The sequence below is a fragment of the Magnolia sinica genome, chromosome 12 (assembly GCF_029962835.1).
Source record: "Magnolia sinica isolate HGM2019 chromosome 12, MsV1, whole genome shotgun sequence".
Lineage (NCBI taxonomy): Eukaryota > Viridiplantae > Streptophyta > Magnoliopsida > Magnoliales > Magnoliaceae > Magnolia > Magnolia sinica.
In genome coordinates, this window is record NC_080584.1 from 75,963,522 (window position 1) to 76,107,700 (window position 144,179).

Sequence of the window (144,179 nt, forward strand, 5' to 3'; positions counted from 1 at the left end):
TTTTTTTTTTTTAGGCCACCGACGGCAAGGCTGCAATTACCATACGAAGGACTATTCCGGAACTGGTCTATCACGTCGGGAAACACAACAAAAGAGTGATCAGGATTGCGGAATCCATGGGCCCACTTCACATTGTTGCGGGAATCGGATTGCATGTGACCTCGGGCGCACAGATACTCCTGTGCTCCGTGTTGTGTAGGGCCCACAGAGATGTCCTGCATAAATCCTTTCCATCCATCTGTTTTTCAAGACCATAATAAGACATGAATTTAAGCACAAGGAAAATCCAAAACTGATGAGGCCATACTACACAAAACAGTTGGGATTGAATGCTAGGGGTGACAGAAGTTTTGTATCAGGATGATATTAATTTGTTCCATGGTTTTGTATCAGGATGGCATTTAAACATCATGGTCAACTGCAGGAACTTTTCAACCGTGGGCATTTCTGTTCCTACTGTTTCGTTTGGTGTGGCCCACCTGAGTACTCGATCTTCCTGTTTATTAAAAATCTGTCCTTTTGTTGTTTTTCAAAACAAATGGACGGAGTGGATTAGTCACGGACATCTCTGTGAGCCCACGCAGCCCCATATATCTCTGTGCCTAGGTCACAGGCTATCCGCTTCCGAATTGAGTACCTGTATAAAGACTCGGTTCGTGTATCCTGTAATTCGTCTTCACTCACTATTAGCGATTTCTGTTTTAAGAATCATACGAGTCTGAGATAACTAGCTCGAGTCAACTCCGATTTTGTTGCGTCCGAACCAGTTAAAGAACACAAGTAACCCCTGACTCAGGTGAGTTTTGCCCATTCAGCCCGAACTTGGACCAGTCGAATAGTAGCCGAGTATTTTGACCATCTTCCGGACCGGCTATAGAAGTGGCCATAATCTTTCAGTTTTCACCACTGAACATTTGGCTGTATGGTTGGGTAATCAGGCCTAGTGGAGTTTGTTTCCTTAACTCATCGGCCATAGGCGCCATTCAATCACCTTCCATTGCTGGCGAATTGCAAGCTTGTTACTCATTCCATGATGGAAAGCAAATCCGGCAAACTGTTTATTCTTCTTAGTTTCTTCATATTCTACTGCCACTGTGTTCAATTTTACCACGCGGCAGATACCATCACACAAGACCAACCGCTCCCTGATGGGAAGACCTTGATTTCTGCTGGTGAGGTTTTCGAGCTGGGCTTCTTTAGCCCCGGCAAGTCCAAGAATCGTTATGTGGGAATATGGTACAAGAAAGTCACGAAACAAACGGTTGTATGGGTTGCCAATAGGAGAACCCCGCTCTCGCATTCATCTGGTGTCCTTACAATTAAAAGCAACAATGGGAATCTGATGATCTTGGATGAGATTGGAGGCAACATCATGGTGACATCTGATTCTGCCACCAATCACACAAGTGCTCGGCTATTGGATACTGGAAACTTCATACTGATAGAAGGTAATTCGACTAATGATGAAGGCCGGGTCATATGGCAAAGCTTTGATTATCCTACAGATACGTATCTCCCTGGCATGAAACTGGGGGTGAATATAAAAAGTCCACAAAACAGCTGGTTCCTCTCTTCATGGACAAGTGAAGATGACCCTGCTCCTGGGGACTTCACTTTCGGAATGGATTCCGATGGATTGGGTCAGTTTCTTATACGGAGAGATCGAAAAATCTACTGGACTAGTGGCACTTGGAACGGGGAGATTTTCAGCCTTATGCCTGAAATGAGAAGAGGTCATATCTTCCATTACAGCTACATATCGAATGAGGATGGGACATATTTTATTTATTCACTTTATGATAATACTATAATTTCAAGATTGGTGATGGACGTGTCTGGGCAAATCAAGCAATTGACATGGCTGGAGAGCAGCCAATCTTGGATTTTGTTTAGGTCTCAACCAATAGCGCGATGTGAGGTTTATGCTCCTTGTGGAGCTTATGGTATCTGCAAAGAGGATATGCTCTCTCTGTGCACGTGCTTGCACGGATTTGAGCCTTACTCTCAAAGAGATTGGGATTCAGGTGATAGATCAAAGGGGTGCGTGAGGCGAACAGAACTGAATTGTGGGAATCAAGATAGGTTCTTGCGGTTGAGTGGCATGGTGTTTTCTGGTAACCCTCGAGTTCTAAAGAATTCAAGTCTCAGCCTAGAAGATTGCGAATTTGAATGCAGGAGAAACTGCTCTTGTATTGCTTATGCTTCTGCTCATTACAACAGAACCGGATGTTCCTTGTTGGATGGAGAGTTGATGAATATTCGCGAGACCTCCAGCAATGTTCCTGATCTTTATGTTCTTCTCTCTGCTTCAGAGTTTGGTATGCCTACTAACTCTTGACAACAAGTCATTCGTATCGGTAGATTTTATCGTTTCAACATCATTTTCTTTTTCCTGTTTCCGCTTATCATTTTTAATTGTGTATTTGTTTGTTTTCTTATGCCTGTAAAAGTAGGAAACTGCAACTTTATCTCAGTCAGCCTGATTCTATCTATCTATCTATCTATCTATATACACACACACACACACACACACACACACACACACACACTATATACTATATATATACACTTGTGCTGTGAACCGCAATGGCTTTCAACCATGCATTCTTTTTTGTACTAATCAATACATGTTCAAATACAGAAAACAATACAAGTTCAGACAGAGAAAAGAAGAAGAGGAAACAAGTAATCAGTGCACTTGCAATCTCTCTGTCCATACTTCTACTGGGCTCCTTTATGTGTTGTTTTTGTAGGCGAAAGCTAATGAATAAAGGTAAAAATTCTCCTAGTCATGAACTATGCAATTGACATTTTGATTCATCGTGTGAAGCAACTGTTTTGCTACTAACCAGGGAAACGGGAAACAAGCCAAGAAGTATTATTGCGTGAGTTAGGAGATGATGGGTCAGATGACAGGGAACTCATGAATGCAAATGGGCTCAGAGAAGGTGGAAGGAAGGGTCTGGAGTTGGCGCTATACAGTTTTGCAAGTATAGTAACTGCTACAGATAACTTCTCTCCAACAAATAAGCTTGGGCAGGGTGGTTTTGGCCCTGTTTATAAGGTAATCATATTTCATTGACACTAGTCCAAATTAGATAATAAGAAATGACATGTATTTCCGCAGGGGATTTGAACGATGCTTTTAATTATTGAGAAAATCCAACACATGGTTCCTGTTAGACTTTTTTTTTTTTTCCCCTTTTCTTTTTGCTTTGAGCCACTACCCCAACTGGAAATGGCTCTGGAACCATGCAGAAACTCTTTTTTTTTGCAGAGAAAATAAAAAGAAATCCCAACAAACCCTATTGGTAAACTACTACGCACTGGAATCATGAGTGTCTGTTGGTGAATCTCAAGGAACAGAACGCAGTCAGGAAATTGAATTTCCAAGATGACCATAAACTTGAAAATCATCTAGAGAGAGAGAGAGAGAGAGAGAGAGAGAGAGATTGAAATTCACAGAAACCATATTTCAGAAATATATCCCATGACTAAGAAAATCATGAGAAAGGAAGGAAAATAAAGCCAATAAAGAAAACATCACTCTTATTCATGCCACCTCTTCGAACACTAATTTAGCTCAAATAATTACTAATGATCATGTAATTTGGTTTTCACCAGTACCTTTTCAAATACTATTATCTTCCTATCAAGCTTTTAACAGACTCACTAGGAAAATATTTCTAAGAAGAAGCAAATCCTAATCAAGCTCTCGAACTACAACTATCATTTGAAAGGACGAGAAAAATAATTCATCTTAGATGATTCACTCTCTAAAAGTAAGTGTAGAGGTAACAAAACCTCTTATCTTACAATAAATAACATATTTAGTTGCCAAATTTCCATGTCTGTCACAACGTATGTTGTCCATCGGCAAAATAACTCTGCTTTAACGGGACTATATTTATTGCCAAACACCAACACACGAAGTATACACCACCTAGTGTATCGATATTGAATAGAAGATGCTGACGGAAAATGACAATCTCAGGGTAGGTTGTCCCAGGGACAAGAAATCGCAGTGAAAAGGCTTTCAAGAAGTTCTGGACAAGGTCTAGAAGAGTTCAAAAATGAGATTATACTTATTGCCAAACTCCAACACATGAATCTTGTTAGGCTTTTGGGTTGCTGCATTGAAGGAGAAGAAAAGATTCTGCTCTACGAATACATGCCCAACAAAAGCCTGGACTTCCTCCTCTTTGGTTTGTTGCTCTTTAACACTTTCGAACTCCACGCAATACTATGGTGATAGTTCGGCATCATTTCTCAATTTGTGGTCTCTCATCCACTGTACATGTGCCATACATGCACTCTTCTCAAACCATCCAAATCTTCGCCCCATTCCACAAGGATCATGACTCAAATTAAAATTCATACTGATCAGATGATCTTAGTCATCAGATTTTGGTCCACTAATTCGCACTGTTCAGGAACCAATTTCTTTTAACCGAATTCTACTGGAGTTATTTTTCGGACTTGCTTCATCCACAACCTACATTATGATCACAATGATCTAGCTCAATAAACTCAAATACCACATGTCTGGTGGATGGGACAACACAACTTGAGAAATGGACTATCTCGAAGTCCTGTCTGTCAACTTCATCTACATTCATATCCTTTATGTTGGTAGGATATTCTCTACCATGTGCACTAAAATACCTTCTTGTTAATATATTTGAGTCTAAAAATGATGCAGATCCAACCCAAGGAAAGCTTTTAGATTGGGGAAAACGCATCCACATCATTGATGGAATTGCTCAAGGGCTTCTCTATCTTCACAAGTACTCCCGATTGAGAGTTATTCACAGAGATCTTAAAGCCAGTAACATCCTCTTGGATGGTGAGATGAGCCCCAAGATATCAGACTTTGGCATGGCGAGAATTTTCGGGCGAAATGAATTAGAGGCAAATACAAATAGGGTTGTTGGAACTTAGTAAGTAAATTCATTCACAAGTACCAATCTACATCTAACCACATACACATCTGTATACCCATAAATATGCCCAACTGATTGTCTAACTTCAATTGAAATATTGTTGAATGGTGGAATTCCAGTGGTTATATGTCTCCCGAGTATGCAATGGAGGGCCTTTTCTCAGAGAAATCTGACGTCTTTAGCTTTGGAGTGTTACTTCTAGAGATTGTCAGTGGCAAGAAGAACACAAGCTTTTATCATTCTGATATGTCTCTAAACCTTCTCGGATATGTGAGTAACCAGAACAAATCTACCATCTTGGTTTCATGTTTCAAAACACCTTGTTTTTGTTTTGTTTTGGAATCCGACAATGACTTACAACCAAGAAAGATGTAATTGTTTCAGGCATGGGAATTGTGGAAGGATGGTAGGGTCTCAGAGTTGATGGACCCAACATTAGGTGATACAACATCTACTGGCTGCGACATTTCGAGATTCATCCAAATGGGACTCTTATGTGTGCAGGAAAGTGCGAGGGATAGACCCACCATATTCGACGTTGTTTCTATGCTTGGTAATGAAATGACAACGTTGGCTAATCCGAAACGACCTGCATTCTTTCTAGGAAGAAGGGGGCTTGAGGAGAATTCATCTAAAATCAGAACAGAGAATTGTTCCAATAATGATGTAACTATTTCTGTGATAGAAGCTAGATAGACATTCGCACTTCAGAACAGAGTATGCCTCTTTTTCCAATCAACGGAAGTTTTTGTTGGTTGAAGTTCAAATAATTCTTACCATTTTATGTCAGTCAGATTAAATGATCATGTTGTATCCTCCCATATGAAACAATGAGTGGTATGGGTAAGATTGTGGGATTTATCCTCTAAACTACCATAAATAAGCTATTGTTTCTTTGAATTCTAGAGTTGAATGCGAGTCATTGGAAATTTTCTATTCATTGTTCTAAATTCATCAACAAACATGGATGGGAACCATCATCCCTTCAGAGCAAGTTTCTTATGATGGCCCATATAGCATATGGTATCAGACACATTCTGGCTCCTGGTACACCACTTCAACCTTGATCTCGACACTCTACGTGTTCTCCCTCCATTGCCAGCCGACAAAACCCAACAATGCTGAAACCGATCTTTTAAGATGTAAGAAGATGCGAGTGTATGAGTTCCTCACAATACTCCTAGACTGACAAAAATGAGGCTGATATAGAACTCAAGAAGCCCACAGCACAGACAACAGTTTGGTTGAGCTTTCAGGCCGGCCTGCCTCAACGAGGCTTGGGATGGAGTATGTGGCCTGCAGGATGGGTTCAGCCTTAAAATTAAGGCCTGCTTCTCAGGCAGGTTTGGACCATTTACAAAAGCACGTCAGCCCCACTGAGCCCATTAAGATTTCAGAGGGTAATTTTGTAATGCATAGTATATAAAAATCCTCACTTGCTCATGTTACATGCTCCCCATCTCTCTCTTCCATCGGAGCCAGTCGTTAGGCTTAAGCTTCTATCTGGTGGCCCCATCATACTTTAAACCGAGAGGAGCTGAAAGCTTTTGTGTATTTGAGACAACCCAAAGGGGTTGAATATATAGAGATTACAGTATTTATACAAGGAAAGAAATAAAATCAAAATTATCTACCTATGGAAAGCCAACTATATAAGGTATGCTAGCTATACAAGATATATTTTAGTCTGTTTAACATCCCCCCTCAAACTAATGCAGGTCATCGACAAGTAATAGTTTGCCAACGAGAAATGAGTGACGTGCAGAAGTTAGGGACTTGGTGAAAATGTCTACAATCTGATCATGGGATGTAACATATGGTAGATAAATGAGTCCAGACTGAAATTTCTCACGGATAAAGTGACAGTCAACTTCAATATGCTTCGTCCGTTCATGAAAAACCGGGTTAGAGGCAATCTGAATGGCACTGAGATTATCAACATGGAGTGGAGTAGGATTCTGCACAGGAATGCCCAAGTCGGAAAGAAGTCCACATAACCAAACAAGCTCACTACACGCAGCAGACATCGCTCGATACTCGGCTTTTGTGCTTCATTTGGAAACAGTGTCCTGCTTCTTACACTTCCAAGAGATGAGAGAAGTGCCGAGAAAAATATAGTAGCCAGAGTAGATCTTCGTGTGAGAGCGCAACCAGCCCAATCAGCATCCGAATAAGCACGAAGGTCCAGAGTCGCCGTGGAGGAGAAGAACAGTGATCGATCTAGAGTTCCACGTAGGTACCGTATGATGCGTAACACCGTAGTCATATGAAGAGTCCGAGGAGCAGATACAAACTGACTGACGACTTGGACAACATAGACAATATCAGGGCGAGTCATAGTTAAGTAAACCAGACTCCCAACCAAACGATGGTATAAGTCGGGCTGTGCAAGTAGATCACCATCGTCGCGGCTATAATGAATGTTAAGTTCTAAGGGAGTCTGAACTATTTTCTGATCTGTCAATGATGCCAAAGCGAGAAGATCCTTGGCATATTTACGCTGGCTGACCAGGATCCCACGTTTAGAACGTGAAATTTCAAGCCCAAGAAAGTATGTGAGATGGCCAAGGTCTTTCATCTTGAAGGAGGATTGCAGAACTTCCTTTAAAGCCGAGATGCCAGCAGTATCGCTACCAGTCAGTAGGATGTCGTCAACATAGACCAGAACAATGACAATTCCGTGACCAGTGATGCGCAAAAATAAGGATGGGTCATGACCACTTTGAGTAAAGCTAGCACCCGTAACAACATCGTGAAAGCGTTGGAACCATGCCTAAGGTGCCTGTTTGAGGCCGTACAGGGCTTTCTTCAGACGACATACCTTATTGTCAGGGATTAAGGAGCTAGGAGGAGGTTTCAAATACACGGTTTCTTGAAGATCTCCATGAAGAAAGGCATTTTTCACATCCATCTGAGCGAATGGCCATGAGCGAACAGAAGATATAGCCAGAAGGGTACGAACAGTTTTCATCTTGGCCACGGGAGCGAAAGTTTCATCATAATCAATTCCGTATTCATGTTTGTATCCCTGAGCGACAAGTCGAGCCTTGTATCGATCCAATGATCCATCATACTTGAGTTTGACCGAATAAATCCATTTGCTACCAATTAGCTGTTGGTCAGCAGGTCGAGTGACAATGTCTCACGTATGATTATCTTCCAATGCTGCAAGTTCTTCTGCCATAGCTTTCTTCCAACAATCATGAGTGACTGCCTGAGAGTATGAAGTAGGAATAGAAACGGTATCCAGAGTAGCATTCATGGTGGGCATAGAGCATATCAACCGATCAGGCGCTTGATGTTCACGAGCGGAACGTAGGATCGAGGTAAGTTCGGGATCAGCAACAGGTACAATAGATTCAGGTTGAGTAATAGGTGGTGGATCTGTACGTGGTTGACGTGAGTAAACCTGCAACGGACGAGGGAGAGTACTTGAGGCAAATGGAATTTCTGTAAAGGCAGTTAGACCAGGAGAGTTTGGAGTGTGCGGAGGAGGAAGAGATGAATGAAAAGCAACGTGCTCAAGAAAAACTATATGTCGTGAAACCCGAACACGACGAGAAACCGGATCATAACATCGAAAACCCTTCTGAGTTTCCCCAAATCCCAAGTACATACATTTGACTGATTTTGGAGATAGTTTGTTATGTTCACGTGAAACCAAGTGAACATAACAGATACAACCAAAAATCCAAACTGTAGAATATGCAGGAGGTAAGCCAGTGAGAACAGAGTAAGGAGATTTACTGTTCAGAACTTTGGTTGGCTTCCGATTAATCAAGTAGACGGAATGTAACATTGCTTCAGCCCAGAAAGAACGAGGAACACTCATAGCTGTCATCAGGGTGTTGGCAGTTTCAATAATATGACGATTTTTTCTTTCAGCCACCCCGTTTTGTTGTGGAGTATCAGAACAGGTGGTTTGATGAATAATTCCATGCTCTTGAAGAAATGTACGAAAATCAGATATTCCCCCCCTGAGTCAGAGCAGAGAGTTTGAACTGAAACCCGAAATTGAGTCTTCACCATAGAGTGAAATAACTTGAATTTTTCAAAAACCTGTGACTTCGATTGCAGAAAGTAAATCCAAGTGTAACGTGTGAAATCATCAATGAATATAACATAGTATCGTAACCCAGAGAGAGACATAATTGGTGAAGGACCCCAGACATCCGTATGCACAAGTTTAAACATAAAAGATGATTTTATAGTACTTAGGAAAAATGGAACACATTTACTTTTTGAAAGACAACAGGAAGAACAAGAATAATCCAAATCATTTTTATTAAGAAAAATATTCCCTAATATGCCAGACAAAATTAACTGAAGTAACCGATCGGAATGTGGATGACCCAGGCAAAAGTGTCATAGTTTCCACAATTTATTTGCCGAAGAAATATCTGATAAAGAAGGAGAAAAGAAACAACGAGCCGGAGTGACAGATGGATCAAATCCAGCACGTACAGATGACCATGCCGCCTACCCCTCCCAAGTACCTTCCCCGTCGCCAGATCCTGCACAAAACAACAGTTGGGATGAAATATGACTAAGCAGTTATTTGATGTGAGTTGACCAACTGAAATTAAATTGGAGGAGAGGTTAGGGACGTGAAATACATCACGAAGGGTGAACTGGCGATGAGCAGAAGGAGAGAAAGTCAATGATCCAACAGACTGAATATGTAGTCTAGTGCCATCCGCAGTAGAAATAGCTTGATTGCTGGTGTAAGGACGAATGTCACGAAGATGGGATATAGTACCGGTCATATGATTGGAAGCACTTGAATCGAAGAACCATGTAGAAGATGGGGATATACCTGACATACTGGCCGCAGAAAGGGCCTGAACGATTTGCTGGAGCATCGCAGGAGTCAACGGAGATGAAAGACCTTCAGCAGAAACAGTAGATGTAGAATTAGTAACAGTCGGCTCGGAAGAAATAGTGGCAGCAGTAGCAGAAAGAGCACGACCACGGCCACGACCACGACCACCACGTCCATGGACGGAAAAAGATGCATATGCACGTATACGGCAGTCTTGAATACCATGACCAGTTCGTCGACAATAAGCACACCATTCTTTACATTGAGCGACAACATAACCCACCTTATTGCAGCCGCGACAGGTTAAAGGAGAGGAGCCACGTGTTGGTGTAGTGGTGGACACAGCAAGCACCATATCAGATGATTCCGGAGTCGAGGAAGGAAGTGATAGAACTTTCAGTTGTTGTTCCTCAGCCAATAGATTATTAATAACCGAATTCAATGAAGGAGTAGGGCTACGGTTTAAGAGAGCAGCTCGACAATGCTCGAATTCCGGACGCAGTTTCATAAGAAATTGGCGAACTTGCGCACTCTCGCACATAGTTTGGAAAATTCTAAAGTCATTAGGAAATATTGAATCCATCAAGGCCATCTCAGTCCAAATTGTGACAATTTTAGAATAAAATGATTGAATACTGTCGTCACCCTGAGTAAGATTAACGAGATCCTGTTCCAGATGATATGACCGGGCCGCATTACTTTGATGATAAATTGTCTGAAGATGGTCCCACATTGCCTTAGCCGTGCGATGAGGTGTGAGGCCAACAGCAATGGACCGATCGACCGAATCGAGAATCGAGGTAATAATCCGTCCATTGTTCATTTCCCAATCAGCCAATTTATCGGCATCCGTAGAGGTGGGAATAGTAACAGATCCATCAATTAGTCCCCACAAACCATGACCCTTCAGGAAGTTCTGAAAATGGATGGCCCATAGTGAATAGTTGGTACCATCAAAACTACACCTTGGGGCCTCTGTATGTGAAGAGTTCTTGTCCATTGATCGGAATTAATATAAAGCACGCAAAGAGTTGCAGCAGAAGAATGTTTTAGGTGTACCGTACAGTAGGAGATATCTAACGGGTAGCAGTATCTGGATCTTGGCGGAATAGGAACAGCAACAGGACCTCTAGATCTGGAAAATATAGATCTGGCGACGCAGCAGCAACAACAACAGATCTGGTAGGGAGCAACAGCAACAGAGGTGACCGGGCGACGCTGGACGAGCAGAGGGACGACGTTGGACGAGCAGAGGTGGTCGGACGGGTGGTCGGACGACGTAGGTGGTGCCGGATCTTCAACAGGGGACGGTCGGACGATGCAAGGTGGTCGGATCTTCAACAGGGGACGGTCGGACGCGCAGAGGTGGTTGGATCTTCAACAGGGGACGGTCGGACGACGCAGGTGGTGCCGGAGCTTCAACAGAGGGCGGTCGGACGACGCAGGGGTGGTCGAATCTTCAACGGGGGACGCAGGACGAGCAGCAGATGGCGCTGGACGAGCAGAGGGATGATCAGACGACGCAGTAGGGGTGGCCGGACGACGCAGGGGTGGTTGGATCTGACAGGTGGTGCCGGATTTGGATCAGTGAGGCTCTGATACTATGTAAACCGAGAGGAGCTGAAAGCTTTTGTATATTTGAGACAACCCAAAGGGGTTGAATATATAGAGATTACAGTATCTATACAAGGAAAGAAATAAAATCAAAATCATCTATCTATGGAAAGCCAACTATATAAGGTATGCTAGCTATACAAGGTATATTTTAGTCTGTCTAACACATACTTGACCCGTAATAGCTCTGACACCATTCGATAAACTGGGAGTTCATCTGCCTCCTGACATCGCTCGGTGGGGGCCCACAAGCTGAGTGTTCGTAATCATCCAAGCCTCTGTTTCCATTACATAAAGAGTACTTGCAATAGTAACAAAACAAGCCCCTGTCCTGCATGTAGAATCAGCAATCATCTCCTCGTTGCAATTTCCAATTTCATTGTCAAAGTTAGGCGCATGTGAGAAATTATTTGGAAGATGTTGCAGAAAAAACAATATAAAAATCAATCTTCTTGAGCTCCTATTTAGTGACCCCATGATGCATGACCCGGTGGAGAAAATGCACCAGTTAGAATATAGTAATATGATTGTTAGACTTTTGTCCATTCCAAGAAGACCATTTTAAGTGACTCAGGTGAGCTGTGCCCATTCAGCCCCAACTCGCTTCTGGGTTGGATCAGTCAATTCAAGTAGCCGAGTATTTTGACCATCTTCCAGACTGGCTATAGAAGTGGTCATAAGTTTTCAGTAGTATTTTTCCTTAACTCATCAGTCACAGGCGCCTTTCAATCACCTTCCATTGACGGTGAATTGCAAGCTCGTTACTCATTCGATGATGGAAAGCAAATCCGGCAAACTGTGTATTCTTCTCAGTTTCTTCATATTCTACTGCCTCTGCATTTGATTTTCCCACGCGGTGGATACCATCACACAAGACCAACCGCTCCCTGACGGGAAGACCTTGATTTCTGCTGGTGAGGTTTTTGAGCTGGGCTTCTTCAGCCCCGCAAGTCGAAGAATCGTTACGTGGGAATATGGTACAAGAAAGTCAAGAAACAAATGGTTGTATGGGTTGCCAGTAGGAAAAACCCAGTCTCGCATTTATCTGGTGTTCTTACAATCAACACCAACAATGGAAATCTGATGATCTTGGATGAGATAGGAGTCAACTTCATGGTGACATCTGATTCTTCTACCAGTTACAAAAGTGCTCGGCTCTTGGATACTGGAAACTTCATACTGATGGAAGGGAATTCGACAAATGATGAAGGCCGGGTCATATGGCAAAGCTTTGATTATCCTACCGATACGTATCTCCCTGGCATGAAACTGGGAGTGAATATAAATAGTGGGCGAAAATGGTTCCTTGCTTCTGGGCACTTCACTTTGGGAATGGATTCCGATGGATTGGCGCCTCAGTTTCTTATACGGAAAGAATGAAGCAAATATTGGACTAGTGGTACTTGGAACGGTCAGAGTTTCAGCCTGATTCCTGAAATGGGAAGAAATAATATCTTCAATTACATCTACATATCGAATGAGAATGGGACATATTTTATTTATTCACTTTATGATAATACTATAATTTCAATATTGGTGATGATCGTGTCTGGGCAAATCAAGCGATTGACATGGATGGAGAAGAGCCAATCTTGGAATTTGTCCTGGTCTCAACCAAGAGCGGCATGTGAGGTTTATGCTCCTTGTGGGGCTTATGGTATTTGCGAAGGGACGCTGCTCTCTTTCTGCAAGTGCTTGCACGGGTTTGAGACTTACTCTCGAGGAGATTGGGATGCAGGTGATAAATCAAAGGGGTGCGTGAGGCAAATAGAACTGAAGTGTGGGAATCAAGATGGATTGTTGCCATTGAGTGGCATGATGTTTTCTGGTAACCCTCGAGTTCTAAAGAATTCAAGTCTCAGCCTAGAATACTGTGAAGTTGAGTGCAGGAGAAGCTGCTCTTGTATTGCTTATGCTTCTGCTCATGACAACAGAACCGGATGTTCCTTTTGGGATGGAGAGTTGATGAATCTTCGTAAGATCTCCAGCAACATCTCCGGCAAAGTCCCTGATCTTTATGTTTGTCTTGCTGCTTCAGAGCTTAATACACCTACTGACTCTCTACAACAAGTCGATCCACCTACTGACTCTCGACAACAAGGCACTAGAAATGGTAAATTTTAATGATTTGTCTTCATTTTATTTTTCCAAATTTCGGTTATATTTTGTTTGTTTTCTTTATGTCGGTAGAAGTAGGAAACCGCAACTCTTTCTCAGTCAGACTGATTCTATACGTATGTTATGCATGTGCTGTGAGATGCAAAGGCTTTCAAATGTGCGTTCTGTTTTCTACTAATCAATACAAGTTCAGATACAGGAAAGAAGAAGAGGCAGCAAGTAATCATTGCAGTAACAATCACTATGTCCATCCTTTTATTGGGCTCCCTTATGTGTTATTTCTGTAGGCGAAAGCTCATGCCTAAAGGTAAAAATTCTCTTAACCATGAACTGGGCAATGGACATTTTGATTCATGAAGTGAGCCTTTTTCTGACAACCAGGGAAGCAGGAAAGAAGCCAAGAAGTATCGTTGCATGAGTTACAAATTAATGGGTCGGATGACAGGGAATCAATAAATGAAAACATGCTCAGCGAAGGCAGGACGAAGGGTCTGGAGTTGCCATTATTCAGTTTTGCAACTGTAGTAGCTGCTACGGATAACTTCTCTCCAACAAGTAAGCTTGGGCAGGGTGGTTTCGGCCCTGTTTATAAGGTAACCACTAGTCTAATTTATATAATAAGAAATGAACTTGTTTCTCTGTATATGGATTTGAAAAAAAAAAAAGGGATTTTAATTATCAAGAAAATGCAACACAATATGATTTATGTTAGGCTCTTTTTTTTTTTTTCATCCAGTCTCCAAGGGAACTCACGACTGCAACTGGCAGATGGTTATGTTACCAAGCAGAAACTCCTTTTGCTGAATAAATAAAAGAAACCCCAACGAACCCAATTGGGAAACTACTACAGGCTGGGATCTTGAGCATGTGTTGGCGAATCTCAAGGAACAGAACTCAGTGTGGAAATTGAATAGCCCAGATGGCTGGCTATACACTTGAAAATCATCTACAGAGAATGAGAAAGAGATTGAAATTCAAGGAAACCATATTTCACAGATACCGTTTAAAATAGTATTCGTATTTCCTATCAAGTTTTTAACTCATACTCACTATGAAAGTAATTCCAAGAAAGAAGCAAAATCCTAATCAAGCAGTTGATCTACAACTGTCATTTGAAACGATAAGAAAAATAATTCATCTTAGCTGATTCACTCTTTAAAACCTCTATCTTACCATTAATAACATAAAGTTGCCAAATTTCCATGCCTGCCACAACATATGTTGTCCATCACCAAAATAACTATGCTTTTACATGACTACATTTATTGCCAAACACGAACACACGAAGTATATGTTAGACAGGCTCACTTACCTTGTATAGTTAGTTTCCATATATAGAGGATTCTGATTTCCGATTTCATTATTTTCCTTGTATAGATGATTGTAATCTCTATATATTCAACCCCTTTGGGTTGTCTCAAATACAGAAAAGCTTCAGCTCCTCTCGATTGTCATGGTATCAGAGCTACACTGATCCGAAACCGCCTCTGCATCGTCCGGCCCCCATCCCTGCATTGTTCAACCGCCCTTGCTGTGTCGTCCGGCCATCCCAACTGCGTCCGACCACTGTACCTGGTCGTCCGACCACCCCTACGTCTTCCGGCCGCCCCTACTGCGTCGTCCGACGACCCCTCTACCCTCTGAATCGTCTGGTCCCTTTGCTCGATCCCACTGCATCTGTGCATCTGGTTCTTTTCATTTGCGTCGCCCGGTATCTCTACTCGACCCATCTGTGCATCTGCATCGTCCCGATCAAGATCCAGATCCGAACCTATTGCTGTTGGTTCCGATCCAGATCCAGATCCGATCCGCTCCAGCGCCCCTCTCATCATCTCGCTCCAGATCCAAATTCGATCTGCTCCAGTGCTCCTCTGAGCATCTCGCTCCAAATCCAGAACCAGATTCAGATCCAGATTCAGATTAGATCCAGATACAGAACCTGTTGTTGTTGCTGTTGTTGTGCGGTACATCTAAAACTTTATTCTATTGCAACTCCTTAGGTGCTTTATAATACTTCAGCTCAATGGACAAGAACTTATCTCGTCAAGAGGCCTCACGTTGTAGTTTTGATGGCACCAACTATTCTCTATGGGCCATCCATTTTCAGAACTTCCTTAAGGGTTATGGTTTGTGGGGACTAATTGATGGATCTGTTACTATCCCCACTTCCACCGATGCCGACAAATTAGCTGATTGGGAAATGAACAATGGACGGATTATTACCTGGATTCTTAATTCAGTCGATCGTTCCATTGCTGTTGGCCTCACACCTCATCGCACTGCTAAGGCAATGTGGGAGCATCTCCAGACAATTTATCAACAGAGTAATGCGGACCGGTTATACTGCCTGGAACAAGATCTCGTTAACCTTACTCAGGGTGATGACAGTATTCAATCATTTTGCTCCAAAATTGTCACTATTTGGACGGAGATGGCTATGATGGATCCAACATTTCCTCATGACTTTAAAATATTCCAATCTATGCGTGAGAGTGTGCAAGTAAGACAATTTCTTATGAAGCTGCGCCCGAAATTTGAGCATTGTCGGGCTGCTCTCTTGAACCGTAATCCTCCTCCTTCCTTGAATTCTATTATTAATGACTTATTGGCTAAGGAACAACGACTGAAAGTTCTTTCTCTTCCTTCCTCAACTCCAGGATCATCTGATATGGTGCTTGGTGTGTCCACTACTACACGTGGTTCCACTCCCCTGACTTGTCGCAGCTACAACAAGATGGGACATGTTGTTGCTCAATGCAAAGAATGGTGCGCTTATTGTCGACGGACTGGTCATGGTATTCAGGACTGCCGTACATGTGCCTATGCATCTTCTTTCGGTCGTGAACGTGGTGGTCGTGGCCGTGGCCGTGGTCATGCTCTTTCTGCTACTGCTACCACTATTTCTTCCGAGCCATCTGTTAGTGATTCTACATCTATTATTTCTGTTGAAGGTCTTTCATCACCTTTGACTCCTGCGATGATCCAGCAAATCATTCAGGCACTTTCTGCAGCCGGGATGTCAAGTATATCCCCATCTTCTACATGGTTCTTCGATTCGGGTGCTTCAAATCATATGACTGGTGCTGTATTCCATTTTTGTGATATTCGTCCATACACTGAAAATTAGATTATTTCTACTGCGGATGACACTAGATTACCTATTCAGTTCGTTGGATCATTGACTTTCTCTCCATCTGCTCATCGCCAGTTCACCCTTCATGATGTGTTTCATGTTCCTAACCTCTCCTCCAATTTAATTTCAGTTAGTCAACTCACAGCTAATAACTGCTTAGTCATATTTCTTCCCAACTGTTGTTTTGTGCAAGATCTGGCACGGGGAAGGTACTTGGGATGGGTAGGCGGCATGGTCATTTGTACATGCTGGATTTTGATCGATCTGTCACTCCGGTTTGTTGTTTCTTTTCTCTATCTTCATCAGATATTTGTTCGGTAAATAATTGTGGAAACTGTGGCATTTTCGCCTGCGTCATCTACATTGTGATCGATTAATTCAGTTATTTTCTTCTGGCATGTTAGGGAATGTTTCTCTAAATAAAAATGCTTTGGATTATTCTTGCTCATCTTGTTGTCTTTCAAAAAGTAAGTATATTCATTTTCCTTTAAGTATTACAAAATCATCTTCTATGTTTGAACTAATGCATACAGATGTCTGGGGTCCTTCACCTATTATGTCTCTCTCTGGGTTACGTTACTATATTATATTCATTGATGACTTTACACGTTACACCTGGATTTACTTTTTGCACTCAAAGTCATAGGTTTTTGAAAAATTCAAGATATTTCACTCTATGGTAAAGACTCAAATTCAGGTTCCAGTACAAACTCTTCGCTCTGACTCAGGGGGGGAATATCTCTCAACCGATTTTCGTACATTTCTTCAGAGTCATGGGATTATTCATCAGACCACCTGTTCTGATACTATACAACAGAACGGGGTGACTGAACGAAAAAATCGTCATATTGTTGAAACCGCCAACACCCTGATGACAGTTATGAGTGTTTCTCGTTCTTTCTAGGCAGAAGCAATGTTACATTCAGTCTACTTGATTAACCGGCTGCCAACCAATGTTCTAAATAGTAAATCTCCATACTTTGTACTTAATGGTTCACCTCCTACATATTCCACATTTCGTGTTTTTGGTTGTGTCTGTTATGTTCACTTGGCTTCACGTGAGCGTAATAAACTATCTCTAAAATCGATCAAATGTATGTACTTGGGATTTGAAGAAACTCAGAAGGGTTTTCGATGTTATGATCCGGTCGCACGTCGTGTTCGGGTTTCACGACATGTTATTTTTCTTAAACATATTGCCTTTCATTTAGATCTTCCTCCTGCACACACCCCAAAATTTCCTGGTCTAACCACCTTTCCTAATATTCCTTTTGCCTCGAGTACTCTCCCTCATCCATTGCTGGTTTACTCTCGTCGACCACGTACAGATCCACCACCTATTACTCAACCCGAACCCACTGTACCTGTTGTAGATCCTGAACCTACCTCGATACGTCGTTCTGATCATGTACATCGAGCGCCTGATCGCTTGATATGCTCTATGTCTATCATGAATACTACTCTGGATACTGTTTCTATTCCTACTTCATACTCTCAGGCAGCCACTCATGATTGTTGGAAGAAAGTTATGGCAGAAGAACTTAAGGCATTTGATGATAATCATACATGGGACATTGTTACTCGACCTGCTGACCAACAGTTAATTGGTAGCTGATGAGGGTCAAATATTGCATATCAGACCCTGTTATTGCCTGGATTTTCAAACATGATACTGTTTAACGGCCCGATTTAAATCGTGTTTGTGTTACAGGGCATATTTACAAGCTTGGACTGGGAAAATGTACTAAAAGCATGGATTTAACGGTCTGAAGTCACCAAGGCAAGCGACGAACCCCAAGAGACCAAGATCGACGGATGTGCACGCTAGGGATTCAAGAAATCGAAAAAACTGAAGCTCAAGTGGCTCGAAAGACATCCAGAATGCAAGATCACAGGGTTCCTACCATCTGTTTAGCTCGAAAATTCATACATCGTCCGAGGACTATAAATTAACCTTACTCGTCGATTTTCATCCGTTCAATCCCTGTGCAAGTGTCCCAATGGACAGATCAGCTCATAAATCAGTGATTTGGGACCCGCCTGGTATCTGGAAATGCTTCAATTTTGTTCTCAACGTGTTAAATATGATGAGGAGGGGAATGGACGAAACGGATTCCACATATACATCATAGTGGACCCCGCATGTACAGCGCGTGTACATAGGGTACACGCACGCGCGCGCCGCACCAGACAGCCGAAGTGGTCAACAGACGCTGGACCCATCTTCTTTGCGCACCAGCGTCCAGCGGACGGATGCTGGCTAGCCGTTTTTGGCTAGTGGGCCCCACCCATCATCCCTCTGGCAGATCTGAACCGTCCAATGCATTCGGAATGGGGGTTTAACCCACGCCTAGGTCTCCTTTTGGGCATCATGAAAATTTCCTCACTTTCCTAGTTGTTAAACATAGGATGGATGATGAAGCAGAAAGATCGGTGGACCACACCCAATCCAAGCCAAACAAACCCTTTCCAATTGGTTTTTCTAAGACATTCCAATGGACGGAATGGATTTACTCTCCTGTATCGATCATGACCCCAACAACCACAGCGAAAGGTCATTGCGCAGGCTCTGTTCCGCGATCTGGCTTGTGAACGAAACCTTGTGGGCCTCTGTCTTGACCCATAGGCTTGATCCGGACCGTCCAGAAGGTTCTAACGGTCTGGCTGAGGGTTATGTAGATGAAAATCCTGCAAAGAAGGGCCAAGAATTGTTTCTACATGTTTCTTTTTTCTCGAGCATAAGATAAATGGTAACAGTGAAGATCCTGCGGGCCATCACAGGGACGATCCATACCACGCTTTCTAGGCTCAGGATTTTAAGAGGAATTTAATGAATGGAATGGATCATGCTGTCGGATCTTTGTGGTGCTAAAATCTGATCCAACGCAAGAAGATTATACATTTCCGCTGGGGTGGTGCGAAACTTCCCACCGACTTCTCTCCGGCTGATGACTTCACGCCAGCTAGCAACCATCTGACCGAGGGGACTGCCTTTATAAAAGAAAGAGGTGGAATGTGAGGAAGGTGGAGAAGGAGCGGAGGAGTTCTTTTTGGCTTGGGTACGATTGAAGCAAGGTGGAGGCCGTGGGAGGTAGCAGGAGGGCTGAACGTGGAGCTGGTTTTCTCTCTTTCCTTCTTGTTCTTTTCTTTCCCTTTTTATTTTTATTTTGTTGTTTTATTTAGCCCATTCATGTGTGGCTAAACCTTTTAGCTAGGGCTAAGAGGTGAAGCTTGTATTGAGATGGGAGACTTTATTTGTTGATTTAATTATTTAATTGTGAATTAAACTTGATTGTGGTTTAATTATTAAAGGAATATTTTCTCAGTCTTTAATGGTCTGTTGTGACTGAAATTACAATGGGTTTGCAATGGCTTTGAATATTTCTTTTTCTCTTTTGATGTTTATGACGTCAGGAGGCCCTGTTGTTCACCATCGTCTCCTGGGCATGATTGGATGATAGTACCCTTCCTAACTTTCATGCACTGTTGATTGATTGGTAATTAGTTTAATCTTGTTGTTTGCTTTGTTGCATAGGCATGGTTAGATGATGGAATCCATTCTAATTCATATACCTTTCATCTCTTGAAAACCAGATCAAGTAAGTTCAACTTAATCCCATAATCCTTGATGCAGGCATAAGATCTCCCTGATCTCTACAAGTGGATCCTCTGAATCCTTAGTTTCCCTTCCTTGAATTGTTTAAAGTTTTAGATAATTATTCCACAATTATTTCTGAAATTCTATTTGATTTAGATTGCATCTTAGGCTAGTTCTATTTCTATCTAGTTTCAGGAAACGTACAAGTTTCAGTCCCTGTGGATTCGACCTCGGTCTTACCAAGTTTATTACTACATCACAACCCTATACTTCGGGAGTGAACAAGTTTTTGGCGCCGTTGCCGGGGATTGATGGTTACGTTTTTCTGAAATTAATTAGTTTTAGAATTAGGTTAGGATTAGGATTTTACTAACTTTAGGCTAAAGGTTTTTATTTTATTTTATTTTTAGAAACTAATTTGTTTCCATATTTTGTAGGATCCTGACATAAGTTCCTAAATTGGTAAATCCTTCCTAATTTCTCTACTTTTTCCACTTTTAAAGTTAGGGTTTAAATTTTTCTAATTCTATTATTTTCCTATTTGTAGGAAATAGTTTTTAGAAATTTTCCTTCTATTTTTATTTTAGTAACATTCTAATTTTAACCCTTTTAGAATCTAATTTGTTTCCTAATTTATTTTTAGAATTTTTGTTTAGAAACTAACCTTCCTATTTTGTAGGCCTTTAAGATAGAAATTTCTAATTCAGTAAGCTTTCTCTCTACTTTCTACTTTTCAGTTCTCTTTTAGTAATTTACCTTCTAGTTTAGACTTTTCTTCTTTTAGAAACTGACTTGTTTATTTTTTTGCAGGTTTTTAACTTAGGACTCGAATTTGGTAATTTCTTTCCAACTCTCTCTTTCTTTGTAGATTTTCTTTTCCTTTCTTAGGATTAGGTTTTTAATTGAGGGCTGCCAGTGTTTCATGCCCAAGTGGGCCCGTGACAACACTCGACGTCTCTTGACTGAAGGAGGATTGATTGAGGGGTTGACTATCCATCGCAGGACTAGACACCACTCGAAATCCCCTGAGTTAATTGAAGTTATGGCTGAAGACCAACCTCCTCTACATCCACCCAGGGTGGAGGATACCCAAGATGAGAATGAGGTGCAACAGACACCGCCGCCTCGTACTTTACGAGATTATCTACAACCGGCGGGAGTGAGTATGCCCTCATGCATGATTTTTCCTGAAAACATAGGACAAATGGACATCAAGCCAGGAGTTATCCAACTCCTTCCCAAATTCCATGGACTTGAATCAGAGAGTCCATATTTACATTATGTTTTCGTAATGTATCTGAGGATACAATTAGGCTGAAACTCTTTCCTTTTTCCTTAAAAGAGAAAGCTAAGACGTGGTTACATTCATTGCGTCCTAGATCCATTGGCACATGGAACGACATACAGAGGGAATTCATAAAAAAATTATTCCCACATCATAAAACGATTACCCTTAGAAAAGTAATCATGAACTTTGCCCAAAAGGAAGATGAAACATTCTTCTAATGTTGGGAAAGGTTTAAAGATTTGGTCAGTTCATGCCCACAACACGGATTTGAAACGTGGCGCATTACAAATTTTTTCTACGATGGACTGACATCTTCCATGCGCCAAATGGTCGAGACGATGTGTAATGGAGAGTTCATTAATAAAGATGTCGACGAGGTATGGGACTACCTCGACAGTCTGGCTGAAAAAACACAATCTTGGGATTATTACCCAAAGTCGAACACCACGTCTAGGCCGACTCAATTAAAGGAGAAAGGTGGATTATATCTCTTGAAAGAAGAGGATGATTTCAAGTGTAAAGTGACTACGCTCATAAGGAAAGTTGAGGCCATGGAAGGAAAGAAGGATAAGGTTAATGAAATTATTTGCGGCATCTGTGATTGCAACATTCATACAACTGAAAATTGTCCTACAATACCTACCTTTCGAGGAGTGCTGAATGAACAAGCCAATGCCGTAAACAGCTATTAAAGACCTTTTACTGGACCTAACTCCAATACGTACAATCCTGGTTGGAAAAATCATCCAAACTTTAGTTGGAGGAATGGACAAACGGCTACCCCTCCAGGTTTCTTCAATCAAAAGTGAAACCTCAAGAGGAACCGGTTCAAAATTCCATACAAGAGCAGTACGAGATTAATGATCCCAGCCCTTCAAATCAGATGGGGCACGCTAAATCCATCACCACTCTTAGGAGTGGAAAGATCATTGATAAAACTCTTCTGGTTAGGCCCGAAAAGCCTCAAGAATCAGAAGAGGACAACAATGATGGAGCTAGTGATGCCCCACAAAAATTAGAACCGGAACTTCTAGAGAAGCCAGTTGCTCCATTCCCCCAACGGTTGGTTTCACCTAACCTCTCTCTAACTCTTAGGATATCCTAGAGGTGTTGAAACAAGTGAAAGTCAATATTCCTTTACTTGATGTCGTGAAACAAATACCTTCATGTGTCAAATTCCTGAAAGACTTATGCACGACCAAACGACGGCAGAGTATTCAAAAGAAGATTTTCTTGACCGAGAAAGTGAGTGCCATCCTAAAGCAAGACGTGCTACAGAAATTCAAGGATCCCGGTAGCCCAATCATATCATGTGTAATCGGGGACCATCGAATTGATCTTGCACTTCTTGACTTAGGAGCGAGCGTCAATCTGATTCACTACGCGGTATACAAACAGTTAGGTTTGAGTGAATTAAAACCCACCCTAACCACAGTACAACTTGCTGATCACTCTGTTCGTGTACCAAGAGGGATAATTGAGGATGTGTTGGTCCAAGTTGATAGATTTTACTACCCTGTAGATTTTATCATCCTGGACACCGAACCCATCAATAACATAAGCACTCAGATCCCCGTCATTCTTGGCCGCCCATTCCTTGCCACTTCAAATGCAATTATCAATTGCAGGAATGGTGTCATGACTATGTCTTTTGGGAATATGACATTAGAGTCAAACATCTGTTTCAATAACGGCAGAAACTTAGAGGAGGATGACGATTTTCACGACATTAATATGATTGATTCTTTCGTGGAAGATACGACACCTCTGACCTTATCCTCCGACCATCTAGAGACGTGCCTGGCCCACTCCCATGATTTTGATGATGACATGATTAGGGAGACGTGCGCCTTGCTTGATACTGCACCGGTACTTGAAGTTAACCGGTGGAGGCCACAATTTGAAGAATTGCCACAAACCGATGTAGTGCCTCTACCGTCTAACCTCAAGCCGCCGAAGCTTGACCTAAAAGCTTTGCCCTCTGATTTGAAATATACCTATTTAGGTCAAGATGAGACATATCCGGTGGTGATCTCTGCCCACTTGGAGAAAGAACAGGAGAGTATGCTCATATCTACTCTCATTGAGCATAAAGGAGCCCTGGGATGGACGATAGCGGATCTCAAGGGAATCGATCCCCCGATTTGTACTCACCGCATATATCTTGAGGATAATGCAAAAACCGCTCGACAACAACAATGTAGACTAAATTCAAACATGAAGGAAGTGGTTAAAGCTGAGGTTCTTAAACTATTGGACGTGAGTATTATATACCCTATATCTGATAGTCAATGGGTGAGTCCAACTCAAGTGGTCCCTAAGAAGTCCGGAATCACCATCGTAGCCAATGCTAATAATGAACTCGTGCCAACTAGAGTCACTACTGGTTGGAGAGTGTGCATTGACTACAGGAAGTTGAATACCGTCACGAGGAAAGACCACTTTCCTTTACCATTCATTGATCAGATCCTGGAAAGGTTAGCTGGTCATTCCTATTACAGTTTCCTTGACGGGTATTCGGGCTACAACCAGATAGAGATAGCCCCTGAAGACCAGGAAAAGACCACATTTACATGTCCCTACGGCACCTTTGCCTATCGAAGGATGCCATTCGGACTATGTAATGCCCCTGCCACCTTTCAGCGATGTATGCTTAGTATCTTTTTTGATATGGTGGGGCAATATCTAGAGGTCTTCATGGATTATTTCTCTGTTTATGGTCCATCTTTCAGCAAGTGCTTGGAAAGTCTTAAATATGTGCTGAAAAGATGTGAAGAAAAGAACTTGGTACTTAATTGGGAGAAGTGTCATTTCATGGTTCAGAAGGGAATTGTCCTTTGGCATATCATCTCGTCCAAAGGAATCGATGTAGATAAGGAAAAAATCGATCTTATCTCTAACCTACCTCCACCCAAGAACATTAGAGACGTGCGATCCTTCTTAGGACACGCAGGATTTTATAGGCGATTCATAAAGGACTTTATTCTCCTTTCTCGTCCTTTATGTAATCTTCTTCAAAAGGATGTTCCGTACGAGTGGACTGAGCAATGCCAGGAAGCTTTCACCAAGCTTAAGGGCACGTTAACCACTGCACCTATCATGCAGCCACTTGACTGGAACCTCCCTTTTGAGCTTATGTGCTACGCTTCTGATTATGCACTTGGGGCGGTCCTAGGCCAGAGAAAAGATAAGAGGCCCTACGTCATTCATTACGCAAGTAGAACTTTAAATTCTGCCTAGGTGAACTACTCGACTACGGAAAAGGAACTCTTAGCTGTAGTGTTCGCCTTGGACAAATTTAGGTCCTACTTGATCGGATCCAAGATTATTATCTACACAGATCATGTGACACTTAAGTATCTTCTCTCTAAAAATGAATCTAAGCCCCGTTTGATACGATGGATCCTTCTACTCTAAGAATTTGATTTGAAAATTAAAGATAAAAAGGGAGTAGAGAACGTAGTGGCCGATCACCTTTCTCGCCTTAATACCTCTGATTCCTTTGAGGCGACCCATATCAATGATATGTTCCCTGATGAACAACTGTTCAGAATCTCTCATTCGCCTTGGTTCGCTGATATTGCCAATTATCTTGCTAGAGGCGCCATACCGACACAGTGGATTGCGCAAGATAAGAAGAAATTATTCACCGAGGTGCGCAACTTTTTCTGGGATGATCCTTATTTATTTAAATATTGCCCAGACCAAATCCTAAGGAGATGTGTACCAGACGATGAGCATCAGAGCGTCATCTCCTTCTGTCACTCACAGGCCCGTGGTGGTCACTTTTCTGCTAAAAAGACCACGGCCAAGATTCTGCAATGTGGCTTTTACTGGCCCACTATGTTTAGGGACACTCATGAGTTTTGCAAAGCTTGTGAGCGTTGTCAGAAATTGGGAGCATTGTTCCGTCGAAATATGATGCCTTTGAATCCCATCCTTATCATTGAAGCATTTGATTGCTGGGGCATCGATTTCATGGGACCATTCCCCCAATCGTCTGGGAATCTGTATATTTTGCTCGCCATGGATTATGTTACTAAATGGGTCGAAGCGATTCCGTGTCGAAAGAATGACCATCGCACGGTCATTAAATTCCTAAAAGAAAATATCCTTTCTCGATTCGGAACGCCTCGAGCCATCATTAGTGATGGGGGCTCACACTTTTGTAATAAACCATTTGAGAGCTTAATGAAGAAATACGGTATCTTTCATAAGGTGAGCACCCCGTACCACCCACAGACAAGTGGGCAAGCCGAGATTTCTAATAGGAAAATTAAACACATTTTGGAGAAAACGGTTAACCCTGATCGTAAGGATTGGTCAATCCGATTGACCGATGCCTTATAGGCATACCGTACTGCCTTTAAAACCCCTATTGGAATGTCTCCCTTTAGACTGGTTTATGGGAAAGCTTGTCACTTGCCTGTGGAACTGGAACATAAAGCGTACTGGGCGATCAAAAATCTTAATTTCAATCTGGACAACGCTGGCTCGCTACGCAAACTTCAATTGGATGAACTTGAGGAAATCCGGAATGATGCGTACGATAATTCAAGAATTTACAAGGACAAGACGAAAGCATTTCATGACCAACACATTTTGCGAAAATCATTCGCGCCTGGTCAGAAGGTCCTTTTGTACAATTCTCGATTACATCTCTTTCCGGGTAAGCTTCAATCTCGTTGGACCGGCCCTTACATTGTTGTTACTGTTTTTCCTCATGGGGCCGTTGAGATTAGAGATCCCGACAATGGCAAGGAGTTTAAAGTCAATGGACACGATTGAAACCATTTGTCGAGAAATTTGATTCAGAGGACATGTCCATGCCTCTGACTGATCCTGTTTACCAGGAGTGATCTCCTAGTCTGATGGAGGTATAGGTAGGTTTATCGCTTTCATAGGACTAGGGTAGTTGCTTTATTTGTCTGGCTGAAGACGGTAAACTTAGCGCTCTTGGGAGGCAACCCAACTCTTTATTTCATTTCCTTAGTTAGTTCAATGTTTGTGGATAACATTACTACAAACCCTCACGAGACTTAAACTCGTCTACTAGGGGCAACCTAGGGGTTTAAAGGCTTGTTGCATATGCTAAATGCAATCAAGAGTACCTGCAAAAGTGGTGTAGGTAGGATTTCATTTGTGCTATTTTTATTTTTATTTTTATTTTTGTTGGTTCTCTCTTGTGCTGACCCGCTCTTACGTAGATATCTTTGGAAAACCTCTTGATTCTTTCGTCCAGGTACTATCTTTCCATCACTCCTCCTGTATTTCTGTTGTCCCATGTGCATTGTATGTTTATTTCTTTTACATTGAGGACAATGTAGATTTTTGGTTCAGGGTGGGAGATTAGGTTTCCTAATCAGTGTTTTCTTGGTCTTGAGCAAAAGTTGTGAAAATTTTTAATTTTTCAGGATTTCTGATAAATTCGAAGTGATTTTGACGGCCATCTAGGGCACTTAGAATTTCAAGATGCGTAATGTTGGTACTTTATGACTCTTGGATTCAGTTATCTATTAAATTTCACAGCTAAGTTTGAATTGTTAATTCAGAATTAGAAGATTGTACACTTTGATTGAGTTATGATCTCACATGTCACATCTCGCTTTCACATTAAGGTCTCAGTTTGATATTGAAGGATTTACTTGGTACTCACTAAGTATGAAAGGAACCGGCCTGAGAAAATTGAAAGGATTGGGTGGATAATCTTCATCATAGGTTTGCTCCCCATAGGTGAAGGTTTGATTTCCCAAAGTAGCCTATGGAAAGGGGTGGGCAATGGTCTTCATCATAGGTTTGCTCCCTATAGGTGAAGATTTGATTCCTCCCCTTGGCGGTATTTTAATGAAATATATATATATATATATATATATATATCAACGGTCGATTACTGAAAAGATGACCGGTGAGAAAAGTTTTAGTTATTATCTTAGTGTTTACCGATAATATCATGAAATTAAGAAGTGAGCCTTAATGATAAGCCGAGATTACACGATACACCCATGGAACTCAATATTTATAATCGTTTAAATTTATGGATTAATATTTGAGCTTGATTATGAAGTTTACTGTGAGCTTGATTTTAGGAGAAAGTAATGCCAATATTCATGAATCTTAGAATTCGAGTATCTAAATTGTTTTTCATAAATCTCTTGAGTTTGTAGAAATTGTCTTATAATTCTCAATTTATTTTTCACATATTTTGCTCGGGACTAGTAAAACGCTAGTTGGGGGTTGTGATGAGGGTCAAATATTGCATATCAGACCCTGTTATTGCCTGGATTTTCAAACATGATACTGTTTAACGGCCCGATTTAAATCGTGTTTGTGTTACAGGGCGTATTTACAAGCTTGGACTGGGAAAAGGTACTAAAAGCATGGATTTAACGGTCTGAAGTCACCAAGGTAAGCGACGAACCCCAGGAGACCAAGATCGACGGATGTGCACGCTAGGGATTCAAGAAATCGAAAAAACTGAAGCTCAAGTGGCCCGAAAGACATCCAGAATGCAAGATCACAGGGTTCCTACCATCTGTTTAGCTCGAAAATTCATACAGTAGCAAATGGATTTATTTTGTTAAACTCAAGTCTGATGGATCATTGGATAGATACAAGGCTCGACTTGTCGCTCAGGGATACAAACAGGAGTACGGACTTGATTATGATGAGACATTCGCTCCCGTGACCAAGATGAAAACTGTTCGTACTCTTATGGCAATATCGTCCGTCCGCTCTTGGCCACTTTCTCAGATGGATGTGAAAAATACTTTTCTTCATGGAGACCTCCAAGAAACAGTATATTTAAAACCTCCTCCTGGTTCCTCAATCCCTGACAATAAGGTATGTCGCCTAAAGAAAGCCCTGTATGGCCTTAAGCAGGCACCTCGGGCATGGTTCCAACGCTTTCACAATGTTATTACAGGTGCCGGCTTTACTCAAAGTGGTCATGACTCATCCTTATTTTTGCGCACCACTGCTCCCAGAATTATCATTGTCCTCGTCTATGTTGATGACCTACTTCTGACTAGTAGTGATGCTACTGGCATCTCGGCTTTAAAGGAAGTACTGCAATCCTCCTTTAAGATGAAGGATCTCGGTCATCTCACATACTTTCTTGGGTTTAAAATTTCACATTCTAAACGTGGGATCCTGGTCAGCCAGCGTAAATATACCAGGGATCTTCTTGCCCTGGCATCATTAATGGATCAGAAGACAGTTTAGACTCCTTTAGAATTTAACATTCAATATGGTCGTGATGATGGTGATCTGCTCACACAGCCCGACCTATACCGCCGTTTGGTTGAGAGTATGGTTTACTTAACTATGACTCACCCTGATGTTGCCTACGTTGTCCAAGTCGTCAGTCAGTTTGTTTCTGCTTCTCGGACTCTTCATATGACTGCGGTGTTGTGCATCCTACGGTACTTATGTGGAACCCTAGATCGATCTCTATTCTTCTCATCCATGGCGACTCTGTATCTTCGTGCTTATTCGGATGCTGATTGGGCTGGTTGCGCTCTCACACGACGATCTACCACTAGCTACTGCGTTTTTCTCGGCACTTCTCTCATCTATTGGAAGTGTAAGAAGCAGCCACTATTTCCAAATCAAGCATAGAAACCGAGTATCGGGCGATGTCCGCTGCGTGTAGTGAGCTTATCTGGTTATGTAGACTTCTTTCTGACTTGGGTGTTCCTTTGCAGAATACTACTCCGCTCCATGTTGATAATTTAAGTGTCATTCAGATTGCCTCTAACCCGGTTTTTATGAACGGACAAAGATATTGAAGTTGACTGTCACTTTATCCGCGGGAAATTTCAGTCTGGGCTCATTTCTCTTCCACATGTTGCATCCCATGATCAGATTGCAGACATTCTCACCAAGTCCCTCACTTCTGCACATCACTCATTTCTAGTTGGCAAATTATTACTTGTCGAGGACCAGCATTAGTTTGAGGGGGGATGTTAGACAGGCTCACTTACCTTGTATAGTTAGTTTCCATATGTAGAGGATTCCGATTTTCGATTTCATTATTTTCCTTGTATAGATGATTGTAATCTCTATATATTCAACCCCTTTGGGTTGTCTCAAATACAGAAAAGCTTCAGCTCCTCTTGATTGTCTGTATAATCCACTTCGGGTATCAATATTGAATAGAAGATTCTGACAGCATATTGACGTGCAGGAGTTCTGGACAAGATTTCGCTGTGAAAAGGCTTTCAAGAAGTTGCACGAGGGACAAGATTTCGCTGGACAAGGCCTAGAAGAGTTCAAAAATGAGATTATACTTATTGCCAAACTCCAACACATGAATCTTGTTAGGCTTTTGGGTTGCTGCATTGAAGGAGAAGAAAAGATACTGCTCTACGAGTACATGCCCAACAAAAGCCTGGATTTCTTCGTCTTTGGTTTGTTGCTCTTTAACACTTTCCAGCTACACGCAATACTATGGTGATAGTTTGGCATCATTTCTCAATTTGCGGTCTCTCATTCACTGTACATGTGACATACATGCACTCTGCTCAAACCATCCAAATCTTCGCCCCATTCCATATGGATCATGACTCGAAATTCATACTGATCGGATGATCTTAGTCATCAGATTTTGGTCGTCTAATTCACACTGATCGGAACCAATTTCTTTTAACCAAACTCTACTAGTGTGATTTTTGGCATTTGCTGCATCTACAACGCACATTATGATTACAATGATCCATCCCAATAAGCTTATATACCATGTGTATGGTGGACGGGACAACACTAAAGAAATGGACTATCTGGGAGTCTTGTCCTTCAACTTCATCTAAATTCATTTCCTTTATGTTGGTAGGATATTCTCTACCATGTGCACTAAAATACCATCCTGTTTTATATATTTGAGTCTAAAATTGATGCAGATCCAACCTAAGTAAAGCTTTTAGATTGGGGAAAACGCATCCACATCATTGATGGAATTGCTCAAGGGCTTCTCTATCTTCACAAGTACTCTAGATTAAGAGTTATTCATAGTGATCTTAAAGCCAGTAACATTCTCTTGGATGGTGAGATGAACCCAAAGATATCAGACTTTGGCATGGCAAGAATTTTCGGGCAAAATGAATCAGAGGCAAATACAAATAGGGTTGTTGGAACTTAGTAAGTAAATTCATTCACAAGTACCAGTCTACACCTAACCACATACACATCTATATACCCATAAACATGCCTAACAGATTGTCTAAGTTCAATTGAAATTTTGTTCAATGGCGGAATTCCAGTGGTTATATGTCTCCCGAGTATGCAATGGCGGGCCTTTTCTCAGAGAAATCTGACAGCTTTAGCTTCGGAGTCTTACTTCTAGAGATTGTCAGTGGCAAGAAGAACACCAGCTTTTATCATTCTTAGGGGTCTCTAAAGCTTCTCGGATATGTGAGTAGCCAGAACAAATCTAGCATCTTGGTTTCATGTTTCAAAACACCTTGTTTTTGTTTTGTTTTGGAATCCGACAATGACTTACAACCAAGAAAGATGTAATTGTTTCAGGCACGGGAATTGTGGAAGCATGGTAGGGTCTCGAAGTTGGACCCAACGTTAGGTGATACAACATCTACTGGCAACAGCACAGACAACAGTTTGGTTGAGCTTTCGGGCCGGCCTGCCTCAACGAGGCTTGGGATGGAGTATGTGGCCTGCAGGACAGGTTCAGCCTTAAAATTAAGGCCTGCTTCTGAGGAAAGTTTGGACCATTTACAAAAACACGTCAGCCCCGCTGAGCCCATTAAGATTTCAGAGCGTAATTTTGTAATAGATAGCATATAAAAATCCTCACTTACTCATGTTACATGCTCCCTATCTCTCTCTCTTCCATCGGAGCCAATCGTTAGGCTTAAGCTTCTATTTGGTGGCCCCATCATACTTGACCCGTAATGGCTCTGACACCATTTGATAAACTGAGAGTTCATCTGCCTCCTGACATCGCTCGGTGGGGCCCACAAGCTGAGTGTTCGTAATCATCCGAGCCTCTGTTTCTATTACAAAAGGAGTACTTACAATAGTAACAAAACAAGCCCCTGTCCTGCATGTAGAATCAGCAATCCTCTCCTCGTTGCAATTTCCAATTTCATTGTCAAAGTTAGGCGCATGTGAGAAATTATTCGGAAGATGTTGCAGAAAAAACAATATAAAAATCAATCTTCTTGAGCTCCTATTTAGTGAACCCATGATGCATGACCCGGCGGAGAAAAATGCACCAGTTAGAATATAGTAATATGGTTGTTAGACTTTTGTCCATTCCAAGAAGAACATTTTAAGTGACTCCGGTGAGTTGTACCCATTCAGCCCCAACTAGCTTCTGGGTTGGATCAATCAATTCAAGTAGTCGAGTGTTTTGACCATCTTCCAGACTGGCTATAGAAGTGGTCATAATTTTTCAGTATTTTTTTTCCTTAATTCATCAGTCATAGGCGCCATTCAATCACCTTCCATTGACGGCAAATTCCAAGCTCGTTACTCATTCAATGATGCAAAAGAAAATCTGGCAAATTGTTTATTCTTCTTAGTTTCTTCATATTCTACTGCCTCTGCATTCGATTTTCCCACGCGGCGGATATATACCATCACACAAGGCCAACCGCTCCCTGACGGGAAGACCTTGATTTCTGCTGGTGAGGTTTTCGAGCTGGGCTTCTTCATATTAGCACACGTCACAGCTCAACAACTATGGCCTCAATCTGTGGAGGTGATAAGGCCTTAATCAGTAGAGGTGATAAGGTTGGTGATAAGGCCTCAATCAATAGAGGTGATAAGGTTGGTAATAAGGCCTCAATCAGTGGAGGTGATAATGCCTTAATTAGTGGAGGTGATAAGGTTGGTGATAAGGCCTCAATTAGTGGAGGTGATAAGGTTGGAGATACGACAATAAATGTTATGAAGATTTGTAGGCCTCAATCAATGGAGAGATGTTGAAGGATATCGGCAGTAGCAAATTTTATGGAGATTTGTATTCATGTTTTCATGTTTAAATTCCTTGTCTCTGCAAATGCGTAAGTAACTGTGTTCACGTTGCAATCGATTGAAATAAAAAAAGATATTTTTTCTTCATGGTATCAAAGCCATTGTGAACACTTGACATCGTTATCACGTCAAAGCTTCTTTCTTTTATCTTCCGCTCTCTTCTTCTGCCATGGCTACTCTATCTCTCAACGTTGGCAACTTCATTACACTCAGACTCACCTCAAATAATTATCCCTTATGGCGTGAACAAGCCTTGGCCTTTGCAGAGAGTCAAGAATTGGTCGGCCATCTCACAAATGAAGATCCTGCTCTCATTAAATACACCACACCAAATTCAAATAGTTCCACAAATGCAGAAAATTTTATTCCACAGTTAACAGATGCTTTCATAGCCTGGCGAAAGTCTGATCGTCTCCTTCATGGGTGGATCATTGGAACACTCTCAAAGGAAACTTTCAGACTCGTCGTTGGCCTCGACACAACTCATGTCGTATGGGAAGCACTCAAGAATGCATATGCCTAAGACTCGCAAGAATGTAAATTTACACTACTGCAACAGGTAACTTATCTTCGAAAAGAAGATGACAAAACCATTATTGACCACATTCATACCTTTAAAGGCCTATATGACAATCTAGCAGCTATTGGAAAACCTATTCCAGACCAAGAAAAAGTCTTCTGTCTTCTTACCAATCTTGGTCCTCAATATGAAACTTTCACAACAATTATGTTGACACCCCCACAACCATCATATTCTGAGTTAGTTTCTCAACTCCAAAATTTTGATCAAATGTGCAATTGGTTTTCTAGTCATACAGATGTACCAACCTCATCTCTCACTCATCAAATGACATTCTATGGTCAGCAGCAGCAACGATCTTAGCAAACTTCCTCAGGCTATCGTGGAACCCCACAGAAGTTCACATCCAGTGGGCGTGGATTCCAGGCACAACAACAACAACATAAGGACTCCAATCGGAGCTATACAAACAACCCTCCTTTTGCCAATTCACAGCGCCGTCCTCCACCACTAGGTGAGCGTCGCATGACTCTTGCAGAGAGGGACAAATACCATGACCAACAGTGTCAATACTGTGGGATAATGGGTCATGTTGCAAAGATCTGCTGGTGGGTACCCAAAAAATCCACCCATCATGAGATGAAATTCCACAAGCACTTGTAGCACTTACCTTGGACAATACCATCACAGATGCAGAATGGACAACAGACACTGGAGCTTCCAATCATATAACAGGTAAGCCAGGTATGTTAACCAGTATTCGTAAATATTCTGGTACTGACACAGTTTTAATTGGCGATGGATCTTCCTTGCCAATTCTTGCAATTGGTGACTTGTGTATATAAAAAAAAAAATCTACTTTACCTCTACATGATGTCTTGCTAGTTCCAGATTTAAAAAATAATTTACTCTCTGTAAGCCAGTTAACTAATCAATTTCCTGTTAATTGTGAATTTTCTAACACTGATTTTAGTGTTAAGGATAGGGAAACAGGACAACCAGTGATAACAGGGAGACGCAAGGGTGATCTTTATGTTCTACCATCTTCGCCATAACTATATTTTCTCATTGCTTCAAATCCGGCACTGCAAAAGTTTGACACTAACGCTTAGGCCATCCTCAGTCTTCGACTTTACAGTTATTAAAAAATAAGGGGCTAATTGATCTTTTAGGGGCAAAAAAATATCAACATCTTTGTGATAGTTGTCAATTAGGGAAGCTTAGTCATTTACCTTTCTCTTGTTCTAAGCATTCAAGTTCTAGTATTTTTGAAAAAATTCATTGTGATTTATGGGGACCCGCTCTTGTTTTATCTATTGCAAAATTCAGATATTATGCTTGTTTGGTTGATAACTTCTCTAAATATACATGGATTATTCCCTTACGTCATAAATCTGATTTTTTTAATACATACTTGGCCTTTGAAAAATACGTTGCCAAGCAGTTCAACAAACAAATTAAAATTTTTCATTCAGATGGAGGCGGTGAGTTCATCAACTCTAAACTTTCAACTCACTTTCTTTTTGTAGGCATTGTTCATCAGATATCTTCCCCGTATACACCTGAGCAGACTGGTATGGTTGAAAGAAGACATAGGACTATAAGAGAGCTAGGTATGACTATGTTATTTCATTGTAGTGCTCATTTATTTCTATGGGTAGAAGCTTTCACTACAGCTGTCTACCTTATGAATCGACTGCCTACTCTGCCCTTAATTTTGAAACCCCATATTTTGCACTGCATGGAGCTCATCCTATTTACTCTTCACTTCGTACTTTTGGATCTAAATGCTTTCTTTACACTTAAGACACACGATATCACAAGTTTGATTTAAAAACACTTCTCTGTATTTTTGTAGGCTACAAACACAAGGGATAGGTTGAGGGTCAAATATTGCATATCAGACCCATTTATTGCATAGATTTACACGCATGGTACTGCTTAATGGCCTGATTAATCGTGTTTATAATGCAGAGTGTATGTACGAGCCTGGACCGAAATGGGTATTTAAAGCATGGACTTAACGCTCTGATGACACCAAAGCGTGGGACGGACTCCAAAGACCCAAGATCAACAGAATTACACATCAGGGACCCAAGAAAATCAAGGAATTGAAGCTCAAGTGGCCTGAAAAGTGTCCAGAATGAAAGATCATAGGGTTCCCACCATCTGATCAGTTCAAAACTCCATACGTGTCCTGATGACCATAAATGAACCGTACACGTGAAATTTCAGCTCCTGGATCACTGTAGAAAGGGCCCAACGGACAGATCAGCCCACAAATTATCAATCTGGGGCCCGCCAGATAGCTGGATATACTTCATTTTTGGTTTCAAACCCCTTAAATGGGATAGAGAAACGGATGGATGGAGCGGATTTGGCATGAACATCATAATGGGCCCCACCTTAGGGTGCATGTGTACACAGTACATGGATGTGTGCAGTGCACCGGACCCATGAAATCGGTCAGCGCGCTCGCTGACCGATCCCTTCTACAACTCAAGATCTCTCACCAGCGAACCGAAACAGAGCCTGCGGAAGTGTCTAGTGGGCCACCATCATGATGCAACGGTCCGATCTGGACCGTCCATTGGAATCCCACGGGTCCATTGGCCAAGACCTAGGTGACCTTTTGGCCCCATGCAGATGCAAACACGGAGATCGATGTACAACATAAGATGAACGGTGAATTGAGTGAGTACAATGGCCCACATAAGAACCCACGAAAACCACTCCTTCCCGACTGATTTTTCACAAGGAATTCAATGGACAGTGAGGATTTCCCAACCGATTTCGATCAGGGCCTTCACCAACGTCCCAGCGCAAGAAGCGTCGAGCTCTGCTGCGCGCAACCGAGATTTTCGGGCCATTCTGTGATCAAGATGCTGATCTGATCAACAATCCAGTCCGCCCAAATGATAGATCATGCGATCTTGAACCCCACCAAGAAGTCTGATTCCAAGTCTTGACAATCAATTCCAAAATCTCAAGCCAAACGGAGGTGTGTTTCCGTGTTCAGTCGGCTACGCACGCTGCTGCCGCGCCTGGCTGCGTAAAGAGGAGTGTCTTCACACCCTATTCCGGGTAGGATTCCCGGACGACAGTCCTGTATAAGAAGACGGAAGGAACGAGCTAGGCGGGGGGGGGGGAGGAAGTTTGGGAACGTGGATCAGTTTTAGGTGTCGCTGGTCAGGGAAACGGTTGATTTTTTCTATTGTTTTTGCTGCTGCTGTGCATAAGAGGAGTGCAGCTGCTGTTTCTCTTGGTCAGGGAGCTGAGGCAGCGGATGAGGGAGGAATTCTTTGATGGGGCAGGGAACCAAGCGAGAGGATTGAAGAGAGAGTAAAGTTTTTTTCTTTTTCTCTTTTGTTTCCTTTATTTCTTTCCTTCTTGTTCTTTTCTTTCTCTTTTTATTTTTTCTATTTGTTCTGGGTTTAGGCCAATCATGAGTGGCTAAACCTCTTAGCTAGGGCTAAGAGGTGAAGCTTGTAGCCTGATGGGAGAGATGTTGCTGGTGCCCCTTTGATTAGATTGAAGAGATTTTTTTTTATTTAATTTTATGGGAATATTTTTTAGTTTTTAATGGCATGTTGTGACTGAAATTACAATGGGCTTGCAATGGCTTTGAGTATTCCTCTTCTCTTATTTTGATTATAATGTCAGGAAGCCCTGATGTTCACCATTGTCTCCTGGGCATGGTTGGATGTCGGTACCCTTCCTAACCTTCATAATCATCTGATTGGTTGGTAATTAGTTTAATTCTGTTGTTGACTTTGCCTCCTGGGCATGGTTTGGTGATGGAATCCATTCTAATTCATACACCTTTCATCTCTTGAAACCTATATCAATGGCAGTTCAGTAAATTTCCAGAATTTGTGATACTGGCATATGATCTCCCTGATTCCTACAAGTGGATCTTCTGAATCCCTAGTTTTCTTCCTCTGAATTCCTTAAAGTTTTAAATAATTAGTCCACAATTATTTCCTAAATTCTATTTGGTTTAGATCACATCTTAGTCTAGTTCTAGTTCTACTCGGTTTCAGACAACGTACAGGTATCAGTCCCTGTGGATTCGACCTCGGTCTTACCGAGTTTATTACTACATCACAACCCTGCACTTGGGGAGTGAACAAGTTTTTGGCGCCGTTGCCGGGGACTGATAGTTACGTTTTTCTGAAATTAATTAGTTTTAGAATTAGGATAAGATTAGGATTTTATTAACTTTAGTTTTAGATTTTTATTTCTATTTGATTTTTAGAACTAACTTGTTTCCTATTTTGTAGGCCTTTAAGATAGAAATCTCTATTTTGGTACACCCCTTCCCTACTCTCTATTTTTCAATTTTCTTGTAGTAATTTACTTTTTAGTTTAGGCTTTCCTAGTTTACTTTAGAAATTTCCGTTTTTCTTTAAAGAATACTTTCTTTTAGAAATTACTTTACTGTTATTTTTCTTTTAAAGTATCGTTTCTCTCCTTTATAGAATCTAACTTATTTTTGTTTTATTTTGCAGGTCCTTAACTTAGGAGCCTCAATTTGGTAATTCCTTTCCAATTCTCCCTCTCTTTCGTTTTAGATTTTCTTTTCTCCTTCCTTAGGATTAGGCTGTGAATTGAGGGCTGCGAGTGTTTCATGCCCAAGTGGGCCCGTGACGACACTCGACGTCTCTTGACTGAAGGAGGAGTGGTTGAGGGGTTGACTATCCATCGCAGGATTAGACACCGCTCGAAATCCCCTGAGTTAACTGAGCTTATGGCTGAAGACCAACCTCCTCTACTTCCACCCAGGGTGGAGGATAACCATGATGAGAATGAGGTGCAACAGGCACCCCCGCCTCGTACTTTACGAGATTTTCTACAACCGGCGGGAGTGAGTACGCCCTCATGCATGATTTTTCCTGAAAACACAGGACAAATGGACATCAAGCCAGGAGTTATCCAACTCCTTCCCAAGTTCCATGGACTTGAATCTGAAAGTCCATATTTACATTTGAAAGAGTTCGATGAGATTATAGCTACATTATGTTTTCCTAATGTATCTGAGGATACAATTAGGCTGAAACTCTTTCCTTTTTCCTTAAAAGAGAAAGCTAAGACGTGGTTACATTCACTGCGTCCTAGATCCATTGGCACATGGAACGACATGCAGAGGGAATTCATAAAAAAATTCTTCCCACATCATAAAACGATTACCCTCAGAAAAGCGATCATGAACTTTGCCCAAAAGGAAGATGAAACATTCTTTCAATGTTGGGAAAGGTTCAAAGATTTGGTCAGTTCATGCCCACAACACGGATTTGAAACGTGGCGCATTACAAATTTTTTCTATGATGGACTGACATCTTCCATGCGCCAAATGGTTGAGACAATGTGTAATGGAGAGTTCATTAATAAAGATATCGACGAGGTATGGGACTACCTCGACAGTTTGGCTGAAAAAACACAATCTTGGGACTATTACCCAAAGTCGAACACCACGTCTAGGCCGACTCAATTAAAAGAGAAAGGTGGATTATATCTCTTGAAAGAAGAGGATGATCTCAAGTGTAAAGTGACTACGCTCATAAGGAAAGTTGAGGCCATGGAAGGAAAGAAGGATAAGGTCAATGAAATTGTTTGCGGCATCTGTGATTGCAACATTCACACAACTGAAAACTGTCCTACAATACCTGCCTTTCGAGGAGTGTTGAATGAACAAGCCAATGCCGTAAATAACTATCAAAGACCTTTTACTGGACCTAACTCCAACACATACAATCCTGGCTGGAAAAATCATTCAAACTTTAGTTGGAGGAATGGACAAACGGCGACTCCTCCAGGTTTCTTCAATCAAAATCCAAATCAAGTGAAACCTCAAGAGGAACCGGTTCAAAATCCCATACAAGAGCTGGCTCAGGCAATGCGGGGAATTACAGATTTTATGCAAAAGATAGATTCTCGTATGACGGTTATAGAAAAGGGGATGCTTCCTGCACAACCTCTCCCCAATCCTAAACCGCAATACGAGAATAATGATCCCAGCTCTTCAAATCAGATGGGACATGCTAAATCCATCACCACTCTTAGGAGTGGGAAGATTATTGATAAAACTCTTCCGGTTAGGCCCGAAAAGCCTCAAGAACCAAAAGAGGACAACAATGATGGATCCAGTGATGCCCCACAAAAAGTAGAACCGGAACTTCTAGAGAAGCCAGTTGCTCCATTCCCTCAACGGTTGGTTTCACCAAAACCTCTCTCTAACTCTCAGGATATCCTAGAGGTGTTGAAACAGGTGAAAGTCAACATTCCTCTGCTTGATGTCGTTAAACAGATACCTTCATATGCCAAATTCCTAAAAGACTTATGCACGACCAAGCGACGGAAAATTATTCAAAAGAAAATCTTCTTGACTGAGAAAGTGAGTGCCATCCTGAAGCAAGACGTGCCACAGAAATTCAAGGATTCCGGTAGCCCAACCATATCATGTGTAATCGGGAACCATCGAATTGATCACGCACTTCTTGACTTAGGAGCAAGCGTCAATCTGATTCCCTACTCGGTATACAAACAGTTAGGTTTGGGTGAATTAAAACCCACCCTAACCACACTACAACTTGCTGATCGCTCTGTTCGTGTACCAAGAGGGATAATTGAGGATGTGTTGGTCCAAGTTGATAGATTTTACTACCCTGTAGACTTTATCATCCTGGACACTGAACCCATCAATAACATGAGCACTCAGATCCCTGTCATTCTTGGTCGCCCATTCCTTGCCACATCAAATGCAATTATCAATTGCAGGAATGGTATCATGACTATGTCTTTTGGAAATTTGACATTGGAGTCAAACATTTTTTTCAATAACGGCAGCAACTCAGAGGATGATGACGATTTCCACGACATTAACATGATCGACTCTTTCGTGGAAGATACGACACCTCTGACCTTATCCTCCGACCATCTAGAGACGTGCCTGGCCCACTCCCATGACTTTGATGATGACATGATTAGGGAGACGTGCGCCTTGCTTGATACTGCACCGGTACTTGAAGTTAACCGATGGAGGCCACAATTTGAAGAATTACCACAAACTGATGTAGTGCCTCTGCCGTCTAACCTCAAGCCGCCGAAGCTTGACCTAAAACCTTTGCCCTCTGATTTGAAATATGCATATTTGGGTCAAGATGAGACATACCCGGTGGTGATCTCTGCCCACCTGGAGAAAGAACAGGAGAGTATGCTTATATCTACTCTCATTGAGCATAAAGGAGCCCTAGGATGGACGATAGCGGACCTCAAGGGAATCGATCCCTCGATTTGTACTCACCGCATATATCTTGAGGATAATGCAAAAACCGCTCGGCAACCACAACGTAGACTAAATCCAAACATGAAGGAAGTGGTTAAAGCCGAAGTGCTTAAACTACTGGACGTGGGTATTATATACCCAATATCTGATAGTCAATGGGTGAGTCCAACTCAAGTGGTCCCTAAGAAGTCCGGAATCACCATCGTAGCCAATGCCAATAATGAACTCGTGCCAACTAGAATCACTACTGGTTGGAGAATGTGCATTGACTACAGGAAGTTGAATACCGTCACGAGGAAAGACCACTTCCCTTTACCATTCATTGATCAGATCCTGGAAAGGTTAGCTGGTCATTCCTATTACAGTTTTCTTGACGGGTATTCAGGCTACAACCAGATAGAGATAGCCCCTGAAGACCAGGAAAAGACCACATTTACATGTCCCTACGGCACCTTTGCCTATCGAAGGATGCCATTCGGACTATGTAATGCCCCTGCCACCTTTCAGCGATGTATGCTTAGTATTTTTTCTGACATGGTGGGGCAATATCTAGAGGTCTTCATGGACGACTTCTCTGTTTATGGTCCATCTTTCAGCAAGTGCTTGGAAAGTCTTAAATGTGTGCTGAAAAGATGTGAAGAAAAGAACCTGGTACTTAATTGGGAGAAGTGTCATTTCATGGTTCAGAAGGGAATTGTCCTTGGGCATATCATCTCGTCCAAAGGAATCGAGGTAGATAAGGCAAAAATCGATCTTATCTCTAACCTACCTCCACCCAAGAACATCAGAGACGTGCGATCCTTCTTAGGACACGCAGGATTTTACAGGAGATTCATAAAGGACTTTAGTCTTCTCTCTCGCCCTTTATGTAATCTTCTTCAAAAGGATGCTCCGTACGAGTGGACTGAGCAGTGCCAGGAAGCTTTCACCAAGCTTAAAGGCACGTTAACCACTGCACCTATCATGCAGCCACCCGACTGGAGCCTCCCTTTTGAACTTATGTGCGACGCTTCTGATTATGCTCTTGGGGCGGTCCTAGGCCAGAGAAAAGATAAGAAGCCCTACGTCATTCACTACGCAAGTAGGACTCTAAATCCTGCCCAAGTGAACTACTCGACTACGGAAAAGGAACTCTTAGCCGTAGTGTTCGCCTTGGACAAATTTAGGTCCTACCTGATCGGATCCAAGATCATTATATATACAGATCATGCGGCACTGAAGTATCTTCTTTCTAAGAATGATTCTAAGCCCCGCTTGATAAGATGGATCCTTCTACTCCAAGAATTTGATTTGGAAATTAAAGATAAAAAGGGAGTAGAGAACGTAGTGGCCGATCACCTTTCTCGCCTTAATACCTCTGATTTCCTTGAGACGCCCCATATCAATGACATGTTCCCTGATGAACAGCTGTTCAGAGTCTCCCATTCACCTTGGTTCGCTGATATTGCTAATTATCTTGCTACAGGTGCCATACCGACACAGTGGACTGCACAAGATAAGAAGAAATTTTTCACCGAGGTGCGCAACTTTTTCTGGGATGATCCTTACTTATTTAAATATTGCCCAGACCAAATTCTAAGGAGATGTGTACCAGACGATGAGCATCAGAGCGTCATCTCCTTCTGTCACTCAGAGGCCTGTGGTGGTCACTTTTCTGCTAAAAAGACCACGGCCAAGATTCTGCAGTGTGGCTTTTACTGGCCCACCATGTTCAGGGACACTCATGAGTTTTGCAAAGCTTGTGAGCGTTGTCAGAAATTGGGAGCATTGTCCCGTCGAAATATGATGCCCTTAAATCCCATCCTTATCATTGAAGCATTTGATTGCTGGGGCATCGATTTCATGGGACCATTCCCCCAATCGTTTGGGAATCTGTATATTTTGCTCGCCGTGGATTATGTCACTAAATGGGTCGAAGCGATTCCGTGTCGAAAGAATGACCATCGCACGGTCATTAAATTCCTAAAAGAGAACATCCTTTCTCGATTCGGAACGCCTCGAGCCATCATTAGTGATGGAGGCTCACACTTTTGTAATAGACCATTCGAGAGCTTAATGAAGAAATACGGTATCTCTCATAAGGTGAGCACCCCATACCATCCACAGACAAGTGGACAAGCTGAGATTTCTAATAGGGAGATTAAACACATTTTGGAGAAAACGGTTAACCCTGATCGTAAGGATTGGTCAATCCGATTGATCGATGCCTTATGGGCATACCGTACTGCCTTTAAAACTCCTATTGGAATGTCTCCCTTTAGACTTGTCTATGGGAAAGCTTGTCACTTGCCTGTGGAGCTGGAACATAAAGAATACTGGGCGATCAAAAATCTTAATCTCAATCTAGACAACGCTGGCGCGCTACGCAAACTGCAGTTGAATGAACTTGAAGAAATCCGGAACGACGCATACGAGAATTCGAGAATTTACAAGGACAGGATGAAGGCGTTTCATGATCAACATATTCTACGAAAATCATTCACGCCAGGCCAGAAAGTCCTTTTGTATAATTCTCGATTACATCTCTTTCCGGGTAAGCTTCGATCTCGTTGGACCGGCCCTTACATTGTTGTTACTGCTTATCCTCATGGGGCCGTCGAGATAAGAGATCCCGACAATGGTAAGGAGTTTAAAGTAAATGGACATCGTTTAAAGCCATTTGTCGAGAAATTTGATTCAGAGGACATGTCCATGCCTCTGACTGATCCTGTTTACCAGGACTGATCTCCTAGTCTGATGGAGGTATAGGTAGGTTTATCGCTTTCATAGGATTATGGTAGTTGCTTTGGTCTGGCTGAAGACGGTAAACTTAGCGCTCCTGGGAGGCAACCCAGCTCTTCATTTCATTTCGTTCGTTAGTTCAATGTTTGTGGGTAACATTACTGCAAACCCTCACGAGACTACAACTCGTCCACTAGGGGTAACCTAGGGGTTTAAAGGCTTGTTGCATACGCTAAATGCAATCGAGAGCACCTGCGAAAGTGGTATAGGTAGGATTGTATTTTTGTTATTTTATTTATCGGTTTCTCTCTTGTGCTGACCGCTCTTACGTAGAAATCTTTGAAAAGCCTCTTGATTCTGTCATTCAGGTACTATCTTTCCATCACTCTTATTTTTCCGTTGTCTCATGTGCATTGCATGTCTATTTCTTTTTACATTGAGGACAATGTAGATTTTAGGTTGGGGGTGGGAGATTAGGTTACCTAATCAGCATTTTCTTGAGCAAACGTTGTGAAAATTTTTTATTTTTTAGGATTTCTAATGAAGTCGAAGTGATTTTGACAGGCCATCTAGGGCACTTAGAATTTCAAGATGCGTGATGTTGGTACTTTATGACTCTTGGATTCAGTTATCTATTAAATTTCATAGCTAAGTTTGAATTATTAATCCATTATTAGAATTTGTAAACATTGGTTGAGTCATGAATTCGCAGGACACATCTCGCTTGCATATTAAGGTTTCAGTTCGATATTAAAGGATTAACTTGGTAATCACTAAACATAAAAGGAACCAACTTGGAAAACTGAAGGGATTGGGCAAATGGTCTTTACCTTAGGTTTGCTCCCTATAGGTATAGACTTAATTTCCCATGAATGATATGTGAAAAAGTTGGGTGTACAGACTTTACCTTAGGTTTGCTCCCTATAGGTGAGGATCTGATCCCTCTTCTTTCAGTTATTTTTTAAAAAAAAAATAAAAATAAAAATAAAAAATAAAAATAAAAATAAAAATAAAAATAAAAATTAAAAGAATAAAAAGTTAAGTGTAAGCCAAGTGGGGTTATCGTGATTTCTCTTATTTGTTACCAATGATATCCTTAAATATCAAGGTGAATCTTAATGTTGTCAAGTCGAGATTGGACTATACATCCATGAAATTCAATATTTAGAATTATTCTAATTAATGGACTAATATGTTGAATTTGATTATGAAGTTTACCATGTACTGGAGTCTAGGAGAAAGCAATATCCAACAGTCATGAATCTAAAAGTTCTCGTATCTGGATTACTCTGCAAAAATCACTCGAGTTTATAAATTGTTCTGTAATTCTCAACTCATTTTTCGCATACTTTGCTCGGGACTAGCAAAATGCTGGTTGGGGGTTGTGTTGAGGGTCAAATATTGCATATCAGACCCATTTATTGCATAGATTTACACGCATGGTACTGCTTAATGGCCTGATTAATCGTGTTTATAATGCAGAGTGTATGTACGAGCCTGGACCGAAATGGGTGTTTAAAGCATGGACTTAACGCTCTGATGACACCAAAGCGTGGGACGGACTCCAAAGACCCAAGATCAACAGAATTACACATCAGGGACCCAAGAAAATCAAGGAATTGAAGCTCAAGTGGCCTGAAAAGTGTCCAGAATGAAAGATCATAGGGTTCCCACCATCTGATCAGTTCAAAACTCCATACGTGTCCTGATGACCATAAATGAACCGTACACGTGAAATTTCAGCTCCTGGATCACTGTAGAAAGGGCCCAACGGACAGATCAGCCCATAAATTATCAATCTGGGGCCCGCCAGATAGCTGGATATACTTCATTTTTGGTTTCAAACCCCTTAAATGGGATAGAGAAACGGATGGATGGAGCGGATTTGGCATGAACATCATGATGGGCCCCACCTTAGGGTGCATGTGTACACAGTACATGGATGTGTGCAGTGCACCGGACCCATGAAATCGGTCAGCGCGCTCGCTGACCGATCCCTTCTACAACTCAAGATCTCTCACCAGCGAACCGAAACAGAGCCTGCGGAAGTGTCTAGTGGGCCACCATCATGATGCAACGGTCCGATCTGGACCGTCCATTGGAATCCCACGGGTCCATTGGCCAAGACCTAGGTGACCTTTTGGCCCCATGCAGATGCAAACACGGAGATCGATGTACAACATAAGATGAACGGTGAATTGAGTGAGTACAATGGCCCACACAAGAACCCACGAAAACCACTCCTTCCCGACTGATTTTTCATAAGGAATTCAATGGACAGTGGGGATTTCGCAACCGATTTCGATCAGGGCCTTCACCAACGTCCCAGCGCAAGAAGCGTCGAGCTCTGCTGCGCGCAACCGAGATTTTCGGGCCATTCTGTGATCAAGATGCTGATCTGATCAACAATCCAGTCCGCCCAAATGATAGATCATGCGATCTTGAACCCCACCAAGAAGTCTGATTCCAAGTCTTGACAATCAATTCCAAAATCTCAAGCCAAACGGAGGTGTGTTTCCGTGTTCAGTCGGCTACGCACGCTGCTGCCGCGCCTGGCTGCGTAAAGAGGAGTGTCTTCACACCCTATTCCGGGTAGGATTCCCGGACGACAGTCCTGTATAAGAAGACGGAAGGAACGAGCTAGGCGGGGGGGGGGGAGGAAGTTTGGGAACGTGGATCAGTTTTAGGTGTCGCTGGTCAGGGAAACGGTTGATTTTTTCTATTGTTTTTGCTGCTGCTGTGCATAAGAGGAGTGCAGCTGCTGTTTCTCTTGGTCAGGGAGCTGAGGCAGCGGATGAGGGAGGAATTCTTTGATGGGGCAGGGAACCAAGCGAGAGGATTGAAGAGAGAGTGAAGTTTTTTTATGTCTTCTTTTGTTTCCTTTATTTCTTTCCTTCTTGTTCTTTTCTTTCTCTTTTTATTTTTTTTTTCTATTTGTTCTGGGTTTAGGCCAATCATGAGTGGCTAAACCTCTTAGCTAGGGCTAAGAGGTGAAGCTTATAGCATGATGGGAGAATTTATGCGTGTGCCTTTTGTTTAGATTGAAGAGATTTTTTTTTATTTAATTTTATGGGAATATTTTTTAGTTTTTAATGGCATGTTGTGACTGAAATTACAATGGGCTTGCAATGGCTTTGAGTATTCCTCTTCTCTTATTTTGATTATAATGTCAGGAAGCCCTGATGTTCACCATTGTCTCCTGGGCATGGTTGGATGTCGGTACCCTTCCTAACCTTCATAATCATCTGATTGGTTGGTAATTAGTTTAATTCTGTTGTTGACTTTGCCTCCTGGGCATGGTTTGGTGATGGAATCCATTCTAATTCATACACCTTTCATCTCTTGAAACCTATATCAATGGCAGTTCAGTAAATTTCCAGAATTTGTGATACTGGCATATGATCTCCCTGATTCCTACAAGTGGATCTTCTGAATCCCTAGTTTTCTTCCTCTGAATTCCTTAAAGTTTTAAATAATTAGTCCACAATTATTTCCTAAATTCTATTTGGTTTAGATCACATCTTAGTCTAGTTCTAGTTCTACTCGGTTTCAGACAACGTACAGGTATCAGTCCCTGTGGATTCGATCTCGGTCTTACCGAGTTTATTACTACATCACAACCCTGCACTTGGGGAGTGAACAGGATACAAGTGCTTTCATACTTTAAGCAATTTTTTTTTAATCTCTCGGCATGTTGTTTTTGATGAGTTAGTCTTTCCTTATAAGACTGCTAACACTTCTCGCATCACATCTACTAAGCCACAGGTCATTAGCATATTTGATTCTTGGTTACCACATACTGACATGCGCTTCCCTGTTGGACCTTCTTTGGCATCTTCCACGCTACCTTGTTTGAGTCCCTTACCAGGAACAAACATCCATCATCCAACCCCACCATCCCACTATCCCAGTTCCCCTGACTTACCAGATTTTCCATCCTCCCTTTCAAAGACTTCTGATATACTTACCCACAATTATAGCTCTGCACTACCTGAAACACCTCCACCGCACGAGTCTCAATCAGCGCCGCTTCCACAACTCATGTTTGAACCATCAGAGTTATCACACCTTACTCCAGTTTCTTCAACACCAACATCCCATTCTATGGCCACTCAATCTAAACTGGGCGTGGTAAAACCCAATCCAAAGTATGCGTTGATTACAACCACATCTATCAATGTACCTCGTGAGCCACACAATATTCGATCTGCCTTGGCACATCCTGGGTGGAAAGCTGCCATGCATGAGGAACTTGCCGCATTACATCAAAATCAGACCTGAAAACTTGTTCCTCAGACATCTAACATGCACGTTATTGGATCTAAATGAGTATTCAAATCAAAATTCAAACCCAATGGTTCCCTAGATCGACTCAAGGCTCATCTTGTTGTAAAAGGCTATCATCAAATTGATGGTGTAGACTACACTGAAACATTTTTTCTAGTTATCAAACCGAGAACCATTCGCATGATCATTATTGTAGCTCTTGTCCAGCAGTGTCCTATTCGTCAGCTAGACATAAAAAATGCATTCCTGCATGGTTTAATCTCTGAAGATATATATATATATATATGCAACAACCTCTAGGACTGACGAATTCTCAACACCTGACATATGGTTGTAAACTCCAAAGAGCTCTCTATGGTTTAAAACAAGCACCCAATGCTTGGTTTGATCGATTTAGTACCTTTCTCCTTAAATACGGATTCTTTTGTAGTCTAGCATATCCTTCCTTATTTATTTTTCATTCTGATTATGGAACACTAATTTTTCTTCTTTATGTAGATGATATATTGCTCACAGGATCCGCTCCATTACTTATTACAAATTTCATTCAACTACTTAGCAGTGAATTCGCAATGAAAGACTTGGGACCAATTCATCATTTTCTTGGCATTGAAATCTCCCCAACTTCCAATGGTTTACATCTGTCTTAGTCATACTATACTTTTACCATACTTGAACAATCCAACATGGTAGATTGCAAGCCCATGAGTAAACCTCTCGAAGCTAAGACAAAAACCTCATCAAATGAAACTCTTATGGAAGACCCCAGTTACTATCGCGGACTTGTTGGAGCATTACAGTACCTCACACTAACACGCCCTGATCTTTCATTTAGTGTTAATTATATATCTCAATTCATGCATGCTCCTACCTCAGCACATTTGAAAATGGTTCGACGTATCCTACAATATGTTGAAGGAACTATTGACATGTGACTACATTTTTCTTCAAACACTATACTTAATCTATTTGCTTTTTCAGATGCAGATTGAGCAGGGTGTCCTACTACAAGACGTTCAACTACTGGCTCTGTACATACCTTGGAGGAAATGTCATCTCTTGGTGTGCAAAGAAGCAACATACAATTTCTCGGTCAAGCACAGAAGCAGAGTACCGAGCTATGGCTAACACATCAGCTGAACTCACATGGATGAACTTCATTCTCAAAGATCTGCACATTCCAATGGCATCTCCTTCCATACTCTACTGCGACAACCTTAGTGCTCCTCATATGATAATTAATCCTGTATTCTATGCACCAAGTAAACACATCGAGTTGGATTATCATTTTGCGCGTGAACGCGTTGCGCTTGGTGTACTTATCACTTGACATATCTCCACTTCTAACCAAGTTGCAGACCTTTTCACTAAGCCAATGTCAAAGGTCGGCCTTCATTATTTCCGAACCAAACTTTGCCTCTAACCCTGACATAGTTTGCGGGAGGATATTAGCACACGTCACAACTCAGCAACTATGGCCTCAATCAGTGGAGGTGATAAGGCCTTAATCAGTGGAAGTGATAAGGTTGGTGATAAGGCCTCAATTAGTGGAGGTGATAAGGTTAGTGATAAGGCCTCAATCAGTGGAGGTGATAAGGTTAAAATACGGTAGAAAATGTTATGGAGATTTGTAGGCCTCAATCAATGGAAAGACGTTGAAGGATATCGACAGCAGCAGATTTTATGGAGATTGGTACTCATGTTTTCATATTTAAATTCCTTGTCTCTGTAAATGCCTAAGTAAGTGTGTTCACGTTGCAATCAATTGAAATAAAAAAAGGATATTTTTTCTTCAAGCCCCGACAAGTCGAAGAATCGTTACGTGGGAATATGGTACAAGAAAGTCATGAAACAATTGGTTGTATGGGTTGCCAATAGGAAAAACCCAGTCTCGCATTTATCTAGTGTCCTTACAATCAACACCAACAATGGAAATCTGATGATCTTGGACGAGATTGGAGTCAACTTCATGGTGACATCTGATTCTTCTACCAGTTACACAAGTGTTCGGCTCTTGGATACTGGAAACTTCATACTGATGGAAGGGAATTCGACAAATGATGAAGGCCGGGTCATATGGCAAAGCTTTGATTATCCTGCCGATACGTATCTCCCTGGCATGAAACCAGGAGTGAATATAAAGAGTGGGCGAAAATGGTTCCTTGCATCATGGACAAGTGAAGATGACCCTGCTCCTGGGCACTTCACTTTCGGAATGGATTCCGATTGATTGGCGCCTCAGTTTCTTATACGGAAAGAACGAAACAAATATTGGACTAGTGGAACTTGGAACAGGCAGAGTTTCAGCCTGATCGATTCCTGAAATGGGAAGAAATAATATCTTCAATTACAGCTATATATCGAATGAGAATGGGACATTTTTTTTATTCACTTTATGATAATACTATAATTTCAATATTGGTGATGATCGTGTCTGGGCAAATCAAGCAATTGACATGGATGGAGAAGAGCCAATCTTGGATTTCGTCCTGGTCTCAACCAAGAGCGGCATGTGAGGTTTATGCTCCTTGTGGGGCTTATGGTATTTGCGAAGGGACGCTGCTCTCTTTCTGCAAGTGCTTGCACGGGTTTGAGCCTTACTCTCGAGGAGATTGGGATGCAGGTGATAAATCAAAGGGGTGCGTGAGGCGAATAGAACTGAAGTGTGGGAATCAAGATGGGTTCTTGCTGTTGAGTGGTATGATGTTTTCTGGTAACCCTCGAGTTCTAAAGAATTCAAGTCTCAGCCTAGAATACTGAGAAGTTGAGTGCAGGAGAAGCTGCTCTTGTATTGCTTATGCTTCTGCTCATGACAACAGCAACCGGATGTTCCTTTTGGGATGGAGAGTTGATGAATCTTCGTAAGATCTCCAGCAACATCTCTGGCGAAGTCCCTGATCTTTATGTTCATCTTGCTGCTTCAGAGCTTAATACACCTACTGACTGTCGACAACAAGTCGATCCACCTACTGACTCTCGACAATAAGGCACTAGAAATGGTAAATGTTAATGATTTGTCTTCATTTTCTTTTTCCCAATTTCGGTTATCTTTTGTTTGTTTTCTTATGTCGGTAGTAGGAAACTGCAACTCTATCTCAGTCAGACTGATTCTATATGTATGTTATGCATGTGCTGTGAGCTGCAAAGGCTTTCAAATGTGCGTTCTGTTTTCTACTAATCAATACAAGTTCAGATACAGGAAAGAAGAAGAGGCAGCAAGTAATCATTGCAGTAACAATCACTATGTCCATCCTTTTATTGGTCTCCCTTATGTGTTATTTCTGTAGGCGAAAGCTCATGCCTAAAGGTAAAAATTCTCTTAACCATGAACTGGGCAATGGACATTTTGATTCATGAAGTGAGCCTTTTGCTGACAACCAGGGAAGCAGGAAAGAAGCCAAGAAGTATCGTTGCATGAGTTACGAAATAATGGGTCAGATGACAGGGAATCAATAAATGAAAACATGCTCAGTGAAGGCAGGAGGAAGGGTATCGAGTTGCCGTTATTCAGCTTTGCAACTGTAGTAGCCGCTACAGATAACTTCTCTCCAACAAATAAGCTTGGGCAGGGCGGTTTCGGCTCTGTTTATAAGGTAACCATTAATTTCATTGATAACTAGTCTAATTTATATAATAAGAAATGAACTTGTTTCTCTGTATATGGATTTGAAAAAAAAAAAAAAAGGGATTTTAATTATCAAGAAAATGCAACACAATATGATTTATGCCAGGCTCTTTTTTTCTTCTTCTTCTTTTTCATCCAGTCTCCAAGGGAACTCACAACTGCAACTGGCAGATGGTTATGTTACCAAGCAGAAACTCCTTTTGCTGAATAAATAAAAGAAACCCCAACAAACCCAATTGGGAAACCACTACAGGCTGGGATCATGAGCATGTGTTGGCGAATCTCAAGGAACAGAACTCAGTGTGGAAATTGAATAGCCCAGATGGCTGACTATACACTTGAAAATCATCTAAAGAGAGTGAGAAAGAGATTGAAATTCAAGGAAACCATATTTCACAGATACCGTTTAAAATAGTATTCGTATTTCCTATCAAGTTTTTAACTCATACTCACTATGAAAGTAATTCCAAGAAAGAAGCAAAATCCTAATCAAGCAATTGATCTACAACTGTCATTTGAAAGGATAAGAAAAATAATTCATCTTAGCTGATTCACTCTTTAAAACCTCTATCTTACCATTAATAACATAAAGTTGCCAAATTTCCATGCCTGTCACAACATATGTTGTCCATCACCAAAATAACTCTGCTTTAACATGTCTATATTTATTGCCAAACACCAACACACGAAGTATAATCCACTTAGGGTATCAATATTGAATAGAAGATTCTGACAGCAAATGACAATCTTCAGGGTAAGTTGCACAAGGGACAAGAAATCGATGTGAAAAGGCTTTCAAGGAGTTTTGGACAAGGCCAAGAAGAGTTCAAAAATGAGATTATACTTATTGCCAAACTCCAACACATGAATCTTGTTAGGCTTTTGGGTTGCTGCATTGAAGCAGAAGAAAAGATACTGCTCTACGAGTACATGCCCAACAAAAGCCTGGATTTCTTCCTCTTTGGTTTGTTGCTCTTTAACACTTTCCAACTCCACGCAATACTATGGTGATAGTTTGGCATCATTTCTCAATTTGTGGTCTCTCATCCACTGTTTATTGCCAAACACCAACACGCGAAGTATAATCCACTTAGGGTATCAATATTGAATAGAAGATTCTGACAGCAAATGACAATCTTCAGGGTAAGTTGCACAAGGGACAAGAAATCGCTGTGAAAAGGCTTTCAAGGAGTTTTGGACAAGGCCAAGAAGAGTTCAAAAATGAGATTATACTTATTGCCAAACTCCAACACATGAATCTTGTTAGGCTTTTGGGTTGCTGCATTGAAGGAGAAGAAAAGATACTGCTCTACGAGTACATGCCCAACAAAAGCCTGGATTTCTTCCTCTTTGGTTTGTTGCTCTTTAACACTTTCCAACTCCACGCAATACTATGGTGATAGTTTGGCATCATTTCTCAATTTGTGGTCTCTCATCCACTGTACATGTGACATACATGCACTCCGCTCAAACCATCCAAATCTTCGCCCCATTCCATATGGATCATGACTCGAAATTCATACTGATCGGATGATCTTAGTCATCAGATTTTGGTCATCTAATTCACACTGATCGGAACCAAGTTCTTTTAAGCAAACTCTATTATTGTGATTTTTGGCATTTGCTGCATCTACAATGCACATTATGATTACAATGATCCATCCCAATAAGCTTATATACCATGTATATGGTGGACGGGACAACACTAAAGAAATGGACTATCTTGAAGTCTTGTCCTTCAACTTCATCTAAATTCATTTCCTTTATGTTGGTAGGATATTCTCTACCATGTGCACTAAAATACCATCCTGTTTATATATTTGAGTCTAAAATTGATGCAGACCCAACCGAAGGAAAGCTTTTAGATTGGGGAAAACGCATCCACATCATGGATGGAATTGCTCAAGGGCTTCTCTATCTTCACAAGTACTCCAGATGAAGCGTTATTCACAGAGATCTTAAAGCCAGTAACATTCTCTTGGATGGTGAGATGAATCCCAAGATATCAGACTTTGGCATGGCATGAATTTTCAGGGCGAAATGAATCAGAGGCAAATACATATAGGGTTGTTGGAACTTAGTAAGTAAATTCATTCACAAGTACCTGTATACACCTAACCACATACACATCTATATACCCATAAACATGCCTAACAGATTGTCTAAGTTCAATTGAAATTTTGTTGAATGGTGGAATTCCAGTGGTTAGATGTCTCCCGAGTATGCAATGGCGGGCCTTTTCTCAGAGAAATCTGACGTCTTTAGCTTCGGAGTCTTACTTCTAGAGATTTTCAGTGGCAAGAAGAACACCAGCTTTTATCATTCTTACGGGTCTCTAAACCTTCTTGGATATGTGAGTAACTAGAACAAATCTAGCATCTTGGTTTCATGTTTCAAAACACCTTTTTTTTTTTTGTTTCGTTTTGGAATCCGACAATTACTTACAACCAAGAAAGATGTAATTGTTTCAGGCACGGGAATTGTGGAAGGATGGTAGGGTCTCGGAGTTGATGGACCCAACGTTAGGTGATACAACATCTACTGGCTGCGACATTTTGAGATTCATCCAAATGGGACTCTTATGTGTGCAGGAAAGTGCGAGGGATAGACCCACCATGTCTGATGTTGTTTCTATGCTTAGTAACGAAATGGCAACGTTGGCTAATCCAAAACGACCTGCATTTTTTCTAGGAAGAAGGGGGCTTAAGGAGAATTCATCAAAAATCAGAACAGAGAATTGTTCCTATCATGATTTAACTATTTCTGTTATAGAAGCTAGATAGACATTCCCACTTCAGAACAGAGTATGCCTCTTTTTCCAATCATAAGAAGTTTCAGTTGGTCGAAGTTCAAATAATTCTTACCATTTTATGTCAATCAGATTAAATGATTATGTTGTATCCTTCTATATGAGACAATGTGTAGCATGGGTAAGATTGTGGGATTTATTCTCTAAACTACCATAAATAGGCTATTATTTCTTTGAATTATAGAGTTAAATGTGAGTAATTAAAAATTTTCTATTCATTGTTCTGAATTCATCAACAAACATTCATGGGAATCATCATCCCTTCAGAGCAAGTTTCTTATGGTGGCCCATATAGCAAATTGTATCAGACACATTCTGGCTCCTGGTACACCACTTCAACCTTGATCTTGACACTCCTAACTATTCTTCTTCCATTGCCAGCCAACGAAACCCAGCAATGTTGAAACCGATCTTTTAAGAAGTAAGAAGATGCGAGTGTATGAGTTCCTCATAATACTGACGAAAATGAGGTTGATCTAGAACTCAAAAAGCCCACAACACAGATAACAGTTTGGATGGGGATTGATGCAAGGATGAACGTGATGTGATCGATGACCATCTTCCCCAAGGATAACTACTACAAATCCACTGAGCTTCTCTGGACTCTTCACAGATACTTCTCAAATCCACGGGGAAAAAGCAAGATAAATATAAATAAATTCAATAAAATTCGTAATTTTATTGATAAATAATAAAAACGAATTTACAACCCTTTAAATAGGGATACTAAGCCTTGGAAGAAATTTCATAATTAAACTACATGTAAAACTCCCTAAAATTCGTAACTTACTAGTAAGGGTCCTATGTGGCTTAACCACATTATTCTCTTAATTTTTATAAGCACCTTTCGTGTTGGACACAACTCCTAGAGCCCAATGGATGAAGAGTTATAATCAAACCAAAACTTACTACAAATATTAAAAATGGAAATAAACATGAAATTCGACCATTGATCTGATGGAATCTCGCAAATTCGGCGTGGGCAACTCGGCTATTGGCTAAAGTAGCTCGTCTTACCCAAAATCATATATGGTATGTCGAGCAACTCATTCCAGTTTGCGAGATATGCCTGCTTTAAGGTTCTGACCGTCTTGATGACTTTTGCCTTCTATTGGGCCTTCTCTAGTCCATCTTGGACATGAAAGTCCCCACGACCTGCTCTACATTAGGGATGCCGCGCTTGAGGCTTCCCTGATGTTCTTTGGGGCCTTCTTGTGTTTCTATTTGTTATGTGATGCAGGGATGAACGTGATGAGGTCGATCACCATCTTCCTCAAGGATAATTGCTTCGAATTCACAAGGAAAGGTAGAAACTACAAATAATTCTAAAAATAAATTTGTTGATAATTGATAGATGAAATAAATGATTCTACAACTCTTTAGATAGGGACACCAAGCCTTGTAAGAAGTTTCAGAATTAAACTACAATTAAAACTCCATAAAATTCGTAACTTACTATATATAGTAAATTTACTATTTATAGTAAGTGTCCTATGTGGCTTAACCACGTTATTATCCTAATTTTTCTAAAAACCTTTTATATTGGACACAACTCCTAAAGCCCCAACTGATGAAAAGTTACGATCAAAGCAAAACTTACTAAAAATAGTAAAAACGGAAATAAACATGGAATTCGACTGTCGACCTGATGAAATCTCACAAATTTGGCATGGGTAACCTAGTAAAGCTAGGTTGGTTGGCTAAAGTAGCTCGTCCTACCCTAAAATTATATATGGTACGTCGAATAACTCATTCCAGTTTGCAAGATACGCATGTTTTAAGGTTCTGACAGTCTTGATGACTTCTACCTCTGATCGTGCCTTCTTTGGTCCATCTTGGTCATGAAAGTGCCTGCAACCTGCTCTCCATCATTATGTCATCCAATCTACTGATAAGATGACACCACCTGACTAAATTAACACCCTCAAAAGAAAAGTATTGCAAAAACTTAGGTGGGCCATACCACTTGCTTGCTTGGGAAAACTCAGGTGGGTCATGTCATCCAATCCACAAGGACATGGATTTGTAGGAACTTTTTGAGACCATAAGCTAAGAGGGCCCACCATTATGCTTATGAGAAATCTACTATGTTCATCTTTTTTTCTTCGAATCATGTTAGGACATGGGCCAAAAAATAAAGCAGATCCAAAACACAAGTGGCCTGCATGATAGGAAATGGTGAGAATCGAGCATCTAGGTATGAAACATTCTTGGGGCCATAGATGTTTTGGATCAGGCTAATATTTTGTGTTTTCAGTTTATCCCAGTAGGAATTACCATATGAACGGTATGGATGGAATAAAAACATTATGGTGGCCCTCGAGGAGGTTTCGACAATTGTTGTGCAACCCATGGTGATCAGAACCAGTCATCTGTTGATTGATGTCTTAAATCTGTGAATCAACGGGTCTGTCATTGATAGTTCGATGCCATCGAGTAGACTTAAATACCATCAAAGTCCTATTCGATGCCATTGTAAAAATTCAAAATTTCTCAAGTTGGTTGTTGGACACTTTAAGTGTTATGGTGAATACCATCAAAAGATGTTTGATGTCATCGAAGGTTATTCGATGACATCGACGCTTAAGTGGACCGTACTAGAGATGACTCTTGCATTTAATGCTTTGTGCATCTATTGTGACCCAAGCTCACAATTTTGTGGTCTGCTTTTGGATCTGCTTCAGTTTTGGGCTCATGCTTTAAAGTGATCTGAAAATTTTGAGGGATGCTGTGGATAAACATATACATCATGGAGGACCCCACAGGATCTATGGTTGGACCACTTGTTGAATTGGGGTTGGACTCAATCCGCTTCTGACTTGCACTGCAAGAAGAAAAGTTTAACAATCAAATGATCGGATATTCTAACTGGTGCGTTTTTATCTTCTGGGTCAAGTATGATGGGGCCCACCAGATATAAGCTCTGCATTGATTCCTATAATGTCTTTTCTGGCAACCTCTTCCAAGTAATTTCTCTGTAAGGAATCATGCACACACCTTTTTTTTTAATGGTTCTTATTAAATATGATTTTTAAATGGCGAAAAAGAACTCCAAACAACCGCTATATATATATATATATATATATATATATATATATATATATATATATATATATATATATATATATATATATATATATATTCCAAAAAAGGTGGACTCATTCCACAATTCCATTAATCACAGACATTTACAGCTCTTCGGGAGGGATCCTACAAAAAGGGGAGGACCCCACCTATCATGAAACATTTACAAAGATAAATACATAGAGCTATTTTATTTTTATTTTTTTTCCAAAAAAACTATACGTGAGCTGCAATATAACCCCTACCCGGACTCCTCATTAGCCCTAACGGCCCCCAGGCCCACCCGATCTAGGAAAATCAGACCTCTAATGAAGGCTAGAAGACCAACCAAACTATCCACAACTATGCTCTCTTGCCTCTCACCACCCCAGCGAGCTAGGCCATCAGCAAGGCCATTACCTTCTCGGTAGAAGAACCTCAGCAAAATGGAACTTCTCTTCATGAGGTTCATAATCCTAGCAACCCACGGTCGCCACTGCCATGAGGGGGATGATCTCCCCTGAAGAAGGTCAATAACCAACTTCGAATCTGACTCAAGCTCAATCTGGAGGAACCCCTTATTAAGAGATAGAAGGAGCCCATCATGCGCCGCCCTTAACTCCGTTTTGTTGTTAGAACCCCACCCATAACCTAAAGTGAAAGCTTAGAGAAATTTACCATTACCATCTTAAACTATACCCCCCCCCCCCCCCCCCCCCCTGAAATACCTGGGTTCCCTCTGGCGGAGCCATCAATGTTCAGCTTAACATAGTTGTTGGCTGGCCTAACCCAACGAATGACCTGTAAACGAATTTTACTTGGAGGGGGAGCAGGCAGACCAAAGATCTCCGAAGCTTGATGCCGCCCCCCCCCCCTGAAATACCTGGGTTCCCTCTGGCGGAGCCATCAATGTTCAGCTTAACATAGTTGTTGGCTGGCCTAACCCAACGAATGACCTGTAAACGAATTTTACTTGGAGGGGGAGCAGGCAGACCAAAGATCTCCGAAGCTTGATGCCGCCCATGGGGCCCTGCCTTACCCTTGTTCTCAGCCGCAGATAGTTCCTTCGCCCACCACTGAATACGGGCCAAGCACGTGCCGAAACTGACTTTCTTATCATTGTAACGGGTGGAGTTTCTAGCTCGCCAGATCTCCCAAAAGATCAGACTGTGGAGGGATTTACGGATGATGTGTGGCACTCGCCCACTTGCCGAGGCAATCCACCATTGTCTGACCCTACCATCACAGATTGATTAGGCATGAAGGTAATGCCAAGACAAGCACCCACGCGGGACCAAATCCTCATGGCAAGAAGCCCATAAAGGAAGAGATGATTAGCAGATTTAGGGCTTGGCTGCTCGATATTGCCCTCGCTGAAGCACACATACATAGAGGCCAAATAAATTCCTTTCTCCTGGACTCTCTCCTCCACTGCGACGACATCTTGCAGCAATCTCCACAAAAGCAGGGTGATTTTCAGAGGGAGTTTCCCGTGCCACACCCAAGTCGACCAGCTCCTGGTAGGGGCGGGCGTCCTACCATGGGCCCACGTAGATTGCAAGGAGAATTTCCTTGGAGGTTCTAGGGGCCAAAAGCAGTCATCAGCCTCCGTAGAGATGAGATCCTGCGCCTCTTGCGACAGAAGAAAACAGATGAAGGGGGGAGAGGACTTACAGGACCCAGGAAGTCTTTGATCGCCATCGACTGAAGAGCAGTAGGGACTGGTCGGATGGTGTTTTGCAACAGAGGACCAAGCCCTTTCCAATTGGTTGTCCAAAGCTTGCGCTCGCCAGAGCCGACTGACCACTGAACGGTGCTGTCGACCATGGGCAGCAACTGACTGATTTTACTCTACAGGGGGACCGCGTAGTAGCTGTTTAGACAGTCTAGGAGGGGGATAGATCAGAGCGGTGTTTTTCTCTCATGAGAAAGGCACAAGGGCCTCTCAAATCACCGAATTTCATAGTCCAAGCCAACTTCATTCTTTGCACATCCATCACTTCTTGCAGCTTCCTAATGCCCAAACTCCCCTCCTCTGAAGGTCTTGTAACTGAGTTCCAAGCTACCCACGGGAGCTTCCTTTTTCCGTCTGCCTAGCCCCAAAAAATTTTTGAGAAACATTTTCTAGTTGAGCAAGCACCTGCTTCAGGACAGTGGCAGCAGCCATGGCGTGAAGGGGAAGGCTGCCAAGAACATGGCGAATGAGGGTGGTTCTTCCAGCTTGGGATAAGAGCCTTGCTTTCCAGCTGCTAACTTTTTTCTCCACTCTATCAACTAGGAATTAGAAATCAGCAACTTTAACTCGACCCTTGGATATAGGCACCTCGAGATAATGGACCCCCGAGGTGGCACGACTCATGCCCAAAATCCTTTCAATGGGCCTGACCCTGCCCGAAGAGAGTTTATCTGAGCAGAGAAAACAACTTTTACTTCTATTTATCTTTTAGCCTGATGCGGCCTGGAAGGAGGAAAGGAAATCAGAAACCCCTTGCAACGAAGATCTACTACCATTCAGAAATAGGAGAGTATCATCAGCATAAAGCAGGTGGGAAGGGACCGGGTACCCTCTATGGATCTTGAAGGGCTGACTTCGCCCATAAATCATGAACTGCCTAAAGCTTCTGGAAAAGGCCTCAACTGCTAGAATGAATAGAGCAGGAGATAAAGGGTCCCCTTGGCGGATCCCTCTAGTAGCCTTGAAATAACCAGCCGGCTCCCCGTTGATCAAGATGGAGAACCAATTGTTACCCCAACATATTTCCATCAGGGAAATCCACCTACTACTGAAGCCAAACTTGCATAACACCTGTTTAAGGAAACCCCACTCGACCCTGTCCTGACTGCTTATATACAACCAGTTAGTAATTTAAAATGTATATTTCTTTTACATTTGCAATCCACTTGATCATTGGATGGATTAGGGAAAACTATCTTCAGAGATAATGATTTGATCAATTTTTAAGGAGGGCTTAGTTGACACGAGGCCCAAACATTATTTTAAGCTTGGGCTTACGACTGCTGTGCTGGTCCCATCGATTATAGCTGGCAGTTACAGCTAGGACAAATCTGGTATGGTGATTAGATTAGTGGACGTGCAGTGACCTAGATAGAGAAGATATGAATGATGATGCAAGATAATGAACTGAAAATCATTGAATCTAATCCATAGACAAATAACATCAGTGAATAGAAGATGTGATCAGTCAACTTACACCATTGAAAATTCCTACTTCTTGAAAGATGAAAGAGAAAAAAAATTAATTTTGATACTTTGATAGTCTGATGGATATGCACCCACTTATAAATTAAAATTGCATGTGGCATACATATAATTATACCAAAGCATCGGGTACCCACTTAGATGTAGGATCGTCAATGGGCCAGGCTGATTGGTTGAGCTTTCGGGCCGGCCTGCTTGCCTCAATCAGGCTTGGAATGGAGTAATGTGACCTACAGGACGGGTTGGGCCTTAAAATTAAGGCGTGTTTCTCAGACAGGTTGGATCATTTACAACAGCATGTCAGCCCCACTGAGCCCATTAAAGTTTCAAAGGGTAATTTTGTAATATATAGCATGTAAAAATCCCCACTTACTCATGTTACATGCTCCCCATCTCTCTCCCCTCTATCGGAGCCAATTGTTAGGCTTGAGCTTCTATCTGGTGGGCCCCATCATACTTGACCTGTAATGGCTCTGACACCATTTGATAAATTGGGAGTTCATTTGCCTCCTGACATCGCTTCGTGGGGCCCACAAGCTGAGTGTTCGGAATCATCCAAGCCACTTATTTAGTTTCCATTATAGAAAGAGTTACATTACTAACAAAACAAGGCCCTGTCCTGCATGTAGAATTAGCAATCCGCTCCTCATTCCAATTTCTAATTTCCAATTTCATTATCAAAGTTGGGCGGATGTGAAAAATTATTTGATAGAACTTGCAAAAAAGACTATAAAAATCAATCTTCTTAGTGGACACCATGATGCATGACATGGTAGAGGAAAATGCATAGTTAGAATCTAGTAATATGATTGTTAGACTTTTGTCCACTCGGAGAAGCCCATTTTAGGTGCACCCCGTCCTTACCCAAGACAATGCAGCCATTATTGTGTGGCCCACGATGTTGTATGTATTCTATACCCATGTCGTCCATACATTTTATTTGGTCATTTTAGTGCATGATCTAAAAAATGAAGCAGATCGAAATCTCAGGTGGACAATACCATAGGAAACAATGCTTATAATTGAACACTCCACCATTAAAAACCTCCTAAGACTGTGATATTTTCCATAATGCTTATTTGCCATCCAACATAATAAAGTCACACACACCTGGATGAAGGGAAAAATAAATATTACCTTGGTTCATAACTGTTGGACGTAGGCTAGTGGGGCCCACTCGTGAGCAATCACTAGTGGGTCGGTCCCATATGGTTTGGCTTCTTTTGGCCTTTTCCATTCGATTGAGATTTCAAATTCAATTTTGAATTTGATATTGGATAGGAGATAGAGAGAAGATTGGATAATCCAGTCTCATCTTATCTCCTTTCTTTCTTTCTTATAAAAAGGGATGAGCTTCTCTCGTAAAGAAATCATACGAAATACCAAGAGTATATAGAGAGAGATATAGTGTGCACAATAGTCTGTCCATTTTGGCTTGTCCTTGGGACGATTTAATCCATAGATCGCGATCCGGGGCCACTTATACCTTAGGATCAGAGGTGTGAATAGATCCATCTACTCCAGTAGTAGATAGGCGGGCCGTTGGAGTGTCAATCTTCTACTTTGTGAGGGTTCCAAAACTTGTGTAGACCATCAGATCTTGAGGGCTCACCTTTTGCACTTCCCATCAGTGGTATCAGAGCGTTCAACGGCAGATCTCCGATTAATTTTCATCTAAAAAGGTAAGTGGCCTATCCTTAGGCTGTAAGTCAGAAATATTGCTTCTGTATTGATATCCATCCATTCGGTGTGCTTGTTTTTTAGGCTTGAGAAGAAAAATAGAATTCAGACTACAATGGTGCACTTGATGTATATGAAATCTAAATCACTTGATTAGCTGTAATGCTTGATTTATGGCCACAGCATATTATATCAACAATAGATTTTCATATGAATGATTAAGATCTTGCTCTTGTTCCCCATATCAATGGAGTGGGCTCCTCATGTATACCAAAATTTTAACCAACGGTTAAATAAATAAGGTTCACATGTGGCCCAATTGATTTTCAAAATGGACAGTTTCTTAGCCATTAATGCATGAACTAAAAATGATCTACTAGCACTTTATCTTTGGATTTGATTTTTTTTTTTTTGTAAGCATGCCTTAAAATAAGCTGTCGAAACGGATGGACGGCATGGATGTATACATTCTGGTACTTTACATAAGTTGTTGTATTGAAGTACATACGTGTACATCTCACACAATATACAGCAATACTTGTTGTATTAAACTACACCACTAAAAAATAGATGCTGGTGACGTATCTCCCAACACGTGTAGAGTAACTATTGGCTGATGTATCTCTCAACGTACTGGTGATGTATCTCTCAACAGTGTTACACGTGTTGTACTGGGAGATAGCTTGTACACATGTGTACACGTTGGCTGATGTCCACATGTGTACACGTGTTGGCTAATGTCCACATGCTGTACACATGTTGGCTGTACACACATGTATCTGTACACATGTTGGCTGTACACGCATTGGCTGTACACATCAGACCCATGTTTACACGTGTGTACAAAACAGACCCTTGTATTTGTACACGTGTTGTTTTGTACATATGTTGTTTTATACACACGGTTTTCTGTACACATGTCAACATGTTGTTATGTACACATGTCTGCACATTGTTATATGATGTATCATAACACGCTAGCATGTTGTTTACACATGTAGTTTAACAGCAACACGTTTACATAATGTACCATAACACGTTAGCATGTTGCACATGTAGATTGTCTACAGTAATACGTCTACTAAAAGTCTAACTGAAACACATGTGATTAGCTAGTGTTTTTACACATATGTAGCTGGTGTGCAACACATATGCTGTACACATGCAACATTGGCTACTGTACATCTCATGTGTACATTACATCTCACGTGTATATCTCATTAAATCATATATCCAACGTAATGCACCATGACACGTTGGCTAATGTACATCTCACATGTTGGCTACTATACACATGCAACGTTGGCTGATGTACATCTCAACAAATCATGTTAGCAACGTATTGCACTATGACACGTTGGCTGATGTACATCACACATGCAACGTTGGCTGATGTACATCTCAACAAATCATGTTAGCAACGTATTGCACTATGACATGTTCGTTGAACTATGAAACATCAACCACACATGTTGGTTAAACACATATTGTTCTGTACAACATATCAGCCGCACATGTGGGTACCACTCATTGGCAAGCCGTATTGTACTATAACACATGTGGTAATATACATCAGCCGCACATGTAGATCTGATCCGTGTATAACACAGATCTCTTCACTAGATATGTGTTGAATCCAAACCGTCCATCCATTTGATGAGCTTGGATTTATACTGGAGAAGTAAAATAAGCACTTGGTCAACGTGCTAGTGTATGCGTGTTGGTGGATGTACGCTGATGTACAGGTGCAGCAACTATGTTTTAGTTTTGCTAATTCCACATGTGTAGATCTGTTAAAAAACGAGTGCACATATATGATAAATTCATGCTTAATCTACGAAACAATTGTATGACCCACATTCAGATATGTTGCAACCTGAATGTGATATCCTGATTTTTTTTTTTAATTTAATCATATATATTTCTTATGAGATGATGGACACATATCAAAAATGTTGTTTCCTTGATGATATCTTCTTCATTGTTAATCTAGAGCTCATTAGTGATCGAAACGATTATCAACCATGATGATCAATGTTGATGAAAGGATCCATCATCAACAATGATCATTAACGGTAACGATCGGATCCATCACTAATGGTCATGATCACAGGTGAAGATGGAACTCTCCTGATATCTTAGCACTTTATTTTTCTTTCTTTCTGATAATGTTTATATGTGTGAAAATATTTGGCTTGATGTGTTTAGATCTAAGCTCATTATATTTTTCATTGGAAATTATAAAACTTAGTGCTGGAATCCTCCCTAAAAATAAAGGTTGTGCATAACCTGAGTGGGAGTTTATTCTCCTCCACCAAATGATACATGCAACCATGTAATAGAAGGTTGCATGTTATACAATCATAATTTTATAAAAGTACCAATTTCATCTTAAATAGAGAACTTGATTGTTCTACACCGCCCATTCGGGTATGTGGACTTTCAAATCTCGTTGAGATGTGTTGACTACTTTTATATTCTAAAAATTTGTATAACACATAAAAATGTTGATGATTAGTGTCAATACATTAGATCTTAGCTAACTAGTGATACTCATGCAATGTAGAGATGGCCACCAAAGCGTTAATCACTCAACTGCTGAAAGGACAACATTTCAATGGCAACAACTACGAAGACTGATCCCGTGCGGTGCGATGTCTTCTGGATGAGGACGACATATTGCACACACTCGATGAAGTTCAAGAGGAACCTATATTAGCTGAAAATGAGAATTTTCAAAAACATAGGGTTGCGATGACTCGCTACAATAAGTGGTGAAAACAAAATCGTTCAGCTCGTAAGGTCCTTCTTATCACTATGTATAAAGAACTCATACCTACGTATGAAGTGCATGAAACCGCTAAGGGAATCTGGGAAGCACTGACAAATACCTATGCGCAGAAGTCAGATGCGAGAGTTCGGGCTATGGAATTAGAATTCCAGGAGTATAGGATACCTGTCGGATGCCCCATCAAAGATCATATGCATAAGATGGAGAAAATGATAGGTACCCTTAAGAATGTTGGGTGTAAATTAACTGAAAATTAAAAGATTATAGCCATGCACTGTTCCTTGCCTGAATCTTGGGCCCAAATCAAAAGAATTTTGAACCATACTAATTCTATCACTATGTTCAGAGACTTTTGTGGCCACTTGCTACCTGAAGTTGAAATGAATGCAATTCAGATAGGTTCGGCCAAGGCCTTTGTAGCAGAGACCCATAAGCGAAAAGCTAACAAGAAAGGGTTTAAAGCTCGTAAGAATGCGTAAAAGAATAACCAAGAACAAAAGACCACGGCACCTCTTCCAAATCTCAAGAAGGGGAATGGAAAAAAGAAGCAGAAAAAGACAAATATAGTCTGCTTTGTTTGTGAAAATTTTGACCATTATGCTCGGTAGTGTGCCCATAAAAAGATGGTAATTTCTCAGTCACTAGATACTTTATATGTAGGCATTTATTCTAAAATCCTTTCCGTTGATACTATATCTAACAAGTGGATTTTGGATTCAAGAGCAACAAAGCACGTGACACAGAGTCGTCGAGGACTCGAGTAATTCCGACCTGTAGCCAAAGGAAGTTACAAGCTGTACAGGGGCAATAACGCTGTTGAAGACGTACTAGGGATTGGCATTTTCCATCTCCGTACGCGCATAGGGTGAACAATAATCCTCCGTGATATTCTTTATGCACTAGGGATGCGACGGAATTTAATTTCTGTTTCTAGGTTATTATTTGATGGTTTTGATATTCGATTTTCTGGGACAAGTGTTTCTTTGATAATGAATAACCTCATCTTTGCATGGGAAAATTTAATTTCAGATTTAATTATTCTGGACGTATAATGTGATAATGCACATCTTGCTTTATCTGCTATATCGAATGAAATTGAAGTATCTGAATCTCAAAAATGGCACGCGAGTTTAGGTCATATCGAAAAGGATTGTATGACAAGACTAGTACGTTCTAGTCTATTAAACTCCTTATCCAAAGTTGATTTGTCATTTTGTGAATATTGTATGTCCAGGAAGACTTCGAAGAAACCAGTTCCCAAAGCGGCTAGGTCCAAGGGCACACTAGAGATAATCCATTCAGATATCTGTGGACCCTTTAATGTACATGCCAGAAATAAATGTGACAAAGTATTGACATCTATTTAATATAACTCTAAGTTTAAACTTGCGACAATGGGCAAGTTCATGCGGATTGAGGAGAACTTTGCAACAGGTAAAAAAGTCTCCTCGTAATCAATGCCTTCTTGTTGTGTAAAACCTTTAGCAACTAATTGTGTTTTATACTTGTTCACTGTACTATCTGCCTTTCTTTTGATCTTAAGTACCTATTTATTACCTATCGCTTTGTGATTGGAAGGCAGATCAACAAGTTCTCAGACTTTATTCTTCTCCATAGAAGCGATCTCTTCGTCCATAGCATTCACGATGGGCGCTATGGATATGTGTATCTCATTTCACACAAATTTGAGGCTTTTGATTGTTTTCCTAAATATAACGTTGAAGTGGAAAATCAGCTTGAGAAAAAAATTAAAATCCTTCGATCTGATAGAGGTGGCAAGTATACATCTGAAACGTTTAAGTCATATTGTGAAAACATTGGAATAGTTCGGCAGTACATAATGGCTTACACTCCACAATAAAATAGTGTTGCAGAGAGAAGGAATAAGACACTAATGAACATGGTTAGATCAATGATGGTACAAGCCAATTTCTCTACCACATTCTAGGGAGACACACTGTTAACAGCCGTCTACGTCCTTAATAGAGTCCCAACCAAATCCATTCCTAAGAATCCATATGAGATGTGGTCGGGAGGATTCCTTCTCTAGCCAACCTATGCCATCGGGGATCTTTAGGCTATGTTTTGCTGCCTACTCCGCATAGAGGTAAACTTGATAGTAAAATCATTAAATGCGTGTTCATAAGGTACCCTATGCAGTCAAAGGGATACGTTCTAGTTTATGACCATGGACGATAGATTGAGATAGAATCCCGAGACGTGACCTTCGTTGAATATAGATACCCAAGCCAAATGAAGTAAAAGGTTCCCTTAGAATTTTTTGAAATACCCGATGTATCTTAGGAGAGTGGGAGTTCTGCTTCTCACGATGATGATGCTCCTATTGTTCGTCAAGACGGTGGGAGGACATCTCAGCAGGCTCCTGAGTTACGTTGAAGTGAAAGAGAATTGATTTCCCGAAGATACTTCAATATTGAGGGACAAACATTCTCTTGCGTTGCAGTTGATAATGATGAACCTGATTCGTATTAGGATGCATTATTATCTTCTAACTCGGCCGATTGGGTGATTGCTATGGACGAAGAGATCGCTTCTATGGAGAAGAATAAAGTCTGGAAACTTGTTGATCTGCCTTCCAATCACAAAACGATAGGTAATAAATGGGTACTTAAGATAAAAAAGGTAGATGGTACAGTGGACAAGTATAAAGCACGATTAGTTGCTAAAGGTTTTACACAACAAGAAGGCATTGATTACGAGGAGACCTTTTCACCTTTGTAAAGTTCTCCTCAATCCGTATGATCTTGTCCATTGTCGCAAGTTTAAACTTAGAGTTATATCAGATGGATGTAAAGACCGTATTCTTAAATGGCGACTTGGATGAAGAGATATACATGCAATAGCCTATGGTTTATATGGACAAAAAGCATCCAAAGAAAGTCTCCAAGTTGTTGAAATCTATTTATGGGCTGAAGCAATCTTCAAGACAGTGGTACATGAGGTTTCACTTAGCCATCACCACTTTTGGATTCACAATGAGTGAAGAAGATCATTGTGTATACATGAAACGGTCTAGAAGATCTTTTCTGATACTATCTCTATATGTAGACGATATCCTATTAGCTGGTAATGACATGCAATTGTTGATATCGACTAAAGATTAACTATTCTCAAACTTTGAGATGAAAGACCTCGATGAAGCCAACTTTATTCTTAGAGTAAAAATCATCAGGGATCCCCCTAAGAAATTTTTAGGCCTATCTCAAGCAACCTATATACAAAAGATCTTAGAGCAGTTCAGGATGAAAAATTCAAAAGCTGTTGAAACCCTTATGGATAAAGCTACCAAGCTAAACAGGAAATCGAGTTTCCAGATTGAAGCCGAGAAATTAGCTATGTCCTCAGTACCTAATGCAAGCGTAGTAGGGAGCTTAATGTATGATATGCTTTGCACCAGACCGGATATTAGCTATGTAGTTGACATAGTCAGCCGTTATGAGAGTAACCCGGGACAGTCTCATTGGTAAGCCATCAAACGTATATTTTGCTATCTTAGAGGAATAAAAGACCTAATGTTGTATTATGAAGGCACAAACCTCGAGCTCAAAGGATATTCTAATGCTGCTTAGGGTAATGACACCGACGAGGGAAAGTCTACTTCAGGGTATGGATTCTTACTCGGAGGAGGAGCTATCTCATGGTCGAGTAAGAAACAGACATCCACAGCTCTTTCATCTATGGAGGCCAAGTACATTACATGTTGTGCTGCAGTTTAGGAGTGTATATGGGTTCATAAATTTCTATTGAGTCTGAGTGTTATATCGAGTGTTCGTCAGCCTATATCGCTGAAGATAGACAATACTTCTGTCATTGACTTGGGAAAGGACCCTAAACACCACCAAAAATCTAAGTACATTGAGATCAAGTATCATTACGTCCGTGATCAAGTGAGAGATAAGAAGGTCGCCCTTAGCTACATTCCTACTAAGGAGATGATAGTTGATCCCATGACGAAACCTATAACAAGAGATTTATTTCAGATTCACGTCGGGCAGATGGGATTAAGGAAAGTTTGACTGATGTACTTGTTTTGTAATATATTCAATCTTTCATAAATAATATATTCCATTTATTCAGTATTGAACACTAATATAAACTAGGTAAGTAGATCATCAGCATTTACCTTGAGATCATGTGGGATTTCTATTTTTTGTTGGCAGGCCAATCACCCACTCGCACGGGTTGACCAACCTTGAATGTACAAGAGAAGTACATTTGGGGCTATGTTTATACATTAAGGTATGAACTTTCTTTTATTGTGAATAATAAAGGATGAAGATATGAGTGAGTCGTATCTGCTTACAATCTTATAAAGATTGAGGATGAGACTGATAAAGTTGAATAACATAATAGCACCATTCTGTTACATGCGATCAATGTTATGGCCTGAAATTAAAGCTAGGTTATGAGGTTATGAGATGAGTCGTACCTCATCTAGAATGACCTATGTATTGTAAACCCAATATTCACCTAGTATTGTCTACTTTACGATGTGGATTGTAGCTACGTGCTGGGACCTTTTACCTACAGATTGCTTTGATTCGATCTAATCATTGCAACGTGCGAGTAGCCAGTTCTGTAGGTGACTCTTTGTATCCTTAGCTACCCTCCTCTTGTATATATGAGGATGAAATTAAGTGTCGTTGTTTTAGTGTACTATGATGAAAGGTCCATGATTGGCCAGACTCAGTTATGCTAGGAAAATGGCTTGATTAATTTCAAATTACACATCTGCGTGGAGAAGATCCCGTGATAGCTACACCAAGTTTCTAGAACTACAAATACGCACTTGAAGACTTATCCACCGACAGTATCAAGTTGTTTTTATTAGACTTTTGCGAACAATATTTTTCTTAAAAAGCATATATATATATATATCCGCCAGCAGTATCAAGTATTGCTTTAAATTGGTTTCAATCGAAGTTTGTGAAAAATCAAGTTTTCAAAATAACTCGATAAGTTGGATAAGTGCGTATGTTGGCTGAGTACTCCAGATCGGGAGTTTACTCCATCCAGTGTGGTCATGCGGGCTAGGACATGCATTGCAAAGCTTGGGCTATTGAGTACTAGTTAGGTAGTCACTTGTGTGAGAAGATTATGGTGATCCAGCTGGTCTCACGCCTCTGATTCTTTTGATCGTAATGTTTGGTCTTTGATTGTTATTAGGCAAGTTAGATGGATAAATTTTTGTGTCTATCCCATTATGTGATTGAGTGGGAGATGTTGGACGTAGGCCAGTGGGGCCCACTCGTGAGCAATCACTAGTGGGTGGGTCCCATATGGTTTGGCTTCTTCCGGCCTTTTCCATTCGGTTGAGATTTCAAATTCAATTTTAAATTTGATATTGGATAAGAGATAGAGAGAAGATCAGATAATCCGGTCTCATCTTATCTCTTTTCTTTCTTATAAAAAGGGATGAGCTTCTCTCGTAAAGAAATCATACGAAATACCGAGAGTATACAGAGAGATATAGTGTGTACAGTAGTCTGTCCATTCTGGCTTGTCCTTGGGACGATCTAATATATAGATCACGATCCGGGGCTACTTATACCGTAGGATCAGAGGTGTAAATAGATCCATCTGCTCCGGTAGTAGATAGGCGGGCCGTTGGAGGGTCAATCCTCTACTTTGTGAGGGTTCCAAAACTCGTGTAGAACGTCAGATCTTGAGGGCTTACCTTCCGCCCTTCCCATCAATAACTTTTGTGGCCACAACAATTTTTTAATAGTCAATCATCACTGTTTCCCATAATATGGCCCACCTGAGATTTTAATCTGCTTCATTTCTAGCATCATTATATAAAATGATCTGAAAAAATGGATGGACAGTACGTAGATATAATAAATACATCAATGTCGGCATAATGGCACCACCGTTTTGGTTGAGGCCCAGGCGGTACCTAACCTGCCCCCGAGAGGAATGCTCTTTGATTTCAAATGTAGTATTGTCATATTTTTAAAGCCTTGTTGATGCCGAAATCGGATTGCGTACTGAGTTACTCAGTACGCTCTTATCGTACTGAGTAAACTCAGTTGGGCCCACCGCGAATGCATGTGATTTATCCATGCCGTCCATTTGTTTTTCTAGATCATTTTATGGGTTCAACCCAAAATTGATGCATATACAAAGCTCAAGTGGGCCATAGACTAGAAAAAGTGGAAGTATTGATTTCAACCGTTGAAAATTTTCTAAGGCCCCCACTGATGTTTATTTGTCATCCAACCTGTTCATAAGATCAGAAGGACATGGATGAAGGAAAAACACAAATATCAACTTGATCTAAAACCTCTATTGTCCCCAAGAATTTTTCAACGGTAGATTTTCAATTCACACAGTTTTTGGTGGTGTGGTCCATTTGAGGTTTTTATATACTCCATTTTTTATATAAAGCCCTAAAATTATGTGTTAAAAGAGATGGATGGAGTGGATAAAATGAATGAATGACATAGGGGCCCACGGAGTTTACTCAGTACGCTTATCGTACTGAGTTACTCAGTATGCAATCCGCTTCCGTTGACGCCACTATCTGGAAGGGAAGCTGATTGCGTGGCATGTTAATTGAAGTCATATGTGGGACCCACAATAATGTATAATGTCATATTCTGATGATTTATTGATTTTTCTTCATTATTTAAGAGAAATAACAAAAGAAAAATGAGTAAGATGGAAAGCTCTAGTGGACCACACCACAAGCAGTGGTGATTAAATCCTTCCATTGAAAACTTATGACGTTTTGTGTTAAGCAGATATTTGTTTTTTTCCTTTCAATTAGGTCTGTGTAATCTTATGAACATATTAGATGTAAAATAAACAGCATGGCAGGCCTAGAATTGTTTCAATGGTGGGCATCATTGTCCTACTGCTTTCTGTGATGTAGTCCAGTTGAACTTTAGATCTGTCATAGTTTTTGGGTCATGCCCTAAAATGATCTCTTCAAATGGATGGACGGTGTAGATACATTTGGAGAGATGATTTTAGGGCATGACTTGGAAACTGATTTTGTTTCGTATGCTCTCCTCAGCATTTAGGAAATTCACGACCGCCTTAATCCTGACAAATGGGACTATGATTTGGAAATTCAGGATGTTGCTGTTTCGCTTCCCACCTCTGACTTTTCACTTTAGATCTTTTTGTAACCATCATAAGTCCTTAGATTTTTCACTTCAAATCTTTTCCTAACCATCCATTCATAGGCCACCAATGGAAAGGCTGCAATTACCATACCAAGGAATATTCCAGAACTAGTCCACCCAAGACGGAAAACAACATAATAGTGATCTGGATTGCCAAATCGATGGGCCCACCTGATAGAGTTTCGGGAATCGGATATCTTGTCACCTCTGCGCACAGATATTCTAGTGCTCCGGGTTGTGTGGGGCCCATAGAGATGTCCTGGAGAAATCCATTCCATCCATTTGCTTTTCAAGACCATAATATTACGTGAATCTAAACATCAGGCAGATCCAAAACTCATGTAGGCTATATGACACAAAACAGTTGGGATTGAATGCCTGGTGTGACGGAAGATTTGCATCAGGATGATATTTATGCCTATAGTTTATCTGAGTGGTAATAACCTTATGAACAATTTGGATGGCATATAAACATCATGATCGACTACATGAACTTTTCAACTGTGGGCATTTCTGTTCCCACTCTTTCGTTTGGTGTGACCCACTTGAGTATTTCATCTCCCAGATTTTTATAATTACATCCTATTGTGCTTTTTTTTTTTTTCAAAACAGATGGACGGAGTGGATTTGTTACGGACATCTCCATGAGCCCCAAAAAGATGATATATATCTGTGCCCAGGTCACAGGCAATCCGTTTCCAAATTGAATACCTGTGTATCAGGTGTAACGACTCCGTTCGTGTATCCCGTAATTTCTCTTCATTCACTAGTGACGACTTCTGTTTTAAGTATTAGATGAGTTTGAGATAATTCGCTAGAGTCGACTCGCATGTTGTTGCGTCCGATCCAGTTAAAGAGAACGAGTAAAACCCCTGACTCAGGTGAACTAACAGTGGGGTGTACTAAAAAGCTAACAGGAAAAAAAAAGTGTTGAATTGTGCCCATTCTGTTGGTAAGTGCGGAAAGTGAGCCTTCAAGATCTGACGGTCTACACGAAATTTGGAACCTTCATAAAGCAGAAGAACGGTGCTTCAATGGTCCGCCTATCTACTACTGGAGCAGATGGAATTATTCACACCTCTGATCCTACGGTATATAGTGGCCTCGGATTGCGATCTATAGATTAGATCGTCTTAGGGACAAGCTAAAATGGACAGACTATAGCGCACACAATATCTCTCTGTATACTCTCGGTTTATCGTATGACTCAATTGCTTTACACGAGAGAAGCGCATTCCTTTTTATAATAGAGGAAGGAGAGTTTGGGTGGGAATGGGATAAGGCCAAATAATCCGATCAAATTCCTATCTTCAATTAAAAATCAAATTCATATTTGAATTTGAAATTTAATTCAAAGGAAGCGACCGGAGAAAACATGGGACGTACCCACTAGTGATTACTCACAAGTGGGCCCCACTGGCATACGTCCAATATCTCCCACTCAATCACATTGTGGGATAGGCACATAAATTTGTCCATCTAACTTGCCTAATAACAATCAAAGAACTAAACATCGTGATCAAAAGAATCAGAAGCGTGGGACCAACTGGATCACCATAATCATCTCACAAGTGCTTAAGTACTAAGTGACCACCTGACTAGTACTCAATAACCCAAGCTTTGCAATGCCTGTCCTAGTCCGCATGACCACACCGGATGAAGTTAACTCCCGATCTGGACTACTCGACCAACATACGCACTTATCCAACTTATCGAGTTATTCTGAAAACTTGATTTTTCACAAACTTCGACTAAAACCAATTCAAAGTAATACTTATATATATATGTGTGTGTGTGTGTGTGTGTGTGTGTGTGTGTGTGTGTGTGTGTGTGTGCTTTTTGAGAAAAATACTGTTTGCAAAAGTCTAATAAAAAATAACTTGATACTGCCGGCGAATAAGTCTTCAAGTGTGTATTTATAGTTCTAGAAACTTGGTGTAATTGTCACGGGATCTTCCCCACGCAGATGTGTAATTTGGAATTAATCAAGCTGCTTTCCTAGTGTAACTGAGTCTGGCCAATCAAGGACCTTTCGTCATAGTAAACTAAAGTAGTAGCACTCAATCTCATCCTCATATACACAAGAGGAGGGTAGTTAAGGACACAAAGAGTTACCTACGGGACTGGCTACTCGCATGTTGTAGTGATTAGATCGAATCAAAGCAATCTGTAGGTAAAAGGTCCCAGCATGTGGCTACATCCACGTCGTAAAGTAGACAATACTAGGTGAATGCCGGGTCTACAATACGCAAGTTATTCCACATGAGGTACGACTCATCTCATAACCTCATAACCTGGCTTTAATTTCAGGCCATAACATTGATCGCATGTAACAGAATGGTGCGATTATGTTATTCGACTGTATCAGTCTCATCTACAATCTTTATAAGATTGTAGGCGGATACGACTCACTCATATCCTCATCCTCTATTATTCACAATAAAGGAAAGTTCATACCTCAATGTATATACATAGCCCCAAATGTACCTCTCTTGTACATTTAAGGTTGCTCAATCCGTGCGAGTGGGTGACCTGCCTACCGACAAAAAATAGAAATCCTACATGATCTCAAGGTAAATGCTGATGATCTACCTACCTAGTTTATATTAGTGTTCAATACTGAATAAATGGAATATATTATTCATGAAAGATCGAATGTCTTACAAAACAAGTACATCATTTAAACTTTCCTCAATCCCATCTGCCTGACGTGAATGTGAAATAGATCTCTAGCTATAGGTTTCGTCATGGGATCAGCCATCATCTCCTTAGTAGGAATGTAGCTGAGGGCGACCTTTTTATCTCTCACTTGATCACGGACTTAATGATACTTGATTTCAATGTGCTTAGATTTCTAGTGGTGTTTAGGGTCCTTTGTCAAGTCAATGGTAGAAGTATTGTCTATCTTCAGCGATATAGGCTGACGAACACTCGGTACAATACCCATACTCAATAGAAATCTGTGAACTCATACACACTCATGAACTGCAGCACAACATGCAATATACTCGGCCTCCATAGATGAAAGAGCTGTGGATATCTGTTTCTTACTCGACCATGAGATAGCTCCTCCTCCGAGTAAGAATACATACCCTGAAGTAGACTTTTCCTCGTCGGCGTCATTACCCCAAGCAACATCTGAATATCCTTTGAGCTCAAGGCTTATGCCTTCATAACACAACAATAGGTCTTTTGTTCCTCTGAGATAGCGGAATATACGTTTGACGGCTTGCCAATGAGACTGTCCTGGGTTACTCTGATAACGGCTGACTATGCCAACTGCATAGCTAATATCCGGTCTGGTGCAAAGCATAACATACATTAAGCTCCCTACTACACTTGCATAAGGTACTGAGGAGATAGCCAATTTCTCAGCTTCAGTCTAGGGACACGATTTCCTATCTAGCTTGGTAGCTTTATCCATAGGGGTTTCAACAGCTTTTGAATTTTCCATCTTAAACCGCTCTAAGATCTTTTGTATATAGGTTGCTTGAGATAAGCCTAAAAATTTCTTAGGGCAATCCCTAATGATTTTTACCCCAAGAATAAACTTGGCTTCACCGAGGTCTTTCATCTCAAAGTTCGAGAATAGCCAATTTTTAGTCAATATCAACAATTGCATGTCATTACCAGCTAATAGGATATCGTCTACATATAGAGATAGTATTAGAAAAGATCTTCCAGACCGTTTCATGTATACATAATGATCTTCTTCACTCATCGTGAATCTAAAAGTGGTGATGGCCAAGTGGAACCTCATGTACCACTGTCTTGAAGATTGCTTCAGCCCATGTATAGATTTCAACAACTTGCAGACTTTCTTTAGATGTTTTTTGTCCACATAACCCATGGGCTGTTGCATGTATATCTCTTCATCCAAGTCACCATTTAAGAATGCAGTCTTTACATCCATCTGATATAAGTCTAAGTTTAAACTTGCTATAATGGACAAGATCATGCGGATTGAGGAGAACTTTGTAACTGGTGAAAAGGTCTCCTCGTAATCAATGCCTTCTTGTTGTGTAAAACCTTTAGCAACTAATTATGCTTTATACCTGTCTACTGTATCATCTGCCTTTCTTTTGATCTTAAGTACCTATTTATTACCTATCGCTTTGCGATTGGAAGGTAGATCAACAAGTTCTCAGACTTTATTTTTCTTTATGGAAGCGATCTTTTCGTCCATAGCATTTACCCAATCGGCCGAGCAAGAAGATAATAATGTATCCTGATATGAATCAGGTTTATCATCATTAATTACAACGTAAGAGAATGTTTACTCCTCAATATCGAAGTATCTTCGGGGAATCAATCCTCTTTTACTTCGACGTAACTCAGGAGCTTGTTGAGATGTCATCCCACTGTCCTGTGAACTATAGAAGCATCTTCATCTTGAGGAGCAGAACTCCCACTCTGCTGAGATACATTGGGTATTTCAAAAGGTTCTATTGGAACTTTTGCTTCATTCGGCTTGGGCATTTATCTTCAACGAATGTCACGTCTCGGGATTCTATCTCAATCCATCGTCCATGGTCCTTATAAACTAGAACGTATCCCTTTGAATGCATAGGGTACCTAATGAACACGCATTCAATGGTTTTACTATCAAGTTTACCTCTATGCTGAGTAGGTAGCAAAACATATCCCAAAGATCCCAAAGGGCGTAGGTTGGCTAAAGAAGGAGTCCTCTCAGACCACATCTCATATGGAGTCTTAGGAATGGATTTGGATGAGACTCTATTAAGGACGTAGATGACTGTTAACAGTACATCTCCCCAGAATGTGGTAGAGAGATTGGCTTATGCCATCATCGATCTAACCATGTCCAATAGTGTCATATTCCTTCTCTCTTCAACACCGTTTTGTTGTGGAGTGTAAGTCATTGTGTACTGCCGAATAATTCCAACGTTTTCACAATATGATTTAAACATTTCAGATGTATACTCTCCACCTCTATTAGATCAAAGGATTTTAATCTTTTTCTCAAGCTGATTTTTCACCTCAGCTTTATATTTAAGAAAACAATCAAAAGCCTCAGATTTATGTAAGATGAGATACACATATCCATAGTGCGAGTAATCGTCAATGAAAGTGACAAAGTATTGACATCCGTTTCTACCATGTACATTAAAGGGTCCATAGATATCTGAATGGATTATCTCTAGTGTGCCCTTAGACCTAGCCGTTTTGGAAAATAGTTTCTTCGATGTCTTCCCGAATACACAATGTTCACAAAATGGCAAATCAACTTTGGATAAGGAGTATAACAGACCAGAATGTACTAGTCTTGTCATACGATCCTTTCCTATGTGACTTAACCTCACATGCCATTTTTGAGATTCAGATACTACAGTTTCATTCGACATAGCAGATAAAGCAAGAGGGGCATTATCACAATCTACGTCCAGAATAAATAAATCTGAAATTAAATTTTTTCATGCAAAGATGAGGTTATTCAGTCTCAAAGAAACTCTTGTCCCCAAAAATCGAATATCAAAACCATCAAATAATAACCTAGAAATAGAAATTAAATTCCGACACATCTCCAGTGCAAAAAGAGTATCACGAAGGATTATTGTTTGCCCTTTGCGCGTACGGAGATGGAGAACGCCAATCCCTTGTACGTCTTCAATAGCATTATTGCCCATATATAGCTTGTAACTTCTTTTGGCTATAAGCCAGAATTCCTCGAGTCCTCGACGACTCTATGTTATGTGCTTTGTTACACCTAAATCCAAAATCCACTCGTTAGATATAGTATCAACGGAAAGAATTTCAGAACAAACGCTTACATACAAAGTATCTTGTGACTGAGAAATTACTGCATTTTTATGGGCACACTGCCGAGTATAATGGCCGAAATTTTCACAGACAAAGTAGACTATATTTGTCTTTTTCTGCTTTTTCTTTCCATTCCCCTACTTGAGATTTGAAGCAGGTGATGTGGTCTTCTGTTCTTGATTATTCTTCTTCGCCTTCTTGCGAGCTTTGGACCGTTTAATGTTAGCTTTCCGTTTATGAGTCTCTGCTACAAAGGCCTTGGCCGAACCTGGCTGAATTGCATTAATTTCAACCTCACGTATCAAGTGGCCATAAAAGTCTCTGAACGTAGTGATAGAATTAGTATGGTTCAGAATTCTTTTGATTTGGGCCCAAGATTCAGGTAAGGAACGGTGCATGGCTATATTTTTTTGATTTTCAGTCAATTTATACCCAACATTCCTAAGGGCACCTATCATTTACTCCATCTTACGAATATGATCTTTGATGGGCAGCCGACAGGCATCCTGTACTCCAGGAATTCTAATTCCATTGCCCTAACTCTCGCATCTGACTTCTACGCATAGGCATCTTTAGTGCTTCCCAGATTCCCTTAGCGGTTTCATGCACTTCATACATAGGTATGAGTTCTTTGTACAAACTGCTAAGAAGGGCCTTACGAGCTGAACAATTTTTTTTTCGTCATTTATTATAGCGAGTCATCGCAACCCTATGTTCTTGTAAATTCTCATTTTCAGCCAAGATGGGTTCCTCTTGATCTACATCGAGTATGTGAGATATGTCGTCCTCGTCCAGAAGGCATTGCACCGCGCGGGACCAGTCTTCGTAGTTGTTGCCGTCGAAATGTTGTCATTTCAGCTGTTCAGCGATTAATGCTTTGGTGGTCATCTCTACATTGCATGAGTATCACTACTTAGCTAAGATCTAAGGTATTGACACTAATCATTAGCATTTCTACGTGTTATATAAATTTTCAAAGTATAAAAGCAGTTAACACATCTTAATGAGATCTAAAAGTCCACATACCTGAATAGGCAGTGTAGAACAGTCAAGTTCTCTAATTAAGATGGGTTTAATACTTTTATAAGAATAAATTTATATAACGTGCAACCTTCCATTACATGGTTGCATGCATCATTTGGTAGAGGAGAATAAACTCCCACTCAGGTTATGCACAACCTATATATTTTAGGGAGCATTTAAGCACTAAGTTTTGTAATTTCTAATGAAAAATGTAGGGGACTAAGATCTAAACATATCAAACCTAATTATATCATACATATTATCATCAGAAAAAATAAAGAAAGTGCTTAAATATGAAGAGAGTTCAATCTTCACTAGTGATCATGTCCATTAGAGATGGATCTGATCATCACCGTTAATGATCATTGTTGATGATGGATCCTTTCATCAACATTGATCATCATGGTTGATGATTATTTCGATCACTAATGATCTCTTGATCAATAGTGAAGAAAAAGTTATAAAGGAAACATCATTCATATGCCACATTACACAAGAGGGGCATCATACGAATTCATGGGACCATCATATCATAAGCATACATGCATTCATTACACACAGCACTTCACTTGTGCATCGTTATGTATTTGTAATATGTGCATCATCATTACCAGATGAGTGGCCCTTATTCCATGTACATGTGCCACATTGCTACAGGCGACATGGAAATCAGATTGCGTACTTAGTAAACTCCTTTGAGCCAATCTCAAAAATATGTGGTTTATCCATGCCGTGCATCCATGTGGCCCACTTGATAATTATATTTGTCATAAATGCAAGCTCACTAGATAGATGGACGATTTGGATACAACATATACCTCGTGATAAGATCCATATGTGTTACTGACTGCCTAGTTCTCCATATGGATAGACGGTTTAGATACAACACATATCTTGCCATCTGAGCAACGCATGAACATTTTATAGCACATGGATACAACACATGGATACAATACATGATTTGCACATGGATACAACACATGAATACAATACATGAATATTCAATATGGGAAATATTCAATTTGGGTTGCTGACGTACAAGAATACAACACATGAATATTCATGGGTTGTTGACGTACATGAATACAACTATGGAAATTCATGGGTTGTTGATGTACATGAATACAACTATGGCAAGATGTACACTAGCCAAATCGTGTACAGATGCTATGTATATAGTTGAAGTTATCTATCAAAACAACATGGGTACACATGTGTACACGTGCACATCGGCCAACATATGTACACACGTGTACATGTGCACAAGTGTACATCAGCTAACATATGGGGAAGTTAGTCTAAACACGTGTACACATGTACATCAGCCAACATATGTGCATATACACTTGTGTGCATGTACATGAGCCATCATGTGTGTACATGTACATGAGCCATCACGTGTACAACAATAGCCAACAATTCATGAGTCATCACACCTGTACATGTACATGAGCCATCATGTGTACAACAACCAACAATTCAATTATGGTGAGATACGTCACCAGTAGCTACGTTTTAGTAGTTGACTTTAATTCAACAACTATTTAGTTGGTATGATGCACACATATGGGGTATATGCTACATACTTTCATGGTTTGGTAATCCACACCGCTGGTAGATTGAGTTGCACCATGGATGGACTATACCATACAAACTTTCCTTCATGGGACAATATTAACCTTTCCATCTGTGGTCTACCAATAGACGGTTGATTATAGAAAAACACAACAACAGTCCACATTCAACATTAAAGTGGGAGTATATATCTGCTGTAATGTATATCCATGGGGTACATCATGTGGATTATTTATTGTATGGTAATCATATATGGATCCACTTATCAGAATAAGAATGTGTGTACTTAGTCATTCCGTTTTTCAAATACACCAGCTAGTAGTGTATTTCAATACAACAACATTAGCCACTAATAGCTATGTTGTATTTCAATACAACAACATCAGTCAAACCGATCTCTACGTATGCTTAAGATATGGCATAATGTAGACTAGCCATTATGACCTCCCGCGTGTACAAAAGTTATGGTATAACATATATTTGTGATGTACACGCATGTGTTATATTTCTATTGTGATGTAGACGCATGCGACACATTACTTGGTTCAATCCTTAAATCAACAAAATGGTATATATGAACCAATACCATTTGAAAGCCTTGGATTCCAATCCAAAAAGAAAGGATAGGTCACTTACCTTTTTAGATGAAAATAATCAGAGATCTGCCGTTAAATGCTCTGATACCACTGTTGGTAAGCGCGGAAGGTGGGCCCTCAAGATTTGACGGTCTACACGAAGTTCGGAACCTTCACAAAGTAGAAGAACAGTGCTTCAACGGCCCGCCTATCTACTACTGGAGCAGATGGAACTATTCACACCTCTGATCCTACGGTATATAGTGGCCCCGGATTGCGATCTATGGATCAGATCGTCCCAAGGACAAGCTAAAATGGACAGACTATAGCGCACACAATATCTCTCTGTATACTCTTGGTTTATAGTATGACTCAATTGCTTTACACGAGAGAAGCGCATTCCTTTTTATAACAGAAGGAGAGTTTGGGTGGAATTGAGATAAGGCCAAATAATCCGATCAAATCCCTATCTTCAATTAAAAATCAAATTCATATTTGAATTTGAAATTTAATTCAAAGGAAGAGACCGGAGAAAACATAGGACATATCCACTAGTGATTGCTCACAAGTGGGCCCCACTGATCTACGTCCAACACATTCAGCTCGAACTTGCATCTGGGTTGGACGAGTCAATTCAAGTAGCCGAGTCTTATGATCATGTTCCAGACTGGCTATAGAAGTGGTCATAAGCTTTCAGTAGTCACCACTGAACACTTGGTATGGTTGGGTAATCAGGCAAATCGGAGTTTTCTTCCTTAACTGATCGGCCACAGGTGCCATTCAATCAGCTTCCATTGCTGGTGAATTGCAAGCTTGTTAATCATTCGATGATGAAAAGAAAATCTGGCAAACTGTTTATTCTTCTCAGTTTCTTCATATTCTACTGCCTCTGCATTCGATTTTCCCACGCGGCGGATACCATCACACAAGACCAACTGCTCCCTGACAGGAAGACCTTGATTTCTGCTGGTGAGGTTTTTGAGCTGGGCTTCTTCAGCCCCGGCAAGTCCAAGAGTCGTTACGTGGTAATATGGTACAAGAAAGTCACGAAACAAAGTGTTGTATGGGTTGCCAATAGGAAAAATCTAGTATCGCATTCATCTGGTGTCCTTACAATCAACAACAACAATGGAAATCTGATGATCTTGGATGAGATTGTAGGCAACTTCATGGTGACATCTGATTCTGCTACCAATCAAACTAGTGCTCGGCTCTTAGATTCCGGAAACCTCATACTGATAGAAGGGAATTCGACGAATGATGAAGGCCAGGTCATATGGCAAAGCATTGATTATCCTACCGATACGTATCTCCCTGGCATGAAACTGGGAGTGAATAGAACGAGTGGGCGAAAATGGCTCCTTGCTTCATGGACAAGTGAAGATGACTCTGCTCCTGGGGACTTCACTTTTGTAATAGATTCCAATGGATTGGCTCAATTTTTTATACAGAGAGTACGACAAAACTACTGGACTAGTGGCACTTTGAACGGGGAGATTTTCAGCCTTGTTCCTGAAATGAGAACAAATTATTTATTAAATTGCAGCTACGTATCGAATGCAGATGGGACATATTTTATTTATCCACTTTATTATAAAACTATAATTTCAATACTGGTGATGGACGTGTCTGGGCAAATCTGCGAAGGGACGGTGCTCTCTTTCTGCAAGTGCTTGCACAGGTTTGAGCCTTACTCTCGACGAAATTGGGATGCAGGTGATAAATCAAAGGGGTGCGTGAGGCGAATAGAACTGAAGTGTGGGAGTCAAGATGGGTTCTTGCGGTTGAGTGACATGATGTTTTCTGGTAACCCTCGACTTCTAAAGAATTCAAGTCTCAGCCTAGAATACTGCAAAATTGAGTGCAGGAGAAAATGCTATTGTATTGCTTATGCTTCTGCTCATGACAACAGAACCGGATGTTCCTTTTGGGATGGAGAGTTGATGAATCTTGGTAAGATCTCCGCCAACATCTCTAGAAATGTCCCTGATCTTTATGTTCGTCTTGCTGCTTCAGAGCTTGATCCACCTAATGACTCTCAAACAAAAAGTCACTAGAAATGGTAAATTTTAATGATTTATCTTCATTTTATTTTTCCCAATCGCGGTTATCTTTTTTAAAATGTGTATTTGTTTGTTTTCAGGACAACAAATGAGACTTTTAGCGGCGCTCACAAGCGCCGCTATAAGTCCCTGTAAGCGCCGGTGATTCTATTATTGGCGTCGCTAAAAGTATTGGCGGAGCTAGTAACTTCTATCGGCGCCTTTCTGAGCGCCGATAATTGTCTGTTTTTCCGACGCGAAAAAGTGCCAGTAAAAATCACTTAGAGCGCCGGTAAAAATGGTTTGCGGACACTTTTTCTTGCGAAAAAGCGCCGTAAGATTTCTACACAAGAGCCGGTAGAAGCCTTTGTATGGATTTGTGAGGCCCTAGCATGCCAGTAATTTTTTTTTATTATATATAATTCAATCAAAACCTATATTTTTTAAAGATTTGAAACATAAAAATGATGCAATACAAATAAAACTGAATATTTTAAAAAAAATTATATTACCACACAATAAAAAAAAATATTACAATAAATGGTCTTGAATGTAAATAAATAAATAAAAACAAATCCTCTATATGGTCTTACTCCTAGCACGAGTGGCGTCAAAAGGCTGAAGTGATTTGAACTCTAGATTGCCCCACTTGTATGCAACGAGAAGAGTGGATCACCCACCATTAGCCCTTTGAAAATTGCTCCTATGATAGCCAGAACCAGGCTAGTCCTTAGCTGCTCCATGGAAGTTAGTTTTTCGGCTCTTTACGTGGCTTCCCATCAATGGCATAACCATGGTTACAATGTTACTCTACTTATAGTATGGGGTCTATAAAAGAAAAAAAAATAAATTCATTAAAAATTGTCTTGGGAAAAGAGAACAAGATAAATACAGATCTACATAATTTTCAAAAGACCCAAAAAGAAAAAAAAAAAAGAAAAAAAAAGAAAAGATTACCTTGGAATGTGAAAAAGACCCACTTTGTTTGCATACAAAGGGCTTATACTTGTGATTTGATCCATCTGCTTCCACTTTTGTACCAGAAAAGATGAACAAAACCATCAAAGCAGCTCCCACCAATTTCACTAAAGGGCTAAAAGCTTTCCACCAAAGAACCAAATGGTTCTATGTCATTCAAATAGTATTAGAATTACATGATGTTAGGCTGGTCGAAAAATAAATTTATTAGACTTTCAACTGGAGCCAATTTAATGATGTTCTTACATTGTTTTACACCCCCAAAAGCATAGGGCTGACACCATTTTTCCTCACAAAGATTTAATCTACCAAGCATGTATTGAAGTTAGGTTGACACTTCTCATTTACAAAAATAAAAACAGATGGAAGAAAAAGGAAACATATTCAAGATCACTGCATCAATCAATACATGGTAAACAAGGATTTCAAGTGATTAATGTCAAACAGTAAGCATGCCATCAATAGAACCATACCTATTACTTCCATCTAGAGCAGAAGCCACCATGGCATGCCTCATATCAGAACTAGTTTGCAATGATTGAGCTTTCAACATCTGCTGCTGTCGAGCCAATGATGCCTGGTAATATTTGTACAAAGAATTAGATAGATGGCTAAAAGTTTAACACTGACCATAAAATAAAACCAATATTTTATATCTATTTAAGCTTTGTTTGGATGCACAACCAAATCAAATTGAAAAAGTTTTTTTTTTGTTTTTTAAAAAAATAGTAGCAAAAGTACAAGTAGGAGACTTTTGGTTATTGAAATAACACGTGTCATTGAAGCGGCTTGGTGGATCACAGTGGATCCTTGTGGGGCCCACCTGAAGCTTCCCAATTCCCTGAAGTGCACTTTTATAGGCAAGGAGGGAATGCCCTAATACCACGCCAATATTCCTCAAAACTGTTGAATCTGTGAGGTCTCGCTGGCAATAACATACAAAATAATGAGAAAATTAAACATGACCACTGATATCCCTCTTGCCAAATGAGAAGACTCACTGCTATCGCTGTTTCCATATAAACATGATGCCCTCCATTTATCACGGCTTTAAAGACCATTTGGAAGTTTGGTGAAATAAGGATTTGTTCTACTATTCCAGCAGAACAAATCTGCTATCTGTTTTCCATGGAGATGGGGACAATGTTAGCCTCCCATTTACCAACCTTACCACTCCAGATTGTAAGTGCTAATAGTTGCTACAACTTGCAGCTAGGATGGAGCATAGATGCCAATCCCATGCAACTGAATATAAAACCTACATACTGGTTTCTACTTCCTCACAGGATCGTCACTCTCTTGGAAGCAGTGGCTAATTATTAATATTATCAGGCGAACCAACTTTTTGAGAGAGCATGGTGTTCTTAATCAGGAGAGACTGAAGTGGCTATTTGCAGCACACACCCAAACGTGGTGAAATCCGGGCAATTCATCTGATGGGCCTACCATTAATGTGATCTGGCCTACCAATCAGGTTGGCACACATTAGCAAGCCACACGCCAGAATCATAATCATCATCTCTGTTTTTGGGATCAGCTTTAGTCGCCAATCAAAGTTGAAACATGAAGAAGTTGGGTGGCTCATGTATGAGAAAAATGACTGGTTAGAAAAAGATGAGGAACAGTCTATGTTCAACATATTTTTGGGCCAGGGTGGCTCCCACCTTATGTGTGGGCCGGATCTCTACATGTGCCAAGTTGGCACTTGTCCTGTGAATTACCTCTTCACAGTTCTCTTTTCTGGATTATTTTCGGGGGGATCCAGGGCACATTTTTTGCAAGATGCTTGGGGTACTGGAATTTTGAAGTTTTATATGTTCATGTCAGTGAACAGGGACCATAAATGTCAATGTATGGCGTTCAAATGATAATTTGAACCCTGACTACAACTGACTATTTTCAATATCAACAATGCTTTCGGTACAAACTTCTTGTAATGAGAAAAGAAGTCCAAATTTGAGTATCTGCAACAGTGTAACATAAACTTAAGGAATAACCTAACACTTAAAATGACAGTCAGTGTTGGCTTACCTTTGCAAAGTGCTCGAAAATTCTCTACAGCAATGACAAAAAACAAATAGAGATTAGGTGACATCCAAAAGCCATATGAGAAAGCACTAGAACAATCAACAAAATGGCAATGGGTTGCAACTTGTAAGGAAAACAAAAAATGATAACTGCCATTTGGGTCCCACTGCCCTGCCCCAAACATCAGTGTTTCGATGTTTCAACTTTCAACTGCTTGATGAAATTTGAAATGAGGGGAACTGTTTTTTATTTGTGGATGAAAGGCAAAAATAAAAAACAGAAAATTGATAATTTCTATTTGGGTCTCACTGCACTGCACCAAATGCTTGACCAAATTGCATAGGGCTCCAAAGGTGCTGGAGGCAGGTGGGGCCACTTCCATCATCATTCAATGATAATATTCAACCATAGAGGAATGCCACTATTGGGTTTTGTTCTGACCTTCCATGAAAGAAGGGAAACCAAAGAATTCCACCACTGCTGATAAATCAATTACCTCTCTTGCAGGGCCGACTGAAAATTGTAGATTTTGGATGGTCAGTGCAATCCAGAACAAAGAGGCTCACCATGTGTGGAACTTTGGATTATCTAGCACCAGAAATGGTAACAAACAAAGCACATGACTACACAGTTGACAACTAGACCTTGGGCATCCTCTGCTATGAGTTCCTTTATGGCGTCCCACCTTTCGAAGCCGAGAACCAGGAAGATACATTCAAAAGGTTAGAAAAGCTTCATCTGCCTATCTACATTTCCCAAAGTTTACACAGAGCTTATAATACTACTATCTATGTGTAGGATTGTGGAGATCGACTTGAGTTTTCCTCCCACTGCTCATGTGTCTGCAGAAGCAAAGGACCTGATCTGTCGGGTATGATGATCAGAAGCATCTATGTATTGAAAATCATTGCGCATAAGCGTCTATGTATGTGTTAACATTCTAGTTGTAAATGTACAGCTTCTGGTGAAGGATTCTTTAAATTACAGCCCAACAAAATTCTTAACACAGATAAATTACAGATCATATAGTTTGCACAATAGAAAATATGAGTAAAGCACCTTCAGTATTGTCAGCTGCTCAACATGATCTATCATATAGTTTGAACTGTTGAAGTTTCTAGGATGACTGTGGCTCTATCACAGTGCACTCTACCTGATGAATGGCCCTGAACTGTGACACATGGAAGTTGAATCATAGCCCTTTCAAATTTATGCAAAAATCCATCAGCGGTGAATTCTTACAAATGTTCTCGCCTTAATATAAGTTGGATAACGACCCTTTTGAATTAATGCAACAAAAAAAAAAAAAGCACAGGCCCACCAATCTGATCCATGTGGGAGGTACAAGTCCGTGGAAAATTCCTTCCAACACCTTGTGACAACCATATTAATTGTCATGAAGAAATGAAAACAGTGGTTGAAGAACAAGCTAAATATCAAATATGAATGTCTCACACAATGCATGAATGCTACATGTACAGCGGCAAATACAAATAGCAAGCTGATTGACTCTAAGAAAAAGGGCCTGGACTTAAATCAATAAATGCCCATCTGATACAAAATATGTACAATAAATAGTCCTCCAAAATGTAGATTTTCTCACTATTATGTGATTATTTATCTGGAGATTGGATTAGTGGTCATTCGTTATGCTGTTAGAAAATGGAAAATACCTGTTGGTCCTATTTCAACAAACAAGTGTCCACGAACCAGTGGTTAGGATCTTGCTCTGCATTTTCTGGATTCCCGCAAATAGAGTAAAAAGCTTGTGCAAAGGAATGGCGAAAACACCAAGTTCTTTGATCAGCAGTTACTCCCCTATACAGAGTAAAAACAGAAAATATCAGATTCTCACCCTGCACAAAAAGAAAAGAAAATATCAAATTCTTGCCCTGCACAAAAAGATGAGACCTGGATATGTGGAGCCACAGGAAACTATGTAAAGAACAAAACAGTGAAATTCAAGTAAGCTAACATGTTCAAGGTCTGCAAGATCTGGAAATCTGTCTCACGAAAGCGGAAAAAAAGAAGAGGAGAAGCTAAAATATAGTGAGAATTAGCAAACAAAATGCAGAGGAGCTAAAAGACCCTGGTTACAAGTTCCAAAACCCAATTTCAGGTTGAAGATGATGAGATTGAACCATGCACCAAAAAAATCTTCATCTAAGAGATGATTGTCTATAAAGATGAATTGGATCCAGGGACTCTCACTTCTTGCCAAGGAACTGCCCCATACGAGCTTCCCATTGGCCGCATTTGTGCAGTTAAATAATGATGGAAATCTAGACAAAAAGAATATTCACTGGTATTAAAAAAAGCATCAAATAACATATTCACTGTAAGCAGAAAAATAATTACTAAAATATGCTCCACACATTGTAAACTTCAACTTTGCACATGAAGGTATAACATAATCAAGGGCAACTGATTGAAGTATAAGGAAACATAGTACGCATCCATCCAAGATAATGCAACATAAGCATTACCTGCATAATAACAACTCTTCAACATAAGGAATAAAAAAACATAATAAACTTCCAGTTCTTTGCTGGCACCAATGAAGTGTCTGCATTGAAACCAAAGGTACTTCATGGGATTTTAAAATTTTAAAGATGATATACAACAACCCATTCGGTGAAGCAAGGACTCATCTTCAAAGAAAATTCCCCATGAAAACATGCACATGAAACACAAAGCTTCTTTATTTTTTTCAAGTTAACAGCACATACGCACACAAACATGCAAGGCAACCATATCTCACCTGAACATGAGATTGTGAGTATCCACCATAGCTGCTGACTTTACTTTGCTAAACACTCCCTGCAATGAAAAAAAAAATTGTAATAAAATGACTTAGTGAAGAGAAAACGCATACAAAATATAGTAGGTCCACAAAAGATCATATTGGGGTGGTCTACCTGATGCACAGCCTAGATGTAGCACATGTATGCCACATTCTCATGTGTTGGAATGTTTGTTGTCTATTGAATTAGCAAACCTTTACAAGAAGGGTGTAGCCATGAAAGATGAAAGCTCACCTTTCCTCTAAAATGGAAGACGAGCAAAGAGAACAACAGTTGGAATTCCCACAATGTAGAAAGCTCCAAGGTTAATGAGAGCACTGGTCTTTTGCCACCCTCATCCTATAGCAGTTCCTAAATGATTGAAGAATTTATAACAGCATGTGACTGATTCAAATTGAGAATCTTCACAAACATGAAAGTGAAAATGACTAAAATCTACTATAAACATAATTGTCATGAGCATAAATCTAGAACTCACTAAGTTGACACATTTGAATTCCCACATTGATGATCAAAGTTTGAAATTCCAATGGGAATACAGAAGCAGTTGGAAGCTGAAAACTTCAACAATGCTTCCAAAGCATCACCAAAAAACAGAGGCCAGAAAAGAACATTCAATTTTGGCCTCTATCATGTACTAAGACTCCAATCTAGTATTGTGCTAGGTTGCCTCATTGAGGAACCATCAAAGTTTAATTTCCACCACCCAATCAATGGGCAAAACCACTTGACAAAATAGCACAACAAAAAGCAAGAAGGCCCATCTCAAGCAAAATTAGAGAAATAAAATGAATATCACCTCCTTATGTTGCTTCCTATACATGGTCCAGGAAAGCTTTGACAGCTTCAGCTGGTTGTGGAAGTACCTCTTGCATTTTGAATTTGCAAACAACAGTTAAGGTAGATCCCAAATTAGAAAAGGTGACAGCAAAAGTGAGATACAGGCATTTGAATGAAATATATAGAATACAAGCTACCATATTGTGATATGCTACATTTTGAAAGGTACTGTTTGTAGGCAAGTACAATCCAATACAAAATACACATTAATATACTCATAATGTGTGCATCTTTTTTTTCTTTTTAATGGTACAGAAATCAGAAAACCCAAAGCCAATTTACCTTTGCCTGGTCCGAACAGAGAAACCAAACATGTCATTTGTCGCAAAGCTCTTCGTAGGATGATACTTGAAAAGAATCTATAATAACAAAAAAAAAACATACATCATCCACATGTTTTATTAGCCAGGCATGCCTGCTCCACAAATGCATCGACATATTTTCATGGCAACGGTTCACATACAAGATTAATGTAAAGAGGTCATATCTAGAGGTCGTATCCCCTTTGAGAAGGATGAGTATTTCATGTTGTGACGAACAAAAAAGAATGCAGGTTAAACAAATCAAGAGCCAAATACATATTATCTAATCCCCTTAAAATCTTGAATAGTACAAGTATCTGAAGCAGATGGTTTCACACCCAAACTCACAAGTATCTGATGCAGATGGATTTGTAGCCACAGTGGCATGTTTGGATGCTCAATTATATTGTATTGAGATAAATAAAGAGTGAATTTCCAAATTGGCATGGCACCATTCTAATTCATAGTAATGGTGGAAGCCCAAGTTGCAATTCCATGCAATTCGAGTTGTGTACCAAATAATTTTAAAGGTCATAGCAGCAGATATGGGGCCCAGTTCCACATTGTTCAGTTCCTTCTTTATCAGCTTGATTTATTACAATGCAGTTATATATATATATATATATATATATATATATATATATATATATATATATATATATATATATATATATATAACTAGCCATTTCTCAGACGAACATCATACATATTCTACTATGAAATGGTTGGTTTTTCTGAGCAAAAACAAGTATTGCCCTTTTATGCACAAAAAAATAAAATAAAAAAAATAATTAAAAAAAAACAAACAAACAAACAAACACAATACAATCAAAGTAATAAAAAAGAGGGATGAAAAGGAAAAACAGAGACAATCATAGATCCAGAAAACATCAAGTACCCTGATTATATTTCCACGCCTGAGGAGCAGAACAACCTAATTTTCAGGGTAGAATCGTGGGCCCTGGAATACGATCTAATCAGTGTGGTCCACTGGATGCAGAATCCGAACCTCTCATGCATGTGCCCACGTGCAGATGTGTAGGGCGCTGTGTGCGAATGGAGAATGCAAATTCAAATGAAAAAAAAAAAAACCCATTTTCTCATTCTAATCTTCCAAGATGCAGACCCTATCTCTCTCTCTCTCTCTCTCTCTCTCTCTCTCTCTCTCTCTATATATATATATATATATATATATATATATATATATATGAAGGTTTTAGCTAATACCTTTGAACTTGTGAATCAGATCAACACCATCAACAACCCTGATTCGAGAATCTGCAGATGTAATAAGCACTTCTAAATTAGGGATTCGACCATGCAAATCCCTAAAAATGGATTCGACAATGCAAATCCCTAAAAATGGATTCTACAACGCAAATCCCTAATTAGGGATTTGTATTTAACAAAACATATTCCTAATCAAGTATTCTAAAATAGATCATACCTGAGAATCTGAGATTCACCAGCAGCAGAAGACCGAACTGCAGCAGAGTGCAGAAAACAGATCCAAAACCCTAGGAAACAAGAGAGTAGCAGATCTAGATACTACGGAGAGATCCCAAAGCAGCCGTGAGAGAGAAAGAGGAGAGAGAGAAGGAGAGAGTCGTGGAGTTGCAGAGAGAGAGAGAGAGAGAGAGAGAGAGAGAGAGAGAGAGAGAGAGAGAGAGAGAGAGAGAGAGAGAGAGAGAGAGAGAGAGAGACGGGTAGGAAATAGGAGATTCGTGGAGTTGCAGAGAGAGAGAGAGAGAGCGAGAGAGAGAAAGAGAGATGTGAGAGAATTTTTTTTTTAATATGGTACGAGAGCGAGAGAGAGAGAGAGAGAGAGAGAGAGAGAGAGAGAGAGATGTGAGAGAGTTTTTTTTTTTTAATATGGTACGATATCCGTCGTTGGGTCTTCGTTAGCGCCGATAAACGTGCAGCGCAAATGCCGTTTATACCGCTTTTTGTTGTAGTGTTTCTTATGTTGGTAGAAGTAGGAAACTGCAAGTCTATCTCAGTCAAACAGATTCTATATGTATGTTATGCATGTGCTGTGAGCCGCAAAGGCTTTCAAATGTGCATTCTGTTTTCTACTAATCAATACAAGTTCAGACACAGGAAAGAAGAAGAGGCAGCAAGTAATCATTGCAGTAACAATCACTATTTCCATCCTTTTATTGGGCTCCGTTATGTGTTATTTATGTAGGCGAAATCTCACGCCTAAGGTAAAAATTCTCTTACCCATGAATTGGGCAATGGACATTTTGATTCATGAAGTGAAGTGGGCCTTTTGCTGACAACCAGGGAAGCAGGAGAGAAGCCAAGAAGTATTGTTTCATGAGTTACGAAATAATGGGCCAGATGACAAGGAATCAATCAATGCAAACAGGCTCAGAGAAGGCAGGAGGAAGGGTCTGGAGTTGCCGTTATTTAGTTTTGCAAGTGTAGTAGCTGCTACAGATAACTTCTCTCCAACAAATAAGCTTGGGCAGGGTGGTTTCGGCCCTGTTTATAAGGTAACCATTAATTTCATTGATAACTAGTCTAATTTATATAATAAGAAAAGAACTTGTTTCTCTGTATATGGATTTGAAAAAAAAAAAGGTTTTAATTATCAAGAAAATGCAACACATGATTTATGTCAGGCTCTTTTTTTTTTTTTTTTCCATCCAGTCTCGAAGGGAACTCACAACTGCAACTGGCACATGGTTATGTTACCATGTAGAGATCAGAAACCCCAACGAACCCAATTGGGAAACTACTACAGGCTGGGATCATGACCATGTGTTGGCGAATCTCAAGGAACAGAACTCTGTGCGGAAATTGAATAGCTCAGATGGCTGACTATAAACTTGAAAATCATCTAAAGAGAGTGAGAAAGAAATTGAAATTCAATGACACCATATTTCACAAATACCATTTAAAATAGTATTCGTATTTCCTATTAAGTTTTTAACTCATACTCACTATGAAAATAGTTCCAAGAAAGAAGCAAAATCCTAATCAAGCTCCTGAACTACAACTGTCATTTGAAAGGATGAACAATGCACTTGACAGAAAATAATTCACCTCATCTGATTCCCTCTCCAAAAGGTAGTGTAGAGGTAACAAACCTTCTCTCTTACCATCAATAACGTAATTAGTTCTCAAATTTTCATGCCTGTCTCAACATATGATGTCTGTCACCAAAGTACTGCTTCAAAAAGATTATATTGATTGTGAAACACCAATATAGATAATAAGATGACGATGTACGGCCAATGACAATTGCAGTGAAAAGGCTTTCCAGAAGGTAAGCTGCCCGAGGGACCAGAAATTGCAATGAAAAGGCTTTCCAGAAGTTCTGGACAAGGTCTAGAAGAGTTCAAAAATGAGATTATACTTATTGCCAAAGTACAACATATGAATCTTGTTAGGATCTTGGGATGCTGCATCGAAGGAGAAGAAAAGATACTACTCTACGAATACATGCCCAACAAAAGTTTGGATTCTTTCCTCTTTGGTCCGTTACTCTTAACACTTGCAACTTAACACAAAAAGCATCATTTCTCAAGTTGCTGTCTCTCATCCACTGTACATGTGCCATACATGGACTCTTCTCAAACCATCCAAACCTAAGCCCCATTCCGGATGGATCACGACTAAAAATTCATACTGATAAGATGATCTTAATCATCAGATTCTGGTCAAGATATTCACACTGACCAGGAGCCAATTTCTTTTAACCGAAATCTATTAGTACGATTTTTGGGACATGGTGCATCCACAACTCACACTATGATTACGATGATCTGGCTTAACAAGCTTCTCTGCCACGTGTATAGTGGATGAGATAACGCTACTTAAAAAATGGACTATTTGTAAGTCTTCTCCTTCAATACATCATATCATTTATGTTGGTGGGATATTCACTACCGTGCACTAAAATATCTTCCTCTTTATGTATTTGAATCTAAAAATGATGCAGATCCAACCAAGGGAAAGCTATTAGATTGGGGAAAACGCGTCCACATCATCAATGGAATTGCTCAAGGGCTTCTCTATCTTCACAAGTACTCCAGATTGAGAGTTATTCACAGAGATCTTAAAGTAACATTCTCTTGGATGGTGAGATGAACCCCAAGATATCAGATTTTGGCATGGTGAGAATTTTCGGGCGAAATGAATCAGAGGCAAATACAAATAGGGTTGTTGGAACTTAGTAAGCAAATTCACTCACAAGTACAAATCTACACCTAACGACGAAAACATCTGTATATATACCCATAATAAATATGCCCATCAGATTGTCTAACTTCAATTGAAATTTTGTTGAATGGTGAAATTCCAGTGGTTATATGTCTCCCGAGTATGCAATGGAGGGCCTTTTCTCAGAGAAATCTGACGTCTTTAGCTTCGGAGTCTTACTTCTAGAGATTGTCAGTGGCAAGAAGAACACTAGCTTTTATCATTCCGATAGGTCTCTAAACCTTCTGGGATATGTGAGTAACCAGAACAAATCTACCATCTTGGTTTCATGTTTCAAAACACCTTGTTTTTTTTTCCTTTTGGAATCCGACAATGACTTACATCCATGGAAAATGTAATTGTTTCAGGCATGGGAATTGTGGAAGGATGGTAGGGTCTCTGAGTTGATGGACCCGATGTTAGGTGATCCAACATCTACCTGCTGCGACATTTTGAGATTCATCCAAATGGGACTCTTATGTGTGCAGGAAAGTGCGAAGGATAGACCCATGTCCGACATTGTTTCTATGCTTAGTAATGAAATGGCAACATTGGCTAATCCGAAACGACCAGCATTCTTTCTAGGAAGAAGGGGTCTTGAGGAGAATTCATCTAAAAACCAAACAGAGAATTGTTCCAATAATGATTTAACTATTTCTGAGATAGAAGCTAGATAGACATTCCCACTTCAGAACAGAGTATGCCTCTTTTTTCCAATCAATGGATGTTTTAGTTGGTTGGAGTTCAAATAATTCTTACCATTTTATGTCAGTCAGATTAAATGATTATGTTGTATCGTCCCATATGAGACAATGTGTAGTATGGGTCAGATTGTGGGACTTATTCTCTCAACTACCATAAATAAGCTATTGTTTCTTCGAATTATAGAGTTGAATGTGAGTAATTAAAAAATTTCTATTCATTGTTCTGAATTCATCAGCAAACATTGATGGGAATCATCATCCCTTTCGAGCAAGTTTCTTATAGTGGCCCATATAGCATATGGTATCAGACACATTCTGGCTCCTGGTACACCACTTAAACCTTGATCCTGACACTCCTAACTGTACTTCTTCCATTGCCAGCTGACGAAACCCAGCAATGCTGAAACCAATCTTTTAAGAAGTAAGAAGATGCGAGTGTGTGAATCCCTCACAATACTGACGAAAATGGGGTTGACCTAGAACTCAAGTGTTGAGGGTCAAATATTGCATATTAGACCCCGATTATTACTTGACCTTATGAACATGATACTATTTAACGGCATATTTTAATCATGTTTTTTGTTGCAAGGTGAATTTAGAAGCTTGGACTTAAAAGAGTGCTAAAAGCCTAGATTTAATACTCATAAATTACCAAGGTAAGGAACAGACTTCAAGGGACCAAGATCGAAGAATTTACACGCCAGAGATCCAAGAAGATCACGCTACTCACGTTAAATGGGCCTAAAAACCGTCTGGAATGCAAGATCATAGGGTTCCCACCATCGGTTCGACTCAAAACTTCATATTTGGCCTACGAACCATAAATTAACCGTACACATCAAATTTCAGCCATTGGATCCTCATGAAAGTGGCCAAACGGATAGATTAGCTCCTAAAATCCTGATTTGAGGCCCGCCTGGTATCTGGATATGCTTCAAATTCGATATCAACCCTTCAAAGTAGGCAAAAAAAATGAATGGATGGAGCGGATTTATCAAAAACATCACTACGGACCCCACATGTGCATTGCACATGCACAGTGTGTACAAACACTTGTTGTGCGCCACAACCACTAGAGTCAGTTAGGGTTACACTGACCGACAGTTTCCAAAAAAATCTCAGCATCTTTACGCTGTCTGTCCGTTTTTCACTAGTGGGGCCCACCATCATGCATCTCAATGATCTGGACTGTCCATTCGATCCAGAGGGGGGGCTTGACCCTCGCCTAGGTGGCCTTTTGGCCCCATACACAAATACACACGTGGATCGCCAGAAAATGTAGGATGGACGACGAGTTGATTTTATACAATGGACTGCACCAAAACTCAACCAAAACCACTCTTTTTCAACTGAAATTTCATCAAGAATCCAATGAATGAGGTGGATTTCGTCGAAAACACTACCATGCATGTACTACGTAAGGAAGTCGGTTCTGCAAGTTTATGGCCGACCTAAGGACCTCCTTCTGTTTCCATAAAAGGGAGAGAGAAAGAGAGCTTAAACATCCAAGCTTGGATGTGTGGGGTAGCCGTGGAGGCAAATCTGGAAGCCAATTTTCACAAGTTCCTTTCTTCTTTTATTTTTTTCTTTGTTTATTTCTTTCCATTTCTGAGATTTTAGCATGTTTATGATAGGTTAAACCTCTTAGCTAGGGCTAAGAGGTGAAGCTTGTAGCGTGATTGGAATGCTTACTTGGTTTTGATTCATGTTTTGTTAAACTCTTTTGGGTTCTAGTTTAATTATAAAGGTATACTTCTAGTTTTTAATGGTTTGTTATGACTTAAATTACAACAGATCTGCGATAGTTTTAAGTATGTTCTTTCCATTATTGAGATTGTGAAATTAGTAAGACCGATTGTTTACCATCGTCCCATGGGCATGGTAGGGTGACGGAATCCTTCCTAACTTTCACAATTCTCTTATGATTGGCTGTGAGATTGGTAAATTGTTATTGTTTGTCATAGTTTCATGGGCATAGTTAGGTGACGGGATCACTTCCAAATCTTCACCACTCTTATCTATTGATGATTAGATCAATGAGAAGTTCAGAGATTTGACAAATCTCTTTTTACCAATTGGATAGGATAGGACTTTAAATCCAGTTGTATTCTTGAATCAAGTGTAGATCTCCCTGATCTCTACAAGTAGATCCTTGACACCCTAGTTTCCCTCCTTTGAATTTTACAACTTTTATTTAATCAAAATTCACAATTATTCCCTTAATTCTTCCTGATTTAGATCACATTTTCGCCTAGTTCTAGTTCTAGTTACTTTTAGATTATGTACAAGGTTCAGTCCCTGTAGTTTCGACCTCGGTCTTACGAAGATTATTACTGCATCACAACCCTATACTTGGGGTGTGAACATCAAGAAGCCCAAAGCACAGATAACAGTTTGGATAAGGATTGACGTAGGGATGAACGTGATGAGGTCAATCATCGTCTTCCCCAAGGATAACTACTCCAAATCCACGGAGTTTCTCTGGACTCCTCACAGAGACTTCTAAAATCTATGAGGAAAAAACAAAATAAATAGAAATAAATTCCATAAAATTCGTAATTTGATTGATGAATAATAAAAACGAATTTACAACTCTTTAAATATGGATACCAAGCCTTGGAAGAAATTTCATAATTTAACTATAAGTAAAACTACCTAAAATTCGTAACTTACTATAAATAGTAAATTTACTATTTTTGGTAAGGGTCCTATGTGGCCTAACCATGTTATTCTTCTAATTTTTATAAGCACTTTTCATGTTGGACACAACTCCTAAAGCCTAGCGGATGAAGAGTTATAATCAAACCAAAACTTACTAAAAATAGTAAAAACAGAAATAAACATGAAATTTGACCATCGATCTGTTGGAATTTTGCAAATTTAGCGTGGGCAACCCAACTATTGGCTAAAGTAGCTCGTCCTACCCCAAAATCATATATGATATGTCAAGTAACTCATTCCATTTTGCGAGATATGCCTGTTTTAAGGTTTTGACGGTCTTGATGACTCCCACCTTCTATTGGGCCTTCTCTGGTCCATCTTGAACATGAAAGTCGACCTGATCTACATCAGGGATGCCCCCCCTTGAAGGTTCCCTGATGTTCTTTGAGGCCTTCTTGTTTTCTATTTGTTATGTGACGCAATGATGAACGTGATGAGGTCGATCACCGTCTTCCTCAAGGAAAACTACTTCGAATCCACGGAGCTTCTCTGGACTCCTCACAGAGACTTCTCGAATCCATGAAGAAAGATAGAAAATAGAAATAATTCTAAAAATAAATTTTTTGATAATTGATAGATGAAATAAACGATTCTACAACCGTTTAAATAGGGATACCAACCCTTGTAAGAAGTTTCAGAATTAAATTGCAACTAAAACTCCATAAAATTCATAACTTACTATTTATAGTAAGTGTCCTATGTGGCTTAACCACATTATTATCCTAAATTTTCTACATGTTTTTTATATTGGACACAACTCCTAAAGTGCCAACAGATGAAAAGTTATGATCAAACCAAAACTTGCTAAAAATAGTAAACATGGAAGTAAACATGGAATTCTACCGTCGATCTGATGAAATCTTGCAAATTCGGCGTGGGCAACTCGGCAAGGTTGGCTAAAGTAGCTCGTCCTACCTCAAAATCATATATGGTATGTCGAGTAACTCATTCCGGTTTGTAAGATATGCATGTTTTAAGGTTCTAATAGTATTGATGACTTTTACCTTGATCTGGCCTTCTCTGGTCCATCTTGGTCATGAAAGTGTCTGCAACTCGCTCTATATCATCATGTCATCCAATTTACTAATAAGATGACACCACCTGAATGAATTAACACCCCCCAAAGAAAAGTATTGCAAAAACTCAGGTGGGCCTTAGCACTTGCTTGCCTGGGAAAACTCAGGTGGGTCATGTCATCCAATCCACAAGGACATGGATTTGCTGGAACTGTTTTAGACTAGAAGCTAGGGGGCCCACCATTATGCTTGTGAGAAATCTACTATGTTCATCTTTTTTTCTTCAAATCATGTTAGGACATGGACTAAAAAATGAAGCAGATTCAAAACACAAGTGGTCTGCATGCTATGAAACGGTGAGAATCGAGCATCTAGGCATGAAACATTCTTGGGGCCATTGATGTTTTGGATCAGGCTAATATTTTGTGTTTTCAGTTTATCGCAGTAGGAATTACCATATGAATGGTATGGATGGAATATAAACATCATGGTGGGCCTCGAGGAAGTTTTGACAGCTATCATGCAACCCATGGTGATCAGAACTAGTCATCTGTTGATTGATGTCTTAAATCTGTGAATCAACAGGTCTTCGATGCCATCGAGCAGACTAAATACCATCAAAGTCCTATTCGATGTCATCGTAAAAATCGGAAATTTATTATGTTTGTTGCTGGACACTTTAGGTTTTATGCAGAAGAATACCATGGAAAGAGGTTTGATGCTATCAAAGGTTATTAGATGACATTGATGCTCAAGTGGACCATATGGAGATGACTCTTGCATTTAATGCTTTGTGCATTTATTGTGACCCAAGCTCACAATTTTGTGGTCTGCTCCGGCATTGGATCTGCTTCAGTTTTCGGCTCACTCTTTAAAGTGATCTGAAATTTTTGATGGACGCCCTGGATAAACATATACGTCAAGGAGGACCCCACAGGAGCTATGGTTGGACCGCTTATTGTCCCGGGGTCGGACTCAATCTGCTTCCAACTTGCGCTGGCAGAAGAAAAGTCTAAGAATCAAATGACCGGATATTCTAACTGGCGCGTTTTTATCTTCTGGGTCAGGTATGATAGAGCCCCCCAGATATAAGCTCTGCATTTATTCCTATAATGTCTTTTGCGGCAACCTCTTCCAAGTAATTTCTCTGAAAGGAATCATGTACACACTTTTTTTTTTTTTTTTTTAGTGGTTCTCATCAAATATGATTTTTAACCCATTTACTCAGAATAATATTTATTGGATGATCCTGACCGCTTATATACAACTAGTTGGTAATTTAAAATGTAAATTTCTTTTACATTTGCAGCCCACTTGATCATTGGAAGGATTAGGGAAAACTATCTTCAGAGATAATGATTTGATCAATTTTTAAGGTGGGCTTAGTTGACACCAGGCCCAAACATTATTTTAAGCTTGGGATTAAGACTGCTGTGCTGGTCCCATAGATTATAGCTGGCAGTTACAGCTAGGACAGATCTGGTACGGTGATTAGATTAGTGGACGTGCAGTGACGTAGATGGAGAAGATATGAATGATTGTGCAAGACAATGAACTGAAAATCATTGAATCTAATCCATCGACATATAACATCAGTGAATAGAAGATGTGATCAGTCAGCTTATGCCATTTAAAATTTCTACTTCTTGAAAGATGAAAGAGAAAAAAAATTAATTTTGATACTTTGATAGTCTGACGGATATGCACCCACTTATAAATTAAAATTGCATGTGGCATCCATATAATTATATCAAAGCATCGGGTACCCACTTATATGTAGGGTTGTCAATGGGCCAGGCTGATTGGTTGAGCTTTTGGGCCGGCCTGCCTCAATCAGCCTCGTTAGGCTTGAGCTTCTATCTAGTGGGCCCCACCATACTAATGGCTCTGACACCATTTGATAAATTGGGAGTTCATTTGCCTCCTGACATCACTTAGTGGGGCCCACAAGCTGAGTGTTCGGAATCATCCAAGCCACTTATTTAGTTTCCATTACGGAAAGAGTTACATTAGTAACAAAACAAGGCCCTGTCCTACATGTAGAATCAGCAATCCTCTCCTCATTCCAATTTCATTATCAAAGTTGGGCGGATGTGAGAAATTATTTGAAAGAAGTTGCAAAAAAGATAATATAAAAATCAATCTTCTTTGTGGACACCATGATGCGTGACCTGGTAGAGGAAAGTGCATAGTTAGAATCTAGTAATATGATTGTTAGACTTTTGTCCATTCGGAGAAGGCCATTTTAGGTGCACCCCGGCCTTACCCAAGACAGTGCAGCCATTATTGTGTGGCCCACCATGTTGTATGTATTCTATATCCATGCCGTCCATACATTTTATTTGGCCATTTTAGTGGATGATCTAAAAAATGAAGCGAATGAAATCTCAGGTGGACGATACCATAGGAAACAATGCTTATAATTGAACACTCCACCATTAAAAACCTCCTAAGACCGAGATATTTTCCATAATGCTTATTTGCCATCCAACATGTTAATAAAGTCACACACCTGGATGAAGGTAAAAACAGATATTACCAGGGTTCATAGCTTTTGTGGCCACAACAATTTTTTAATAGTCAATCATCATTGTTTCCCATGGTATGACCCACCCGAGATTTTAATCTGCTTCATTTCTGGATCATTATATAAAATGATCCGAAAAAATGGATGTACAGTATGTAGATATAATAAATACATCAACGTCAGCGTAATGGCACCACCGTTTTGGTTGAGGACCAGGCGGTACCTAACCTATGTAGCATTGTCATATTTTTAAAGCCTTGTTGACGCCACTGTCTGGAAGGGAAGCTGAATGCGTGGCATGCTACGCACCACGGAACTTGGGGTGCATCCCACCCACAATGATGTATAATGTCATATTCTAATGATTTATTGATTTTTCTTCGTTATTTAAGAGAAATAACAAAAGAAAATTGAGTAAGATGGAAAGCTCTAGTGGACCACACCACATAGCCGTGGTGATTAAATCCATCCATTGAAAATTTATAACGTTTTGTGTTAAGCAGATATTTGTTTCTTTTCCTTTCAATTAGGTCTGTGTAATCTTATGAACATATTAGATGGAAAATAAACAACAGGGCATCATTGTCCTACTGCTTTCTGTGATGTAGTCCAGTTGAACTTTAGATCTGTCATATTTTTTGGGTTATGCCCTGAAATGATCTCTTCAAATGGATGGACGGTGTAGATACATTTGGAGAGATGATTTTAGGCAATGACCCAGAAACTGATTTTGTTTCGTATGCTCTCCTCAGCCTTTAGGAAATTCACGATCGTCTCAATCCTGACAAATGGGACTATGATTTGGAAATTCAGGATGTTGCTGTTTCGCTTCCCACCTCTGACTTTTCACTTTAGATCTTTTTGTAACCATCATAAGTCCTTAGATTTTTCACTTTAAATCTTTTCCTAACCATCCATTCGTTAGGCCACCGATGGAAAGGCTGCAATTACCATACCAAGGAATATTCCAGAACTAGTCCACCCAAGACGGAAAACAACATAATAGTGATCTGGATTGCCAAATCGATGGGCCCACTTGATAGAGTTTCGGGAATCGGATATCTTGTCACCTCTGCGCACAGATATTCCAGTGCTCCGGGTTGTGTGGGGCCCACAGAGATGTCCTGGAGAAATCCATTCCATCCATCTGTTTTTCAAGACCATAATAGTACATGAATCTAAACATCAGGCAGATCCAAAACTCATGCAGGCCATATCACACAAAACAGTTGGGATTGAATGCCTGGTGTGACGGAAGATTTGTATCAGGATGATATTTGTGCCTACTGTTTATCTGAGTGGTAATAACCTTATGAACGGTTTGGATGGCATATAAACATCATGGTCAACTACAGGAACTTTTCAACTGTGGGCATTTCCGTTCCCCCTCTTTCGTTTGGTGTGACCCACTTGAGTATTTCATCTCCATGATTTTTATAATTATGTCCTATTATTATTATTATTTTCAAAACAGATGGACGGAGTGGATTTATCACGGACATCTCCGTGAGCCCGAAAAAGCCCCATATATATATATATATATATTTGTACTCAGGTCACGGGCAATCCGCTTCCAAATGAGAAATTGACCGTACTCGCCTCGAAGTTTGGGCAAATTATCTAGAAAGCTACGTCATTCCATATATTTTAAGAAGGTCTCTGTGACATGCTTCCGAAAATTACTTGGACCAAAATGCCCTTGTCTTTGTTTCAGTAGATGTACGGTTTTCCAGGGAAGAAGAAGTTACGTCGTATTTAATGCCGAGAAAGTGATGTGTACAGAGCCCTGTTTTTGCACGTGGGTAAGGACCAAGCTCGTGGGGCCCACATTGATGTATGTGTATAATCCATGCCACCCATCCTTTTTGTCATGTCATTTTAACGTCTTGGGCCCAGATATCAGCCTAATCCAGAGCTCGTGTGGGCCACATAATAAAAAATAATAGGGACAATGGAACCCACTATTGAAACTTTTTAGGCTCACTGTGATGTTTGTTAGAAGTGGACACTACCCAAGTCAGGACTTTTTTGGGCCCACGCAGAGCAGGCCGATAAGGTGGACGGAATGGATCACCCCATTGTGGACCTTAAGCTATAGTACCAATGGTTTGGTAGAAAATGTCGTGAACATGTTCAAAACCACGGTCCATACAATAAAACATGACAACCACGACCTATATAACATGGCAACTACAACCCATGCAAACCACGACCCAAATGGGCTCACATTGATGTATGTGTATAATCCATTCCATCCATTCTTTTTGTCATGTCATTTTAGGGCTAGGGCCCAAATATCAGCCCAATCTAGTGCTTTTATGGCCCACAAAATAGAAAATAATGGTGATTGTTGAAAGTTTCTAAACTCACTGTGATGTTTGTTAGAAGTGGACATTGCCCAAGTTAGGACTTTTTGGACCCACGCCAAGCTGGCCAATAAGGTGGATGAATCGGATCACCCCATTGTGAGCCTTAAACTATGGCACTAATGGTTTGGTAGAAAAGGAACTGAACACGTTGAAAACTATGATCCATACAACATGACAACCACGACTCATATAACATGGCAACTACGACCCATGCAAACCACGACCTAAATGGGCCGTAGTTATATGGATTGTAGTTGTCATGTTATATGGGTCTTAATTGTCCTGTTATATGGGTCTCAGTTGTATGGATCGCAGTTGTCCTATTATATGGGTCGTAGTTATCATATTATATGGGTTGCGGTCGCAGCTGTCCTATTATATGGGTCCTAGTTATCCTGTTATATGGGTCTCAGTTGTGTGGATCGCAGTTGTCCTGTTATATGGGTCGCAGTTATCCTGTTATATGGGTCACGGTCGTAGTTATTCTATTATATGGGTCTTAGTTGTCTTATTATATGGGTCTTAGTTGTATATATCGCAGTTGTCTTATTATATGGGTCGCAGTTATCCTGTTATATGGGTCGCGGTCGTAGTTGTCCTGTTATATGGGTCTTAGTTGTCCTGTTATATGGGTCTCAATTGTATGGATCACAGTTGTCCTGTTATATGGGTTGTAGTTATCCTGTTATATGGGTCACAGCCGCAGTTGTCCTGTTATTTTGGGTCTTAGTTGCCCTATTATATGAGTCTCAGTTGTATGGATCGCAGTTGTCCTATTATATGGGTCGCAGTTATCCTATTATATGGGTCACGGTCGCGGTTGTCCTGTTATTTGGGTCTTAGTTGTCCTATTATATGGGTCTCAGTTGTATGGATCGCAATTATCTTGTTATATGAGTCGTAATTATCCTATTATATGGGTTGCGGTCACAGTTGTCTTGTTATTCGGGTTGCACTTGTCTTGTTATATGGGTCATGGTTGTCATGGGTTGTGGTTATCATGTTATATATGGCCCACAATGGGGCGATCTGATCCATTCACCTTATCGGCTAGCTTGCCGTGGGCCTAAAAGTTCTGACTTGGCCCCACATTGATGTATGTGTATAATCTATGCCGCTCATCCTTTTTGCCATGTCATTTTAGGGCTAAGGGCCAAATATCAGCTTGATCCAGTGAATAGAACTAGAATTATAAGAAGATGAAATCTAAATCAAGTGAATATGAGGGAATAATGGTGAAATATTAATCTAAAACTTATAAATTCAAAGGTAGGAAACTAAGGTGCCAAGGATCCACTTGTAGAGATCAGGGAGATCTATGCTTGATTCATGAACTTAACTGGACTTTGAGTCCCATATTCATCCAGTTGGAAAATATATCACTAAAACTCAATTTGAACTTCCTTTAATCTAGTTTTCAAGAGATGAGAGGTATGAGAATTAGAGTTGATTCCATCACAAAACCATGCCCATGAGACAAAGTAAACAACAGAATTAAACCAATCCACAACCGATCTGAAAGATGTATAAATGTTAGGAAGGATTCCATCATCCAACCATGTCCAAGGAGCAATGTTGAACAACAGGGCTTCCTAACTTCACAATCAAAATAATGAAAAAGAAATACTCAAAGCCATTGTAGATCTATTGTAATTTAAGTCACAACAACCATTAAAAACTAAAGTAATTCCTTATAATAAAACTAGAATCAAAGTTAGTTCATAAACATGAACTATAGCTGTAGAAATCTACCCATCACGGCACACGCTTCACCTCTTAGACCTAGCTAAGTGGTTTTAGCCTGACATGATTAGGCGAGATCTCTCAAAAATTCATAAGAAAAACAATAAAAAAGAAAATTATAAACTCTCTCTCTTTCTCTCTCTTTCCAAACGTCCAAAGATAAGATGCAATGCTCTCTCTCTCTCTTCTCTTTCTTTTATAAGAGTGGTGAAGTCAGATAGTGAAATCCATACGCAGCAAGAGGCAGTGGAATAGCTGTTTGTGCACCGCAGCGCTCGTATTTAAAAGCTGCTGTGAAAGCTTTTTGTGCAGCCAAGATGACAGCATCCCAACTCCCACTTCCATTGCTTGTTTTCCAAAGAAACAATGTCCCCTGGGACATTTTGGGATGGCCTATACAACGGACAGTCCAGATCGGTCATCTGATCATTGCCATGGTCATACAACGACCGCAAAAAAATGGAGAGCATCCAGACGCCGTTCGCTGTTGGAGTTGGTGGGGTCCACATACTTCAGTGTCTGAGAAATCCACTCCGTCCATTCGTTTCTTCTCAAAAAACCGTTCTGAGATGGTTGGTTTTAGATTGTTGTTGACGCTGCCCACTTGATTGATCTTGCGGCAAATATTCTACCGTCTAGCACATATGCAACCTCTTTCTGGCATTCTTCAGACCAAGAACCACCAGATCTTGGTCAGGAACCTCGTATGATTCGAATGGACGGATCGGATTGAGCTTATGGGTCCATATGGTTGCCCACAGAGATCGTGCGGAGGTCCCCTGTTCGTCTGTTCACAGCGGGATTTTGGATTCGAAACTAAGTTGGGTCAGCGCTTGCTGACCGACTTAGTTGATTCGATGCACGGCGACTGTGGTCATGCACCATACGCATTCTCTTTCCAGTGGGGCCTACGATGATGCATCAAGGAAAATCCGTCCCGTCCATCCATTTCCTCAATTAATTTAAAGGGTTGAGACCAAGATTAAAGCATATCTAGGTATCAGGTGGGCCCTAAATCAGAGATTTATGGGCTGATCTGTCCTTTGGGTCACTTCCACAGGGATACAATGGGTGAAATTCGTCATGTACGGTTAATTTATGGTCCTCAGGCCAGATATCAAGTTTTGAACCATTTTGGGTGAATTTTAAGCCTCTTTAGTATGAAATACTTGATTTTCTCGAATCCCAAGCATGTAAATTCTTTGATCTCGGTTCCCTGGAGTCTGTCCCTTGCTTTGGTGATTCTTAAGCGTTAAATCCATACCTTTAGCATTATTTTCAGTCCACACTCATAAATTCACCTTGCAACACAAACACGATTAAAAGAGGACGTTAAACAGTATCATGTTCGCAAAATCAAGTAATAATTGGAGTCTAATATGCAATATTTGACCCTCAACACAATTCCCAACCAGCATTTTACTAGTCCCGAGCAAATTATGCAAAAAATAGTTTAAGAAGCACGAGACCATTCCTATAACCCCGGGTGAATTTTGCAAAAGAATCTAGATACGAGAATTCTAAGATTCATGAATGTTAGGCATTACTTTCTCCTGGACTCAAGAGCACAGTAAACTTCATAAGCAAGTTTAAAGTATTAATCCGTTAATTAGAACAATTCTAGACATTGAGTTTCATGGGTGTATAGTGTAATCTCAGCTTATCAACATTAAGATTCACTTCTCTATGTCATGATATCATTGGTAACCAGCAAGAGCATTCATGACAACCAAAACCTAAACCAAAACTTGTTTTACAAATCATCTTTTTCATCAACGGCTTTCATGCCGTGTCAACCTTGGGGAATCGAACATTCACCTATAGGGAGCAAACCTATGGGTGAAGACCATTCGCCTAACCCCTTTCTATAGGCAACTGTTGTTTAGTTGGGTATTTATTTCTTTTTCTTTATCTTCAATTCTTTTTTTTTTCTTTTTTCTTTTCCTTCTTATTGAGCATGATGGGAAAATTTCCCATGCTGGTTCCTTTTATGCTTAGTGATTACCAAGTTAATCCTTCATCAAACTAAAACCTTAATATGTAAGCGAGATGTGATATGTGGAAACATGACTCAATCAATGTTTACGACTTTTAATCTTGTATTAATAATACGAACTTAACCGTAAAATCTAACAGCTAACTAAAACCAAGAGTGTAAATCACCAACATTCTGTATCTTATAATTCTCAAATCGCGACTATTTTTCAAAATTACTTCACATTCACAAGAAATTCCCGAAAAATGTTAAAAAATTTCACAATTTTCACAAATTTTGCTCAAGACCGAAAAAATACTGATTATGTAACCTAATCTCCCACCCCCAAACTAAAATCTATATTGTCCTTAATGTAAAAGAAATAAGCACGCAATGTACATGAGACAACGAAGGTAAAGGGGAGTGATGGAAAGATAGTACCTAGATGAAGAAATCGAGAGGCTTTACCAAAGATATTAGCGTGAGAAGAATGAAACCAATAAAAGAAAATTATCCTAAAACAACTGGAAAGAAAACTAACCTAATGGCATAAAAACAATTAATCTAGAATGACAAAAGCAAACTACCCTAGTCCTATGAAAGCAGTAAATCTACATATACCTCCATCAGACTAGGAGATCAATCCTAGTAAACAGGATTATTCAGAGGCATGGACATGTCCTTTGAATCAAATTTCTCGATAAATGACTTTAATCGATGTCCATTCACTTTAAACTCATTGCCATTGTCTGGATTCTGAATCTCGACAGTTCTATAAAGATAAACAATAATAACAGTGAAAGGACCAGTCCAACGAGATAAGAGCTTACCCGGAAAGAGATGTAACCGAGAATTGTACAAAAGGACTTTCTGACCTGGCGTAAATGATTTTCGCAGAATGTGTTGGTCATGAAAAGCTTTCATCCTGTCATTGTAAATTCTCAAGTTCTTGTACGCATCATTCCGGATTTCTTCAAGTTCATTTAATTGAAGTTTGGGCAGCGAGCCAGCGTCGTCTAGATTGAAATTCAGATTTTTGATCACCTAATAGGATCTATGTTCCAACTCCACAAGCAAGTGACAGGCTTTCCCATAGACGAAAAGGAGACATTCTAATAGGGGTCTTAAATGTAGTACGATAAGCCCATAAAGCATCGATCAATCGAATTGATCAATTCTTACGGTCGGGGTTAACCATTTTTTCCAAGATATATTTGATTTCCCTATTGGAAATCTCAGCCTGCCCACTTGTTTGTGGGTGGTATGAAGTGCTCACCTTATGAGAGATACCATATTTCTTCATTAAGCTCTCAAATGATCTATTACAAAAGTGTAAGCCCCCATCACTAATGATAGCTCGAGGCATTCCGAATTGGAAAATGATTTTCTCTTTTAGGAATTTAATAACCACGCGATGGTCATTATTCCGACACGGAATCACTTTGACTCATTTAGTGACATAGTATACAGCGAGCAAAATATATAGATTTAAAGATTGAGGGAATGGTCCCATAAAATCGATGCCCCAACAATCAAATGTCTCTATGATAAGAATGAGATTAAGGGCATCATATTTCGATTGGACAACGCTCCCAATTTCTGACAATTCTCACAAGTTTTGCAAAACTCATGAATGTCCCTAAACATAATGGGCCAGTAAAAGCCACACTGTAGAATCTTGGTTGTGATTTTTTTAGCAGAAAAGTTACCACCACACGCTTGTGAACAACAGAAGGAGATGACACTCTGTTGCTCATTGTCTGACATACATCTCCTTAAGATTTGGTCTGGACAATATTTAAACAAATATGGATCATCATAGAAAAAGTTACGCACTTCGATGAAAAATTTCTTCTTATCTTGCGCAGTCCAATGTGTTGGCATGAAACCTGTGGAAGATAATTAGCTATATCAGCAAACCAAGGTGACTGAGATACTTTGAACAATTTTTCATCAGGGAACATGTCATTGATATGTGTCATCTCAACTAAATCAGAGGGATTAAGGCGGGAAAGGTGATCAGTACTCCATTTTTATCTTTAAAATCTAAATCAAATTCTTGGAGTATGAGGATCTATCTTATTAGGTGGGGCTTAGCATCATTCTTATACAGAAGATACTTAAGCGCCGCATGATCTGTGTAAATAATGATCTTGGATCCGATCAAATTGGACCTAAATTTTTCCAAAGCGAACACTGCGGCCAAGAGTTCCTTTTTGGTAGTCGAGTAGTTCACTTGGGCAGGATTTAGAGTCTTACTCGCATAATAAATAATGTACGATTTCTTATCTTTTCTCTAACCTATAACCACCCCAAGCACATAATCAGACACGTCGCACATAAGTTCAAAAGGAATGCTCCAGTCAGGTGGCTATATGATAGGTGCACTGGTCAACATGCCTTTAAGCTTAGTGAAAGCTTCCTGACATGGCTCAGTCCACTCGTATGGTGCATCATTTTAAAGTAGATTATATAGAGGATGAGAGATGAGACTAAAGTTCTTTATGAATCTTCTGTAAAATTCGGCGTGTCCTAAGAAGGATCGCACGTCCCGTATGTTCTTGCGTGGAGGTAGGTTAGGGAAAAGATCGATTTTTGCCTTATCCACCTCGATTCCTTTAGACGAGATAGTATGTCCAAGGACAATTCCCTTATAAACCATGAAATGACACTTCTCCCAATTAAGTACCAAGTTCTTTTCTTCACATCTTTTCAGCACACATTTAAGACTTTCTAAGCACTCGCTGAAAGATGGACCAAAGACTGAGAAATCGTCCATGAAGACCTCTAAATATTGCCCCACCATATAAGAAAAGATACTCATCATACATCGTTGAAAGGTGCCAGGGGCATTACATAGCCCGAATGGCATCATTTGGTAAGCAAAGGTGTCGTAAGGACATATAAATGTAGTCTTTTCCTGATCTTCAAGGGCTATCTCTATCCGATTGTAGCCCGAATACCCATCAAGGAAATAGTAATAGGAATGACCAACTAACATTTCTAAGATCTGATCAATGAAGGGTAAAGGAAAGTAGTCCTTCCTCGCGACGGTATTCAACTTCCTATAGTCAATGCATATTCTCCAACCGGTAGTAACTCTAGTTGTCATGAGTTCATTATTGGCATTAGATATGATGGTGATTCCGGACTTCTTAGGAACCACCTGAGTTGGACTCACCCATTGACTATCAGATATAGGGTATATAATACCCACATCGAATAGTTTAAGAACCTCGACCTTAACCACTTCTTTTATATTTGGATTTAATCTATGTTGTGATTGCCGAGAGGTCTTCGCATTATCCTCAAGATAAATGTGGTGAGTACAAATCGAGGGGTCAATTCCCTTGAGGTCTCCAATCGTCTATCCAAGGGCTCTCTTATGTTCAATGAGAATAGATATGAGCATACACTCTTGTTCTTTATAAAGGTGGGCAGAAATCACTACCGGGTATGTCTCATCTTGAACTAAATATGCATATTTTCAATCAGAGGGCAAAGATTTTAAGTCAAGCTTCGGTGGCTTGAGGTTAGACGGTAGAGGCACTTCATCAATTTGGGACAACTCTTCAAATTTTGGCCTCCACCGATTAACTTCAAGTACCGACGCAGCATCAAGCATGGCACACATCTCCTTAATCACGTCATCATCAAAATCATGAGAGTGGAGCCAAGCATGTCTCTAAAGGTCAGAGGATAAAGTCAAAGGTGTCCTATCTTCTACGAAAGTATCAATCATGTTAATGTCATGAAAATCGTCATCATCCTTTAACCGTCTGCCTGTGTTGAAAAAGATATTCATTTCTAATATCATATTCCCTAAAGATACTTATGACACCATTCCTGCAATTGATAATTGCGTTTGAGGTGATAAGGAATGAGCAACCAAGAATGATGGGAATCTGTGTGCTCATGTTACCGATGAGTTTAGTATCCGGGATGATAAAATCTACAGGGTAGTAAAATCTATCGACCTGGACCAACAGATCCTCAATTATCCCTCTCGGTACACGAATAGAGTGATCAGCAAGTTGTAGTGACTATTTGTATACCGAGTAGGGAATCAGATTGACACTCGCTCCTAAGTAAAGAAGTGCGTGCTCAATTCAATAGTTCCCGATTACACATGATATGGTTGGGCTACCAGTGTCCTTGAATTTCTACGGTATATCTTGCTTTAGGATAACACTCACTTTCTCAGTCAAGAAGATTTTCTTTTGAATATTTTGTCGTCTTTTAGTCGTATATAAGTCTTTTAGAAATTTGGCATATGAAGGTATTTGTTTCATGGCATCAAGTAGAGGAATGTTGATTTTCACTTGTTTCAACACCTCTAGAATATCCTGAGAGTTAAAAAGAGGTTTTGGTGCAACCAACTGTTGGGGAAATGGAACAACTGGCTTCCCTTGAGGTTCCGGTTCTAACTCTGGTGGGGCATGGCAAGATCCATCTTCTTTGTCCACTTCTGGGTCCTTAGGCTTTTCAGCCCTAATTGAAATAGTTTTGTCAATGATCTTCCCACTTCTAAGAGTGGTGATGGATTTAGCTTGCTCCATGTAATTTGAAGAGCTTGGGTCGTTAACTTCATATTGTGGTTTAGGATTGGGAAGAGGTTGAGCTGGGAAGCTCCCCTTGTTCCCAATCGTATTTTCAACCTTAAGTCCTTGTATCACTTTTGTAAAGTCTTGAAAGGCTTGTAGCGTACCCTGATTGAAAAGCTCTTGCTTTTGAAAGTGTTTTAGAACTGAATCCTCTTGAGGTTTCTCTTGAATTGGAATTTGATTTAGGAAACCTTGAGGTGTAGCGGTTTGTCCATTCCTCCAACTGAAGTTTAGATGATTTCTCCAATCGGGATTATATATGTTAGAGGTGGGCCCACTAAAAGGTCTTTGGTAATTGCTTACAACATTAGATTGCTCATTTAGTACCTCTTGAAAGGCAGATATAGTTGGGCAATTTTCAGTAGTGTTAATGTTGCAACCACAAATACTGCAAACAATTTCTTTAGTCTTATCCTTCTTTAATTCCATGGCCTCGAGTTTTCTAGTGAGATAAGCTATTTTAGCATTGATATCATCATCCTCTTTCAGGAGATACATTTCACCCCTTTCCTTAGAATGAGTCGGCCTAAACATAGTACTTGGTCTAGGAGAGATGTCCCATGATTGTGTCTTCTCAACAAGCTTATCAAAGTAGTCCCACACCTCATCAACACCTTTATTCATAAAATCTCCATTGCATATCGTCTCGACTAATTGGCGTATGGGAGATGTCATTCCATCATAGAAAAAGTTCATGATGCGCCACATTTTAAAACCATGTTGTGAGCATGAACTGACGAGATACTTGAACTGTTCCCAAATTGGAAGAATGTTTCATCTTCCACTACCAAAAAAACGGGTAAAGGCTACGGATTTAATCCGTAGCCATAGACCTAAGGCTACGGATTAAGTCCGTAGCTAGTCCGTAACACGACCGTCGTCGTAGGTGCCATAACGATAGGTCTGGAACCTATGGCTACAGATTTAATCCGTAGCCATAGACCTATGGCTACGGATTAAATCCGTAGCCTTTTCCCCTGTAGCAAAAAAAATAAACAGCTATAGATATTATTTGTAGCTGAAAGTCCGTAGCAATAAGCCAAAATTTAAAAGGCTATACCTATCTGATTATTGGCTACGGATTTAATCCGTAGCTATATTGTAAATAGCTATAGATATAATCCATAGCAATTATATCTGTAGCAAAAACTTCAAACAGCTACGGATATTATTTGTAGCTGAAGGTCCGTAGCAATATGCCAAAATTAAAAAGGCTACACCTGTTTGACTAGTGGCTACGGTCAATATCCGTAGCTATTTTGTACATTGAAAAATTAAATCACCTATTCATTCAATTACCACCTGTTCATTCAAATACCACCTGTACAATCATTCATTCATTCAATTACAATCCTTCATTCATTCAATTACAATTACAATCCTACATTTAATTAATTACAATTACAATCAATTACAGTTACAAATACAATAATGCTGAAAATACAAATCTTTGGCTTCATTAGAGAAATGTGCTCGACTTCACTGAATTTCAGCAGCTTCGTATATTCCATCATCCTACAAACAGTCATGTCATTCATAAATTAGAATGCCCATTAGAGAAAAGAAAGACAGTAAAAGAAGTGCATCACATATAACCACTTTTTTTTTCTTAATGAATTAAAAAAAAAACTCAAAGAGGAATGAAATTGACATAAAAGAAATGGTCTCACCATATGATTATAGGTTTAGATTTAGGTTATAGGTTTAGGTTAAGGTTAGGCTATAGGTTATAATTAAGTTTAGGTTATAGGTTAAGGTTTAGGTTATAGATTTTGGTTTAGGTTTGGTTTAAGGTTTAGGTTATAGGTTATAGCTTTTGGGAACTTGATTACAGGTTAAGGTTTAGGTTTAGGAAATCGGGTTCGGGTTCGGGATCGGGTTTAGGTTTGGGCTTTCAAGTTTAGGTTTAGGTTAGGGAGTTGAGATTAGGATTAGGTGTAGGTTTGGGTTTAAGAATTTGAGAATACATTTAGGTTTTAAGTTTAGGTTTAAGTTAAAGGTTTTAGGAAAGGTTATAAGTTTAGGTTAGGTTTATGTTTAGGTTTAGGTTTAGGTTATAGGTTATAGCTTTAGAGAATTGAGAATGGGTTATGGTTTAGGGAAAGGTTAGGTTTAGGTAATAGGTTTTGGGATTTGGGAATAGTTTTAGGTTATAAGTATAGGTTTAGGTTAGGTTATAGGTTAAGGTTTAGGGATTTGAGTTTAGGCTATAGGTTTAGGTTTAGGTTTAGGTTTAGGTCTAGGTTGAGGTTTACGGAATTGAGTTTAGGTTATAGGTTCAGGTAATATGTTTTGGGATTTGGGAATAGTTTTAGGTTATAAGTATAGGTTTATGTTAGGTTATAGGTTAAGGTTTAGGGATTTCAGTTTAGGTTATAGGATTAGGTTTAGGTTTAGGTTTAGGTTTAGGTTTAGGGATTTGAGTTTAGGTTATAGGTTTAGGTTTAGGTTTTATGTTTAGGTTTAGGTTTATGTTTGGGTTTTGGGATTTGAGAATGGGTTCGGGTTTAGGTTATAGGTTTTGGAATTTGAGAATAGGTTCGGGTTTAGGTTATAAGTTTTGGTTTTGGTTTAGGTTTATGTTATAGGTTTTTGGATTTGAGAATGGGTTATGGTTTAGGTTTAGGAAATCGGGTTCAGGTTCGGGATTGGGTTTAAGTTTGGGTTTTCAAGTTTAGGCTTAGGTTTAGGTTAGGGACTTGAGATTAGGATTAGGTGTAGGTTTAGGTTAAGGGAATTGAGTTTAGGTTATAGGTTTAGGGAGAGGTTAGGTTTAGGTAATAGGTTTTGGGATTTGGGAATAGTTTTAGGTTATAAGTATAGGTTTAGGTTAGGTTATAGGTTAAGGTTTAGGGATTTGAGTTTAGCTTATAGGATGAGGTTACGGTTTCGGTTTAGGTTATAGGTTTTGGGATTTGAGAATGGGTTCGGGTTTAGGTTATAGGTTTTGGTTTTGCTTTTGATTTTGATTTTGGTTATAGGTTTGGGTTTAGGTTATAGGTTTTTGAATTTGAGAATGGGTTCGAGTTTAGGTTATAGGTTATGGTTTTGGTTTTGGTTATAGGTTTAGGTTTAGGTTTAGGTCTAGGTTGAGGTTAGGTTATAGGTTTAGGTTTAGGTTCAGGTTTAGGTGTCGGTTTAAGTTTAGGTCTAGGTTGAGGTTAGGTTATAGGTTTAGGTTTAGGTTTAGGTTTAGGTGTCGGTTTGGGTTTTGGTTATAGGTTTAGGATTAGGTCTAGGTTGAGGTTTAGGGAATTGAGTTTAGGCTATAGGTTTAGGTTTAGGTCTAGGTCAGCGGTTAAGGTTTAGGGATTTGAGTTTAGGCTATAGGTTTAAGTTTAGGTGTAGGTTGAGGTGAGGTTATAGGTTTAGGTTTAGGTTTAGGTTTAGGTGTCAGTTTGGGTTTAGCTTATAGGTTTAGGTTAGGTTATAGGTTAAGGTTTAGGGATTTGAGTTTAGGTTTAGGTTTGGGATTAGGTCTAGGTTGAGGTTTAGGGAATCGAGTTTAGGCTATAGGTTTAGGTTTAAGTCTATGTCTAGGTTAAGGTTTAGGGAATTGAGTTTAGGCTATAGGTTTAGGTCTAGGTCAGCGGTTGAGGTTTAGGGAATTGAGTTTAGGCTATAGGTTTAGGTTTAGGTCTAGGTCTAGGTTAAGGTTTAGGGAATTGAGTTTAGGTTTAGGTTTAGGATTAGGTCTAGGTTGAGGTTTAGGGAATTGAGTTTAGGTTATAGGTTTAGGTTTAGGTTTAGGTTGAGGTTTAGGGAATTGAGTTTAGGCTATAGGTTTAGGTTTAGGTTTAAGTTTAGGTTGAGGTTTAGGGAATTGACTTTAGGCTATAGGTTTAGGTTTAAGTCTACGTCTAGGTTAAGGTTTAGGGAATGGAGTTTAGGCTATAGGTTTAAGTTTAGGTCTAGGTTGAGGTTTAGGGAATTGAGTTTAGATTATAGGTTTATGTTTAGGTCTAGGTCTAGGTTCAGGTTTAGGGAATTGAGTTTAGGTTATGGTTTAGGATTAGGTCTAGGTTGAGGTTTAGGGAATTAAGTTTAGGCTATAGGTTTAGGTTGAGGTTTAGGGAATTGAGTTTAGGTTATAGGTTTAGGTTTAGATTTAGGTTGAGGTTTAGGGAATTGAGTTTAGGTTTAGGTTTAGGATTAGGTCTAGGTTGAGGTTTAGGGAATTGAGTTTAGGTTATAAGTTTAGGTTTAGGTTTAGGATGAGGTTTAGGGAAATGAGTTTAGGCTATAGGTTTAGGTTTAGGTTTAAGTTTAGGTTGAGGTTTAGGGAATTGAGTTTAGGCTATAGGTTTAGGTTTAAGTCTACGTCTAGGTTAAGGTTTAGGGAATTGAGTTTAGGCTATAGGTTTAAGTTTAGGTCTAGGTTGAGGTTTAGGGAATTGAGTTTAGGTTATAGGTTTAGGTTTAGGTCTAAGTCTAGGTTCAGGTTTAGGGAATTGAGTTTAGGTTTAGGTTTAGGATTAGGTCTAGGTTGAGGTTTAGGGAATTGAGTTTAGGTTATAGGTTTAGGTTGAGGTTTAGGGAATTGAGTTTAGGTTATAGGTTTAGGTTTAGATTTAGGTTGAGGTTTAGGGAATTGAGTTTAGGCTATAGGTTTAGGTTTAGGTCTAGGTCTAGGTTGAGGTTTAGGGAATTGAGTTTAGGCTATAGGTTTAGGTTTAGGTCTAGGTCAGTGGTTAAGGTTTAGGGATTTGAGTTTAGGCTATAGGTTTAAGTTTAGGTGTATGTTGAGGTTAGGTTATAGGTTTAGGTTTAGGTGTCAGTTTGGGTTTTGATTATAGGTTTATGTTAGGTTATAGGTTAAGGATTAGGGATTTGAGTTTAGGTTTAGGTTTAGGATTAGGTCTAGGTTGAGGTTTAGGGAATTGAGTTTAGGTTATAGGTTTAGGTTTAGGTTGAGGTTTAGGGAATTGAGTTTACGCTATAGGTTTAGGTTTAGGTCTAGGTCTAGGTTGAGGTTTAGGGAATTGAGTTTAGGCTATAAGTTTAGGTTTAAGTCTAGGTCTAGGTTAAGGTTTAGGGAATTGAGTTTATGTTATAGGTTTAGGTTTAGGTTTAGGTTGAGGTTTAGGGAATTGGGTTTAGGCTATAGGTTTAGGTTTAGGTCTAGGTCTAGGTTAAGGTTTAGGGATTTGAGTTTAGGTTTAGGTTTAGGATTAGGTCTAGGTTGAGGTTTAGGGAATTGACTTTAGACTATAGGTTTAGGTTTAGGTCTAGGTCAGCGGTTAAGGTTTAGGGATTTGAGTTTAGGCTATAGGTTTAGGTTTAGGTTTAGGTCTATTTTAAGGTTTAGGGAATTGAGTTTAGGTTTAGGTTTAGGATTAGGTCTAGGTTGAGGTTTAGGGAATTGAGTTTAGGTTATAGGTTTAGGTTTAGGTTTAGGTTGAGGTTTAGGGAATTGAGTTTAGGCTATAGGTTTAGGTTTAGGTTTTGATTTAGGTTGAGGTTTAAGGAATTGAGTTTAGGCTATAGGTTTAGGTTTAAGTCTAGGTCTAGGTTAAGGTTTAGGGAATTGAGTTTAGGCTATAGGTTTAAGTTTAGGTCAAGGTTGAGGTTTAGGGAATTGAGTTTGGCTATAGGTTTAGGTTTAGGTCTTGGTCTAGGTTAAGGTTTAGGGATTTGAGTTTAGGTTTAGGTTTAGGATTAGGTATAGGTTGAGGTTTAGGGAATTGAGTTGAGGTTATAGGTTTAGGTTGAGGTTTAGGAAATTGAGTCTAGGTTATAGGTTTAGGTTTTGGTTTAGGTTGAGGTTTAGGGAATGAGTTTAGGCTATAGGTTTAGGTTTAGGTCTAGGTCTAGGTTGAGGTTTAGGGAATTGAGTTTAGGCTATAGGTTTAGGTTTAGGTCTAGGTCTAGGTTAAGGTTTAGGGAATTGAGTTTAGGTTATAGGTTTAGGTTTAGGTTTAGGTTGAGGTTTAGGCAATTGAGTTTAGGCTATAGGTTTAGGTTTAGGTCTAGGTCTAGGTTATGGTTTAGGGATTTGAGTTTAGGTTTAGGTTTAGGATTAGGCCTAGGTTGAGGTTTAGGGAATTGAGTTTAGGCTATAGGTTTAGGTTTAGGTCTAGGTCAGCGGTTAAGGTTTAGGTATTTGAGTTTAGGCTATAGGTTTAGGTTTAGGTGTAGGTCTAGGTTAAGGTTTAGGGAAATGAGTTTAGGTTTAGGTTTAGGTTTAGGTCTAGGTTGAGGTTTAGGGAATTGAGTTTAGGTTATAGGTTTAGGTTTAGGTTTAGGTTGAGGTTTAGGGAATTGAGTTTAGGCTATAGGTTTAGGTTTAGGTTGAGGTTTAGGGAATTGAGTTTAGGCTATAGGTTTAGGTTTAGGTTTAGGTTGAGGTTTAGGGAATTGAGTTTAGGTTATAGGTTTAGGTTTAGGTCTAGGTCTAGGTTAAGGTTTAGGGAATTGAGTTTAGGTTTAGGTTTAGGATTAGGTCTAGGTTGAGGTTTAGGGAATTGAGTTTAGGTTATAGGTTTAGGTTTAGGTTTAGGTTGAGGTTTAGGGAATTGAGTTTAGGCTATAGGTTTAGGTTTTGGTTTAGGTTTAGGTTGAGGTTTAGGGAATTGAGTTTAGGCTATAGGTTTAGGTTTAAGTCTAGGTCTAGGTTAAGGTTTAGAGAATTGAGTTTAGGCTATAGGTTTAAGTTTAGGTCTAGGTTGAGGTTTAGGGAATTGAGTTTAGGCTATAGGTTTAGGTTTAGGTCTAGGTCTAGGTTAAGGTTTAGGGATTTGAGTTTAGGTTTAGGGTTAGGATTAGGTCTAGGTTGAGGTTTAGGGAATTGAGTTTAGGTTATAGGTTTAGGTTTAGGTTTAGGTTGAGGTTTAGGGAATTGAGTTTAGGCTATAGGTTTTGGTTTAGGTCTAGGTCTAGGTTAAGGTTTAGGGATTTGAGTTTAGGTTTAGGTTTAGGATTAGGTCTAGGTTGAGGTTTAGGGAATTGAGTTTAGGTTATAGGTTTAGGTTTAGCTTTAGGTTAAGGTTTAGGGAATTGAGTTTAGGCTATATGTTTTGGTTTAGGTTTAGGTCTAGGTTAAGGTTTAGGGATTTGAGTTTAGGTTTAGGTTTAGGATTAGGTCTAGGTTGAGGTTTAGGGAATTGAGTTTAGGTTATAGGTTTAGGTTGAGGTTTAGGAAATTGAGTTTAGGTTATAGGTTTAGGTTTAGGTTTAGGTTGAGGTTTAGGGAATTGAGTTTAGTATATAGGTTTAGGTTTAAGTCTAGGTCTAGGTTAATGTTTAGGGAATTGAGTTTAGGCTATAGGTTTAGGTTTAGGTTTAGGTTGAGGTTTAGGGAATTGAGTTTAGGCTATAGGTTTAGGTTTAGGTCTAGGTCAGTGGTTAAGGTTTAGGGATTTGAGTTTAGGCTATAGGTTTAAGTTTAGGTGTATGTTGAGGTTAGGTTATAGGTTTAGGTTTAGGTGTCAGTTTGGGTTTTGATTATAGGTTTATGTTAGGTTATAGGTTAAGGATTAGGGATTTGAGTTTAGGTTTAGGTTTAGGATTAGGTCTAGGTTGAGGTTTAGGGAATTGAGTTTAGGTTATAGGTTTAGGTTTAGGTTGAGGTTTAGGGAATTGAGTTTACGCTATAGGTTTAGGTTTAGGTCTAGGTCTAGGTTGAGGTTTAGGGAATTGAGTTTAGGCTATAAGTTTAGGTTTAAGTCTAGGTCTAGGTTAAGGTTTAGGGAATTGAGTTTTTGTTATAGGTTTAGGTTTAGGTTTAGGTTGAGGTTTAGGGAATTGGGTTTAGGCTATAGGTTTAGGTTTAGGTCTAGGTCTAGGTTAAGGTTTAGGGATTTGAGTTTAGGTTTAGGTTTAGGATTAGGTCTAGGTTGAGGTTTAGGGAATTGACTTTAGACTATAGGTTTAGGTTTAGGTCTAGGTAAGCGGTTAAGGTTTAGGGATTTGAGTTTAGGCTATAGGTTTAGGTTTAGGTTTAGGTCTATTTTAAGGTTTAGGGAATTGAGTTTAGGTTTAGGTTTAGGATTAGGTCTAGGTTGAGGTTTAGGGAATTGAGTTTAGGTTATAGGTTTAGGTTTAGGTTTAGGTTGAGGTTTAGGGAATTGAGTTTAGGCTATAGGTTTAGGTTTAGGTTTTGATTTAGGTTGAGGTTTAAGGAATTGAGTTTAGGCTATAGGTTTAGGTTTAAGTCTAGGTCTAGGTTAAGGTTTAGAGAATTGAGTTTAGGCTATAGGTTTAAGTTTAGGTCAAGGTTGAGGTTTAGGGAATTGAGTTTGGCTATAGGTTTAGGTTTAGGTCTAGGTCTAGGTTAAGGTTTAGGGATTTGAGTTTAGGTTTAGGTTTAGGATTAGGTATAGGTTGAGGTTTAGGGAATTGAGTTGAGGTTATAGGTTTAGGTTGAGGTTTAGGAAATTGAGTCTAGGTTATAGGTTTTGGTTTTGGTTTAGGTTGAGGTTTAGGGAATGAGTTTAGGCTATAGGTTTAGGTTTAGGTCTAGGTCTAGGTTGAGGTTTAGGGAAATGAGTTTAGGCTACAGGTTTAGGTTTAGGTCTAGGTCTAGGTTAAGGTTTAGGGAATTGAGTTTAGGTTATAGGTTTAGGTTTAGGTTTAGGTTGAGGTTTAGGCAATTGAGTTTAGGCTATAGGTTTAGGTTTAGGTCTAGGTCTAGGTTATGGTTTAGGGATTTGAGTTTAGGTTTAGGTTTAGGATTAGGCCTAGGTTGAGGTTTAGGGAATTGAGTTTAGGCTATAGGTTTAGGTTTAGGTCTAGGTCAGCGGTTAAGGTTTAGGTATTTGAGTTTAGGCTATAGGTTTAGGTTTAGGTGTAGGTCTAGGTTAAGGTTTAGGGAAATGAGTTTAGGTTTAGGTTTAGGTTTAGGTCTAGGTTGAGGTTTAGGGAATTGAGTTTAGGTTATAGGTTTAGGTTTAGGTTTAGGTTGAGGTTTAGGGAATTGAGTTTAGGCTATAGGTTTAGGTTTAGGTTGAGGTTTAGGGAATTGAGTTTAGGCTATAGGTTTAGGTTTAGGTTTAGGTTGAGGTTTAGGGAATTGAGTTTAGGTTATAGGTTTAGGTTTAGGTCTAGGTCTAGGTTAAGGTTTAGGGAATTGAGTTTAGGTTTAGGTTTAGGATTAGGTCTAGGTTGAGGTTTAGGGAATTGAGTTTAGGTTATAGGTTTAGGTTTAGGTTTAGGTTGAGGTTTAGGGAATTGAGTTTAGGCTATAGGTTTAGGTTTTGGTTTAGGTTTAGGTTGAGGTTTAGGGAATTGAGTTTAGGCTATAGGTTTAGGTTTAAGTCTAGGTCTAGGTTAAGGTTTAGAGAATTGAGTTTAGGCTATAGGTTTAAGTTTAGGTCTAGGTTGAGGTTTAGGGAATTGAGTTTAGGCTATAGGTTTAGGTTTAGGTCTAGGTCTAGGTTAAGGTTTAGGGATTTGAGTTTAGGTTTAGGGTTAGGATTAGGTCTAGGTTGAGGTTTAGGGAATTGAGTTTAGGTTATAGGTTTAGGTTTAGGTTTAGGTTGAGGTTTAGGGAATTGAGTTTAGGCTATAGGTTTTGGTTTAGGTCTAGGTCTAGGTTAAGGTTTAGGGATTTGAGTTTAGGTTTAGGTTTAGGATTAGGTCTAGGTTGAGGTTTAGGGAATTGAGTTTAGGTTATAGGTTTAGGTTTAGCTTTAGGTTAAGGTTTAGGGAATTGAGTTTAGGCTATATGTTTTGGTTTAGGTCTAGGTCTAGGTTAAGGTTTAGGGATTTGAGTTTAGGTTTAGGTTTAGGATTAGGTCTAGGTTGAGGTTTAGGGAATTGAGTTTAGGTTATAGGTTTAGGTTGAGGTTTAGGAAATTGAGTTTAGGTTATAGGTTTAGGTTTAGGTTTAGGTTTAGGTTTAGGGAATTGAGTTTAGTATATAGGTTTAGGTTTAAGTCTAGGTCTAGGTTAATGTTTAGGGAATTGAGTTTAGGCTATAGGTTTAGGTTTAGGTTTAGGTTGAGGTTTAGGGAATTGAGTTTAGGCTATAGGTTTAGGTTTAGGTCTAGGTCAGTGGTTAATGTTTAGGGATTTGAGTTTAGGCTATAGGTTTAAGTTTAGGTGTATGTTGAGGTTAGGTTATAGGTTTAGGTTTAGGTGTCAGTTTGTGTTTTGATTATAGGTTTATGTTAGGTTATAGGTTAAGGATTAGGGATTTGAGTTTAGGTTTAGGTTTAGGATTAGGTCTAGGTTGAGGTTTAGGGAATTGAGTTTAGGTTATAGGTTTAGGTTTAGGTTGAGGTTTAGGGAATTGAGTTTACGCTATAGGTTTAGGTTTAGGTCTAGGTCTAGGTTGAGGTTTAGGGAATTGAGTTTAGGCTATAAGTTTAGGTTTAAGTCTAGGTCTAGGTTAAGGTTTAGGGAATTGAGTTTTTGTTATAGGTTTAGGTTTAGGTCTAGGTTGAGGTTTAGGGAATTGAGTTTAGGTTATAGGTTTAGGTTGAGGTTTAGGAAATTGAGTTTAGGTTATAGGTTTAGGTTTAGGTTTAGGTTGAGGTTTAGGGAATTGAGTTTAGTATATAGGTTTAGGTTTAAGTCTAGGTCTAGGTTAATGTTTAGGGAATTGAGTTTAGGCTATAGGTTTAGGTTTAGGTTTAGGTCTAGGTTAAGGTTTAGGGATTTGAGTTTAGGTTTAGGGTTAGGATTAGGTCTAGGTTGAGGTTTAGGGAATTGAGTTTAGGCTATAGGTTTAGGTTTAGGTCTAGATCTAGGTTAAGGTTTAGGGATTTGAGTTTAGGTTTAGGGTTAGGATTAGGTCTAGGTTGAGGTTTAGGGAATTGAGTTTAGGTTATAGGTTTAGGTTTAGGTTTAGGTTGAGGTTTAAGGAATTGAGTTTAGGCTATAGGTTTTGGTTTTGGTCTAGGTCTAGGTTAAGGTTTAGGGATTTGAGTTTAGGTTTAGGTTTAGGATTTGGTCTAGGTTGAGGTTTAGGGAATTGAGTTTAGGTTATAGGTTTAGGTTTAGCTTTAGGTTAAGGTTTAGGGAATTGAGTTTAGGCTATATGTTTTGGTTTAGGTCTAGGTCTAGGTTAAGGTTTAGGGATTTGAGTTTAGGTTTAGGTTTAGGATTAGGTCTAGGTTGAGGTTTAGGGAATTGAGTTTAGGTTATAGGTTTAGGTTGAGGTTTAGGAAATTGAGTTTAGGTTATAGGTTTAGGTTTAGGTTTAGGTTGAGGTTTAGGGAATTGAGTTTAGTATATAGGTTTAGGTTTAAGTCTAGGTCTAGGTTAATGTTTAGGGAATTGAGTTTAGGCTATAGGTTTAGGTTTAGGTTTAGGTTGAGGTTTAGGGAATTTAGTTTAGGCTATAGGTTTAGGTTTAGGTCTAGGTCTAGGTTAAGGTTTAGGGATTTGAGTTTAGGTTATAGGTTTAGGTTTAGGTTGAGGTTTAGGGAATTGAGTTTAGGCTATAGGTTTAGGTTTAGGTCTAGGTCTAGGTTGAGGTTTAGGGAATTGAGTTTAGGCTATAAGTTTAGGTTTAAGTCTAGGTCTAGGTTAAGGTTTAGGGAATTGAGTTTATGTTATAGGTTTAGGTTTAGGTTTAGGTTGAGGTTTAGGGAATTGGGTTTAGGCTATAGGTTTAGGTTTAGGTCTAGGTCTAGGTTAAGGTTTAGGGATTTGAGTTTAGGTTTAGGTTTAGGATTAGGTCTAGGTTGAGGTTTAGGGAATTGACTTTAGACTATAGGTTTAGGTTTAGGTCTAGGTCAGCGGTTAAGGTTTAGGGATTTGAGTTTAGGCTATAGGTTTAGGTTTAGGTTTAGGTCTATTTTAAGGTTTAGGGAATTGAGTTTAGGTTTAGGTTTAGGATTAGGTCTAGGTTCAGGTTTAGGGAATTGAGTTTAGGTTATAGGTTTAGGTTTAGGGAATTGAGTTTAGGCTATAGGTTTAGGTTTAGGTTTAGATTTAGGTTGAGGTTTAAGGAATTGAGTTTAGGCTATAGGTTTAGGTTTAAGTCTAGGTCTAGGTTAAGGTTTAGGGAATTGAGTTTAGGCTATAGGTTTAAGTTTAGGTCAAGGTTGAGGTTTAGGGAATTGAGTTTGGCTATAGGTTTAGGTTTAGGTCTAGGTTTAGGTTAAGGTTTAGGGATTTGAGTTTAGGTTTAGGTTTAGGATTAGGTATAGGTTGAGGTTTAGGGAATTGAGTTGAGGTTATAGGTTTAGGTTGAGGTTTAGGAAATTGAGTCTAGGTTATAGGTTTAGGTTTCGGTTTAGGTTGAGGTTTAGGGAATGAGTTTAGGCTATAGGTTTAGGTTTAGGTCTAGGTCTAGGTTGAGGTTTAGGGAATTGAGTTTAGGCTATAGGTTTAGGTTTAGGTCTAGGTCTAGGTTAAGGTTTAGGGAATTGAGTTTAGGTTATAGGTTTAGGTTTAGGTTTAGGTTGAGGTTTAGGCAATTGAGTTTAGGCTATAGGTTTAGGTTTAGGTCTAGGTCTAGGTTATGGTTTAGGGATTTGAGTTTAGGTTTAGGTTTAGGATTAGGCCTAGGTTGAGGTTTAGGGAATTGAGTTTAGGCTATAGGTTTAGGTTTAGGTCTAGGTCAGCGGTTAAGGTTTAGGTATTTGAGTTTAGGCTATAGGTTTAGGTTTAGGTGTAGGTCTAGGTTAAGGTTTAGGGAAATGAGTTTAGGTTTAGGTTTAGGTTTAGGTCTAGGTTGAGATTTAGGGAATTGAGTTTAGGTTATAGGTTTAGGTTTAGGTTTAGGTTGAGGTTTAGGGAATTGAGTTTAGGCTATAGGTTTAGGTTTAGGTTGAGGTTTAGGGAATTGAGTTTAGGCTATAGGTTTAGGTTTAGGTTTAGGTTGAGGTTTAGGGAATTGAGTTTAGGTTATAGGTTTAGGTTTAGGTCTAGGTCTAGGTTAAGGTTTAGGGAATTGAGTTTAGGTTTAGGTTTAGGATTAGGTCTAGGTTGAGGTTTAGGGAATTGAGTTTAGGTTATAGGTTTAGGTTTAGGTTTAGGTTGAGGTTTAGGGAATTGAGTTTAGGCTATAGGTTTAGGTTTTGGTTTAGGTTTAGGTTGAGGTTTAAGGAATTGAGTTTAGGCTATAGGTTTAGGTTTAAGTCTAGGTCTAGGTTAAGGTTTAGAGAATTGAGTTTAGGTTATAGGTTTAAGTTTAGGTCTAGGTTGAGGTTTAGGGAATTGAGTTTAGGCTATAGGTTTAGGTTTAGGTCTAGGTCTAGGTTAAGGTTTAGGGATTTGAGTTTAGGTTTAGGGTTAGGATTAGGTCTAGGTTGAGGTTTAGGGAATTGAGTTTAGGTTATAGGTTTAGGTTTAGGTTTAGGTTGAGGTTTAGGGAATTGAGTTTAGGCTATAGGTTTTGGTTTAGGTCTAGGTCTAGGTTAAGGTTTAGGGATTTGAGTTTAGGTTTAGGTTTAGGATTAGGTCTAGGTTGAGGTTTAGGGAATTGAGTTTAGGTTATAGGTTTAGGTTTAGCTTTAGGTTAAGGTTTAGGGAATTGAGTTTAGGCTATATGTTTTGGTTTAGGTCTAGGTCTAGGTTAAGGTTTAGGGATTTGAGTTTAGGTTTAGGTTTAGGATTAGGTCTAGGTTGAGGTTTAGGGAATTGAGTTTAGGTTATAGGTTTAGGTTGAGGTTTAGGAAATTGAGTTTAGGTTATAGGTTTAGGTTTAGGTTTAGGTTGAGGTTTAGGGAATTGAGTTTAGTATATAGGTTTAGGTTTAAGTCTAGGTCTAGGTTAATGTTTAGGGAATTGAGTTTAGGCTATAGGTTTAGGTTTAGGTTTAGGTTGAGGTTTAGGGAATTGAGTTTAGGCTATAGGTTTAGGTTTAGGTCTAGGTCTAGGTTAAGGTTTAGGGATTTGAGTTTAGGTTATAGGTTTAGGTTTAGGTTGAGGTTTAGGGAATTGAGTTTACGCTATAGGTTTAGGTTTAGGTCTAGGTCTAGGTTGAGGTTTAGGGAATTGAGTTTAGGCTATAAGTTTAGGTTTAAGTCTAGGTCTAGGTTAAGGTTTAGGGAATTGAGTTTATGTTATAGGTTTAGGTTTAGGTTTAGGTTGAGGTTTAGGGAATTGGGTTTAGGCTATAGGTTTAGGTTTAGGTCTAGGTCTAGGTTAAGGTTTAGGGATTTGAGTTTAGGTTTAGGTTTAGGATTAGGTCTAGGTTGAGGTTTAGGGAATTGACTTTAGACTATAGGTTTAGGTTTAGGTCTAGGTCAGCGGTTAAGGTTTAGGGATTTGAGTTTAGGCTATAGGTTTAGGTTTAGGTTTAGGTCTATTTTAAGGTTTAGGGAATTGAGTTTAGGTTTAGGTTTAGGATTAGGTCTAGGTTGAGGTTTAGGGAATTGAGTTTAGGTTATAGGTTTAGGTTTAGGTTTAGGTTGAGGTTTAGGGAATTGAGTTTAGGCTATAGGTTTAGGTTTAGGTTTAGATTTAGGTTGAGGTTTAAGGAATTGAGTTTAGGCTATAGGTTTAGGTTTAAGTCTAGGTCTAGGTTAAGGTTTAGGGAATTGAGTTTAGGCTATAGGTTTAAGTTTAGGTCAAGGTTGAGGTTTAGGGAATTGAGTTTGGCTATAGGTTTAGGTTTAGGTCTAGGTCTAGGTTAAGGTTTAGGGATTTGAGTTTAGGTTTAGGTTTAGGATTAGGTATAGGTTGAGGTTTAGGGAATTGAGTTGAGGTTATAGGTTTAGGTTGAGGTTTAGGAAATTGAGTCTAGGTTATAGGTTTAGGTTTCGGTTTAGGTTGAGGTTTAGGGAATGAGTTTAGGCTATAGGTTTAGGTTTAGGTCTAGGTCTAGGTTGAGGTTTAGGGAATTGAGTTTAGGCTATAGGTTTAGGTTTAGGTCTAGGTCTAGGTTAAGGTTTAGGGAATTGAGTTTAGGTTATAGGTTTAGGTTTAGGTTTAGGTTGAGGTTTAGGCAATTGAGTTTAGGCTATAGGTTTAGGTTTAGGTCTAGGTCTAGGTTATGGTTTAGGGATTTGAGTTTAGGTTTAGGTTTAGGATTAGGCCTAGGTTGAGGTTTAGGGAATTGAGTTTAGGCTATAGGTTTAGGTTTAGGTCTAGGTCAGCGGTTAAGGTTTAGGTATTTGAGTTTAGGCTATAGGTTTAGGTTTAGGTGTAGGTCTAGGTTAGGGTTTAGGGAAATGAGTTTAGGTTTAGGTTTAGGTTTAGGTCTAGGTTGAGGTTTAGGGAATTGAGTTTAGGTTATAGGTTTAGGTTTAGGTTTAGGTTGAGGTTTAGGGAATTGAGTTTAGGCTATAGGTTTAGGTTTAGGTTGAGGTTTAGGGAATTGAGTTTAGGCTATAGGTTTAGGTTTAGGTTTAGGTTGAGGTTTAGGGAATTGAGTTTAGGTTATAGGTTTAGGTTTAGGTCTAGGTCTAGGTTAAGGTTTAGGGAATTGAGTTTAGGTTTAGGTTTAGGATTAGGTCTAGGTTGAGGTTTAGGGAATTGAGTTTAGGTTATAGGTTTAGGTTTAGGTTTAGGTTGAGGTTTAGGGAATTGAGTTTAGGCTATAGGTTTAGGTTTTGGTTTAGGTTTAGGTTGAGGTTTAGGGAATTGAGTTTAGGCTATAGGTTTAGGTTTAAGTCTAGGTCTAGGTTAAGGTTTAGAGAATTGAGTTTAGGCTATAGGTTTAAGTTTAGGTCTAGGTTGAGGTTTAGGGAATTGAGTTTACGCTATAGGTTTAGGTTTAGGTCTAGGTCTAGGTTGAGGTTTAGGGAATTGAGTTTAGGCTATAAGTTTAGGTTTAAGTCTAGGTCTAGGTTAAGGTTTAGAGAATTGAGTTTATGTTATAGGTTTAGGTTTAGGTTTAGGTTGAGGTTTAGGGAATTGGGTTTAGGCTATAGGTTTAGGTTTAGGTCTAGGTCTAGGTTAAGGTTTAGGGATTTGAGTTTAGGTTTAGGGTTAGGATTAGGTCTAGGTTGAGGTTTAGGGAATTGAGTTTAGGTTATAGGTTTAGGTTTAGGTTTAGGTTGAGGTTTAGGGAATTGAGTTTAGGCTATAGGTTTTGGTTTAGGTCTAGGTCTAGGTTAAAGTTTAGGGATTTGAGTTTAGGTTTAGGTTTAGGATTAGGTCTAGGTTGAGGTTTAGGGAATTGAGTTTAGGTTATAGGTTTAGGTTTAGCTTTAGGTTAAGGTTTAGGGAATTGAGTTTAGGCTATATGTTTTGGTTTAGGTCTAGGTCTAGGTTAAGGTTTAGGGATTTGAGTTTAGGTTTAGGTTTAGGATTAGGTCTAGGTAGAGGTTTAGGGAATTGAGTTTAGATTATAGGTTTAGGTTGAGGTTTAGGAAATTGAGTTTAGGTTATAGGTTTAGGTTTAGGTTTAGGTTGAGGTTTAGGGAATTGAGTTTAGTATATAGGTTTAGGTTTAAGTCTAGGTCTAGGTTAATGTTTAGTGAATTGAGTTTAGGCTATAGGTTTAGGTTTAGGTTTAGGTTGAGGTTTAGGGAATTGAGTTTAGGCTATAGGTTTAGGTTTAGGTCTAGGTCTAGGTTAAGGTTTAGGGATTTGAGTTTAGGTTATAGGTTTAGGTTTAGGTTGAGGTTTAGGGAATTGAGTTTACGCTATAGGTTTAGGTTTAGGTCTAGGTCTAGGTTGAGGTTTAGGGAATTGAGTTTAGGCTATAAGTTTAGGTTTAAGTCTAGGTCTAGGTTAAGGTTTAGGGAATTGAGTTTATCTTATAGGTTTAGGTTTAGGTTTAGGTTGAGGTTTAGGGAATTGGGTTTAGGCTATAGGTTTAGGTTTAGGTCTAGGTCTAGGTTAAGGTTTAGGGATTTGATTTTAGGTTTAGGTTTAGGATTAGGTCTAGGTTGAGGTTTAGGGAATTGACTTTAGACTATAGGTTTAGGTTTAGGTCTAGGTCAGCGGTTAAGGTTTAGGGATTTGAGTTTAGGCTATAGGTTTAGGTTTAGGTTTAGGTCTATTTTAAGGTTTAGGGAATTGAGTTTAGGTTTAGGTTTAGGATTAGGTCTAGGTTGAGGTTTAGGGAATTGAGTTTAGGTTATAGGTTTAGGTTTAGGATTAGGTTGAGGTTTAGGGAATTGAGTTTAGGCTATAGGTTTAGGTTTAGGTTTAGATTTAGGTTGAGGTTTAAGGAATTGAGTTTAGGCTATAGGTTTAGGTTTAAGTCTAGGTCTAGGTTAAGGTTTAGGGAATTGAGTTTAGGCTATAGGTTTAAGTTTAGGTCAAGGTTGAGGTTTAGGGAAATGAGTTTGGCTATAGGTTTAGGTTTAGGTCTAGGTCTAGGTTAAGGTTTAGGGATTTGAGTTTAGGTTTAGGTTTAGGATTAGGTATAGGTTGAGGTTTAGGGAATTGAGTTGAGGTTATAGGTTTAGGTTGAGGTTTAGGAAATTGAGTCTAGGTTATAGGTTTAGGTTTTGGTTTAGGTTGAGGTTTAGGGAATGAGTTTAGGCTATAGGTTTAGGTTTAGGTCTAGGTCTAGGTTGAGGTTTAGGGAATTGAGTTTAGGCTATAGGTTTAGGTTTAGGTCTAGGTCTAGGTTAAGGTTTAGGGAATTGAGTTTAGGTTATAGGTTTAGGTTTAGGTTTAGGTTGAGGTTTAGGCAATTGAGTTTAGGCTATAGGTTTAGGTTTAGGTCTAGGTCTAGGTTATGGTTTAGGGATTTGAGTTTAGGTTTAGGTTTAGGATTAGGCCTAGGTTGAGGTTTAGGGAATTGAGTTTAGGCTATAGGTTTAGGTTTAGGTCTAGGTCAGCGGTTAAGGTTTAGGTATTTGAGTTTAGGCTATAGGTTTAGGTTTAGGTGTAGGTCTAGGTTAAGGTTTAGGGAAATGAGTTTAGGTTTAGGTTTAGGTTTAGGTCTAGGTTGAGGTTTAGGGAATTGAGTTTAGGTTATAGGTTTAGGTTTAGGTTTAGGTTGAGGTTTAGGGAATTGAGTTTAGGCTATAGGTTTAGGTTTAGGTTGAGGTTTAGGGAATTGAGTTTAGGCTATAGGTTTAGGTTTAGGTTTAGGTTGAGGTTTAGGGAATTGAGTTTAGGTTATAGGTTTAGGTTTAGGTCTACGTCTAGGTTAAGGTTTAGGGAATTGAGTTTAGGTTTAGGTTTAGGATTAGGTCTAGGTTGAGGTTTAGGGAATTGAGTTTAGGTTATAGGTTTAGGTTTAGGTTTAGGTTGAGGTTTAGGGAATTGAGTTTAGGCTATAGGTTTAGGTTTTGGTTTAGGTTTAGGTTGAGGTTTAGGGAATTGAGTTTAGGCTATAGGTTTAGGTTTAAGTCTAGGTCTAGGTTAAGGTTTAGAGAATTGAGTTTAGGCTATAGGTTTAAGTTTAGGTCTAGGTTGAGGTTTAGGGAATTGAGTTTAGGCTATAGGTTTAGGTTTAGGTCTAGGTCTAGGTTAAGGTTTAGGGATTTGAGTTTAGGTTTAGGGTTAGGATTAGGTCTAGGTTGAGGTTTAGGGAATTGAGTTTAGGTTATAGGTTTAGGTTTAGGTTTAGGTTGAGGTTTAGGGAATTGAGTTTAGGCTATAGGTTTTGGTTTAGGTCTAGGTCTAGGTTAAGGTTTAGGGATTTGAGTTTAGGTTTAGGTTTAGGATTAGGTCTAGGTTGAGGTTTAGGGAATTGAGTTTAGGTTATAGGTTTAGGTTTAGCTTTAGGTTAAGGTTTAGGGAATTGAGTTTAGGCTATATGTTTTGGTTTAGGTCTAGGTCTAGGTTAAGGTTTAGGGATTTGAGTTTAGGTTTAGGTTTAGGATTAGGTCTAGGTTGAGGTTTAGGGAATTGAGTTTAGGTTATAGGTTTAGGTTGAGGTTTAGGAAATTGAGTTTAGGTTATAGGTTTAGGTTTAGGTTTAGGTTGAGGTTTAGGGAATTGAGTTTAGTATATAGGTTTAGGTTTAAGTCTAGGTCTAGGTTAATGTTTAGGGAATTGAGTTTAGGCTATAGGTTTAGGTTTAGGTTTAGGTTGAGGTTTAGGGAATTGAGTTTAGGCTATAGGTTTAGGTTTAGGTCTAGGTCTAGGTTAAGGTTTAGGGATTTGAGTTTAGGTTTAGGTTTAGGATTAGGTCTAGGTTGAGGTTTAGGGAATTGAGTTTAGGCTATAGGTTTAGGTTTAGGTATAGGTCAGCGGTTATGGTTTAGGGATTTGAGTTTAGGCTATTGGTTTAAGTTTAGGTGTAGGTTGAGGTGAGGTTATAGGTTTAGGTTTAGGTGTCGGTTTGGGTTTTGGTTATAGGTTTAGGTTAGGTTATAGGTTAAGGTTTAGGGATTTGAGTTTAGGTTTAGGTTTAGGATTAGGTCTAGGTTTAGGTTTAGGGAATTGAGTTTAGGCTATAGGTTTAGGTTTAAGTCTAGGTCTAGGTTAAGGTTTAGGGAATTGAGTTTAGGCTATAGGTTTAGGTTTAGGTTTAGGTTGAGGTTTAGGGAATTGAGTTTAGGTTATTGGTTTAGGTTTAGGTCTAGGTCTAGGTTAAGTTTTAGGGAATTGAGTTTAGGTTTAGGTTTAGGATTAGGTCTAGGTTAAGGTTTAGGGAATTGAGTTTAGGTTATAGGTTTAGGTTTATGTTTAGGTTGAGGTTTAGGGAATTGAGTTTAGACTATAGGTTTAGGTTTAGGTTTAGGTTTAGGTTGAGGTTTAGGGAATTGAGTTTAGGCTATAGGTTTAGGTTTAAGTCTAGGTCTAGGTTAAGGTTTAGAGAATTGAGTTTAGGCTATAGGTTTAAGTTTAGGTCTAGGTTAAGGTTTAGGGAATTGAGTTTAGGCTATAGGTTTAGGTTTAGGTCTAGGTCTAGGTTAAGGTTTAGGGATTTGAGTTTAGGTTTAGGTTTAGGATTAGGTCTAGGTTGAGGTTTAGGGAATTGAGTTTAGGTTATAGGTTTAGGTTGAGGTTTAGGGAATTGAGTTCAGGTTATAGGTTTAGGTTTGGGTTTAGGTTGAGGTTTAGGGAATTGAGTTTAGGCTATAGGTTTAGGTTTAGGTCTAGGTTGAGGTTTAGGGAATTGAGTTTAGGCTATAGGTTTAGGTTTAGGTCTAGGTCAGCGGTTAAGGTTTAGGGATTTGAGTTTAGGCTATAGCTTTAAGTTTAGGTGTAGGTTGAGGTTAGGTTATAGGTTTAGGTTTAGGTTTAGGTTTAGGTGTCGGTTTGGGTTTTGGTTATAGGTTTAGGTTATGTTATAGGCTAAGGTTTAGGGATTTGAGTTTAGGTTTAGGTTTAGGATTAGGTCTAGGTTGAGGTTTAGGGAATTGAGTTTAGGTTATAGGTTTATGTTTAGGTTTAGGTTGAGGTTTAAGGAATTGAGTTTAGGCTATAGGTTTAGGTTTAGGTCTAGGTCTAGGTTAAGGTTTAGGGATTTGAGTTTAGGTTTAGGTTTAGGATTAGGTCTAGGTTGAGGTTTAGGGAATTGAGTTTAGGTTATAGGTTTAGGTTGAGGTTTAGGGAATTGAGTTTAGGTTATAGGTTTAGGTTTAGGTTTAGGTTGAGGTTTAGGGAATTGAGTTTAGGCTATAGGTTTAGGTTTAAGTCTAGGTATAGGTTAAGGTTTAGGGATTTGAGTTTAGGTTTAGGTTTAGGATTAGGTCTAGGTTGAGGTTTAGGGAATTGAGTTTAGGCTATAGGTTTAGGTTTAGGTATAGGTCAGCGGTTATGGTTTAGGGATTTGAGTTTAGGCTATAGGTTTAAGTTTAGGTGTAGGTTGAGGTGAGGTTATAGGTTTAGGTTTAGGTTTAGGTTTAGGTGTCGGTTTGGGTTTTGGTTATAGGTTTAGGTTAGGTTATAGGTTAAGGTTTAGAGATTTGAGTTTTGGTTTAGGTTTAAGATTAGGTCTAGGTTTAGGTTTAGGGAATTGAGTTTAGGCTATAGGTTTAGGTTTAAGTCTAGGTCTAGGTTAAGGTTTAGGGAATTGAGTTTTGGCTATAGGTTTAGGTTTAGGTTTAGGTTGAGGTTTAGGGAATTGAGTTTAGGTTATAGGTTTAGGTTTAGGTCTAGGTCTAGGTTAAGGTTTAGGGAATTGAGTTTAGGTTTAGGTTTAGGATTAGGTCTAGGTTGAGGTTTAGGGAATTGAGTTTACGTTATAGGTTTAGGTTTAAGGAATTGAGTTTAGGTTATAGGTTTAGGTTTAGGTCTAGGTCTAGGTTAAGGTTTAGCGATTTGAGTTTAGGCTATAGGTTTAAGTTTAGGTCTAGGTTGAGGTTAGGTTATAGGTTTATGCTTAGGTTTAGGTTTAGGTGTCGGTTTGGGTTTTGGTTATAGGTTTAGGATTAGGTCTAGGTTGAGGTTTAGGAAATTGAGTTTAGGCTATAGGTTTAGGTTTAGGTTTAGGTTGAGGTTTAGGGAATTGAGTTTAGGTTATTGGTTTAGGTTTAGGTTTAGGTTTAAGTTATAAGACATAGGTTTAGGGAATTGAGAATAGGTTAAGGTTTAGGTTTAGGAAATCGGGTTTGGGTTCGAGGTCGGGTTTATGTTTGGGTTTTCAAGTTTAGGTATAGGTTTAGGTTAGGGAGTTACGATTAGGATTAGGTGTAGGTTTAAGTTTAGGGAATTGAGAATACATTTAGGTTATAGGTTTAGGTTTAGGTTTTAGGTTTTAGGTTAAGGTTATATGTTCAGGTTTATATTATAGGTTTAAGTTAAGGTTGAGGTTTTGGGTTATAGGTTAAGGTTTTAGGTCATGGGTTTTGGTTTAGGTTATAGGTTATAGGTATAAGTTAAGGTTTAGGTTTAGGTTTAGGTTTAAGTTTAGGTTATACGACATAGGTTTAGGGAATTGAGAATAGGTTAAGGTTTAGGTTTAGGAAATCGGGTTTGGGTTCGGGGTCGGGTTTATGTTTGGGTTTTCAAGTTTAGGTATAGGTTTAGGTTAGGGAGTTACGATTAGGATTAGGTGTAGGTTCAAGTTTAGGTTTTGGTTTAGGTTAAGGGTATGGTCCCTGCAAAGCAAATACAGATATAAATACGGCCATCCGACATAAATGACAGGCCCCTCCAATGCTGTCCATAAAAAATGGACAGCTTCATCATGGTCATAATAGCAGTTTCCTCTTTCCATGGAACCCCGCTCTTCCGAATAGCTCCGACGCACATCCGGGTCTGCTCCATTAATTTCGATCAAATACATAAACACGGCCTATCCAAATGGCCAGGCCCCTCCAATGCTGTCCATAGGAAATGGACAGCTTCATCATGGTCATAACAACGGTTCCCACCTTCCAAGGACCCCCGCTTATCCGGACAGCTCCGACGCACATCCGGGTCTGCTCCATTAATTTCGAGCAAATTTAATGGAGCAAATACGTAACCACTTGGTCTCAAATACTTACTTTATAAAAGAAAATCTCCCCTGTTTTCTCAAATATTCTATTTCGATCTTTTTTAGTTCAAATCCATGTCAATGCATGAGAATCATACATAAACATGGATTTTAAGCAAAATACATGAGGGAAATTACAACATAGATATCATGCACACGATATCACATAATGTACTGTTTAATGAACTACACATATGCATTCTTGACAAGAGACGTACCAGATGCTTGAATCTGAAATATGCAGCTCCAACCCTCCCACATGCAACATCCACCTGAAAGAATGTGTATAACCGTCATGCTTGAGTAATCAATATAGGAATGTACAAGTAAAACTATAAAACCAGAGATACTCACTGCATTTTCAAGATCTCCTCCATAGTTGACGATTCATTCTAAAGCCCTTCTCCCTCCTCCTTTACCCGGGCTTGGGACCGGCAATGCAAGGAGTTGCATTGGCGGAGTTAAAAAAGAGCTTAGGCTCCATTTGGTTTTTTAAAAAAAAAATATTTTTATAAATACTAATGTGATGACCAAATAGAGCCTAAGACTATAAATACGTTCAAATATAGAGTACAAAATTCATTCAATATTAAAAGAAATAAAAAAACAAGTGCCAAATTAGTTCAAAATGCACACAACAAGTTCAAAATTAGTTCAAAATTCACACAACAAGTTTAAATTGAGTTCAAAATGCACACAACACATGTTCAATTATACAGTACGAAATTTGTTCAAATTATTAAATTCTCAAAGCCTCTTTCCCCCATTGCACAAATGATCCTAGACCGGCCTCTCCAAGTGTAGATGCGAACCCATCTTCTTTCCACAAAGGAGTGTGAGGTTGTATAACCTCAGTCAGGACAACAACAAAAGCTCCATCCTCCAACGGCTCGCAATGGACAGTTGCATTTGGATTAATTTCGTGTACTTCACCACGAGCAACTACACCACGTTTTCCAAAACCAAGCAAGTCGCATCTCTTACCGATATATATAATATTCGGCTACATTTACACATAAAATGGCATTGGTATTGTTAGCGTTTATAATATAATTGTAAGCTCATTATAGTAAAAAATTTATACTTGCATACCGACGACGCCTAAGTAGATTTAGCGATTGTTGGTGATGAGAGATTTTGAGTATACTGTCTATCTTTCTGCATATCAACCAACGTTTTCTTCATCTCAACTATATTTTAGGTCATACCATCCAATTTTTTCTTCACCTGAGATAACTCTTGAGTTACGCTCTCTTTTTCTTTTATCACATTCTCTACCTTTGAACGAGCAGGGGCTGACTTCTTCAGTCCGACCTTGCTTATTGAGCAACCTAGACCCCGCATTCGCCCTCTATTGTCAGACCCAACCAACTGTAAAACATTGTAAATTAAGTTATTAGGATATTCATAATTACCATAAAACTCTACTAATTTTTAAATTTTATTACTACCTCTGTAAGGGCATCATCCATGCCAGTCATCCTAGAAGCAGGATTGCTACTATAGAGCTCATCTAGTTTTTCCTGTGAAAAAATACAAATGAATGCAATATAATTCAAAGTTATACTTAGGCTTTTCACAAGGGTACTAGTTAGTGGTACGAGGGATACACTTACAGCAAGTTCAGGATATTGGACAACTTTGTCCTTTCTTGTATGGGCTCTTAAGAAGACTTCACATCTACCTATCTCGACATCAGAGGTAAGATTCTTCTCCATCGCCTTTGGCACATTATATATCATTGAAATACACATCACTAATAGATTTAGATGAATGATAATTCAAATTTAAATTCAATTTTAAACTATAATATCTATTTTTAAATACATACCATCTTATGGCGAGTAACAGCCATGCTGTGCCTCCCAAGACACGCAGGTCCTTTTAGCTTGGCCCGATTGACTTTATTCCTTGTGCTTACCCTCTTGAATTCCTCGGTGGTACATTGATCCACGAAGGCCTTCCAATCCTCCATAGGGATACCTGGGGGGACAGGACCATCTCTTACAGCAATAGAATCCTTGTTCGTAATATATTTTGCAGTCAATCTTCTCTTCTATTCCTCCACGCTTCATTGATGCGTTTTGTAACGTAATCAAGACTTGCAGCCCAACTTTGACCCTCAAACTCATAAAACTGTGACAATCTTTCTGTGACCATATGAATATGTTCATGAGGCACTTGGCGAAAGTCCGGGTATATGATCGGGATATGAGAACGAGTGAGGACACCGACATGCGATGCAAAGTCCCTGTGATCGGAACAGTCCTCATTCGGTTGCCCGAATTCATTCGTCTTTAGGACTTTTTTCCTATCAAGTGGCACAAGTAAAGAGACCCCCCTAGTAATGCCTCTTTTTTTAGATGAAGAAGAAGCTGACACAATTACATAAAAAAATAACAGTTATATATACACATCATTGATTACTGCCAATATATAAGGAAAAGGAAATTTACATATATAATTAAGAAGAAGTATCTTATTACCTTTGGTATTGCTTGAATCTTTACTCCCAAGCACCTGCGCACCCAATACCTCTGCTTGTGAATCCATGTGCCTATTTCTTCCCTAATATGAAAAGATAAGAAAAGATTTTTTTTTTTTTAAGCTAATAGTTAAGAAATAATTTAGATCACAGATAAAGTATAAAAAATTCACTATATTATCCAAACCTTATTTAAACTTCCTCCAACAAATATCATTCTGTTACATGCTTAGAAAATACAAACAAATCAGTAGATTCTCTTCGATCGTTTTCTTTTCTTTGTTTTCTCGACCACAACACTGACATCTTCAGATTTATTGAATATCAATTCATCAACCGTTGCTAATGAGGTGAGATCAGGTCCTGCATCAGCATTACTTACAGCCCTTAATCGTTCCGATAGAACGCACGTCTCTTCTTCGACAAAAATTTTTTGGGGAACCTCTAAGACCACATGCCAGTCAGGATTTTTTGGATCTCTGGAGTAGAAAACTTGCGTGGCATGCTCTGCAAGAATGAAGGGCTCGTCACCGACTTGCCCTGAACTGTAAAGACTAGCCAAATTTACTAATCTCAAATTCGCTTCTGCATCAAAAGAAACATCATGATGTGTCACTTTCACCCAATCACACTTAAATAGGACGGGCTTGTACCCTGTTCGGTACTCCAATTGGATAATTTTACGAAGGACTCCGTAGTAAGGTTGATTTTCATCCACTGTATTGAAATCTTTAGCACTTGATAGAAAGGTTGTCATACCCTCTGTCCTAACCCCACTGTTTTGGTTCGTTTTATTCTCCTCATAGTCCTTAGTGACAAAGAGGAAACCATTAATACAATATTTATTGTATTGCATAGAAAAAGCTAGAGGTCCTCTCACAACATCTTTAAATTCATTATCGTCAGATTCAATGAACGCCGGTTGCCTTTTCAACCAAGATATGAATTCGTCCTCGTTAGGCACCCTGTTGATCCTCTTATAGCATCGCTGCAAGAAATCTTTGTGCTTCCTGCGCGATATTCGATAACATTGTTATATTGAAATCGCATAAAGTAAAGAAGATAAATATATATATACATATATATATGAGCTTATTATACATACCATTCCCACTCGTCGTAGCTGGGATGACTCTTCAGTACCCATCTACGAGCTTGTTCGTATTCGATACCCGCTAGGATAACACTTTGACCCGAACCTACTGGACCAACATCGTCATCATTAGAGTCATCATCAACGATATCTTCCAACTTACGTAGTCCTGGAATGACTCTGTTAAACCGTTTTTCCAGCTTTTCCAGTAGGCTTGTTTTCTGTTTTCCTTTATATTGATTGCAGAATATAACTATCTCCTCTTGGATGTACTGCTCTGCAATACAACCCTCAGGTCGTGTCTTGTTACGGACATAGGCCTTGAATGTCTTCATGAACCTGACAAAGTTAATGATACATTATATATACATGCAAATGTAGATGTTAAGCCGATTTATTCTTATTAAGCTCACAATGTACCTTTCGAATGGATACATCCATCGATAGTATACAGGACCACATATGCGAGCCTCGTAAGCCAAATGGATCGACATATGCATCATAATGACAAATATCGATGGTGGGCATATAGTCCCAAGCTGACATAACGTCCTAGCCATGCCTCTCTCGAGATTAAGGAGTGTTTGAAGGTCTACGATTGTCGAGCACAAGACATTAAAGAAGGTGCAAAAGCTTGTAATTATAGGACGAATGACCTTTCTATCCCTGAATGCATGCTGGATGAGAACTGGGAGTAAATGTTGCATCAACACATGGTAAGAATGAGACTTCATTCCCTTTAAATCCAAGCAATCTTCCTTTACGATGGTCCTCCAATTCGCACTAAAACCGATCGGAACACGCAGCTCATGTAAAGTTTGGATAAAAAGTTTTTTCTCTTCTTTTCTTAGACAGAAAGACTTTGTTTCTGAATCACCTTGCCATTGTTCATTTTCAGCCATAGACACTTCTTAATTCCCAATTGTTTCAGGTCCCTACGTGCATTAGCATCATCCTTGGTTTTGCCAGGCGTGTTCAACATCAAGGCAACAAGGATTTCACATATATTTTTCTCAATATGCATGACATCAAGGTTGTGACGCACGGGAATATCTTTTCAATACCTCAGATCAAATAATATAGACCGTTTGAAGAACCACTGTGATTCAACATCATCCGCTAGCTCTTGTCGGCCTCCATCAATACCCCTTATATTACTCTTCCTAGTCTTCCCCCACTACATATTCAAGTTCACGGTTTGTCTTTCAACCTCAATCTCATCCAGACGGATCGGTTGATGTCGTATCTCCACCTTCTTGTTGAACGTGCCAGCACTTGTGTCCTTCCTAGCCTGTTCTGACATTGGCAACCATCGTCTGTGGCCCATATAAACATGTTTCTTTCCATATTGGAGTCGCAAAGAATCTGTGTTAGGACCACATATAGGACAACCATACTTACCCTTTGTCCTACAACCAGAAACGTTACCATATGCTGGAAAGTCATGAATTGTCAAAAGCAGAACAGCACGCATGTTGAATTTATTTTCATGGTATGCATCGAACGTCGTGACCCCTTCTCGCCATAACTTTTGTAGTTCATCAATCAATGGCTGTAAATAAACATTAATATCCTTTCCCGGTTGTCGCGGTCCCTCAATGAGCAAAGTCAACATAGTAAACTGAGGTTTCATGCAAAGCTTTGGTGGAAGGTTGTACGTCACACACATAACGGGCCATGAACTATGCGACATACTGAAAGTGCCGAACGGGTTAAACCCATCTGTAGCCAAACCCAATCGAACATTGCGAGGCTCAGCTGAAAAATCTGTATACTTGTCATTAAGATTCTTCCATGCAATAGAATCAGCCGGATGCTCCATCTTTTCATGTTGAAATTTTCTGGTTGAGTGCCAAGACATTTCTTTCCCCAACCATGGCACACTGAACATTCTTTGTAGCCTTGGTGTTAATGGAAAATACCTTAACACCTTCCTAGGTATTGTAGATCCTTTTTTCTCAGAACCCATTTCAGTCTTGTACCTAGAAGTTTTACAATTTGGATAAATGGTTTTCATCTCATTCTCTCTCCAGTATAAAATGCAGTCATTTGGACAAGCATGAATTTTCACATAATCAAGACCCTACTTTGTAATGATCTTCTTCGCTTGGTAGGTATTAGTTGGGGCCTTGTTACCGGAAGGAAACACCTTCTTTAGTAGTTGAAGGAGCTCTGTAAAGCTTTTTTCACTCCATCCATGATTCACCTTTAATTTGAAAAGCTGTACAATGAAAGTCAGCACGGTGAAATCTTGGGCCCCAGGCTATAGTTCAGTCATTTTGTCTCGTAGATTTGCTTCAAACTCATTAGTTTCATTTTCTCTGAAGACGCCTTCAACTATAGGGGTCACGTTGGGCTCATCCTGTACAACTTCATCTAGGTTATTACCACCAAGTTCTTGAACGATCGCGTTGTGAACCTCATTTAAGTTTGAGACACTATGGTATTGTAAGACCCGTGTCCTAATCCGTACCATTCTGTTAGCTTCCGCGGTCCTTCCGGTCAAATTTCGGCAACCTTCGCACCGAATTCGGTGTTTGCGCACGATCCTAAGCCAGGTCCCGCGCACCGACGTCGGCTCGATCTGAAACTTATGTCTTGACGATCGCGTCGTCGCCGCGGTTCCAACGCCGTGACTTGCGCACCGAACCGATACCCAGGTAAGAAGATGTCGATCAGCGTTTATTCCGAAGAAACACCGCGCGTTGCGGATTTCGAGGGAATCTCTACACAATTAGTCCCTCTAATTAACCATAAATGCAACCATGCCTCAAAGTACTTCACCCATTCCCTCTTTTTCCAAAAGTCCACCATCTTTCCACCTCACCATTCCTCTTTTTCTCATTTTCAACTTCAACCATCCCTCTTCTCCACCAATTTCAAACTAAACCATACCTCTCATCACTCCTTTCTTACAACCATCACTCCACCCATCCCTCCACCCATTATTTCTATCTCTCCCTCTCATTCTCTAGCAAAATTTTCCAAATCCCATGAGAAATTTCACTCATCCAACACTCCTCTCTCAACTTCAAGTGTGGCCCACCCTCTCATCTCCAATCTCAACCATTCATCCTTCATCAATCTCCATTAAAAGTGAAGGTAAGGAGCTAAGGAGTCCAAGGGAGCTAGGAGAAGGAAGATAAGGTGGGTGTTTTTCCATTAATTTAAATTTTAGGGCCCACTTGTTGGTGGGACCCATTTGGATGTATGTGATTTAATCAAGAGGGCCCATAGTGGCGGGGTTCCTCTATCTCACCGTGTATCTCTCTCTTTATCTCTCTCATTCTTTCTTTGTAATGGTGTGGATCCCACCGATAGGTGTTACATCTCCTCCGTCCATCTACATCAGACGGTGTGGCCCACTCTATTATAGGTGATGATCCGCACCCTCTACTATTGGGATGGGTCCAATGCATCTTTTTATATGTATATATATATATATATGTATGTTATATTTTATATAATATATGTATATAATAGATAATATAATATGTACTTATATATATATACAATATAAGGTAAACATTAAATGTGTATATATATATATATATATATTGGTGGGCCACATTCACGTGGGACCCACCACATTTTTTTGGGAATATATACAAACCGTCCAGCGTCCCTGGACGCTGGACGTTGCAACAATGAACCTTTTAAAAAAAAAAAGAGAAGAAAGGAGTGGTGGGCCACTCATGCAGGCCCCACCTTGATGTATATGTAAGATCCGAGCCGTCCATGTTGTTCCTCAACTCATTTTAGGCGTTGAGCCGAAAAATGAAGTTGATCCCATTTTCTGGCGGGCCGTACCATAGGAAACAGTGTCCCTACCTTTGATTTGCTCCCTGATGCTCCTGTACATCTGAAAAAGCCCAATATTGGACTCTATGGGTTGGTATCAAGCCACAGAGACCAATGATACTAGAACTTGCTTAGACTGTCTGTATGCGAAAGTGAAAAGAATCATGAACAATTTCAAAAAAAAGGGGAACCTAACAACTTGGGAGCCTGATCGCTGCTCAATACATTGAGTGGGCTGCCTGACGGACGGACGTGCTGGGGCTCACGGCCCCAGCTGTGGGCCCCACCTTGGCTCCTTTCGATGATCGACACTGTGTATTTGCTGGGTCTCCATGAACCAGCCGTCCATACCAAAAATCAGGCTCATACGAAACTCATGTGGACCACACCATTTAAAAACATGTAAAGACATGCCTAAACATATAAAATCGCTTGGTGGGGCCTACCTGAGTTTTGGATGTCGTTGAAACTTGGTCTGTACGGTCATTTAGATGGGACCCACACAATGGATGGGCTGGATTGTGAATCACATCTCGGTGGGCCCCAAAACAAAAAAAAAAAATAATAAAAATTTAAAACAGCAGCAGCAGCGCTGCTGCTGCTGCAGTGACGGGCGGCCAAGAGGCAGGGACCCACGGCTCCATCCGTGGGCCCCACCATGATGTATATTTTGTATCCACACCGTCCATTTGGTGGGCCACTATTTGACATGGACCCCCCTCAAAAATCAGGCCAATCCAGCGCTCGGGCGGCCCACATCACAAGTAACAGTGTGAATTGAACTCTACCATTGAAACCCTTTCTGGGTCCACAGAAGTTTCAGATCAAGCTGAAAATTGTTGTTCCCCTCCTCCCTTGCCCGTGTGACCTTATGAATAAGTTGGATTTCAAATGAACATTTCAGTGGGCCTTACCCAAGGTCCAAGTGACCTTATGAATAGGTTGGATTTCAAATAAATATTATGGTGGGCCCTAGGCCCATGTGGTGGAGCCATATTGATGTATTTCTGGCCGTTGGGGAGGCCCACCTTGATATATATATAAGGCCCATGAGGTTAGGCCCATTCAACGTATTGGTGGCCCGATGTCGAGGCCCACTCTGATATATATAAGGGCCATGTTACGAGACCCATTGTGAAGTTTTCAAAGGCTCATGGGTTATGGCCCATTGCAATGTACATAAGGCCCACTAATGCGGCCCACTTGACTTATATAAGGCCCATATAAGATGGCCCATTTGATGTATCTGGAGCAATATGGGTCGAGGCCCAATGAGATGTATATTAGTCCATTGCAATGTGTGATTTCCTATGGTTTGTGTAATGGTGCTTTATGGCGGGCTAAGCCTTGGGAACAATGTTGGTTTGACGTCCACATTGTAAGGACAATGTTGGTTAAATGTCCGCATTGTCACACTCCTTAAGGCCACTGATAGGTTCATACTTATACTCTGCAGGCCGTCTAGGCCCATTTCTGTGATACGCAGAGCCCATCCCTATATGCATGTTTAGTATAGATCCATGGTTCATGATCATTCGCATCATATGTATGCCTGACGTGAGGAGTGACCGATCATAGCATATGCCTTTGGGCAGACTGTTTATGGGCTCCCTGATAGGCGGAGTTGCCCCATATAAGTGCATGGTACATACAGACTGTTGCATGACTGATAATGTGACTCATGCACTTGCATTTGTGTGATTATAGTTACTATATGCCCTAGCGACATCAGGGCCATGGCCTCCACAGATACATCGTGGATGGCAGGATTGGAGACCGAAAATATTTGATTCTAGCATACGGGCACCATAGATGTCCCTGGGTGAAAATCCCTAAACCCGATGGTACCAGAGGATGACTCCAATGTCGAGACCGAGTGGATATATGAGCGCACGAGGGCCGAATACCAGGAGGCCGCGTCTCCCACTGTGTCGTGATCGGTTGGAAAGGAGTGTGGCCTTACTCGCCCGAGGGTAGGGGGCAATACTAGGCTGAGTTTGACCAGCTCGCGAATGGGTCCGCTATCGACGTGCCGGATAGGCAGACTATTGGTCAGGCGGATAGTGAGGTTTCTTACGCTCATTTGGACTGTGCGGCTAGGAGAGCGACAGTGCCATTTGGAGTGTATTGAACCCCGGTGATTATCCAGAATGAAAACTGTACTGATACATGTTGAGAATTGGCATGCTTGAGTTGCATCTCGCATCGCATGGCTGTGTATGGCCGATAGCATTCATATCTTGCACCGCATAGCCTTGGTACGGCTGATTGCATTCATGTGCTCATCACCATGTTTCCGCATCACTCTAACCTTGCATTTTGAGCACGTTTATATTGCGCACATACTTACACCACCCTCTAAGCTTTCCATAAGCTTATGCACGATTGATGCGTGCAGGTGACGCCAGGACGCAGTCGCAGCCATAGTCTCGCCGTAGTTGGACCGTGCAGACGAGCTTCTGGAGTTTTGTTTCTTTTATCACATTGTATTTTCCTTTTCTATCGCATTGTACTCAAAAGTTTTTGATCTTAGTGGATTTTGTGGTGGTGTTCTTGTGGTTATTGTTTGTGGGTTATGCTTTTGTTATGCTCATTATGAATCAGACTGATGACTTGAAATCCTCCTTATAGTATTCCAGGATCGGAACCTGGTGAATGGGTGCCGGGATCCGAAAATGGTCATCTAGGTTATTGCCACCAAGTTCTTGAACGATCGCATTGTGAACCTCATTTAAGTTCGAGACACTATGGTATTGTTGGGAACTTGATTCACGTACAGTACACTTAGGTGATACATGTTCCCCATGCATGTTCCAAACCCTATAGCTTGGGTCGAATCCATTTTTCATTAGATGTATTTCCATATCATCATAAGAAACCGGAAAACGTGCACATCTGCAAGTGGTGCATGGACAAGGAACAAATTCTCTACCAGGAAGGTTTTCTTGTGCAAACTTTGAAAAACTTCTGATTCCAGAAAGAAAACGTGGGTTAAGGAAACTTAGTGTCATCCACTCCCTATTCATTACAGCCAAATCTCGATTAACCAATGGGTCCATTTTCAACCTGCACCTTACCAAAAATTAAAGTTAGAAATTAACCTAATGCACCATCCTCCTCAAAAGTTGAAAATGAAGGAAGTGC

General features: G+C 39.8%; 3 protein-coding genes, 2 non-coding genes and 1 pseudogene across 5 annotated transcripts; 4 read left to right on the plus strand and 2 right to left on the minus strand.

Annotated features, from left to right (window-relative positions):
• Nucleotides 1-910: 910 nt before the first annotated feature.
• Nucleotides 911-5,843, plus strand: LOC131221768 (receptor-like serine/threonine-protein kinase SD1-8). Its single transcript, XM_058217078.1, has 7 exons — nucleotides 911-2,318; nucleotides 2,642-2,773; nucleotides 2,853-3,064; nucleotides 3,995-4,205; nucleotides 4,703-4,940; nucleotides 5,063-5,213; nucleotides 5,328-5,843. Exons 1-7 carry the CDS (start codon nucleotides 1,031-1,033, stop codon nucleotides 5,637-5,639), a joined length of 2,544 nt encoding a protein of 847 aa, XP_058073061.1. The 5' UTR covers nucleotides 911-1,030; the 3' UTR covers nucleotides 5,640-5,843.
• A 4,111-nt stretch (nucleotides 5,844-9,954) lies between these two features.
• On the plus strand, nucleotides 9,955-53,729 carry LOC131220269 (uncharacterized; annotated as a pseudogene).
• On the minus strand, nucleotides 21,678-21,784 carry LOC131222047 (small nucleolar RNA R71). The gene has a single exon (XR_009159755.1). It is a non-coding gene; the product is annotated as a small nucleolar RNA R71 (small nucleolar RNA).
• LOC131222158 (small nucleolar RNA R71) lies at nucleotides 38,217-38,323 on the minus strand. The gene has a single exon (XR_009159865.1). It is a non-coding gene; the product is annotated as a small nucleolar RNA R71 (small nucleolar RNA).
• A 27,620-nt stretch (nucleotides 53,730-81,349) lies between the features above and the next one.
• LOC131220270 (G-type lectin S-receptor-like serine/threonine-protein kinase At2g19130) lies at nucleotides 81,350-82,674 on the plus strand. Its single transcript, XM_058215220.1, has one exon. The coding sequence runs from the start codon at nucleotides 81,445-81,447 to the stop codon at nucleotides 82,672-82,674; it is 1,230 nt and encodes a 409-aa protein (XP_058071203.1). The 5' UTR covers nucleotides 81,350-81,444.
• A 10,179-nt stretch (nucleotides 82,675-92,853) lies between these two features.
• Nucleotides 92,854-94,497, plus strand: LOC131220271 (receptor-like serine/threonine-protein kinase SD1-6). The gene is made up of 3 exons (XM_058215221.1): nucleotides 92,854-92,885; nucleotides 93,924-94,074; nucleotides 94,189-94,497. Exons 1-3 carry the CDS (start codon nucleotides 92,854-92,856, stop codon nucleotides 94,495-94,497), a joined length of 492 nt encoding a protein of 163 aa, XP_058071204.1.
• Nucleotides 94,498-144,179: the final 49,682 nt, after the last annotated feature.

Bases quoted from the DNA above. Each gene is read 5' to 3' on its own strand.
- LOC131220270 (XM_058215220.1), top strand. From the start codon at position 81,445: ATGATGAAAAGAAAATCTGGCAAACTGTTTATTCTTCTCAGTTTCTTC.
- LOC131221768 (XM_058217078.1), top strand. From the start codon at position 1,031: ATGATGGAAAGCAAATCCGGCAAACTGTTTATTCTTCTTAGTTTCTTC. The intron at 2,774-2,852 runs GTAAAAATTCTC...GCTACTAACCAG, and splicing joins GCGAAAGCTAATGAATAAAG to GGAAACGGGAAACAAGCCAA. The intron at 5,214-5,327 runs GTGAGTAACCAG...TAATTGTTTCAG, and splicing joins CTCTAAACCTTCTCGGATAT to GCATGGGAATTGTGGAAGGA.
- LOC131220271 (XM_058215221.1), top strand. From the start codon at position 92,854: ATGACAATTGCAGTGAAAAGGCTTTCCAGAAG. The intron at 92,886-93,923 runs GTAAGCTGCCCG...GTGAAATTCCAG, and splicing joins GTGAAAAGGCTTTCCAGAAG to TGGTTATATGTCTCCCGAGT. The intron at 94,075-94,188 runs GTGAGTAACCAG...TAATTGTTTCAG, and splicing joins CTCTAAACCTTCTGGGATAT to GCATGGGAATTGTGGAAGGA.